Source organism: Triturus cristatus, chromosome 8, assembly GCF_964204655.1.
Source record: "Triturus cristatus chromosome 8, aTriCri1.1, whole genome shotgun sequence".
Lineage (NCBI taxonomy): Eukaryota > Metazoa > Chordata > Amphibia > Caudata > Salamandridae > Triturus > Triturus cristatus.
This window is the reverse complement of record NC_140591.1, coordinates 1,567,143,490-1,567,287,668: the sequence shown is the minus strand read 5'-3', so window position 1 is coordinate 1,567,287,668 and position 144,179 is coordinate 1,567,143,490. Positions and strand designations below refer to the sequence as shown.

Here is a 144,179-nt window from a genome sequence, read left to right as displayed (position 1 = left end):
GGTATTAGAGGATAACCAGAAGGACACTTGACCAGTTGGACATAATTTTCTTTGTGGACAAATATTTACTTTTCCCCTTGTAAATAGACTGGTTCCCATGACGCTCCCTGATGTGTTATATTTTTGTTGCCCACCCCAATCCAAGTTCCCTTCTCCTTCTGTATTAAGATCATCATTTGTTTTCCTTTCTCCCTTCCAAACAAACTGTTGTTGTTTTTCAAAACACACACTTCTATTTACTTAAAATATATTTTTGAATCCAACTTTCTTTAACTTGTTTGACTTCATTGTGAATGTTTTCTACAACATATGGACATGTATTTTGTGAGTCATCTGCTCTGCACATTATGGCTTGTTGCAATGATGGGGTTACACTTGTAAATGTATCACACACACACACATCCTCACATCTCCAGGCCACCAACATTGGTATACATTTGCCTATCAGGGCATGATACGCAGCAGGATCTTGACTTGTGAAGATAATTACTTTTGATTACACATATTCACAGTGGTCAATTAGTTTTTGGGATGTTGTCAATGGTGATCATGCTGGCGACTTTGCAATTTTGGCAGTAATGATCGCTGTGAGGGGTCATGTCTGGCTTGTTGCCTGTATGTAGGTGGCTGTTGTGCATGTGCCTGTAGAGGGTGAAGTTCATGTGCAGATGGTATATGTACAGTTGGTGTTTGTGCGTGGACAAGGGCTGGTTGCTCAGGTGGTGGGAGTGCCTGTTCAGGGGGTGGTGGTTGTGCACGTTATGAGAGTGCCTGTTCGGGGGGTGGTTGTGGTTTTACACATTGTAGGAGGGCCTGTTCAGGGGGTGGTGGTGCTTGTGCACATGGTGGGTGTGCCTGGTCAGGGCATGGTTGTGGGTGTGTACCCTTGCTGTGGTCCTGTGCAGTTGGTGGTACAGGTGTGTGGGTGTGATGTGCTGCAGGCCGATGTGATGGCTCCCCTCCCTGCATTGACTCTGAAGGGAGACTTTGTATCACTTTCAGCATGCCCTCCATCCTCTTCATGGCCAAGGCATGGTGTCTTGTACTCTCTTCCCTTTGCATGGATATCATGTCTCTGATATTCTTGGACATGTCCTGCCAAATTCTATCCATCCTATCCAAAACATGGGTCAGGCTGTCCACCACCTGAGGGAATTGGGGCATGTCCTGCAGGGACTCAGACATGTCTGACAGGGTAGCCCCAATGGCACGAATGTCCTGCCTCACATCTGACTGCTGTTGAAAGAAGTCATGCTCCCACTGGCCAACATAGCCTGGTGCAGGCCCTCTCTGCAGGAGTCGGCCATGGATGAGACCAGCAGGTCCAACAGCAGAGGGGGTTGGTAGATGGAAGCCTGTGGACAGAGGAATGGTGCCCAAGGGATACCGGCACCACAAGAGAGTTGGTACTTCCCTCAGATGGTGGAGAGAATGCCTGGGATACACTGTATAGGGAGGAGCGTGTAGAGGAGCCACCATGTCTGTCCTGGATGTGAGGGCTGTGAGCGAGTGATGTCTGTTTTGGGATGCATGTGAGCTGTGGCTGGTTAGCTCTGTGCTGGGGACAGGCAATCTCACATTCTGGAGTAGGCTGAGGCACTTTGCTGGGCGGAGGGTGTGATGCCTTGCAAGATTTTGGCAATGTGGTAAGATTTCTTTCCATGGCATTAGAATCGTCATCCCTGGGGGAGAATGGACATATAGTCACCATCATCTTGCAATCTTTCATCCTTAGGTACTTCCTCCTCCACAGTACTTCCAGCTGACATAACTGCCTGGAGGAGCAGTGGATTTTCGCCTCTGATTGACCATCGCCCAACACTGGTGGAAGGTCTCTCCTCCTCATCGTCCGCATCCCCTGGAAAACAGAGGTTGCAACTGCTCAGTAATTGACCTAGCATTAGATGAGGTGCAACACAAGGGTTGGATTACCTGAACTTTGCATCAACAGATGACATACATGTGACTTGGTTTGGGTACCCATACAAATGACAGCTCACACCATAGCACTGAGGGGTTAAATGGAGTTGTACATTGTACAAGAAAACTCACCAGCTCCAGCCACAGCTTTCTGTCCCTTTGCAATCCTCCCTGATGTCAACTGCTGAACCTGGCTCCTCCTAGGTGTAGTTGATGAAGCGGTCCCTAATCCAGCAGCTGGAGAGGGAAGTGACACCATTCTCAATGATCTGCATTACTAATTTACAAACAGGCACATGTGGCACTTATAATATGTATGTAACTTTGTGAACAACAACTGCAGATTCTATGCAGAAGGGGATGTTGATGTTTGTCATGGTTTAGTAATCTAGGATAGGGAAACAATTCATGCCACAATTACCTGATGGACAGGTGCGAGAGGGTTTCACGGCTGCAGCCAGGATGTAATGCATTCCCCGGCAGCTGTGATGAGACATACATGTCCATATTTCGGTACACTAGATGGTAGCCATGAGCTAACATGTACGTGTCATTCTCAATTACCATTGACAGGATATTCATGGCCAATGTGCAGCATGTTTACCTCATGGACTTTACATGGGGGGCCCTGCTCACATGCTGGAATTGCCAGCTTTTGACCCCACACAGCACTGACATCAATGAGATGACACATCAACAGATAAACCTGTATGAGAAGGTTACTAATATTTCAAGGAAGGGGATAAATGATCAGGACTCCTCCGCATTACATTGATTACACCTTCACCATTAATACTATCATGTTTCATGAGTATAATGTTTGTTGACAAGTCAAAAGGATTGTACATCACCAGGCTGACATCAGTATCACATTTGAACAACAGTTCAAACATTGCATTGCAGAGTTCATGTGTGAGATGTGCAATAGCCAGGTAAAGAATGTGGCTCATTTGTGCTTCCCTACCCATGAAGTCACAAAGCTCATTTTGGAATGAGAGATCACACATTTGTTATGTCCATCCTTTGAGTGTCCTCTGTTTGCATACTCCATTTCCAACATCATAGTAGTACTTAGCTGATAACGGATGGTGTCTTTTACAGCAGACATCCTAACCTCATATGTCAAGCACTCACTTATATATGTGAATAGAGTAGAAGAGGAGGCAAGCAGAATGCAACTTTTGACTAGGATCCCACATTGTGGGTAAGTTGAGAAGCTTTGATGGTTGCCGCTTGCACTGGATTTGCGTTGTGCTTTTCAGCCTATGATTTGAAAATGTCACTTCCTGAAGATTCAACTTAACAGCCCATACACCCATCTAAAACAAAACAACTGGCATCAGTGAGAGGCTCATCCACACCAATTTCAATATGATTTCACCATTGATATTTTGCAAGAGAGTTTTCATATCATTGAATTGCAATCCAGTAGTGTGCAGGACACTTTATATGTCACAATGTACTATTTTATGTCCATTCTGCAATCACTTTGCATACATTATGGTGCCGATCACGATCCGGTAAAAAATATCCCCGTGCGACTCGTATCCGGTCTTTTTACCGTACGAATCGTACAAGTGCCGTACGAACTGGCAATCACGATTCGCATGGTAAAAAGTCCATACGAACCGCATTGGGAATCATTCCCCACACGTCCTCGGGTCGGAAAATGTGTCCGACACGTCCTCGTACGATTTACCGTACAAACGTGAAAGGTGAAGTCCGACCGAGGAATCACGATCCAACCCGTGCGTCCGAGGTCACAACCGGATGGAAAAATCACCGTCCGCACCGAACTCCCATAGCAACCATGGAGACGTGCCCGCATACGCGCCGACCCCCGCCAGCCCCCGTAGGTACGCGCCGACCCCCCCCAGCCCCCGTAGGTACGCGCCGACCCCCCCCAGCCCCCGTAGTTACGCGCCGACCCCCCCCAGCCCCCGTAGGTACGCGCCGAACCCCCCTGTATGTACACCCGTGTACGTGTCGAACCCCCCTGTGTACGTTCGAGTCATACCCCCACCCGTGTACGTTCGAGTCGTACCCCCACCCGTGTATGTACGGTGCGTACGCACCGTACATACACGGGTGGGGGTACGACTCGAACGTACACGGGGGGGTTCGACTCGAATGTACACGGGTGGGGGTACGACTCGTACGTACACGGGGGGTTTGACTCGAACGTACACGGGTGGGGGTACGACTCGAACGTACACGGGGGGGGTTCGACTCGAACGTACACGGGTGGGGGTACGACTCAAACGTACACGGGGGGTTCGACTCGAACGTACACGGGTGGGGGTACGACTCGAACGTACACGGGGGGTTCGACTCGAACGTACACAGGTGGGGGTACGACTCGAACGTACACGGGGGGGTTCGACTCGAACGTACACGGGTGGGGGTATGACTCGAACGTACACGGGGGGGTTCGACTCGAACGTACACGGGGGGGTTCGACACGCACACGGGTGTACATATTGGGGGGTTCGGCGCGTACCTACGGGGGCTGGGGGGGTCGGCGCGTACCTACGGGGGCTGGGGGGGGTCGGCGCGTACCTACGGGGGCTGGGGGGGTACGGTTCGTACCGGCCCACCTATTCTGGTCGATTCACGCCGTACTTCGCTTTTGCGGCACTTTTTGGGTGCCGTGAAAATATTGCCGTCCGGACTGCTGTCGGTTCGAATCGTAATTCCTGGGTCGTGAAACGCTGCCTGAAAGCGTCCCGACGTCACGTCGCAGCATTCCCGGATCACATTCGTATGTATATTTTCGTCGGTCGGTGTTTTTTACGATTCGTACGGAAATGGTGTTTCCGTGCGAATCGTAATTCCATGTTTGTAAAGTTTTACGACCGGGTACGAGTCGGACGGGGAAAACGCTCCGACCGACGGTTCGTACCCGGTTTTTACCGGATCGTAATCGGCACCCAAGTGTCATCCTTTCAGTAGCCACCATGGTCGGATCTGGTGTGTGGTTAAATGCCATATGTGAGCATATTGTGATGCAGGACAACAGTGTTGTACAACACATACACCATACAGTGGAGATTAAAGGCACATTTCATGAGCATTCAGGTACATAATTCTTCTGTTTACTTACCAGGGCCCCGCACCTGCCCAATGTGTGGTCCCTGACCAGATGTCACAACCAACCTTGTAGCAGAAGTCATTGTGGGTTTTGGAATCTGGGAGGTGTGTGACACTGTTCTGCATTCTGTCCAACAACTGTGGTTTTTGCATTTGTCACCCTGAGTGGGACGGGTATGCTCAGACGTGAGTCCCGTGCTCTCCATGCCACTGGAATCAAGCTATCCTGGCTGAAGAAAGGGTGAAACCCCGAAACCGGTCCTAGGATGCTTGGTTCCAGTCCAGGGAGGACCTGACTTGGCAGTTCGGGCTGGACTGTACCCATGAGAAACAGGGTCAAGACTGATTTGCATATGGCCGGGTTCAAACTGGAATGGCGTGGTGAGCAAAAGAACGATGGATTTAGGCCCAGATCTCTGTACTGGGGTGAATGTATGACATTTTTCTGCATTCTGTCCTTCAACTGTTGTTTTTGGAATCTGGGAGAACATCATTAGACCTACATTGATAAGTGTGTTTGCAACTTTACATTTCTGCTGCCACACAATGCACTCAATTTAAGGCACAAAGGATAAGCACAAGCAGTTGTTGGCACTACCATTGCAAAAGTATGTAGAACCAAATATCATGAGTGATCCCACATTTAACTTATTATGGCCCCTCTTCCTAGAAGCAACGTCTATCAAATTGACACAACTGCAAATCCTGAAGTAAGGTCCACTATCGTGTTTTGTTAATGGCCAAAAAACATGGCATCCAATGATAACATATATGACGAGCTGGGTAGACTGGACAATTTCATTTATAGAAAAAAATATTCTAAGTTGGACAGTGGATACATTCTCAATACTCCTGACAATTGTATCTCACTTCTTGTTCATCATTGTCATATTTGTTAACATTGGATTTCTTGATTTAATCTACAAAATTAATTACAATATCGTGGGGACTCCTTTTTCACTTGTTGTGGCACTCCATTCCAGGATTGAGTTCACAGTTCTGGAACTGTTGGTGGAACACATGTAATGTTCACAAATCAAAAAGGTATGATGAGCCTAGATATATTATATTTTGTCTTTCGCTATTTACAAATGTCATTTGCTAAAGGTAAATGTCCTTTCAGAATTCCAATAGTTGTAAAGCTAGTTTTTCTTCTCCGGTTACCTATGAGATTCGGGCCCTATATGTCCTTCTGTTGTCTGCTGACAATGTATGCATTTTGACCATGTCCTGACCAGTGTGACTTACCAGTTAGTGAGGGTGGTATGCCTTGCTCTGGATGATGTTGTTTCCTCCCAGAAGTTGCAGGGACCTCTGCTATTGTGGTTGTCTGTACTCTGGCTGAATGTGTCAACAGCTGAGAAGAGAGAAAAGTCACCAAATTAAAAATGTACATGTGGAACTTGTCAGACATTTCCTCATATCTTCAGCATGCTAAAAGTATTGTGAAGTACTGCCACGGCCGGTGCAGGTAGGAGCAGAGGGGCGTTGGGGATGTAATGGCGTGGCAGGGTGGGAAATAGACAACAGAATATGGGAATTAAATGTTTTAAAATAAGGATTCTCTCACCTTCTGCTTTGTGATTTTGGCAGGCACAAGGTGAGTTACTTTTTTGGCTAATTGCATTTATTTTCCCTATTCCGTTGTCAGTTGATTTTCCTCTGCACCGAAACCCCCACCCCATTACATTCTGGACTGACCCAGATGTGTGGATAAGTGGAAGGGGCACTTTGTCAATTGCTACTTAACAGTGTTAGGTATATACGGCAGCAGTACTGTGCCCATGTTTTAAATAGTGGGAAAGGGATTTGCCATTTCTAATACAAAGGATTCTGGGACTTGTGGTGCAACATACAGAGGGAAACACATGAGCCTCTGACTGACTTTATTTTGATATAAACTTTGGACAACTTCCTTACTCACAATGGCAGTGCAACACAGACAATCTTTTCATACACTTATTCTTGTTATCCCATTTACCTGGTACCACGTTGCAGATATCACTCACAGGCTCCGTCTGCCTACGATCTGCTTGCTGCCCTGACCACTTACCTGCCGTGAGGGGCACGGCTCCTCTAGCGATTCCAGCGGGGACATTTGGTTTCTCCCTCGCTTTGTTTGCGGACGTTTCCGCCACCGCCACCGCCGTGAGGGGAACGGCCCACCGGAACTCTATCTCCCGGCACCCTTGGAGAGCGGCGCTGCAGTGACGACACCTGGCAGCGCCGGAGCACTACAAAGGCCGCCAGGTGTCACCGCAGCGTGGGACGCGCGCGGGCGGCGCCCGGGCAAAGCCCGGGCCAAGGGCGGGCCCGTCCTTGCCCGTCTGTGCCCGTGTGAGACCGGACCGGGCCTGCCATCGTGGCCCCACCTTACACCTTGCCTACTTTGATCACAACGAATGGACTAGAGCATTCCTGCAGGTATTATCCATCTTATATTAGATAATACTGGACTTGGTGTATACTGTTTGACTCTCATTTAAATTATTTTGACTGATCTCAAGCGAAGTAGTTACTGCATTGTCCGCCGACAGTTAAGCTCCAATAAGGTATTCTCGAGCATGGGCAAAAGGAAAGCACCGAGCTGTGAACCATCGGAGGGTATGGATATTAAGAAACCCAAGAAACAATCCCTCCTAACATATTTGACTGGGGCCATGGGGGCAATAGAAAAACAAATTACCACAGTAGAAAAAACGTTAGCAGCAGGCTCATTGACAATTAGAGAAGACAGAGAGGAGGGCGATCTATCTACTCTCATTCAAACCACCATCCCTGCTGTGACGGCTGAGTCCGGAACAGCAAATAATGGTTGTGTTCAACATAACATTAGTGACACTATAGTACACAACCAGGGCGATATAACCATTTCGCAACCAGATAAGGGGACAAAGGGACCAAAAAAGGTCGAGAAACAGCTGGGGACGTCCGGAAGGAGCATAAGGGAGTTAGGTAAATTAAGGACACATAAAGGAAAGGAGACCACTATAAAGAAAAAACATCAAGACCCAGTTACCAGTACTTTACAAACTCCTTTTACACCTCTAACAGTAGTAAACACCACTAAAGAACATATCAAGGGGCACGACTTGGTCGGCATCCTCTCATCTTTAAATAGATTAGACTCTTTTGTGAGAGGAGCTGTTGAGGCAATCGGATCCAGATTAGATAGGATTGAAACACATGTGGCAAAACTTCTTTCTTGTAACGAAGATAAGAGTATTACATCCTCTAGCCCTAAGCCTATTAGAGATGCCCTGAATAAAAACAGGAAACTACTACAATCCCAACCCCATACCGATCTTACAGGCGAAACCCCTACTACTGTAACTAGTAATCAGACTAGGATTAAAGAGATCCAACAAAACCCAGCCCCTGAGCCCCATTCCACCACTGACAATCATTCCAGACCTGCCATCAACTCAACACCCTTAGAGGTACCATCCTCTATACATCTTCATCTTCCTCCAGCCTGTACTCCTTACACAGTGATCCTGGGTGATGTCCCTCATTTACGACATAATGACCAGGAGACCTGTGAATCATTAAAGAACAAGGCATTACACTGGCTGGGGGATAGAATGGGCGATACTCGCATATTATTTGAAGAATTCAAGATGATACGTAGAATAGGATGGATGGGAAGATCCAGGTAAGCATTTACTGGTGACTGTTTGGTACTGACCTTCCGCTCTCCCTGGCTAGTCAAAATAATTCTGGGGTTAACGGCCAAAAACACCCTTGAACCAGGAATCAAGATACTTCCCCTGGGTTTCTTTTATCGCCCTCCTCTTGAACTGTTGAAATCAGCCCACCACCAGTTCACACCCAATCAAATTTATAATATCCCCACACATAATCGCTTCAGTGCACTTACCTCGCTAGAGGACCCAGATTGACTACCCCCAATAACAATAATAAGAACAGGGACACAGGCGGGGAATTCTGACTCCAGCTTGTCCATTTCTCCACATAGGGGCTCATCCGGGACTGAGATCGAATCAGCAGTTAGAGTTAACTGTGCTCAGGGTCAAACACAGAATGGAGTAATGCAGCTGAATACTCCTGCCCCTCTCTTTACCAGGGAGGATAACATGAATTCCATCATATCCAAATCTGATGCTCCAGCGTTAGCCTCCCAGCTTTACATAATACCACGAGAAGGGGAAGGAGACATAAATATTACATATTGGAATATATGGGGCCTTCATTCCAAAATGCATAATGATTTGTTTCTTGATTTTGTTAGGAATACGGATATACTCTGTCTCCAAGAGACCTGGTCGCAAAAAGTCATTAATTTTAATGGCTTCCAAACATTTCATACACCAGCCTCTCCTTCTACCCATGGAAGATCTAAGGCAGGCCTAAGTATTTATGTCTCTAATCTGATAACAGTGAAAAAATTCACATTTGAGGCATCAAACCCTTATTATCAAATCCTCACCCTTATAATGGAGAGGAATGACACCCTAATACTCATGAATCTTTATAATAATATCCCTAAAGAGAATGAATTTGAAGTTATCGATCAACTTAGACAAGTGGTATATAAAATTCAGTTGGCTAACCCAGGAAATACTCAAATTATCTGGGGAGGGGACTTCAATGTTAACCTGTGCCCCAACAATAATAATTATACATGTGGTATGAACGATGAGGAAAATCGCAACCTAACTCACTTTCCTCATAACATCCTTGGGAGTGCCCTGAATGAGACCATACTTATGCTGAACCTGAGCTTCGCAAACGAACTAGTATCTCCCCAAATTGCCTTCTCACCGACTTATAATGGGAAAGGGACAGGTTCAGTGATAGACTATATTCTGGTATCAAATATCCTTGGGAACAGGGTAAAGCACTTCATCACCCATAAGATTGCTATCAGCGACCATTTCCCACAAACTTTAACAATTACGAAGAATAATTCCATTTCTCATAAAAAGTGTAGAAAGAACAAAGTACTCCACCCCTATCCAAACCTTACAATGGATAGGATGAACGGCTACTCTTTGAAATGGTAATTAGTCGATCCAGATACTGTCACACATTCTGTAGTGGCTAAAGCCCTACCGCATATCCTGTCCTCTCTGAATGAGAACTCATCTCCCTCGCTCATTCTTGAAAGCTTTAACCAAATCACTGAAACAATAAAAAGTTCCCTGTCCGTAGAGAGGAAAAAGGGTGTCCCTCAAAAACCAAGATGGTTTGACACTAATTGCACGAACGCCCATCGTACACTAAAAAAAGTGTTACATAATAGGGACAGAGTTGGTTCAGCAGTGCAACAGGCAAGGAAATTATATAACCAAGCCCTCGCGACCAGGAAAAAGTCAATGAAAAATTCGTTGTGGGAAGATCTCCATAGGGCTAGCAACCAGAATGATAGTAAGGCATTCTGGAGAGCAATTAGGTCTCCATTCCTTCTTTCCGATAACTCTCCCTCTATAGAGATTGCGATAAATGAGGCACAATGGGTGAGCCATTATACAAAAATTTTCGGACTACAGGAGTCGATAGATATTACTGCCTCGTTACCGCCATCTGCATATGTACATAACATCTCTTTCCCTATAGAGATATCCTTCTCACTTGACGAAGTTTTAAACGCATTAAAAGAAAGTAAAGGTTCCAAGGCACCAGGTCCTGACGGGGTCCCTGTAGACATATATAAACACAATATAGATCTTTGGGCCCCAATTCTGACCCGTGTCCTTAACGCAACCTCCTCACAGGGCCTTATTAACAGTTGGTCAGAATCCATTATGGTCCCTATTTTTAAAAAGGGCAACAGACAGGATCCTTCCTGCTACAGACCAATTTCACTCCTAGACTCACTAGGCAAAGTAGCAGGAAGGATTCTCCTCACAAGGTTACAAACTTGGGCCACAGAAAAGAACGTTCTGTCCGATTTACAGTTCGGCTTTAGGGAAGGACTGGGGACAATAGACCAGGGGCTTAATCTGGCTATTTTGTTGGGTAAATATACGAGGGCGAAAAGAGGGAAAGTTTATTTAGCGTTCGTCGATCTCTCTTCGGCCTTCGATTGCGTTTCTCATGGGAAACTATGGCACACCTTAAAAGAAATGCAAGTAGAAGATTCTCTAATAGACTTCTTGAAGGCTCTATATAGTAATGCCACAGCCCGAGTCCGGTTTGGTAGAGCTGGTGAATGCACCTCTTCATTTAAAGTTCTTAGAGGGGTAAGACAGGGCTGCGTCTTGGCTCCATTCCTTTTCACACTATACACTAATGGCCTCGAGAAGGCCTTATTGAAAGGAAGCCAGGACGTCCCCCAGGTCCAACAAGATCAGGCCCCTAGACGCATACCAGCACTACTATACGCGGACGACGCTGTTATTTTAGCCAGGACCCCCCTAGCCCTACAGCAGGCATTGGAATTGTACAACAAATACATGCAAGATATTGACCTAAATATCAATGCCTCAAAAACCTTTGTGATGAAATGTGGGAAAGGTAGCAAAAAGAGCAAAGATATCTATTTGAATGGGAGCAAATTGGCTACCACATCCACTTACTCATATTTGGGTATCCTCATAGATGACAAGGGCCTATGGGCTCAAGCAATCACATCAAGAAAACTACTTTTTGTTAGAGCCACAACTGCCCTTGTTAATTTTGCCCAAAAACTAGGAAGAAGACCGCCCCTGGAATTGATAAAAATATATAAGGCAAAATGTATGAGTGTAGCAACATATGGGGCAGGGTTATGGGGCCATCGGAATGTCTCTGAACTGCAAAAAGTGGAAAATACTTTTCTTAGATATCTATTGCCGGTTCCTGCTTCCACTTCCACTTACGTTTGCCATGCTGAGTTGGGAGTTTCTTACATCACGGATATTATAAAAATACAACCCCCAATTCTCTGGCATTGTATTTGGAAGTCAGAGTCAAACTGCCTTAACCAGGCAGTCCTTCAGGATGCTCTTAAATTGGACCACTGCCTCGAGATAAAATGGATCAAATACGTGAAGGATTTCATGACAGACATTGGCAACCCTGAATATTTTAATAATCCTTCTTCCATGTTAGCTATTGCAAGGAAAGATTTTAAGAAACATTGTTTGATTCACATGGAGAGCCTGAGATTTGCGAGTGAAGCCACAAAACTGTCCGTTTCCCACAATCTTATGATATCAACTTCATGTGGCATGCAATCGTACCTACAAAAATCCGATAAAAGTCACGATCGATTTCTATTCACTCGCTTTCGACTGAACATTTTTCATAGGCTGGTGACATTTCCAACTGTTAATAATTGGTCAAATGAATTACCATATTGCCCATGTGATTCTGTTTCTGTGCAATCAACCATCCATGCTATTTTATTTTGTAAATTTTATGAAGAATTGAGAAGGAAATGGATAAAACCAATACTCAAAATATGGGGTATTCGCCAATGTCGCCCAGCATTTTTGGCCCTTCAATGTCTTGATAACGATTGCGTAAATTACAATATTACTGCCTTTTTAAAAAGCCTGATTAAATGTCGAAATAATATTGACTTGGGTTCATCGTGATTAGAACAAATAGTAGAACGTTACACAAATGATACCAAACGCTGTTTTGGATTATCCCCCAAAGCATCATAACAATGCAGTAGGGGGCGTTTGTTTCTACTTTTTGTCCTAATGCCGTAACTTAATCTCATTGCCCCAGCACAGAGAATGCTAAAAAGGGGACTAATGTTTCACCATTTTAATTGCTCATTTTTATCTTTTGTAGATATATTTTTATAAACTATCTGTTTTAAAATGTTTAAAATGACTTGTTAAACTGTATATGCTTTTATGGATAGAAATTAACTGTCCGAATAAAGCTTATTCTGATTCTGATTCACTCACAGGCAGCCCATGGAGCATGTGGGGGACGGATTGTAGTGAGGATATCCTCCTCTAGTGGGGTGAGACGGAGGCGGGGTCTAGAGTGTGAGGCAGGAAGAATCCTGTTCAACTCGATCCTAGAGTACTTCTCCTTCACCCACTTCTTTTCATCCTGCCACTTCTTGTTGATGTACTGGACTGTGCGCCTCTCCTCCCCCAGTGCTGTGACAGCAGTGGCTAAATGCTGCAATAGAGCTGCCTTCCGTGTGCCACTGGTGCAGTAAGGTGGGAGACCATATAGGCGTTTGTGGTGCCTCACAAAGAACTCCACAGTCATGGTGGTCTCCTCAGTAGTAAAGTTCTTCTTCCTCCTCATTTGTTGCATTTTCCTCTAGAGATGAACAGCGAATGACACCAGGAACTCTCTGTATCCAAACCTGTTTCTTGAATGTGTGCTCCTTTTATATGGTTTGTGGTGCTGGTCTTCTAGTTAGTGTTAATTGACTTCAGCTGGAGCATGGTGGGGGATGGTAGGCACTTGAAATGATCATCAGGCCCAAATGCAGGTATTCCGGTCCAGATTCGGAAATTCCTGCCAGGAATGGTAAATTCTGGCCCAGAAGCGGAAATCCTGGCACAAATGCGGAACTTCCGCACCGGGTGCAGAAATTCCGATCCCAGTGCGAAAATTCCAGCCTGATTGCGGACGTAAAGTTATTAGTCGTAAGTGCATTCTGTGAATATCAAAAGTAGTAAGTGCCTTCTGTGAATACCAAAAGTAGTAAGTTTAGGATTTTGTCTCCATATATATTTAGGGATTGTGTTTGACAATAGAGTTTCTTTTAAGAACCATTTTAAAGATTTAAGGGCAAAAACTTTGATTTTAATTCATGCTTTGAATGTTTGCAAAAATCACTAAGTTGCCAATCCTATGAGCAAACTCTTAAAGTCATGAGAGCAAAGTTACAGCCAACCATTTCATATGGCTCACCCATTACCAGGGGGAAATATGCAAAGCTACTGGATTTATTAGTAGTCAAGGCTTATAAAGCAACTTTTGGGATTCCCAGGTCAGTGGGTCAAGCTGAAATAAGAGCGGATTTTGGTCTCAAAAGACAGTCTTTGGTGTCACAAGGGGCTTTTCTGACATGTATGTACTCTATGTTTTCTTCCGCCCCTGCATCCCTAGCACACAACTGCTGGCTAGAAATAACAAAATCTGCTTATGCTGCTACCTGGAGATCCCATATTTCAACTTGCCTACATGAAATTGGCCTGCAAATTAAGCTTTGTAAATTGAAAATGCCCAATTATAAATTAAACCTAAAAAAAACAAATCAAAGCTAAATCTGTAAATAAGGATAAAACTGTTTTAGATGCAAAAAATCATGCATGGTATGAGATTAATTCACACCTGTCTTTATGCATCCAGTCATACCTTAATTACCATATCATGGCAAAAATAAAAAACAAATTTTTGAAAATAAGAATGAGAATGAACCTTACGCCTTCTTGGATTCAGCAGTGGCCTGATACTAATTGTAAACTCTGTGGATGGCCACATTAATCTTTATTGCATATAGTACGCGTGTGTCCCAAATTGCTTAAAATTTTGCGTATCCTTTTAAAACCCCTATTTTTGAACATTGGGGTCAGATGGGCAAGCCAGACCCTTATTCTTTGTTTATCAGGTGAGTCGATTCTGCTGCTATACCAATTGACAACGTTTTTAGTTGCTGCCAAAAAATGTTTGGTATCGAATGTTCAAGAAGTATCATAATTAAATCCCATGGCTTCAAGAGATATCTTGATTGTACTTTTTCCTGCTTATTTGTACTGTACGGTCTCTTGTAGGATTTAGTGTCTATGCTGCCAAGGGAATAATTAAAATAGTAAATAATGAAGTTGCCTTGTTATAAAAATTATTTATGCACTTTGATAATCTGTATGCACAATGGAACTACTGTTTACTGCACTTTTGCACTTTAATATGTAATGATCCAGCCCATGTCAGATAGATCATATAGTTTATTTGTATAATGATGATAAAGGTAATGGGTTTTATTGCATAAATATGAACGTATTTATACATTGTCAAGAATATATTTGTCATCGTTTTAAAAAGATGCTCACAAACAGTTCTATTATTGGCCTGTAAGTACGTGTTAATGTTTTTATATATTGTCCCATTACTAAGATGTTTTAATTGCAATGATTTCTGTTAATCAAGCAATAAAGACCTTATTCATTCATGACTAGTGGATAACTTAGTCAGTGGACGTGTTGGGGTTTGCATACCCCCGGACTGTTTGAACCAATCACCAGCACAGCCACAGTACAGTCACAGAGCTCCACCAACAAGCAAGGCATGGGATCTTACAAAAAAAAAGCCCATAGGTCAGTCATACTCAGGACATGAGGCCAGGCAAGGAGAGAGGGTTGACCTCCACTGCAACCAGTGAAGAGAAAGAAAGTCGACAGCGAACTAATGCTGCCAGTGAAATAAGGGCCCAAAAGGGCAAAGATCCCCTAGTGGTGACTAAACATGACCCGGACGCACAAAGAAGAACAGGTGCAACTAGCGCAGAAGGAGGAACGTCAAGGGTTACGACAGGTAGCCTCCAACTAAAAATATACACAACGTTCATTTTCTTAAACAACGCCAGCTCAGTCTTACATTCTAGTAATGACTGGATCACAGAGCTCCCCTCACCACTGCAGTCTGAAGGGATAGACTTAACGCTGTGCCCCACACCACACCAACGTATAGAGATATGTGACTCTGAAGAAAACTCTTTAAAAAGTCTTTAATGGCCCAACGGACCACTCTATAGCACACAATAAGCGATATGCAGAAAAAGCTGATGAGGTGACAGCAGCTTGGGGTACGGATGTTTCTCCAACACAGTTCCCCCGTAACATCCTGATCAAGCAAGTTCAAACAGATACTCAGCAGATGCAAGTAGGCTGCTCTTGCATCTTCATCCTGGTACTGGAAAAACGCACCACACTGTGATTTAAAACAATCTACAGGCTGTGGAAATGTTACCACCATCAATCAACAAAGGCCATCCCATGGTCCTCCAGTCACAGAATCTGCTCCAGAATGCCCTGAGGCCCAAAGGACAGAGAGCAGGACCAATGTATCCCACGACACAACAGTGCCAAACAATCCAATTAGCAAACAATCGTACAATCGCCCAACAGGCTCCTTGGCAGTCAATTAATTGACACCAAAAAGCAACCAAGAACTTCACCAGGAAAAGGAGTCTCCCCAAATAGAGCAGCAGAACTATGCAAAGACTCGTCACAAGCAAAAAAGGAAAGGCAGAAACAGAACAAACAAAATAACGGATCATTCTTGAGCTGATACTACAACCAGAACTGCCCCAAGGGAGCCACAGGAAGACAACATAAAGGTTACGTGTATAGAGTCAGCAGAGGATGGGCCAATCGGCAAAGCTCAATTGTGGGCGACGAACTGGTCCCCCCTTCCGGGGACCATTTGTGTGGACCCTCAAACCCAGAACAAGGGTCCTCGCAAGCTTCAAGCACTGATCCAGATGGGAAAGAAGAGGTCACATGATCAGGCGAAGCCAACCCACCTGCTATCCCAGCAGAAAGGAGGCTCCTGCGGACAACCCAGACAGTAGCCATAGCATCAGATACATCACCTTTAGCCCTTCAAGACTCCACTAATAGGAAATCCAGCACCCGCATAAACCTTCAAACCTGTCTGAAACCCACTCCCTATGAACAGCCTGATACAAACGTCACACTCTTCTTACCGCAATATAAATCACAAGGGAGACAAGACATATTAAACAGGGGGGAACATTCTACATCTACTAGCAGCAACTGGCAGCATGGATCACTTAAAATCATCAGATTTGGTGGCTATTGAATTTATACAATTTTGAAGCCCATCGGTAAATGAGGCAATCAAGTCGACATGGGCAACAGCAGATATAGTCCGGAAGACTCTGAAAGAACAGGCGTCATTAAAAAACTGGGGAATAACATTGACACCTCACTACTCCCCTGGCTACCTGTAACCGCTGCTAGTCATGAAGCATCCCAAGCAGGACACGCAAATCCCTAAAACCAACTTCTGAATTCTTAGGGGGCAGGGGGCACATCCCCTGCAGGCAGAGCAAGGCAAACTCCCAACATAGTCCGAACATACAAACAGCTGTCACCTACGCCTATGACTGGAGCTGGTTATCACGCACAATAAACGGTGTAAGCAATAACACCTGACAAAGCTCACAAGGCATAAAAAGACATTGATCAACTCAAGCTTACAAGCCTTGGAAAAACCATTGCTGAAACCAAGCTCTCCCCGCGTTTGTTCCTAGAACATTATAGCCTTGGAAACAAAACAACAGATGGTCATGTACTAATCTTTTTAAAAGCATTTATTCTATTGCAGGAAACATGGCTGGATCAGCCATTTCACATGGAGGGCTTTGTCGGATACCATGTCCCGGCCTGCAAAGGAGCCAGGTTCAGCCATCTGAAGGAAGGCATATCAATCAGCACCTCAGCAACAAGCATCAGCACAGTGAAGGAAATGAAGGCATAGCTAGAGAAAAATATTGAGCTGAAGGCAATCAGAGCAATGGTGTACTGTGGAGAAACCGATCTAAGGATAGTGATTTTAAAAGCTTATTTGTATCCCAAAGGCAGAGCGAAAGGTTCATTGCTATTGATTAGTCAAATCAAGAGGCTTCTGTCAAATCCCTAACTTTATTTTTGGTGGAACTTCAATCTATACCCAATGGGCACTTTGGAGGATGAAGAACTTATAGCAGCCCAATCATCGCAATGGATATTCCACAGCAGGGAAAGAATACAATGGGCAAGCAAAACAAAACAGGCAAGCAATTGTTGAAAGAGCCAGAGTTTCTTGGCTTTTGGGCACTAAATGGTCTCTTCTTGGAGGATAACACCCCCGCAGCAACGTTTCACTCCCTGAAGCCTTCCTCAACCCTCGACTATACCTTTGCTACTTTGTCCTTGTATGATAAAGCTTCTACATACCAACTTAGAGAATGAATCCAGTGATTATTTCCCACTGATGATCACGCTCAAAACAAGGCTTGCAGCCACCCATAACCCAACCTAAGTACCACGTTCTGCATATACCACCAACAACAAGAGAATTAAATGTAACATCACTTCCACAGATAGATTATTGGAGTCTGCGAAGATTATCCTACAAGGTCAGCAAGACAGATCCTCAAATCCATTAGCTGCATGGGCGGTCTTCACTAAAAACCTAGGAGACACATTTGCCACTACAGTAAAGGGGAGCAACACGCCACATCAAGAAAGGGGCCATCTCATTCTTGCACACTTAGAGCAAATAAAGTCACACAAGAGAGTCATAAACTCAACCCATAGGAAACTTTTTTGGCACCTGTGTGACAACATCTTATAACACAAACTGGGACGGAACAGGCAGCACTAAAAAAGCTTACCTGGGCATTCAAAAGAGAAGACGAAGACACGCTCTGGGCAAAGCTCCTCTTCGACATAAAAGGCAATGACCATGCACGGTTCTGGTGCAAAGTAAACCTGTTACAACGCCTCAGCCACCAAAGGGATCAGCTCTTACCTGACCAAAGATACCTGGGAAAAGTTCCTGTATGAGCACTTCAATCTTGTTGAGGAGGAGCAAACCCATACAGTAAACGACTCCCAAGGATCTGACCACGGATGCCGTTATAGTAACTAGATAGTCAATAAAGAGACAGATAATAAAGGGTAGACGGAAGGGGGCTCCAGGCCTCAATGGGATCCCACAGATACTCTTCAAGCCAGATGTTGGTTACTGGTCAGAGCACCTGGAGCCGTTATTCCAGCAGATTTCAGAGGACGTTGCGATTACAGCCTCATGGAGCATGTCCATCATCTCACCAATTCATAAACACAGAGACAAGAGGAGCGCAATAAACAATCAGCTTGTGGCACTGATAAACAGCGAGGAAAAAAACTTTGCCTGCACCATTTTAGAGGAGTTAACATTTTGGGCCTTGGCCAACCACATCATCCTGTTATATCAGTCTGATTTCTGCAAGAATGTGGGGATTACAACTAAAATAATGGCCCTGTCCTTGCTATTAGATGGAGGCCAAAAGAGCAAAGTCTCCCCTATTTTTTTGCTTTATCTACTTCCTGGCTGCATTTGACCAAATGGATCACAGCAAATTATGGAAGAAATTGGCCAAATGGAATATTCCACCTTCCTTCTTGAAGCTACTGATCAAGTTACAAACACAGACACCTGGGTACAGGTCAATTTAGGGACAGAACGCATTTCTCAAGACGTATACCAATATTAAAGGTCTGAAGCATGGGTGCGTCCCCACGCTTTTCAATCCCTTTCTTGATGGCCTAACACTAAAATTGAACTGCTGCAACTCTCACACCCCAAAGTTGAGCGGACTAGTCCTCTCTAATCTCCTCTAGGCAGATGACCTGGTGCTTATAAGCCGCACCCCAGTTATTCTGCAGCACCTTCTTGACACCGCCCATGTCTATTCCAAAGAAAATGCCTTAAAATTCAACTTCGATAAAAAAAGCAATGTCAGTGAAATGCACAAAGAGAAAAGTATCAAGCTGGTGCATTGCCTCTCTACGCTTAGAGTCTGTGTCTGAATAAAAATCATTAGGAATCATCATTGATAATAAGGGATCATTCAAACCGCAGAATGATGCCCTGAAGAGAACGTGCATTGCCCTAGCCTTGGTATTATTGAATCCAAAGAGGAAAGTGTCCGACCCTAACCTAATACCACTGCTCTGAGTAATTCAAGTCAAATTGATCCCTACAATAATTCACAGTTGCGAGCCGTTATGTGGAAGGGGTTCATCAACACTAGAAGGGCTTGTTGTCCAGTGTCCATAGAATGATCTTTGACCTCCCTAAATGCACCTCTCCAGCTCAGATAAGACTAGAGTTTGGGCTTCAGAAACAATCTCTCACCAGGAGAGGTACGTATAGTAACTGTTCACACAAAATTAAGAACACCATACTAAGTACAATAAAGGGGCATATTTGCTAAACTGTCGGAGCATGGCTAACGCCATGCTGTGACAGTTATCAAATGCAGAGGTGCACCATATTCACAAGAATACGGTGCATCCCTGCCTTTCACTTAGCTCTGGTGCTAAATGTGTCGGCCTAGCGCCAACACAGCCACTCTTGCATCATTGCAGGAAAAGATTGCTTATGTGCAGGAAGGTTTCCCTTCCTGCACATAAAAAATCAGCAATGGTGATTTGTAACTTTTATGCGTTCCTGCAGAATGCAGCATACCTAGAATTTGCAACTCGTCTTTTTTTAAATTTTTGCTTATGTGCAGGAAGGGACTCCTTCCTGCACATAAAACATAATTCATGACATTTTGCTGTTTCTATGTATGCTGCACAATGCAGCACACATAGAAACAGCAAAAACAAGGAGAAATATAGCATTTTGCCACATGTTGCTTAACGCGGCTTAACGCCGCCTTGTGAATAAGACCCCCTTTCACACTAATCTTAGGTGTAAAAGGGATGGCCAATGGGTGTTGCGGTGTGCGTTCCACTGCAACACCCATTGTTTTTTAATGCTGCCCCATATTTACAAGGGTGGCTTAAATATTGGGCAGCTCCAAAATTAAGACCAGGGAAAACCTAGTCTTAACATGTCAAAATGAGGAGAATTGCTTTATTTCTCCTCCTTTTTGCTGTTTCTATGTGTGCTACATTTTGTAGCACATACAGAAACAGCAAAATGCATGAATTATTGTTTATGTGCAGGAAGGTGTCCCGTCCGGCACATAAACAATCAATAAAAATATGATGAGTTGCAATTTCTATGTGTGTTGTATTCTGCAGCACACATAGAAGTTACAAATTGCCATTACTGATTATTTATGTGCCGGAAGGGACACCTTCCAGCACATAAACAAACTTTCCCTGCAATGCTGGCACCCTTGCACAATGGTGCAAGATTGCCTGTGTTGGCACTTAGGAGCTACATTTAACGGCAGCGTTAAGGGAAAGGAAGGGGTGCACCATATTCTCGTGAATACGGCACATCCCTGTGTTTGGAAACTGTCAGAGCGTAACTCAAGCCTTCTTGTGTAAGGCCACGCATAGATAGTCTCCTAGTAAAAGTGCCCCAACATTTTCCCTGGTGTAAATTTGGTGCTTCCCCATATTTACGCCACCCTTGTAAATATGCGGCAGCGTCAAAATCATTGAGTGTTGTGGTGGAACGCTCACCGTAACACCCATTGTACACCCCTTTCACGCTAAGTGTAGCATGAAATGGGGGCCTTATTCACAATGCGGCGTTAAGCCACGTTAAGTGGCTTAACGCTGCCTTGTAAATAAGATGAAGCACCTATCGTGATAGGAACTTCAAAAAAAGTGACGTTCCTGTGGCAATAGGGGCTTGCAAACAAAGTCCAAAATTCGCACTTATACCTGGAACTGATAACCAGAAGCAGTTTGCCCTCCCAGGCCAATCTCAATGAATCCATAACTCAACTAGCCCTACAAGATCTCTGGGCAACATCTGCAACCCATACCAGCTTCGAAAAGGCGATAAGCAAAACCATCAAACTCGTCTCGCTGATTCAGGTCAAGCCAGCAGTGGTGGGCAGAGCCCGTGGTTGACAAAGCCATACCACAACCCTACTTTCATACAGGCTTTTCTAACTTCTTAAAAGAAAACTTCCTAAGATATCGACTGGGCATCCTACCATCACTTCTACACCTACCTCTTTGGAAACCCAACTCAACCCCAACTGACTGCCCGCTATGTGGAAAGGGGGAAAAGACAGGTTGCACTTGGTATGCACTTGTAAGGAATTATTGCCGGAGAGAAAATTAACATTACACCAACTTTTCAACCAAATAATTAGCTTATTCATGCAGGTGGTGTCGTCCTGTTATTCCCCAATAGACTTACAGTTGAACTCCCGTTTCATGAGATTGCTCATGAAATTTGAAGAGAAACTGATGGCAACTCGTGGCCCTGATACATAAGGACAAGGCAGAATTGAATGCACTCCCATATATATAAGACTCGAAACAGGGAATACCCTCATACATGGAACTTGCTCAACAGCTCATAATACTGCACAGATGTCATTTTAGGTGTTGAGTCACCTCCTCCTTGATCCACTCTTCTCTTTACTCTGAAAAATCTTTTCTTCATATAAGTAATTTTAACCCACTTTGTAATGTCCATGTCGCTTGGACACTGCACTGTGGCTCTATCACCACTTTCTACATAAGAACCCTTTTGTGCATCTATTTGTAATGACTCCTGCATTGCATCCCCTGTACATCGTCCTGCCGAACTATTTTACATAATGGTGCAATGCTCCAGTTGTATTGATGCAAAGATCCTAATTAACCGTTCAAACAAATAATAAACTAAACGAAACTACAAACAGCATGTTGTATTTTGAATTGATTTTATTTATATTTAAATATATAAATGTGTCCACACTTTAGACCCCGTAAGATTCACATTAAATAAGATAACTTTGATGCTGGATGTGAAAATGACAATTTCCGAACAGTAGTTTAGAGTCCCTTTCCTGACAACTGTCCACGAGTGGCTTGGGAATGCATGATCAACATGTGCCTAAGGAGAACTCTCCAGAGGCTCATATTTGGACAGCACTTTTTGGGCCTCTCGGTGGGGGCATATTATCAAGGACGGGGTTAAATTATCGCCGCTTTAGCGGCAGAAAAGGGCCGCTAAAGCGCCGATAATGGGCTTGATAATATGCTGCAGAGAATCCCCATAGCATCCCATGTTGACACCAGAACCTGGGCTTCTATGGGAATTCTCCCATTTTTGCCGCTTTAGCGGCAGTTTTCTGCCGCTAAAGCGGCGATCATTTTAACGCCGTTTCTTGATAATATGCCCCGGTGGTTAGTTCTTTGGTGCTGTCGTCAGCAGGGCAGACAAGCAGCTCCTCCTATGGGCTACTGAAGTGGCTTGAGGGTGACAGGCGGCTCCATGATAGCAGTGTCCTGCTTCTCATGGTGCTGTCAGCTCCAGATGTTTCAGGGACAGGGCCGCCAGCAGATAGTTCTTGCCTATGGAACGCGACAGCCGAATCAAACGCTTCTACAGTCAGTGGTTGAAAGCCATCCTCACCACCCCATGATGTAGAGTTTGTGCACTCAGGTAATGCTCTATTATTTCATTCTGTGCCTTAAAGTTCAACACTCTAGCTGGGCTGGTCCTCCTGCCAGTTGGCTGGACCCATAAGGTCTCTGTTAATGGTGGTGATATTGGCGCCACATCCGAGCCTACCTACCTGCAGGTGGTCCTTCCCCAGCTCTTTGCCAACCACTGTGCGACTTTGACTGGCTTATGGTTGGGGTTTTGACATGAGCCAGTACATGGGTGGCCACAATTGTTCCGGAGTGGGCCATAGAAGGGTTTTGGGGGCACTGCTGGATGTTCTTGGACTTGTGCCTACAGGCATCAGCAAATCCTGATGAACCAGGGAAATCATCAAATTCTCCCACATCGGTAGAAGGGCGGCTTTTGTTTAGGGGATACTGTATCCTCAGAAAGTGAGGACACTCTTGCAGATGCAGATGACTGTGATCTTGAAAGAAGAAATCAAATATATAATGTAACCCTTCAGAAATTATTCCTCCCTCTACTGATAAAATGTAGGGGCTTGATTTGAATTTTTAGTAATATACCTAAGCTACATTGAGTGGCCAATTGATACACAGGGAAGTCTTAAGGCTGAATGTCCTCCCTTTCAATAACTCTTTATTCTTCATATAAGGACATACAGTCAATGGGATTTCATGTCTGGAGATATCAGGTTAGCCATTATATCTTGCTAAATATCCATCAATGTTGGATTGGGCTTTTGAGATTAACTTCAAGAGATATTACAGATTATAGTTGTAGTGAAATCTTTCTTGATAGTGGGTATATAAACCTATCATTTGCGTAAGTTTGTGGCGTTGTTTTTTAGCGTTTGACTATGGCACATGCAAAGAGAGTTATGGACAGACAGTGTCTGTGGCCTATCGTGCTCTTTAAATTTGCTGACTCATGTGTGGATGTTGTGCTGCTACGTGTATGGCCAACTATTTCTCAAGTCTTCCACATATGAGTTTATGGATCTAGTTTCTTAGGCACATACATTTCTAAAACATTGTTATGATTTATAATGTACCTCAATATAGGCTTCGGTAGTCACCTCACCTTTCACCTACATTTAAAGTGCTATTGTACTACATAACAGGTTTGTGCTGACCTTTTACCTAGTTCGGGGCTGCATAAATGTCATTTGGTTACATCTTCTGCATAATAACTATGTATAAGGGTCAATCCTTTCGTCATCCTCAGCCGACATGACACAGAAAGGTTGAACACCTGAGGGTACGTTTTTGGTATATAAACACCATATCTTTGCTGACGCGCTGACACGAGATGCTGATGTTCCCGCATGCCGACACTCCAGCACCCAGTGGTATGACATCCCTCGCGGGGTTTCCATCTCTAGACCAAAACAAGGTCCTTTGTTCTCTCACACCAGGTAACGAGGTTGGTTTTTTCCTAGGGGGATTCTTGGCTATACACCTACTTACATTTTAGGTCCATTTAGGTACAGCTAGTTAGGGTTGCATCGTAGCAGTACTCATTATTATTGTCATGCATCTATATACCTGCGTATATCCACTGTTTTAGCACAAAGGTAGAAATCTACCATCCATTTACTCTGTTGGTGCTTATTACCATTTATATCTGTTTCTCTCTTATGGTTGTTGCAGCACACCTATTTTAAACTAGAAAGACGCTGGCTCAATAAATACCTACTGAAAACGTCCCCATTGTTTATTCTGTGTATCTCTAAGAGACAAAGTGAGCACGAGTGACTGAGCGGAAAGTACTGTACTGTTTTCACGATCCCTGAGGGGTCAGGGTTGTCATGTTCGATAGTTGCCAGAAACTATTCTCTCCTTGGTAAAAGGAGTTCATAGTGGCGCAGTGAGCTAGCTGGTATACAGGTGAACATATCCGGTTGGGGTGTCTGGAATCAGTCTGGACACTAGTCCCACAGTTTATGTTGCCTAAACGTGCAGATCCTATAGGGATTTGTAGGAACTACAAGACAACATGTTCATCATTATTTATTTTCTTGGTTTCATATTACTGTGGGGGAACAACCTTTACAACGCAACTTTTACAACGCACTACCATTACAACGCATTTTTTACAACGCATAATCCATTACAACGCATGATATTACAACGCATGACACTACAACGCATTTTTAAAAACTACCTTTACAACGCATTCCATTACAACGCATACTACCATTACAACGCATACCATTACAACGCATAATATTACACTATACTATCCAACACTTACCCTACTGATGCACCCCCTGGAGTTAGAATAGTAATTTTTACCCCTATACTATCCAACACTTACCCTACTGATGCACCCCCTGGAGTTAGAATAGTAATTTTTACCCCTATACTATCCAACACTTACCCTACTGATGCACCCCCTGGAGTTAGAATAGTAATTTTTACCCCTATACTATCCAACACTTACCCTACTGATGCACCCCCTGGAGTTAGAATAGTAATTTTTACCCCTATACTATCCAACACTTACCCTACTGATGCACCCCCTGGAGTTAGAATAGTAATTTTTACCCCTATACTATCCAACACTTACCCTACTGATGCACTCCCTGGAGTTAGAATAGTAATTTTTACCCCTATACTATCCAACACTTACCCTACTGATGCACCCCCTGGAGTTAGAATAGTAATTTTTACCCCTATACTATCCAACACTTACCCTACTGATGCACCCCCTGGAGTTAGAATAGTAATTTTTACCCCTATACTATCCAACACTTACCCTACTGATGCACCCCCTGGAGTTAGAATAGTAATTTTTACCCCTATACTATCCAACACTTACCCTACTGATGCACCCCCTGGAGTTAGAATAGTAATTTTTACCCCTATACTATCCAACACTTACCCTACTGATGCACTCCCTGGAGTTAGAATAGTAATTTTTACCCCTATACTATCCAACACTTACCCTACTGATGCACCCCCTGGAGTTAGAATAGTAATTTTTACCCCTATACTATCCAACACTTTCCCTACTGTTGCACCCCCTGGAGTTAGAATAGTAATTTTTACCCCTACACTATCCAACACTTACCCTACTGTTGCACCCCCTGGAGTTAGAATAGTAATTTTTACCCCTACACTATCCAACACTTACCCTACTGTTGCACCCCCTGGAGTTAGAATAGTAATTTTTACCCCTACACTATCCAACACTTACCCTACTGTTGCACCCCCTGGAGTTAGAATAGTAATTTTTACCCCTATACTATCTAATACTTACCTTAAATGTAATTTAATATTATGCGTTGTAATGGTATGCGTTGTAAAGGTAGTATGCGTTGTAATGGTAGTGCGTTGTAAAGGTATTTTTTAAAAATGCGTTGTAGTGTCATGCGTTGTAATGTCATGCGTTGTAATGGATTATGCGTTGTAAAAAATGCGTTGTAAGTGCATGCGTTGTAAAAGTGTGCGTTGTAACGTCATACATCCATTACTGTGTTGTAGGCATAGTTAATGGGATACTTGTACATGTGAAATACATACCATCATAACTTTTGTTTATGTTTTTATGGGGAGTGTGTGGGTTAATTGTTAACATATCATAGACATCACAACTTTTTGTGTTACCCATTGTTACCCATTGTGAAATCTCCTTTGGGGGTCCAGGGCCAGACCTGGACAAACTAATTGTTTGGCTTTCCTGCCTCAGGATCAATCATACTATGTCTTAGCAAAACCGTGCCAAGTCCAAACCCTCCAGCATTGGACTGTCAGTGGTAGAGTTAGTTTTCAAGAAGATTAACTCGACCATTTGCACACTTAGATTCCAAAATATAGCCAGAAGTATGATTAAAAATCGGCATTCCAATGCTTCTGCTGTGGCAAAAACAGATACTTTATGTCAACGTAAGGCACAATTAAGCACAAGCTAAAAATAATATCAGATAGGCATAATGTGGGAACGAGGTGGAGATATCTAGAGTTGCTGATTCCCAGTGACTTAACCTAGGGCCTGATGAAGATCTGGTGGCACCTAGTGTGAAAACCTTTCTCGTCAACCCACACAACCTCCGTGTTCACAGATTCTCTCACTACCATCCTCCAATATGCCCCTCATCTCTCCATAGCCTCTTCCTCTCATGCATTTCATTGGTTTTATAGCACTAATCATAGCTGTGTAGATTGTCAGAGCACTTTACATCATACACACATTATATGGAGACAATGAATCATGAATTGCAAGGTGTAGAAACCACATTTCAACTATAATATCAGGCAGTACATTTTAAGAATGTTTGGTCAGGACAAATCACAAACTCACTGTTCAAAACATACTACAGTGGTTGGGGTTGGCTTTACTCATAAGAATGTATTTGTTCCCAAACAACCCATTTTTAGCAACATTAGGATAATGAAAGACTGGGAAAAAAGCATAACTTTCTAACCTACACCATGCAGTTTGCATGCAGCTCTTTAATGCCAGTTCATAGTTCACTTTACTATACTAGGATTGTAACTTGTGAACTGCAAGTAGCAAAAGGATCTCTGTGACAAAAGCAGTAACCCACTGTGTTAAACTGCAGTTGTGTGATCTGCATAGTATATGTTCTTTGGAACAGGCATAATATCCCTCTGTGCTACTTTATGATGAGTCAAACCTGTCACAAGACAAAACTCCAACCTTTCTCCAGCTTGAACATTAATGACCAGAGATATGTTGAAATTTTTAATGTTGCCTGAAAACTGCTAGACACACAAAGAACTCTGCAATAGGTGATTTTGAACTCATAACTTATTTCTAAACGCATCGCCCTCCAAGCTCGGTGCAAGGTGCGGCTGCACCAGCTGCCTCGCCTGAAAGCAGGCCCTGACTCAACACTGACACCTCCTTTTGTAGTGCTGGGTGTATTAGGCTAGATACACAATGCAAGCACAGCTCAACCCCTCAGTTTTTTTTGTAGCATCTGTGACTGTATTTTTGTTACATTTCACCCTGTTTCTGTGCATCAGCAGGTCACGCTGTTACTTCCGCTTTCAGTCTGCTTTTATCAGAGGTATGGTGGGCCACAGTTGAGTGACACCGCTGTACCACTCTGATCAACAGATGCAGGGCACCTTGCAGTGTCCTAGAGGAACTTATGTATACAGCATTCTATTCCCACTTCAATTTAGATGGGGCATTGAATGTGGGTTAATTTAAAAAAGAAAAGCTAAGGACCCCTGTGCCTTTTCAAGTCCCAACCTGTTCACTGGTATTGGTGAGAATCATGTGTGCCTCAGTAATGTGTTATTTAGTTGGTGAGATGGATCCGTGTCTCCATGACATTACTTTTCCCATCCTTAACTTCGATTTTACATATGATTTGAATCATATATAGTAGTTCAATAGGTTAAATAAGTTTTCTTTTAAAAAAGCAGAATGAAGTAATATGATAAAAGAAGACCCTAAACTGTAACAGTTTTGCCCGTCCTGCCTACGCCTCATCCCTGGTGGTCTAGTGGCAGAGAGTCACTGCTCTGCTGCTTGACTACCCTTCTGTCTCGTTCTCTTTTTTCTCCTGCTTCTGCCTTTTTTATTTACTCTTCTTTTCTTTTCCTAGGTTGTCTGGTTCTTCATCGTCCTTGACCTGTGATCCCCGTGGTTCCGCCCACACTGCCTCCCACCCACGGGTTGCTGGAACATGGCCATCAAAGAACTTCTCATCAACTTTCTCAGCATGACCACTCTGCGAACACCAACAGATGCCAATACCACAGGACGCAACCTTCACCAATGGATCTTCAACTGCACCGACACTCTGACATCCCTTAAGAAGACACCAAACAAGCAAAACTCCAAGAAAGCCAGCTGGTTCACTCCTGCCCTCCATGAGTCCAGACACACCTGCAGATGACTCGAGAAGAGATGGAGGAATGAGAAAATCCCAGAAACCCATGCAATCTTCAAATCCGCCATCAACGCACACGACCTTCTTCTCAAAACCACAAAGAAAATGGTCCTCCAAGACAAAATAAACGCCAACGCACACAACAGCAAAGAACTCTTTGCCACCTTCAAGGAGTTCGCCAGGCCCAACAGCAAGACCATAGATGTCCCATTCTCCCACGATCTCTGCAACAAACTCAGCAACTTCTACGACCACAAGATCTGGCAGATCAATGACAGCTTCGACACCCAAGACCCTGCCACAATGCCCGCCAACACCACACATGCCGCACCCCAACAGATTGTGCTCAACTGACTCCGCTCATCACAGATGAAACACTCAAGACCATGAAGAGCATCCACTCAGGAGCCCCATCGGATCCTTGCCCATACCACATCTTCCATAGAGCAGCCAACTCCATTGCCCCTGAGCTCCGTCGCACCACCAACTGCTTCATCAAAACTGCCACCTTCACTGATGAGTGGCAACACGCCGCAATCAATCCCCTGCTGAAGATTCTGACCCCAACCTGACAGAACTCTGGAACTTCAGACCCATCTCCCTCATCCTCTTCCCAGCCAAGGTTATCGAAAAGGCCATCAACGCCCAACTTTCCGAGTTCATCGAAGGGAACCACGTTCTGGACACCCCCCAATCCAACTTCCAATGCAACCACCCCACCGGGATTGCACTCTCTCGCAGCCACCAATGACATCTGCTCCCTCCTCGACCCGGGGCAAAACCGCAGCCTTCATCCTACTGAACCTCTCGCCAGCCTTCAACACAGTCTAACCACATCCTGATCACGAGACTCCACGACTCCAGCATCAGCAACAAGGCACTGGACTGTATCCACTCCTTCGTTACCGGCCAAACAGAGCGAATAAGACTATCCCCATTCTTCTCAGAACCTACAGGGATGAGCTGCAGAGTGTCCCAAGGCTCCTCACTGACCCCCAACCTCTTCAATGTCTACATGGCACCCCTCACGTCTATTGTCAGAAACCACAGACTCAAAATAGTCTCCTTCGCTCGCGACACCGAGCTGATCCTCTCCCTTACCAAAGAACACACAACCGCCAGAATCAAATTTCACAGCGGAATGAAGGCTTTGCTTCCTGGATGAAAGCCAGCTGCCTCAAGCTCAACTCTGACAAGACCAAAGTTCTCATCCTGGGACCTGCCCGCTCAGCCTGGGATGACTACTGATGGCTCTCTGCACTAAGAATCCCTCCCACCCCTACGGACCATGCATGCAACCTCGGCATTGTACAGGACTCCTCGCTCACAATGAACCACCAAATCAACGCAGTATCCTCATCCTGCTTCCACACACTTGTCCTGCTTTGAAAGACATCCAGTTGGATCACCACAGAATCCAGAAAGACTGTCACTATGGCAATGCACTCTATGCTAGCGTCATCCAGAACCAGCTCAGGAAACTACAGAACGTCCAAAACACCACAGCCACATAACACAACACCTCTGACAACTCCACTGGCTCCTAATAAATAAGACAATCACTTTCACACTCCTGAAACATGCCTACAAAGCTCTCCGTGATGCAGGACCAGAACATCTGAAACACCGCCTCCCATTCCACGTATCCGCCAGAGAACTTTACTCCGCCCAACTTGCCCTGGCCTCCGTCCCACAGATCCAAAAGACCAGAACCAGAGGAAGAGGCTTTACCAACCTAGCCGCCAAGACCTGGAACCCCCTGCCTTTCCACCTCAGGCAATTGCCATAGATTACCCAATTCAGGAAGGACCTCAAGACCTGACTCATTGACTGAACCTGCACGCCCAGACTTTTCAGCAACCCCCCGCTCCTCAGCTCCTTGAGAACTTCACGGGTAAGTAGCATTGCCATATAAACTCCTGGTTGACTGATTGATTGACAGTAAGGTGAGCTACTTGATAGATGTTGCATTACATAGGGGAGGGTGTGAGGTGTGGTCAAAATGTGATGTTAAACCTATATGAAAGGGTTTCTAATATGAGTTGTGCTGAGGAGAATAGTGTGAGAGAGTGGCAAAATGGTAGATTTTTGGTTACATTAGTAATGCAGTGAGTGGGGAAAGACATCAGGTAGCATACTTTTGTCTCATTAGGCTGCCATCATTAGTACCAAAATTTGTGCTAGGGAACAGGCTTGCAGAACTGCAGAGAGGGTGATTTGTTTATTTTTTTACTGAGAAAGAGCTAGTGTTTGTTTTTATCACTGTCTACTCTTCCTGGAATTTCCATGATGGCTTCAGTGTGAAGTATATCCAATTCTTTCTCCTCCTAGAGCACAAACTGAGGCTCTTGGAGGCCCACGACCTATTTCCCAGGCCTCTTGGTGTGTCCTGAAAGCAATGAAATGACTCTCCCATGTAGGTTTTTCAGTTGCTTGAATATGTTCTTCTGTGTGTGTTTGATATTGCAGACCACATTCACCTTATCCACAGTGCTAGCCCACATTTACTTTACCTGGGTCATGGAAGATGTCTGGATCTGTTCTCCAAACACCTGGGGCTCGACCCTAAATATCACATCCACCATCACAGCTTGTTTATTGAGAATCTGGGATGTCTACAACTATCCGTGTTTGAAAATGTTCACCTTGGATATATAATCCTGCTGCATGTTGTGAATGGTAAATGGTTTGTTTGGATTGAGGAGATTCTTTTGTAATGGGAGTTGCAGCCGTTGAGGATGAGTTAATTTTGATCTGGTGTATGCTTATGGATACAGTGTTGATGGATGCATCTGTCATCAAAACCTTTTCCACAACTGCACTCCTCCGTCACAATAGTCCCTCCAGCCCACTCTGATGGCATAAAACTCTAAATAGGATGGACGAATGTCTACCATACCAACGATGATGGAAGGTTGCCCATCAAAGGAGGATGGAAGAATGGATGATGGGTAACTGTAGGACAGCCGACCGTCCTTCCTCAGTCTTGACAGATGGTGGTCCGTCAGCCTAAACCCTAAGTAGGGCAGTCAAATGCCAGCCTGAGAGATGGAGCAGTTCCACCTTGATGGAGGAATGACAGTCTGTTTGTCAAGCTAAACATCATTTCCTTGCATTTTGACTCATGTCCTCCGTTAGTCATTGCTAATCACATTGTGAAAGTAAACTTATGGTGCAATAGACTTTTTGGGTATCTGTGTGTATACACTTTTATATAATTTATCAGTTGGTTTTGGACAGTCACATTTCTTTTTCTCACTTGCAATATTTACTTTCTTAGGCTAGCATGGTCATGCGAATATGATGGTCATTTCGGAAGTTTGCCTTCCGTTGGTGTTGGTGAATATGCTGCAAATTTCCCTATTGTCTGTTTGCTGAATATTCAGAGCATTGGCTTTAGGAAACCTTGGTTTCCTTTACCATATCTAAGTATCTTTGTTCTGAACAGAAGCTTCAGTTTATCCCCTTTCATAATCGTATTGTCATTCCAAATTATATTGTGCACGTCCATATGAGCGGGTAAATGTGTGATTAGGTATTACATTTCTGGCAGTGGTTTATTATTGATTAATTCCAAGAATCATTTTCATCTCCTCATACGGACTCAGGGCCTGATTTAGATCTTTGCAGTCTTGCCGCCGTACGGCTGAGGGGGTGGTGCCAAGTACTCCGTCAAGTCGATGGTCTTGAACCCGCCATATTTAGATGTTGCAGCAATAGATAGGAGACCGCTGCGGCGGCTGTCTTCTCTGTTGGCTAGCAGGACTCCATCACTGTCAGGATTGCAGTCTTGCGTCGAGCCGATTTAGATGTTCCAGTTGAGCTGGCGGTGTCCTGGCGGTGGAGTCCTGACATAGAGGGGTAATGAAGGCATGGACACAGATAAGTACTACTTAATTACATCTCAATACACATATATGTTGTGTATATGTCAATATCTACATGTAGGTAACGTGTGCTGGCCAATGTTTTTACATATAGCATCGCAAACCAACAACATGCACACACCATTGACTGAACATGCAAACCCACCACGTAAGCCTACCTTAGAATCCGGTGACAATGGGGTGGCTAAGCATTGTGGTCAAATAGCAGAAGTACAGGGAGCACCTGGACAATGGCATTGAAGACCGAAGCGGTGGTGAGTCCCTGAGAAAAGAGTGTATTCACTCCTTTTCCTTCATTTCCACCACCCCAAGCTTGGAGGTTTCCTTGCCACAGTTCCCTTGATGGAAAAGCACTTCATAATCTGGATGGTGAGAACCTCGGCGGGACTCCTTCCAACAGCCTCTGAAACTTTTGACGTGGGAGACAGATCCTGGCACCGTCGGTGGGACCACGGCTGTCTTTCTTCCTGTGCTCAGCCAACGTCTAAATCGGGTGGGTGGACCATTAAGGTGGCTTGCGGGAAGATCGCCAAAAAAAGCAGCGGCAGGACCAGTCTGCCGAGATCTAAATCAGTCTTTCTTAATTACCCGTTATTATATGCTGCAGTTGTATTATCTGGTCAGTCTGCTTAAAGTCTAGTAGAATGCAGGGATTTTATGTCTATAACTAAAATGACTGCTCAACCTTTGTAATTTTCGATTATTTAGTCTGTGCCTGGTCATCATGGTCTTTTATTTAAAAACTGTGTTCCAGACACATATGCCCATGATATCGAAAGGATTTTCATAAAAAAGTTACGTTCCAGATCATTTGCATTCACATTTTGTTTCCATAGATATCAAAAACATATTTAAACTGTCTGTTAGTCTTATGGGCAGTTATTTACTGTAGCGTATCTGCCATTTTTTCATGGTAAATATTGGGGAACCTACTGCGCAGACTCCCCCATGCACCCACACAAACATCAGCACCAATCCCACAACTTCCACCTCTATGTGACACGTATTTTCTTCTATAAAAGAAATATTGCGTTTCACATTCGTATATGCACTTTTCACCGTCCATCTAACGCCTTTCAAGAATGGATCAGTTTATGTGTGCATTGTGGACCCAACATTACTGGTTTAAGATAAACTATGCAATATTAAAGGCTATGCGTGTTCATCTTGGGGTTTTGTTGCTGTTTTCTATCATTGCCAGTGGTCACAAGTTTAAAATCCAAGGGCCATATGTATCATGCATTTCACTGGTTGCTAAAGGCCTGATTTGCAGAATTGGGCCATTTGCAACCAGTAAAATGAATTTTGGTATGTATGAATTCTAATTTGGGATTCGGTAACATGTTACCGAATCACAATTTGGAATTGTGAAAACATAACGATTCAGTATTAGGAAGGGGCATGTTTAGGGCGTCCCTGCCTATAACCGAAACGCAGAGGTATGTAAGAATGTTTGGTCACAAAACATTTGCTTTTTATAACCTACTTTAAGTTGGTGGTAACCCTTTTGCAAATGGGAACTGGGTCCCCAAGGGACCCCTTCCCTTTGTGAGAGGTAGCATAAACATTATTTCAGAGCAGGCAGTGGTCTTGGGACCACTGTCTGTTCTTAAAAATGAAAAGAAAACTTGTCAGTTTTCTTTTTTAGACAAATCCCGTTTTCTTTTAAGGGAAATGGGCTACATTTAAAAAACAAAAAACGTTACTTTATTTAAAAGCAAACACAGGCAGACCATCATGCATGTGTTTTTAGCGATTACCACATGGGTCACAAGTGCAACCTACCTCATGAATATTAACGAGGTAGGTCAACTGTGAGGCACTCTGAATCGCTAAATGAAACTCATGGGGGAGATTTACAAAAAAAATGCAACGCAACGCAGCCGACCACGAGGCTGTGCTGTGTTGTACGACAGAGATATGGCTCTCTCCTCACCTATCCCTTTCACCGGCGCTCATTTCAGCGGCCATGCACAATGCGCACACCTTAGCGCTTGGGTGTGTGCGTGTGTCTTGCTAAGTTTTTGTCCAGAAAGGGTACCCTTGCTGTGCAAAGCCCGATGCCCAGACACAATGCAATACTTTTTCTACTTTGTATGTGAGCTGCACAGCAAAGCATGCATGCAAAGCGGGAAAAGCACAGAGAAAAGAAAGCATTTCCCCTGTTAGTGCCTCCTTTAAAGGGGCGTTAACTTTTGGCGCAAAACCATGTCTACAAATCTTGGTAAATATGGTTTTGCGTCAAAAGGCATGGGTGGTTGCATGGAAATGCCCATGTTCCACCTATGTAACGCCCCCTCGGCACAAAGTAACGCAAAGCAGTGCCTCGCGCTCCTATGCACTACTTTGAGGGTGCTTTCCAGCGTAAAACAAGTTTTGCACTGGGAAGTAAATAGCAAAAAAACATTTTGCGCTGGTTAGCGTCACTTTTGTGACGCTAACCCAGTGCAAAATATTTGTAAATCTCCACCATGAAGTTTTGGAAATTAGGAATAGCGGTTACCTAATTGCAATTCGCAGAGAATCGCAATTAGGTAATCGCTATATCCATTAATGATGTATATGACCCCAAATTTCCAAAAGTCCAGAATCCACATGTTCAATTCATAAATCTTGCCCATTGGTTACTGTTATCAGCTTACTAATAATTGTGTCAATAAAAGAATAATTACAAAAAAATGCTACTGGACATCTGGACCTGTGAGTTGTGTGCTAGAACACCGAGCATTGGGTTCAGAGGTCATGTACTTGTAATTAATATTAGTTGAGATGACATACACCCAGCAGTCTGCAGAGGCTTCATTTGCATTGCGTTTGTGACCCACATCCCTCGGAGGCTGGAAGTGCGATCATGTTTAGGGCCAGGCCACGAGAGGGAGCAGAGCTGTGGGCTCTGGAAAGTGCCCCCCTGGGGAGCTGAAGACAGGCTTTATAAACAGCCCTGTCCACAAGGTGTACAAGCTGTGTACAAGCTGAAGCTGCTGTCGGTGTGTGCTGTGCTTTCTAGCCATGAGTCGATGGATTGTTGGCGAGATCAGAGTATTTGATGCTCTGTCCTGGTAGGTGTTAGGAGACCAGAGTAGATATCAATGGTGCAGCAGGTGCAGTGGCACCTGGGCCCAGCAGTGAATGAGCATACTCACCGCTCATTATTGGCTGTTTTTTTTCTACTAAAATAGACTTTGGAGTCAGGTTTCTGTCGTGGCTTTAGGGCTCTTTGAACCCTTGCTACGTCACCAATTCACATGGTAAGAGCTCATGTTTATTAATATTTTATACCGCTTTTTATTATTTTCTTTGAACTAAATTCAGACAAATTGCAGGTCTCCCGCCCTACATATTCTCAAAGCAGTGGTATGCTAGTAAGCATTAATAGGACTAAAGAGCTTTTTACCTTCTCATACCCTATTCATACTTGAAAACAATCTCTACAAGTTGCGGTGCATTCCTGTCCTTCTCACCTGCACCAGCTTAGAAAAGACCAGCCGTGCACCAGCACAGGCACCCTTGCGTACTTTTTCAAGGGTACCTGCACTGAGGGGAAGATTGGTTTTGTGCAGGAAGGGACTCCTTTTTGCAAAAAAACAATCAATAAAGGCATTTCCCTGTTTCTATGCATGCTGCAAAATGCACACATATAAAAAGGAAAAAACGAGGAGAAATAAAAGCATTTCTCCTCATTACGCCTTCTTTCCCCTCCCCTAGGGAAGCATAAGATTCTGCCACATTCCCGGTTTGCAAAGTGTTGTAAATCTAGGAATGCATCAAGTTCCATGGATGTTGTGTGGGGACACCCACAGCGACACTCATGAAACGCCCCGTTCACAGTTATGTGTGAAAGGGAAACATATTAATGCACAGGCATGAAAAGTCAGGCAGGGGGACTTTACATGGCCTTGTTAATATGGGGAAGCCCATTACACAGCCGCCAATGCGCTTGTAAATAAGCCCCTTTGTTCCGACCTGATGAGTGTGAAGAAGGATTGGAAAGACAAGATTTATAAGTTGTGTTTAGAAAATATAATTGATCCAATGGAGGCATCTTATTGGCTACTTCTTTTGTGGCAAAATGTATAACATAGACTTGGGGAATCTATCTGGCAAGATGGGTGGATGAGCAGTCATTGCCTGACATTGATGAAATGTTAGTTATTTTTGCCAGAATAATGCGGCTTACCATAGTCAACGTGTCATGTGCAAGCAGCACATAGAGCTGTGCTCGTTGCTATGACATCTAATCTTGTCAGTGACATTGTTTTAAGCCATATCCACTGAGGCACTTATCAAGCATGTTGGCATCCGCTTTGGTGGTGTTTCAGAGGACAATTCATGAAGGCTTTGGTGAGATGATGGTTGTCAGTCCTTTGCAGGATGACATTTAAATCAGCACAGACAAGGAGGAAGAAAATACATAGAGAAGACACAAGACACTGAGGAGGTAGGGAGGAGTATGGCGTAGCTGTGAAAAAAGCAAGGATCCCGTTCGAATTGAGATGTATGTCCTGTTTGAAAGCCTACATGTTAAGGATGCGATTCAGAAGATGGAGCAAGGAGTTCAGACAGTTCTCGCACAGGTCAGTGGTGTAAAGGAAATGATGGCATATCAAGGGTGCAAGTACAGCAAAGTAGGTTCATAAAATACAATGACATGAACATGCAAGGAAGGGATATAAATAGACTATAACGGGTGACATGGTGTACATTTGCAATGCCCGTAAGTTGCCAGTGTAAATGGATTCCAAAATTAGGCAAAATATTGGGAAGGAATATACTGCCTGCAAATTGAGATAGACTAAGGATCTGTAGTTAAGATAGCATAAATGGAAAGGAAATAGGTCTGTTAATTATGGCAAGTTGTGGTTATTTCTTACTTACCCAAGCTATCCTTTCATAATTTCTTATTCATGAATCATTATTGATCAGTTGGTAGGAGAGATGGTGAATATGTTGCTGCCAAATGTGTGTCTATAAATTAAGGTCTTCTGTTTTGAGCGGGCCATTGACTTACTTCAGTGTTGTATGTGCTTGATTCATAAAAACACTCATCTAGTTATGACATGCAATGTTCACACATCAGCATGGTTAGAATTGACACGTTACTAATTTACAAACTTTTCTTACTTAAAAATGCTTCTTCTAGATAGGTCATAAAGCATCCTCGTAACTGCAAGGAGTTCTTGAGAGTGGTATGGCATAACATCAAGGATAAAGATAGTAATCTGCAAAAATGCTCTTGTTAAAATATTGACTACCAGATAATCATGCAGGCGAGTATAGATACGTGAGTACAGATTTAACAATCTTAACTCCACATCTACATACTTTCAAGATATATATATTCTCAAGGTACATAAAATATGTTAAGAATAATAAATCTATACTTACCTATGTATACATTTATCTTTGCACGTTTGTGGTAGTTAACATTTTGGCCTCAACATTTAGGCAAAATAAAATGAAAAAAAACTCAACAGTCTGGTATAGCATATTTATGAATGCTGACCTAGCTTGAGTTCCACTCTGAAGGTGTGTACTGCAATATGTGAACTGAACATTGACAGAAAGAGGAGTTTAATGACCATTTTTTGATTGTATTTTCTTTACAAAACATGTTTTCATTTCTTAAATATCAATCCATCCAGCCTCGCCCTTTTCAAAGTACACAGATTGTACAGTTTCCCACCTATGAGGAGGAAGTTCTTCTTTGAGCATCCATCTAATTTGCTTTGGTTTTCTCTGCCAAAGTACACCATTACTACACTGGTCTTTGCTGAGGGCAAATCTTTATCCACTGTGCCTACACATACAGTTTTTTTTAACAATTGAAGAGCAGGGTTAATGAACATATATAAAGGTATTTATCACTTTCAAGAACAGCAATTTTTTGATCAGGACGCAGAGAGTTGGTTACACAGTGGTACAGTTAAGGTATATCCTTTTTAATGCTATTGTTAGATGAAGGTCATTCATAGACTTTTACTAAGAGATCTTCTATTGCATTTAGATGTCCACTTCAACCTGCAGACATCAATGTCCAGCAGTAGTGATAAGTCAGAAGCATGTTCCATGTCTCTGTTTTATGTCTTACCCCATTCCCCTCTTCCCAGTTTTACTACTGGCCTTCATATTCTCATTGTATGTATTGGTGGAGGCATTGAGAGATAGAGGAATGTATTGTTTCTGTTGGATCCAGAGTACAATGTTAGTGATTTCTGGCATGCCTTTCTGCTAGGCACTTGAACATCTGCTCTAGCACCCATGGAAACTTTGCTTCATTGTGTGGCTAAACTGAATTCATGCTCAAAGAGGTTCGATAACATTACAATTGTTCTCAAAGATCTTCCTTGGTTACCTCTGGACGCCCTTATAATCCAGAAAGTTCTACAACTGTAAGGACCTAGGTATCTATTGAGACACTAAAGATTGCACAAACTGTTATAATCTTAAGAAGCATATAAAACATAAATCTGTAAATGAAGAGCTTCTCAATTAAGATGTCGCACCAACAGTCTATGGAGCAGGTCCAGCTCATATGGAATTCTTAACTGCTAGAGGGAGATGTGGTGCATCGCTTTTACAATTTTGAATAAAATTGACAACACATCTAACAAATGCTATACTGACTGTTAGAAATATTCTCTGCTATGCTTTTTATTTCCCATCATTTCTCTTGTTTGTCATAATTAAATTCTCTGTCTTCGAAACTCTTACTTTGATGCTGTGTCACTGTCATTACTTCTCTCTTCTAGCCTCTCACCTTTTTGTATTTCTATTCTACTTAGCATTACATAACTCTTTCCTGCTTTAACTGAAATGTAATTCCACCAACAGAACTTTCATTGTCCTCCCCTCACTAGGATAGTTCTCAAAACTTTCACTGACCTCTCTCCCTAATTTTAATTATATTCTCCATCAATTTCTCCCGCCAGCTTCTCATTTTTCTGTAGGTATTTCTTAGGTCACAATGTCACAATGCTAACTCTGTCATTAGGTTATGATTAGCTAGTTTAAAGTGGTTTCTTCTTGTAATATGTTCTGCATTAGTTGTTTCAATATACAGCATGCTGAAAGCATTGTGAATTATGTAGTAATGGAATGCTAAAAATCAAAAACGTGAAAAATAAAATTCTCTACTTTAAGAATTAACTCACAGAAATTGATACACTCCACACTGAATAATTAGTCACATCCACTGAGTTGCAACTGGCCCTTCCTGATAAGGAAGACACAAAAGGTGATGGGAGGAAAGCTTGCAATTTGTCTAACCAATTGTAATCGGTCGGCATAGCATCCAAATTCATTGTTCTTTTGCTCACCATGCCACTTCAGTTTGGACCCAGCCATATGCAAATCAGTCTTGATCCTGCTCATGGGATCAGTCCAGCATGAGCTGCCAAGCCAGGTCGTATATGAACTGGAGCACAAACAACCCAGGACCTTTTTCTAACTATTGGGGGATGTACAGGGCTTCTCTTCCAAAAGCCATCCACTTAATGTTAGAAATGGAGGTCTCTAGTTGGCAGTGGTAGATACCTTTGTCCAAATAGGGACCCTTGCTTCTAGTCAATGTAAGGGGGATACGCTCCTAAATTAGCCCCTGCTCACCCCCTTGGTAGCTTGGCACAAGCAGACATGCTTATCTCAGAGGCAGTGTGTAAAGCATTTGTGAACACATACAGTAACATAGTGAAAACACTACAAATGAACACCACACCAGTATAGAGAAATAAGTAATCTTTATCTAAACCAAAACAAGACCTAATGACAGAAATTCACAATACAGTACTAAAAATAAGGCTTTCAAATGGTAGAAATAGTTCAGTTCAATGCAGGTTGTAAATGTGACACTTTTCTCAAAGGTACCTTAGATGCGTCACATAAAGCAAACAAAATGGCTGCAGGGAAGGTGCTGCGTCGGATCTTACACGCAGGAAATGGTGATGCATCGGTTTTGTGCTTCGGGGAGGTGATGCGTCAGTTCTTTACTGCAGCGCAGGGGAGATGATGTGTCGGTTCCTTAACGGAGAGGAGGTGATGTGTCGTTTTCTTACTGTGTGGGGAGTTGAAGCGTCCGTTTCTTACTGCGTCCCCCAAAAATGCAACAGTCTTGGCGCCTCGATGCGATGTGTCAATGCGGTAGGATGCGTGGCTTCATGCAGCCGCACAGCCGGCTTGCGTTGGGATCGATGTAGTGATCCCAGACTTCGGAGTTCGTTGCACCCGATGCGTTGTGCGGCGATTTCTCGAGCCGTGGCAGGTGCTGGATCGGTTTCTTCGGAGATGCGTCAGAAAACAGGGGCGGATGCGACATGCTTCTTCGATGTTTCATAGATTTCCACGCTCCCAGCGACAAACAGTCTCAAGAGGTCCTAAAAAGCAGCAGGCACCTCTTTGCAGGTTGGAATTCCCAGCAAGGAAATTCTGGGGAGCTGGTGATGAAGACTGTGTGTCCCTGAGACTTCAGAACAGGAGACAATCTCAGTTTCAAGCCCTTGGAGATCTTTTCTTCAAGCAGGAGACAAAGCAAACAGCAAATATCTTTTCTCCTTTCCTTTGCAGAAAGCAGCCACTGCAGGTCAGCCCCAGACAGCAAACAGCACAGGGGCAGTATTCCTCCTCAGCTTATCTGGCTCTTCTCCTTGGCAAAGGTTCCTCTTGATTTCCCAGAAGCGATCTAAAAGTCTGGAGTCTGGGTCCCTCTTTTTATTCACCAAAATCCTTTGTTCTCTGAAGGCAGAGAGTGTCTGTACCCAGCCAATGCCAGTTATGTGGGGTACTTTGCAAGTGCACAACAACCTCCTTTGTATGTGTGAGCCCTGGCTCCAGACACACCAGAAGGGGCAAAGCTATCATTGTGGAAGGCAGGCACAGCCCTATTCAGGTGAAGATGCTACCCCTCCCACCGTGCCAAATGCAGACCAAGCCTATTCAGCCTAGCCCTGACTCATCAGACTTCTGGAGCCACTGCCCTTCTCCAGCCCCTGTCATCCAAAAGCCAGACATGCAATACACAAACCTAGCAGAAGCACACTGGACGGTTAGGCAAGAAAATACCTACTTTCTGAAAGTGAACACAGAATGTAAAAATCACCCTCACTAAAAGATGCTTCTTAACATTCTGAATTCAGGTCTTCTAACCTTTATTTTCCTTCCTTGTTCCCAGGGTAAGTTATGTTTATAAGATGTTATAAACAAACTCCCCATTCTGGCTTATGGGAACCAATAGCCTTGCAATAGTGAAAAATTAAATTGGCATTATTTCACTATCAGGACATGCCTCACACATCAGGGCATGTCCTACTGTTTACATACAACACACCCTGCCCACAGGGGTACCTAATATTTAGGAAATGGGGAGGTTTAGGGACTGGTAAGTGTGTGCACTGGCCAAGTTGAGATGGCAACCCCAGACTGCACACAGGCTCTGCAATGGCAGGACTGAGTCACATTTTACAAGCGGCTTCTGTGGGTGGCACAATCAGTGCTGCAAGCCCACCAGCAGCATTTTATCTACAGGCCCTGGGCTGGGTACACATAGTGCACTGTACTAGGGCCTGACAAGTAAATCAAATATGCCAATCGTGGAATCATTAATCCATGACAATACTTTACAAAGGGAGCACTTGCACTTTGGCACTGAACAGCAGTTGCAAAGTGCCCAAAGCATCTAGACCAGCAAAAAATGGAGTCCAACACACAGCAAAACACAGGAGGTAGAGGCAAAAAATGGAAGGGATACCCACTCCAAAGTTATGTATTATTATTTTGCAATGCAAATCTGGTCAGAGAACATTAATATTTACCAACAAATCAAAGGAGTTGGTATCTATTTGCAAGAGAGAAGGGGTCCAAAAAGGGACCCCTTTCCTCTGCGAATGTGGACAAAAACCTTTTTTTAGGAGTAGGTTGGGGCTAAGCAATGGTCACTACTCCTGAAAAATAGTTGTAAAATATTTCATTCTTTTTCTTCTAAGAAAGAGGTCTGGAATTTAAATAAAAAGATTGCTTTATTTAAGAGCAGTGTTCAAACTGGTGGTCTGCTGAACTGACGAGGCCACTATGCCTCTGACTGTATAGCCAATCAGAGTGGGTCGCAATTTGCGACATATATCATTCATATTAATGTATAATAATAAATATTACCTCAGAATTGTGTTGCTTATTTTCACTGTGCCTCCCATAAAACAGTCATCATATTCTAAACTTTTATAGGGTGAGTCATCTCACAATAGCTTTGGTCTCTTGTACACCCCCTCACTCTTTCTCCAAAACCTACAACTCTGAGGTCTTTTTCAGTGGCCAGTCTTGTAGGTCATTAGCCATGCTTGACTTTTAAAGAAAGGTGATAGGTCTTTAGAGATTATTTTGTATTCATTCATGCATTCATTCATTGATAACTTTATTCGGCAAATACATAAGCCATAAAAAATCACAATAAAACATTCATATATAATAGACACAACAAAGATAAAAATACAAAATTAGGAGAGAGGATAGTGTATTAAGCCACATACATTAATACCAGACACATCAATTATTTAGCCTATGTCTGTGGATAAATACACAGGTCTAAAATAATAAATACAGTGACTAGCACATTCTATTTTCAAAATACTTAGAACTAGAACCTACACACTATGGACAAATATTTTCCTATCTTGCAGACACCGCTCCCTTTCTCTCCATATTACCAATAAAAATAGAGTTACTGCAAATACAGTTAAATTATTTAACCAAAAACTGAGGCATATACAGCACACCATTAATAATTGTTCTAATCCTCTGGGTACATATAACCCTTTTCTAATAGACAGAGACAATTCAACAATATCGTTTAAAGACAGTGATCCAGAAAAGTCAGTCCTCTTGTTGGTCAGCGGTCTTTATAAAAGTAAAGGAAGTATCAAAACTCCTAGCACACGATTTGTCTGCCGACACGTGTTTCGTCTTATTCTAAGACTTTTTCAAGGCTGGAATGTCAAACATAACATAATAAATATACTATATACACTTCATATAAAACAACACAAATCTTCTTTACAAGTTACAATTTACAAAACACTGTATTACCAACTAACATAATACACAAATTCCAACATTTCATAATACCAGAGACAAACCATATGGTATAAGTATGAAATAAGTATATTGCCATACCTATCCTTAATATTTAAAAAGTATATATGTGAAACATGTATCACAAATGAGAATAATAGTTGATGATAGTCCCGAATCACCAAGATAAAGAGGAAGCCAGAACCAAGTGAGAGCACCTCAAGTGCATAATAAAACCAATGACACCTAAAATGTGTGCTCACCCATAGAAAAAGAATAATATAATAATAATTGAAGATACATTGGACCAATACCTCATCTAATATTTGTGTACATGCCAAAGATTTGTGCCTAAATCGAATACTCGAAAGAGAGCATGAACCCATCATAAAAAAAAAAATTTCTTTTGAATTGAACATCCGGATTGTAAATCGTCCCAAATAGATAACTGTCAGGATCCACAGTCTATCTATAACACGCTCCTGAGTCAATTCTAGGAAGATAAAGGAGTATAGAGTAAAGCATGTAATAGGACCTGCTATCAAATTGCATTGAAAAAATAACCAGGGCAAACATAACAGCCTCATCACAATCCCATCCATCATCCCCACGAAGAGCAACAAATGTTGGCCTATAGTCTGAAAATAAATCTCACAGGAATTGGTCCAGCCACTAGTATTTAGTATACATTCACTCAAACGCCATAGATACCAATGTTTATATATGGGATCATGGACCTTAAAGATCCTTCCATCAGGTGAAAGTCTACCTCTGTTTCTCTAGTAGTTGTGCGTGACACACAAAAGATGCCCAATAATTTCAGCGTCAGACTATATATACTATCAATATAATAAAACATGCAAAGTAATTAAAAAACCAGTCAGCGCACTGAATATTGTTGGTTCACAGGAATATATAAATCCCCTCAATATCATCTGCGACTTATATCAATAGACCACAAAAAGTAAAAAGCAGAAAAGAGACCTCATAATTATATTGTATCCAGTGCAACGCACTCACCTCACGATCGACAATACAGTTCTCCCATATATATTTTGTGGAGATTATCAAAGCATCGTTGTCCATCATTTAAAGGGAAAATATCATGTCCATCCCAAAAACAAATATATATATATATATCTCCCATTTAATTCTTAGATGGTCCAACCATTATACGTTGAAACCTAGAGTAAAAGGCATAAAATATTAAATTTCTTGATGGTATTAAAAGTTCGGTATCACTTTGGACATAACACACCCATTGATTCGAATTCTCACTGAGCTCACCTCATAGATGCGTGATATGTAGCCGATCCTCTATCCTTACAGATCCCAATCAAACGAGCATAGCGTCCCGCCCGCTTTATAACATGTGGAAGGATCACCCTGCCTACAAATCACGACATATCCTTACACGCGTTCAACGACATAGAGAGAGGACAAACATCTAACCCAAGACGGGCGTGCAAATGGCAGCCTTTTGACCTTCCTCAATTGTTTATCGTTGTCACATCCACAATAAGTGAAATTATATTATACAGTTAAAGACTAACACACGGTGACCAAAGTACTGTAAGCGTCACCAAAAACCATTCATAAAATGATGTCGCTCATTATTAAGCCATACGGTTCCCAAATTAGGAAACTCACGGCAACACAGTCTGTCAAGTCGTGCCGGTTAAAGTAGCGATGAAAATCAGAGTAAAGACTTCTGTAAGTGTCCGCGAAGTTCGAAAACTATTGTATAGAGTGTATTTTCCAAATAGTGATACCAGACTCAGATCTACACCATTAGTGTGAAAGGTACCCAGTGACAAGTAAATACAAGTGAGGCAGCATAATACAAAGGAAAGGAGCATAGAGCATGAAAAAGGCTTGGCTTGCAAGCAGGTAGTGAAATGCCTCAACCGCAACAAGTATATAAATGCATTCTCCTAACAGAAAAGATCTAAAATCAATCTCTTTTAGGAGTATCTTCAATTGGACACCGTTTGTACAAGAACATCTTCTTTTGACATCATAACATGGGATTAGCATATTTGATGTAGTTTCAATTAAATACTATCTGTGCAACGGTAAAAGCATACCATTTCCATGTTGTGACATCAGATCAGCAACATTATAAACGTATCATAGATGGTCCCATCATAACATAGAAACTTTAGATCAATAACCGTCCCCATCAATATCCCAAATATCAACAACCCCACACAAAATCAAGTGTTTAATAAATGGAGTATACATGTATCACAAAACTCAGCATTGTAGAATATTTTCAATTATGCAGAAACACATGCAGCTCACGATCAACATTGAGCCCCTTGTCTACCGCTCGCAGTTTAATCAACCATTTAGACTCAAGTTTTCTGAGAGCTGCTGTTCTATCTCCGCCTCATGGATTTATCTCTGCCGCAGCGATTCCATGAAATCTCAGTGACAGTACTTCCGAATTGGTATGCGCATTTTTATAATGTACTGCTAAGGGATAGTTATCATTTTGATTACGAATAGCTCTAACATGTTCTTGTATTCTCTCCTTGAGCGGTCTTATCGTGCTGCCAATGTAAATCAAATTGCATTGGCAAATTATACAATAAACTGAATACTTAGTATTACAGCTCATAAACTGCTGTATGTAATGAGTGTGTTTGGTATTATAACAAAATACCTTCTTTTTGTATTCTGCAAACTGGCAAACACTGCACATGGTGCATTTATAAAAGCCTTTCGGTTTTTCAGGCAGCCACATGTTGGTTTTGATATTCAAAGGGATTTTAATAATCGAGGGACTTAACATGTTTCTCAATGTTCTACCTCTTTTATACACTACCTGCGGTTTATTGGACACATATGTGTCCAAATCATGATCCAATTTCAAAAGTTGCCAGTGCTTATTCAAAGTTCTAAACACTTGTTTACTTTGCGAGTTGTATTGGGTGATGAAAGCAATTCTATCACCATTTGTTTTTCTTTTCTTTCCACTCTTCCGTTTCAGTAGTCCCGATCTCAGTGTGTTGTCAATTCTAGTGTGGGATTTCTCTAACAGGGACCGATCATATCCCCTGACCAAAAAGCGTTCTTTAAGAGTGACCATTTCCCCGTTGAAAGCAGTTCTCAGTACTGCAATTACGTCTTAGCCTGGTCATTTCTCCAAATGGAATGGCACGTGTCTGCGTTGCTGGGTGATCACTACTAGCGTGTAATACAGTTACACGAGGTATCCTTTCTAAATAGTTTGCTCTCTAGTTTTCCTCTGTCAATAAACAGGGTGACATCAAGAAAATCAACACTTTTGTTACTGTTGGTAAATGTAAAACTAAGATTATATTGGTTACAATTGATGTAATCTATGAAGGCTCTCAGTGTTACATCATCTCCTCCCCATATCATGAAGATATCATCGATGAATCGACACCAATATATGATGTGATTCGTCAACTCTGGTGAACATGATTGTCTCCATATATGGTGTTCTTCAAAGAAACCCATCTAAATATTCGCGAATGACGGTGAGAATTTAGCACCCATAGCCACTTCTGAATGTTGCTGATACCAAATGTCATTGTGTTTAAAAAAATTGTTGTTCAAAGCAAAGCATGTGAGCTCCAGCACCATCTGAGTATGATCATACATGGTAGCATCCTGTTTCGAAGGTATGCTTGTTTAAAGAGCGCATACATCCAGGGTTACCAAGGGGAAATCATCCATCCATACCAGGTCCTCCAATTTGTTTAGCAGGTCCTTCGTGTCCTCTATAAATGATGGAAGATTACGTACAATGGGTTGTAATGATATATCAATATACTCGGAGATGTGCTCTATTGCTCCCCCTATCCCAGATATTATTGGTCTACCTGGAGGAGCAGTAGTGCTCTTATGTATTTACATGATTTTTCAGTATTCGGAATGCATTAGAATAAGATCTTGTACCCATGACTCAGAAAATTGGTATAAGCCACTTCTTCCTAGTTAGGGAGTAGGTTGGTCAGAAAAAGAACATGTGCTGAGTAGTTCCTTCTCTGCTCCACAAGTCGGACAGTGGCAATCTGACGGATGCATGGTTTGAGACTATTTACTGGTCTATGTAGCTATTTGTAGGGTTCCATGCCTAAATTACAAGTACAGTCTGTGAGCTAATGGGAGCTCTTTAGCATCTAAAAATTCATCAAAGTTATACGAGAATTTAACTTGGACAAATTAATTAGTCGTGGTATTTATTTTTGAAGCTGAAAAAATATGTCCCAGTTTGAACTTGCGGTAACTTGCTTTAATCAAGCATTTACTGGTAACTGGGACATTCTTGCATGCATCCCACAGATCTCTACATCCAATCTTACCTAGGTTGTTTTGTCATACCTAAAATTGATATTTTATTACGTGTGTGGTAATTTAAATGATAGGTTCCTAAATCAATGTAAATGTTATGTTTATTTCCAGAAAGGAGACCATTTTCGAATGACTTCAAACAAGGCTTGCTCAGGACATGACAGCTGTTAATGCCACCAATGTCTCTTGGACCACTTTCTTGCTGAGGGGCATTCCTGGGGCAGAGGAAGCCCACATCTGGATTTCCATCTTTCTCTTCACACTTTCCCTTGTCTCTGTCCTAGGAAATTGCATCATTCTGTTCATTATAAGGAATAACTCACACCTCTCTGATCCCATGTACATGTTTATATCAATGCTCGCCCTTTCTGACCTGGGCTTGACGTTGTCTACTTTGCCAACAGTGCTCAGCGTCTTCTGGTTCAATGAGAAGAAAATTGATTTTGATATTTGCCTGACACAAATGTTCTTTTTCCAATCCTTCTCCTCTTTGGAGTCTTCAGTTCTAGTCCTGATGGCGTTTGACCGCTTTGTTGCAATTTGCTATCCTCTGAGATATTCCTCAGTTCTAACCAGCCCTAATGTCCTTAAAATTGGAGTGATGTCATTGATAAGGAGCACAAGCATACACGTTCCAGAGCCAATTCTTCTGAAAAAGCTGCGGTTCTGCAACAACAATGTTCTTTCGCATGCCTTTTGCTTTCACCCAGACTTGATAAGGCTTGCTTGCTCTGATACAACCGTTAACAGTACCTATGGCCTGGTCCTAGTTCTTTCCACATTCTTCCTGGACTCTGTACTCATTTTATTGTCTTATATCATGATCCTATGGGCTGTCCTAAAAATCAACCCAATGGAGAGACAACTGTAGGCTTTTAACACCTGCGTGTCTCATATTTCCGTGGTTCTGATATCATATATACCGCTTATTGGCCTAACAGTTGTTCACAGGTTTGGGAAGACTGCCCCTCCTCTTATTCATGTATTGATGGGAATCATCTATGTGTTTTTTCCACCTGCCTTAAACCCCATAGTTTATAGTTTGAACACCAGTAGGATTAAAGAGGCAGTGTGCAAGCTTGCTTGTTAAACGATCTAATCTATCTAAGGCCTTTAACATGGACTTCATATCATGCCAGCTCCTAATCACTACCATTAGCACATGGTACTCTTTTTCCTGCTAAATGTGCACAGCAGTCAAATGGTGTGGAATGGTTCATGCACAGACCTGAACACACGAAAAGGGTGCACACAGAGAGGCAATGGCCAGCATTCCCTATCCGAAGGTAAACACATTATTGCAGTAAAGCACAATATTTAATTATGTTACAGAAATGTACTTTGAGCAGTCCCTCTTCCACTGACACACTTTCTAAATAGATCCCTCAGGCAATCATTGGAATTATTTCAGGGTTTTCACTGTGCTTAAAAAAGCAATGCGTTATGAGTTTTATCCAATCCCACCTATTCTAAGCTCAGTGACCTGTTCCCAACCTGAGCTCACTGAGTGCTTCTGAGGACTTCATGAACTACAACCAAATGAACATGTGAGGTATCTGCACTGACAATATCAATAGACTGGTAAATAAAAACAAGAAGAGGGCTGTAAAAATAAAATGGATTCCTATGCCCAAGATCTTTTCAACCACACTCCCTATGGCTCACATCTGTTCTTTCCCAAGTTGGAGAAGGATAGTTTGGCATTATATTGGCATGATTCCCCTGATGCTCTCAGAATTAGGGGCTGATTCGCAAAATCATGGTGTGGGAAGTAGTTCTCCTTTACTACAACTTTTACGTACTTGTATATGGCTTTGTAAATCAGCTCCAAAACACCCAACTCCCTATTAGTTAAAGCTACAAGCTGCAGATGAATATTCCCTGCAAATTCCCATTTTGTTCCCATTTTAGTTGTTTTGGAGACAACTCAGAAAGGCAGTAAGGATAATGTGAAAGAGTTGTACAAGGGTACTAATGTACACACTTTAAATGCCTTTGTGAATAGGTCCCATAGTAATGTACCAGGGATTGTATCTGTCTCTAAAGATATATACTACGTCTATCTAAATGCTACTTCCCAGCTAAGGTATATGATTGTTAAAGGGAAACAGTGTTTGCAATGCAGACAGAACTACATGATGCCATTACAACGCATGCGTCATTACCACACGTTCCATTACCACGCAAGTTGTTACAACGACTTGCTTTAGGGAATGCTTTGTTGGATTTAAAATCCAACACCTCTCTTACTGTTGTACAGACTGGAGTTGGAATAGTAAAATATACTATTTCAAAGTCCAGCTCTTCCCTATGGCAAGTCGTTGTGATGACTTGCGTTGTAATGGAACGCGTGGTAACGGCACATTCATTGTATTGCCTGCATTGTAAAGGCATGCGTTGTAAAAGTATGCATGAATACGTCATACATACATTGTTAAACTGTAACTTTAAACATGGAAATCATGTTTTATGCATTAGTGTAGATAAATACACTTTCCAATATTTATGTGTAGTAAAATGATGTATTTCAATATTACATGTCCTGAAAAATGAAACAATACATATGCGTGTGGACTTTTCCCCGGATCCTGGACCAGACAGTGATAAGAGTGCAGAATTTGTGGTGGGTACAGTCCTTAACTCTGAAGTCCAAATCTTCTCTGGAACTTTTGCACTCAGATTCATTTGAGCTAATTCTCTCCATGTTAAATTACTCTCCATTGGTTGCGTAAGTGAGCACTCAAGTCTTTCTCCAAGACCTGCATGTAAGGTTTGAACTCAGCCATAGCATAACATAATAATCACATGCAGTAAAATCAACCACCATTCAGGACTATAGCTTTACAAATGAACATGCCTTTATTTACTCTTGATAAAGGAAGGCCATTTAAATTCGTCATCCAGAGGAAAAGCTTTTGGGGAGGAGATATAACTTCAAATGTTATAATAGCACTCATAGGGGTAGATCATATAGATGATTTGTTATTAGACATCAAGAGCAATTTTATTCTGTTGTGTGGGATTGCAATGTCTTTAACAGTCTTTTGTTACTTTAGGGTTCAGGTTCTATTCTTAAGTTATTAGTGTGGGTGCCAGGAGGATCTTACAAGCATCACAAAAGGCAATTTAAAGTCTGATCTGTGTTCTAGTTTGTCCACATCACCGCATCCACTGTTACAAGGAGGATAGCTCTGCGGTTCTGATTCAAAGGTGTGAGTAAGCCTCCATGACCAAAATATGTTCCAAGGATCCCAAAAACCATAAAACAAAGGCTTCCTGATTTGCAGAGGATGTGGACCAAAGGCATCATTTAAAGATTGGTTAATGGGCTGCCAGTCCACTGAGGTGACTAAGACCCTCCTCCACCTATCTTTCAGCAGCTTGCCCACTGTATCTATAATCCACTTCAACCCTGGTGTTGAGTTTTTGCTGAAAATTCTTCTATCTACATAGCAGCATCACTTTGTCAGACATAAAATGCAAGTCAGGCAGTTTTTAGATGCAGCAACAAACCCCCTAAAAGGGGGTTTCTTTAGGCAGATGACAAAATCGATGTACAGGGTGTTTTTCCTCTTTGATTGTGGCCATTGATTATTTTCCCCCCGTCTGAGTCCACCATGTCTGGCATGTTATTCAGGGACAGGAAAAGTAAGCATTGTAAGGCCTAACATACACAAGTCTCCACTTCAGATGGATTTACCCCATTGGCCTAGCCACTCACTGCCAGACTGCTGGGTCGGTGTTCACAGGAGCAGTGTAGTATTGGTCTCGCCAGAACCTCCTCTGCTTTCTCATGATGCAGATAAAAAAATTTCAGGTGGTAGCTCCTCTTCTGGGATTGATTCTGCACACAGATCTTAGTGAGCTGTGCATTATATCTGTCTGCCGTTGGTCAGAAAAAGCTCCTCTCCACATTAGACAGTCACCCACCTAAGTTTCCAATCTGACACCTTAAGCATTTCTTCTGGTCCATGGTTTATTTTATACTGAGCACTGAAGAAAACAGTAGCCATGTTTCCTAGCACGTTTCTCTATCAGCGGATGATGCACACCTGGAAGATAGCAACCAAATGAGTAGAAGGTCCAAATTCCATAGAGTCAATTCTTAGGGCACACTGGAGGTACTGACAGGAAATCAACAGGGCCGGACTGGCTGGATCGGGCATCGGGCATTTCCCTGAGAGACTCGAAGGGTGGGGGTGGTTTTTCAGCAGTGAGGGCTGGTTTTGTTACTGGGGGTCAGTTTTGCAGCAGGGCTGGAATATCGACCCCCAGTATCAAAAACAGCAGTGCGCACTTGCTCACCCTGCCCAGCTCTCCCCCTGGGCTGGGCCGTTAAAGTTGCCTGGGCTGCTTTAGGTTCCCAGTCTGGCCCTGCCTAATCAGATCACAACCAACCAGATCCAGAAGTATTTTCACAGGCCTCTTCCTTAGGTTGATAAAGAAAGGGAGGGTGATTAGCAAATGGTCACCAGGATGTGTACTGGAAAGTGAAAGCTCTTGTAGGGTCAAGATGTTGCTGTGTAGGTAAATGATTTGCTCTGCATTGGGAGTCAAACCAGAGTTACACAAGTTTGATACAATTGGTGATGTTGGTCAGACAGCTAGTCTAAAACTTGTAGAGGTTCTGAGAGACTTAGGCCCTGTAACTGCTCAAGGAGCATAGAAGCCGGGTATTCATAACCCTAACGTTAACCGTGAGGAAACCTCCATCATGAGCTGCACTCAAAGTGTCTTCATAGGGAACACCATTCAAACATTGATAGTTTCCATACATGCCACAAGTACTATAGCTGAGAAGCCTACACTAAGGAACCACGTATGCTCTTGTTAGGAAAGCCCTTCGAATGACTCGGTTCCGAAGAGTTTTCCAAGCGAATCGCACTTCGGAAGTCCATGTGACTGATTCCGATGCATCTGTATATTGACGGACTCATTTTGCTCGGACTCCATTGAACTCTATGGGAGCCTGTGTACCGAAAGCGTACACAGGCTCCCAATGCAAAAAGAGGTGGGTGGGGAAAAGCAGCCACACTGTGCATGCATGGAAAAGAGGGACCCATGGGTGACCCCAAGGGACCAATTCAGATGGCCCTCGGTGAAGGGGTCCTGCTACAGCCCCCCAAAGTCCAATTCGCACAGCCGTTTCATCTCAGCAAAACCGAGTCGATACGGTTGTCAGAATCATGCATCGTACTCACTTGTTCGGAAGCCGGTTCCATTGCGTGGTACGATTAGGCTGCGAACGAATCGCTATGCTGGGATCGGATTCGAAAATGTTTTGTCGGCGTGGACAAGATCTCCGCATCGTACTTCATTGTTCAGAACGGGGAACGATTCGGTCGGAAACATAGGCTCCGAATCGGATCTGTTCATTCCGGAACCTGTCTGGAGGCCTTCCTAACGAGATCGGAATAGGGCCCTAAGTTGGAAATAAAGGGCCTTAGTTATGGAGGCAAGAACATTATTTTATTGAGATGGACAGTATATACTGTTCTTAAAGGTAAAGTGGAAAGACCTATGCACCAGCAACAAGTCCGCTGGCAACATTTGTCACTCTCATTTGAGGGATGTAGAGCAATCTTATGCAATGTAGGCATAACTCCAGCCCTGCATTTACATGTGTGATCTGCTGCTCAAGTAACATGTATAATCATGTTGGTTCATACATGTATGTTAAGGCCAATGAGACAAAGTACTGCATCAGGCAGACATGTCCAGATGCCATTTCTGTCCAGCTGAACAAGGACTTCCATCCACCCAACATCAGTGTTTTAATGTTTTCATTATTGTATTTGAGTGTCTAATGTAACTCTCATTTGGGAGTTTGGCCCATTAAATATTGCTGACCGTGAAAGCTGTCATGAACATGAAAGCAAAAAAAACATCAGTGAGCCATCAATTACATTTCTCCAACATTACACAATACCAGGACTTTAGTCTAGTGGTTCCATACATATATATGATTTTTCTTTCGATTAATTTTCTTGTCAGTTTAAATCACAATTTATATGCATTACTCACGCCTCCAGATCAAGCAATAATACCTGCAGAATAAGCCACTGTGTTACTGGCACATGCCTGATCATAATACACTGACATGTATGTAGACAGCCCCTTTAATCCCTTCCGTGCTCCCGTCGGCCAACGGCCGTCGCGAGCACTACCTGACTAGTGCTGCACATGTTCGTTGGCCAACGCGCCCGCCCACTCCTTCAAACCGCCGCGGCGGAATTCGCGCCGCGGTTAAGCGGTTAAGGAGATTGGTAACATAAATCTGGAGTCTGAAACTTAAAGTACATGAGATATGAATCAGTGAGAGATTTGTGAAACATTACCAGCCCTTTTGAATCAATAGTGGACAACAGATCTCTCTTGGTCTTTTTCTTATAGGTGGAATCCGCTTCTCTGCACGTCAGCAGGTGCAGTATTTACTGTTTAAGAGGGTATCCTGTCTCTTTAGGTCTTTTTTGGGCCCCACACTTTGTTTATAGGGTAGGTACCAGCCTGGTCCTGATGAAATGCTATTGACCCTCCTGGCATACTAGGCTTGAAACATGTTGACCGCATTTTACACACACTATAGCTATAAGGGTACATTATCACCTCAGATAGTGTCTCTGTTTTTAATGTGTCACAGGGCCACTACTTTATTAAAGTCTCCATAGTTCCCTTAGGCCCTTTTAAAACACCTCTTCACCACCCTATATCAGTCCCTCACTTGCATGCATCGTACGACTTTATGATCAGAAGATCTCCGTCAAAGAGCTCCCGGTGAGGGGCCCATCAGGCATTGCTGTGCCGGCCCGACGAGGAGCACCCAATGATGAGACATGACACCCTACCAGGTGTGTGAGGGCGCTTTAGTATTATCATTCTGATCTTCCCCATGATCCGACTGTTCGGATCTGCTGTTCCATCTATCAGGGCCTGTGCTTTCCCTTACTTGAGGAACTTCCCCCATGTGTTCACCATACATGGACTTTGGGGAAATGTGAGTGCAAGACCTCTTCAAATTTTACTCCCGACCCTCCTTTGATTATTTGTACATCAGACTCTTCAGAGGTTTCTGGTGGTGAGTACAACTGATGAGTAGATGCAGGTTGAAACTCCAGATACACATTTAAATTCTCCTAATAGGGGTTACAGACAAAACATACCAATTGAAGGAGAAGTACCTCGCACTATTAAAGCAGTATTTTGGCCCCATTTGTCTGCAAAATACGTAATAATATTACCAGAAGATGACCGGCCTCCAGTCTTTGTTAGGGAAGTGCCCCAAGGATAGGCGATAATAAAAGTAGCCCTCTCTTCCTTAGTAGCTGAAGCTGTTAGGGAAATATACACCGGCAATTGGGCTCTCAAGCAGGCCCCAGCATTTTAAGGAAATTAAGTGGTGTGGGATGAACACTCCATTCCACATGTCTTTCTCTTATGCAGAGAGCCCCTAGCACAAGCTCAATACCCCAGTCAATAGCCAGAGGCGGAATGCGATGTAAAAGCTACTTTAGAACAACTACATTATTACGGCATCATAGCACCTTGCCTTCCTCCTATGAACACTCCTCATTTTCTCATTCCCAAACCAAAGACCACCCTTATATATTTCCAGTGTATATTTTTAATTAGAATATAGCGTCTGAAAAGCGAGTATCTAATGGCTCTCAGTTTCAAGGGCCATACTCTTTTAAATGTTTGGTCATGGGATATAAGAAATGCCCACCAGATAAGGGTGGACCATATAGTAACCATTCTAACATCACAAGGCTATACAATGAATTGTAAGAAATCTAAAATACCCTATCTTGTGGTGACCTTTTTCGGATATGAATTTTCCGATGAGGGAAAGGGATTGACTCCTGATTTTGTTCAGAAATTTGCAACTTCTGCTGGGATTTCTTAACTCCAGGTGGAGTCACTTGCCTCACTATACTAAGTGAGTGACGCCTTTATACAACCTGACTTCTTTCACATTTTCTGCAAAACAGTGGACCAGTAAACTCACTGATATCTTGAGTGCCCTGCAATTAACCATGCTAGAGACAAAATATTTACCGACCAGGGATAACAAAACCAACCTAGTGTTGAGAGTCATAGCAAGTCATTCTTGTACACATTCAATCTACAATGAGGGACACATGGTTCACATCGCCCACAAATCATATTCACCAGCAGAAGCATGATTTGCTTATTTTGATAAAAATGCTTTGAAAACTCCAAATTGTGGTTTCTCATATGCAAGCACAAGCGGCAGTGACCAAAGCAAGCATTCCAAATGCCTTTACCTTCCACCTAGAATGGGTGCAGTGTCCTCCTCATTGAATGCAGTGGACAAAACGTTTAATGATCTGACTCTGCGGACACAATCTTTTATACAATATGAACAAAACATTACCTCACTCTGAAAGTCTTACCTATTGAGTCATATCATAGTTTGTTTTAGATCGATGGTTTTGGTCAACCTGAAGTAAGAGCAAAATAAAAGTAAACCACAGCCTGTGTAGCAGTGCAGGGTATAGTGGGAGTTCCATCCACACCAAAATCTTAGGTGACAGCACAGGTTTTGACAGAAAGACCAATCTACAAAGACAGCCAAACCAAATTTAGAATTAAAAAATAACACCTTCTTGAAGAAGGAATTAATCAGGGGAAATGTGTGTGTTCATTGCTCCAAAATACAGATGGGTTGCATGTGTGCTGAAGTGCACTGAACACATTCAACTTATGGGATCCTTTTGTGTTTGTCTAGTTATAAGCATTTGTAGTGGAAGGCTATGCTTTCAGTACAAAACCTATTTTGGACAGGGCACACTCCCCTATGCATTCTGATGCAAGGCTGTGTGTTGCGCAAGACTGCCATAGTAAAGTGCCAACACAGTGAATGACAGCAGCAGCAGCAGGCAATCTTTGGTGCTGTCTTTCCTCTTGTGCCATGCAGCACATTGGATTTGGGTGATGTGCAGCATTAAGAGAAAAATAATAAATCTGGCCCTATATCTCCATAATGCCAGGGGAAGTACTCCATTCCCCTTTACACACCGATTGGTGTGGCAGTATTGACCCCATTTCGTATCTTAAGCCCTTAAACTATATACTATTTGCACTTTAGAGCTATTGGGTGGACAGAGTGTGAATACTATATGATACACAAGTCTAAGGAGCCTTGTTCACTTTCTGAACCTGTTTCATCTGTCAAATACCCCTGGAGGGGGTGGGGGGGGACAGGGCAAGCCCTGTCTGCCTCTAATTGATGTCCAATAAAAAAAGGCTGTCTCTCCAAGGACAACCACCTCAGTGGCGATAAAGAAGGACACCAATACTATAATGCCAAAATCAAGGAAATGTTGCTGGCACTAGGATAAGGGATGCACAGTATATCACTTGTGAGCCATGATGATTCCAAGGATTGGCACAAGAGCACAGCGCCTGTCGGCAATCGGGCTGCAAAGTTCATAGCACTGGCACAGGTGTGCGGAGCAATCACCGCTAGTGCTGGACTGCTTCTAGGTACAAAAGATGGTTGCCCAAATAAAGTGTTTAGCCTTGGTTCTATGATTGTTCTGTTTTTTCATATATAAATATTTGTATACAGTTTTTATATGCATACTGTCACACAAACAAATATCCAAGAAATATTGTTTTGGAAATACAAATCAATATTTAAAAATAATGTTTAAGTGTCATGAATGTAAGGGGATTTCCATCATCCCACCATTCTAATCGAGCAGATGTGGAAACAACCCTAGGCACCCTCGCTCAACATATGGTGGGGAAGGGTCTAGAACTTCTACGCGATTTTTCTCCTAACTTTGCCATCCTCTATATGGATTCACACTCACTCACAGCAAGGTTAAGATTGCATTTCTAGAGCTCCTTATCAGACATTCTGACGTCGAACTCTTTACCACCTTGTACCGCAAACCTACTGAGAGGAATACCCTTCACTCTTATGATAGTCACCACCCCCGGGCCCTTAGTGATTTTCTCCCTTTTTCACAATTATTGCGTATTCGGAGGAATTGCTCATTCAAACAAGACCATTTCTAAGAGGCCAACAATCTAGCCACAAGGACTAATCTACAGGTTATTCTCGCAAACTTGTCCGTAAATCTATCAAGAGAGCCTGGAATTGCCCATGTGAAACACTACTTACACCTAACCCCAAAAAATCTAAAGACTGCATGGTTTGTGTCACAACCTTTTCCCCAATCTGTAATACATTCCGAAAATGCATTTTAAAACACTGGGCTTTATTGAATGTGGGTGACTATAACCTTGAACGCCCACTGTTTGCATTCCATAAGAAAGGGAATATCAGGGATCACCAAGTCAGGGCTGCCTTCCCACCAGAAAACCTGCTCAGACCATTACCGACCTATGGGGTTTACCACCACTAGCGGGCAGAGCACTGTATGTCAATTTACCATCGAAAGTAAGGAAATTGTGTTTAATAACGTACATACCACTCTTAACCAATTTTCCAATTGTAATGCGCCAGATGTTATTTACGCAATCCTTTGCCCGTGGGACAAGATATATATTGGCCAAACATCACAGAAAATCCACATCTGTATCTGCCAACACCGCAGCCGGATTTGCTGCAACACAATCAATGCACTGCTGGTCAGACATTTCCCTGAGAAAGACATAGGGAGGATGAAATTTGCTGCTAAGTCATCCCTGTGGTAAAACCACTGCCCCAGTAGCCGACCTCGGGACTTACATTGATACTTCAAAGTAATAGCCTGAACACAGGGCTGAACCGACTAATAGACTGGCCATCTTTAATTTAACTTAATGGCTCTCTACAACACAAATGCATGTACACCATATGTGTTCCTCTTCTTCTGAATTAATGCTCTGTAAATATGTACATTGACTTTTCACTTTGGACATCTCTCTCCTGGCACTAATTTCTCACGCAATTAATCCCCCTCATCCCACAATCTGTACCTTTATTTTATCATCTATTTTTGTTATTCACATCATTGCCCTTATCTATTCTTTCCCTATTTATCCCCCTGTCACTTTCTTCTATTCCATACCCCCCTTTTTCTGCTTTAATCTGACCGCTATTTTGACCTCTTTTCTCCTGACAGGACATTTCTGTAATTTTTTACTTCCTAAAATGGCCGATGCCTTTAATTTGCTAGGCACACACCAGCTTTTTCCTACACACTTCTATTGAACGGGAGACGCGACCCCGTCACTTCTGTCTGATGCACCCACTTCCTCGATACGGGCCGGATCCCTGTATACAGCACCCCTCCTAGTAAGGCATCCACGCCTACTCCTCTGGACGCGCCTCCTTATTCCTGCTTCGACTGCAGACCACAGCACTGGTAAGTGCCTACCCTCAGCACTCCGAATTTTTGAACTGCTATTCACTCCGAAAACTCTTATAATTACCCCCGTAGGTCTTTGCGGGTGTACTATAATCACTCAGGCTGCGGTCCACCTGTCCATCTCTGCCTGAGCATCACAACTCATATTCTGTTTGGCTCCGTCCATAAAATAAATCAATAATAAAAAATAATGTTCAAGTGTCATGAATATAAGGAAATGTCCATCATACCACCATTCTAATCGAGCAGATATGGCAACAACCCCTGGAAACCTCGATCAACATGTAGGGGCTTATTTACAAGCCCCTTGCGCCACTTTTGCGTCACTTTTAACATGGGAAAAGTGACGCGCAAGGGGCTTGTAAATCTGCCCGGTAGTGAGGGAGGTTGTCGAACTTCTACGCCATGGGGAAACATTCACCACTTACATACGGCGACAACAGAGAACGGGTGGCGTACACCCGATGATGCCCAAAACACTGCAGGCCTCCAATGTGTGGGTGTTGTCTTCTTCCGAAATGGAGGATGACCCAGCCTGACTCTAAGGATTGCCAGGTCTGATATCAGTAGGACCCCCTCCTGGCTGTGCTGGTGCTACCAACATCTGTATATTCTGCTTAAAACACAATGTTCAAGGCTGGCTGGGGAGGGATCCTGCCACATGTTCTAAACTGGAGGACAATGTTGAGCCTTGCTAGATAAACCATGTCATGTGACTCTGGGGTGTGGCTGAGGACCAATTCCTCCTGATAATAGGTTTCAATGATATACATGATGACTCTGCACTGTGTGTCATGCGAGAACTCCACTGGCTCCCCATCGAGAAGAGAGTCACCTACAAGCTACTCACGAATGCCTACAAATCTCTCAACAACATCGAACCCAAGTACCTCAACAGCAGAATGAGCTTCCACGCACCCAATAGAAACCTCCGTTCAGCCAACCTCGCCCTGGCAGAGATCCCCCGCGTCCGCCGAAGCAGATCCGGAGGGAGAGCATTCTCCTACACCGCAGCCACAAAATGGAACACTCTCCCAGTAGAAATAAGACGCTCACCAACCTGGCTCTTCGACTGACTGGAGCTGCCTACCTTTCCCCTCAACGCCATGAGACCCTCACGGGTGAGTAGCACGCTTTACCAACCCCTGATTGATTGATGTTTCCTTGACCCAAAATGTTAAATAATTGTTTAAAAAATAAATTAAATCCACCGCCCTGTACTTATTATTGTTATTTAAAAAATAATTGTAAATGAAGTAGAGGTTCTTTCTCTTATAAATTGAGAGGCATTTAAATTCTAACAGTGTGAAGATGAAGTGCGCTGCATGATTCTTCCCTGCAAGAATCTCCATCCCTATTCTCGTACCCAGTATTTAAAGGTCTGTGTGCCTTAAGGCTTTGCAGATTGCATAGCCAAATCCACTTTCAATATGGTCACCTGGATTTCATGCACCTTGAAGAAGCTGCCTTCGACTCAAGTGGGCAGTGGTGGGTCCTCCACTAAAGCGGAGGAACATCGCCCCACTACCTCGAAGCAGCAAAAGAAAGGACAAAATAAAATGATAATAACTAAAGTGATTATCATTCTATTGTGTCCTCCTGCTACAGCAGCTTACGTGAGGGGGCGGGTCTGGGCTGTATAGCAGGGGTACAATCCTCCTCTCAAGCCACCCAAACAGTCATGCACACTTTCCCTGCAGGCTACATTCCAACCTGCATGGAGAACATCTCCTCCACCCCTCCAGCCCCAGGCAGAGCGCCGTCTCACGGCACTCAGACCAATCACAATGCTGTATTGCAATGTTGTGATTGGCTGTGGGGAGAGTGGGAGCCCTGGTGCTTCCTGTTTCTCACAAGAAGCCAGGAAGAGGACGCAGGAAAGGCGGCGGCTGGCCAGTCGGCCGGCCGGCCGGGCGGAAGGTAAGTGATTTTATTTTTAAATGATTTCTCCACGTCCCTTCCCAACCCACCCGTCCCACTGCTGCTTCCAGGCAACAGCCACGACTGCAAGTGGGAACTCCATTTCTTCCTCTACTCCCTTTAACCCAGGAAGTATGCAGCACCCCCCACATCCTACCACTTAATCATGCATGAAGTTTTAACCTGTACCTTCTTGTGCGCTGGGAGCCAAAAGGACACCTGACTTGAGATGTAGGCACAGATTTTCTAATGCTTTGCACTGGTTCTGTATTACTTTTGTAATACAAACCAGACAAATATGTTATGGTAAGATTCAATATTAAATATTACATGCAAATCAGGGTTTGTGTTGGGTAGTTTCCCAAGGTAAGGTACACTTGTGCTGTGTGCTGCTTTTCATTACTTTGTGTCAAGAGAGGCATTCCATGGGTGATACATGGGCGTTCCCATGCAACCACTAATAGATTTTGACACAAAGGCATCGCTACAATCATTTGTAGACAGTGATTTGCCCAAATCTTATGTCTCATTGAGGCTGGTGCACTAGGGAGAAATGTTTTCATTTCTCCTTGTTCGTCCTAATGTGCATGCATGCTTTATTGTACAGCACACATATAAAGCAGGAAAAGTCTTAGAGCATATTTTTTGTACTGAATAGGTCCCCTTCGAGTACAAAAAACATTCCTTAAGGAACACACAAATGCTTGCTCTATGGCACAAGGGATTGTGTGTTGGCATATGACAGTGTGGAGAGAGCAAAACAATTGCATAAGTACATATGGTGCTGTTCTGGTCTCTCCTTTTCACACAATGCAGCGCAGTGCAGGAACATTAGTTACTGTGCTATTTTTTCTGAATTTTTCCAAAATCTGGACTGTGGTTTAAAAAACAAAAGGACTCTGACCTTTGAATTTTGGAAATTATGCAATCTGTGAATTGCATTGATAGGAAACTAGGGAAAGTATGTGCAAATGTTAGGAATAACAGTTTCCTAATTGCGATTATCTCCAAAAGCCAATTAGGTAATCACTATTCCTATTGTATGTAACTTTTTTTTAAATAATGATTCCTAGAGGGTTGCAAATTGACCAACTTCATGCATACTAATGAGATAGGTTGCAGTTTGCAACCCATTAGAAACGAAAGCCATCACAAGGATGGGGCCTGCTGGTGTCAGCATACCACCATCTTTGTGCTTGCTTGTGAATAAAGCAATCTTTTTTTTTTATTGAGCCCATTTTACTTAGAGGACAACAGGATGTATTACAAAAATGTAAATGAAATACTTTGTTTATTAAGAGTAGGCAGTAGTCTGTGGGACCTATGCCAGCTCTTAAAAAATATTTAGTTTCACATTCTTAAAGGGTAAAGGGTTCTATGGGGACCCCTTCCCATTTGTGAATGGGTTACCACTCATTTTGAATTGGTAGTAAAGTATTACTGTTTTGCAACTGGAAATTTGTCAGAAAACATTAATGCATACCACTATGATTTGGTATTTGGAAGGGATGCCCTAAAAATGCCCCTTCCAAATACTGAATCAAAATTGGTTCCCAAACGGGAACTGCAATTTGGAACCAAGTTACTAAAACACAATTTGGAGTTTATACATTAAAAAAAAGAATTTTTTTGGGCCACAAAAGGCCTGATTCTGTTAATCGGGCAATTTGCAGCCTCAAACAACCTTGTACATCTGGCCCTAGGTGTACTGCAGGTAATTTCCACTCTTGCAATCATTCCTGGAAGATATAGAGACATTCACGACCAATGTTCTGCGAGAAGAAATGTCAATCTAGTCTTCAAGATACATTGAATATAATAAAATCTCCCCTTAAACAAAATAATTAGCATTTAGCATGTTTAGTATTTATGATATTTCCTTAACAATTCCTGGAACCAGGTGCATGAAGTAAGGATTTAGGACCTCATGTAAAAATCCTTTTGTGATCTCAAGCCCTGTAATTCACAAAATAACGCAGTTTGGACAGTTGCAAAATTCTTCCTGCCTTGTAAAAGGACTTTTGTTATCCTGTCTAAAAGAAACATAAGACGGGGATATATAACAGGGCTCGGAAGGGAATATAGCTACTGTTTAAAATACAGAATGGAATGTATACGTTTTATGTGCCCGAGTTAGGCCCATGTACTGAAGCTGCTCATTTCTTTCATTGTCCTCTTTTTCACAATAACATTTCTGATGTGATCTTTTGCACAACTGTTGTATTAGTTTCTCTGAAAATACTTCTGTTTACACATCTGGCTTTGCATAATATTACCACAATGCCTCAAACACCAAGTACAGGGCCTCTCTACGCACAAATGTCGTTGTATCTTCATCCATGGGGCGACAGGTCCATCTATATATCCATAACATTGCTAATCTACGCATACATCGCAAAGATGCTTTTTATCAGCATCTCATAGAATTAGCAGAGGAGGCACGTCAGCTGACACCAAGGGTCCCTGCAGGCTGAGACTTCACCACGCATCGGTGTGACATCTTGTGAGGGGTGTCCAGTTCTTGACCAAGACGGGGTCCTACATTCTCTCCCACCAGGGAATAGGGTTGGATCGTTCCCTGGGGAGATTCTTGGCTTCACACCTACTCATACTCTAGGTACAGACTGAGTAGATTTTGCATAGTGAGAGTACGCCTGATTACCACCTTGTTTTATATGTCTGCAAATATGTACTGTTTTAGCACCATGGTAGAACTGTATTTACTATTTACACGTTTGGTGTTTGTAATCACCTTCACCTGCTTCTGCAACTGCTTATCACAGCACATCTATTCTATACAAGAATAACGTTGGTTTGATATTGAAAATGTCCCGCTGTACATTTCTCTGAGCACAAGTAACCACGAGTGACTGAGCAAGATGTTCTGCTCTGTTCCCATGATCCCTGAGGGGCCAGGGTTGTCATGTTCAGTTGTTGCCAGAAAGCATTCGCTCCCGGGTGGGTTAGGGGGGCTTATGGTGGCATTGTGAGCTAACTGGTCTCTAGACCAACATATCATGCAGGGTTGCTTGCAATCAGTCTAGGTGCCTCACCCAACATTTATGTTGTCCAACAAACGCGCAGATCATACAGATTAATGGGACTACACAACAACAGTTGTTTACAATCACAAGTGAGGTTGCAAAATATAGATGAGTTATCAACCCCCGAGACAGGATGGTTACTGATTTTCAGAGGGGAAGGGATCCACACAGGACTCATATTGGCTGCCTCATGGGAAGTAAGCAGGTAGCCAGGGGGTCACTGCCTGCTGTCCCTGAAGTTTTCCTGAACAGAAAACAGCTTTTTACAAAAAATACAGCATGGTGGTTCCTTTAAGAGATGCAGGCTGTTTTTAAAAGAAAGCTTTCCAGTTTGGAGTGCAATCACAGGCATGGTGTTTTATTGCTGCTGGCAGGCCCCTTGCAATTACAGCCAATCACAGTGGGTCACAAATTGTGATGTACCCGATAAATATTATTCACCATGATGGTTCTGCGGACCCCCTTCAAGTCAATATTTTGAGAACCAACCCATTAGTATAAACGTTGATTTGCATCATACTATTTCATTTGCAAAATGTCAATGCATAAATTGAGATCACACTTTATCTGAATGGGATGTGTGGGGGTCAACTTTATGTTTTTTTTGTAGACCTGCACTCAGCATTTGATTTAGTACCCAGAACAACACTTTAAGGGTGTTGGCTGAGATGGGGGTGCCCAGTCACCTGATCGGCATTATGGTGAGACTGCATCATACAAATTAAGCGTAGGTAAGGTGTGGTAATGCCGATGGTCTGACTGAACCCTTTCCTGTCACTAGAGGAGTTAGGCTGGGATGCACACTTGTCCCCATGCTCTTTACATTATATATTAATAGGCTTGTCAAATTTGTAGAACAATGTGACAATGATGCACCCAGATTAGCAAACATGAGGTTTCCCGCCTTCATGTTTGCCAATGACACCCGTCTTCTCTCCAAATCCCCCCATGGGACTCCAAAATCTGCTTGTTCGGTTTGAGTGCTTTTGTAAAATGAGGGGCCTGCAAATCAATGTGAGTAAGACAAAGTACATGGTCATGAATCCAGGGCTCACAACCAGGGCCAATGCAACAGTATCAGTGGTCCCACTGGAGTGCGTGCACACTTTTATGGACTAAGGCATGACACTAACAGAGCATATGAGATGGCAAACTCACATCACACAGAGTCGGCTAAAGATGGCACAAATCATGGGCAGAATCATTTAGATGGTTTGAGCTCTCAGTTCCACCCTACACAACCTGCTCTGCAGATTTATAGACACCAGGCACTAGGGGCTGCCTTGTATGATGCAGAACTATGGGGCCATTTGGGTGTGACCGAGCTAAATGTAGTGGAAAACAGGTTCATGTGACAGCTGGCTGGTGTCCCCATAAGGACTGCTTTGCTTCCCCTAAGGATGGGCTTTGGACTAAGATCTCTATCTGACATGCAGTATTGCATCCTTTGCTCTATTGGAGGAGGATTTGGGTGATTCCTGAGCTCGAACCCTACAGTCAAGTATTGGAGGATATTCTGTCCCATGCTGGCTCTAGTAGTATTCCATGGATAACATACATGAAGACCACCCTGCAGGACAATGGGATAACTAGCTTAGAGAGCACAGCTGGTGTGGGAGGGACCATTCCTAAATCCCACATTAAAACAGCCCGCTGGTGGTTTTGGGACTCCCTCCTAAATTTGCTGGAGAGCCATGATCCTTAACTGATGTCTTCCTTTTAGTCAAGGACACCTACATGCAGGAGGATTTCCTGGATGAGATTGAGCCGCCCACTGGCTAGGCGACTCTATCTGCAGTTTTGTTATGGAACCCTGCCTCTTAACTCTTTTACTGCCAAATGGTTGTGTGCTCTGAGAGGATTAGATGGGCGGTGCACGGCTTGTGGTGAGGCCAACAAAAACATCAAGCATGTCTTGTTTTTTGGCCCAATCTAAAAGAACCGCAGGAGGTGTTGTCATGATTCCGCTGTGTCAGTACCTGGGTGTAAGGGAATATAAAGAAGCCCTTAGGATGCTGAGGTGTGATACCAGCAAACTGTTAGTTTTTGCTCTTACCTGGAACTTGATGGGAATGTGGAGAATGAGGCAAAAAGTGTGAGTGATGCAACCACCTCCTGATTATAATTGATACAGTATTGTGCTACATCTATATAACTGTCTGAAGTATTTAGCCATAAGTTGTATGAATTAGCTTCTCCTGCCCTGATCTAAGGATTCATTCATTTGTCGATTGCATGTTTATTCATTGTCTATTGTTAATAAGATATAAAAGGTCATGTCTATTATTACTGACTGCAAGTGCCTTAGTGCGATGTCTATTGTGTATTTGCAAGTTTTGTGTTTTTTTAAAATTGTTTTAAGTGCTTTTATGGCCCAGTGAAGACATAAGATGTTTGACTGGCTGAATGGAATAATGCTACAGCAGGACCTAAATCTCTTCTCAGTTTCTTTGAAGGTGCCGGTGCTGTTTTCTTTTATAATCAAGATCATCTTAAATGGTTTGCAGTCTAAAACAATTTATCCTGTCTGTTTTTATAGGGAACAGGCTTTCTAAGGAAAGCAGCATGGCCCATTGCAGTAGGGCCTCATATAAAGGTTGTGGTGGGGTATCCATCACTAAAAGTTTCAAACTATAGCTCTTATTAAAAAGTCATTTTAATGTATATTTAGGGATTACAATAATACTGACTCCAGGGGGGTTAGATTTCACATGCCTTATTCAAACAAGTAGTCTGTTTAAAAACTTGTTTCATTGTGTGATCTGTGGGAAGAAAATCTCAAAGAAAGTATGTATATAAATATCTCACACTAAATGGAATGAATGAATGCTTGAACTGATTTCAGCCACTGGTGGTTGCTCAAGGATGTGTTCCAATCTATCTTTTTCACATAATGGGCATTGGAGGCTCCTTCGCTAAGGCGGAGGAGCATCGGCCCACTGCTGCTGTGCAACAGTAAAAGAAAGGAAAAATAAAAGGATAATAACGCGACAAGCGTTGTGATTGCCTCCCCTAAACCAATCACAACGCTGCAATGCAGTGCTGTGATTGGCCTGAGTGCAGTCGTTTGGTGCTCAGACAGGGCCTTGGGACCTGGTTCTACATGCAGGCTGTAACGCAATGTTTTTATCATTCTATTCTTCCATGCTGCGGCAGCATGAGAGCGGGGCTGCTCTGCTGACAGAGCGAGGGGAGGAGTGATAGGCATACTAGCGCGTGCATGATTATTTGAACGGCCCTCTCGGACCAGCCAAACAGTGATGCTCACTTAAGCATTTTCTCCATGCAGGCTGCGTTACAGCCACGTCTGAGCACCAAACCACTGCACTCAGGCCAATCACAGCACTGCATTGCAGCATTTTGATTGGTTTAGGGGAGACAATCACAACGCTGCATTGCAGAATTGTGATTGGCTCAGTGGAGCCTTGCTGCTTCCTGTTCGGCAAAGGAGACACAAAGTGGGACAGAGAGGTGAGGTGGTAAGTGAATGTTTTTTTTTTTTCAATAATACCGCCTTACCACATCCCCTCTCCCCACCCCCCAAGATCCATGCTGGCTGCCACTGATACTGTGCTCCTATAAACATAGAATAGCTGTTGTACTTGGTCCTCGCTGCAGTGTCACCCCTAAACCTTTTGCCTTCATCTCTCCTGTTTTCTCAATTTGTTTTTGGAGGCATTGGGACTGACCAGTGTTAAAGTGCTTGTGCTCTCTCCTTAAAACAGGGTAACATTTGCGTGCACCTGATTGACATGTTAAAATTACTTATAAGTCCCTAGTATATGGTACTACATGTGCCCAGGACCTATACGTTAAGGGGCATAATTAACAAATAATCACGTAGCACAGTAAATCACCTTGCTGCAATGCGTAATCAAGAAAGGGCAGGAATGCGCCATACTAAACAATATATGTTGCATTCCTGTCATTTTCCAGCACTGGTGCATGATGTGCTGCCTTGCGCCAATGCAGGCATCCACGCACCATGATGCTCAGGCGCAAGGGTGATGCAACTCTTCCTAAATATACCCCTCACTGCTGCTAGTGGGCTAGCAACATTCATAGTGCCACTCACTAAAGCAGCATGTTAAAACATGTCTCAGGCCTGCCAGTGCAGCCTTTAGTGCAGTTTTAAAACTTCCAATTCAGCATGGCAAAATAAATGTTTTGCAGGCATAACAGTTCCTTTCTATTACATATAAGCCCTAACGTAGGCCATAAAGTTCCATAAGACAGGGTGCATTGTATTAAAAAAATAGGACATGTGGTTTTACATTTATATGTTCTGGTAGTGAAAACCCCCAAAACCTTTTTATACTACTGTAAGGCCTATATCACCCATTGGATAAGATGCAGTTACCTTATTACATTTAGTAACTGCTAACGTTTCATTGAAGCAGATAGGAAAGTCACGTTTGGACTCAAATGAATTGTAATTTTAAAAACCTCTTTAATGGCAAAGTCGGATGTTAAGTCACCAGTCTGAAAATGCCATGTTTAGAAAGTTAACAAGAGAAACCTACTAGGGATAATGTTTCAGATCCTTAAGTTTTAAATCATGTTAATTGATGGTCTGGGAGGCAACCCACTATAGAGACGATGTCTAGAAAGTTGGCATTTTCTTGTACTACCATTTGGTGCTTGCTGCCAATGCACTGGGGTCACACAAGTGTGAATGGCTCTGCTTTTGGGCTTTGAGTATTCCTCCCAGACAGTGAGACAAAATGGAATTAGAAGTTGGCAGGGTTGGCCATCCTGCCAAGATGCCTGGGGGTGGTGCAGTTCTCTGCCCCACTTACACTTCAAAGGACTTGTATCTAGCACACACAAAGGAACTTGACTCCAGTCTTTTGTCACCTCAGACATCTTCGAGCCATTGCAGGGGAAGGGAAGAACTTTCCAGAACCAGGTGTGGGGGTAGAAGAGGAAATCACTCCACTTCAAATGCTGGCACCAGGTATACATATTAGACCCTCAGAACATCTCTACGGTACACTCGGTAGGCATTACAGAAGAAGGGCTGTTTTGTTTCTCAGAGGGCTGCCCTGCTGCTTGAGGACTGCCTTGCTCCTTAGAGAACTGGCATACTGCTTGAGGCATGCCTTGCTCTGTGAGAAGGAAGACTGGGCCAACTCCCTTTATCCCCGACTAACCTAATTGACTCCAAGGGTTAGGTGGCTGATCTTCTGTTCTGAGCTAAAGGGACACAACAAGCTCAAGAGGCCTACCTGCAACTGCCCAACTGCTGCAACATGGTCTGCCTAAATCCTGCTGGCCTCTGCTAGAGGGAGTGCCCAGTTCCCAGGTGGTGCCTCCCAGGTGCAGAATCCTTGGCTATCATCAGAGTTCACTTCTGTACAAGAGAATGTGAAATCCTGAAGTGTGGCTTTTTTCGCAACAGCAAATGGGCCTGTTCATGCCAAGACTCTGCCAGCAGTGCAAAGCATCCATGAACACAACTCTTTGAACTACAGCAACTGCCAGTGTCAAATGGCAATGCAAGAGCTTCACTTTCTGCTAATGCAACATAAACCCATTGTGACCCCCAATGCGAAGCTCCAGCAGCAGCCATCCATGAAGCCCAACTGGCTCTTCATGCTACAGCAGGGGATGCCTGCACTGCCTTGCCTTCTCTTGGTGCTACGGTGACAACCATTTGCAATGTTCTCTCTGCTCCTTGAGGCCTCATCCATCATGAAGCGCTGGGTGCTTTTAGGTGCTATATTTACCCAAATCTTGTATATCTCTGGTTCTACTGATTGGATTTTTGTCTCTTTAGGCTCATTGTATTTATTAAAATGTACTCTATTTCAGCTGTGAACCATGCAGGTAAGAGCAGTGGGGTGGTGGGGCCGGGTAGGGGTGGTATCGACAGATGACAACAAGGGAACATTAATTATTTATTTAATTTTCTCTGGTGGTCGTCTGACGAATCCCGCTTCCAACACGGCCCCATCGCTCGTACCTGTGTGGGCCGCTCTTACTCTATTTGTCTAAATTGGTTTGTGATTTTTATTGTGCTGTGTTTTTGCTTCACTACTGTTTATGTGTTTCATAAATGTTTTACACTTTGCCTCTACGGCAAGCATGAGCGCTTTGTGCTAAACGTCCGGAGGGTTGAGCGCCAGTTAGTATATTTACTTTTGATGTTCACTCTTTCAATGGTTGTAGTTGTTGCCTGAGTGGGATTATCTTCCATCTCCCTGAACCAATATCCTAATTTCTTACGCCACAAATATGCAAACCAGCCATGGTCCTGCTCCAATAGGAACAGTGTAGCCCTCACTGAAAGGGCAGGTCCCTGTCCTACAATCAACTCCAGACCAGTATCCATTATAAGTGAGTTATAGGTTGGATTCTCCGGCACAGAGGGCATGTACCCATGTCTGTGTATACTTAACATACATAGGCTATCAACCAATACTAAGGCTCTCACCTAGGTGAAAATTAAATTAAACACTTTGCTGATGTTGCCATGGAACTCGCAGACCCCAAGTATTGTCATTAGGTCATTTGTGTATTTTCTTTCTTTTTCCCTTTCTTGACTGTTTCTGAAGCTAGTTTATAACTTTTTCTTTCTATGTAAATTTCATTTAAACATGTGTATTGTAAACACCTTCAGGTGTTGTCTGAGTTTTGTAAATTTTATCTTTGTCTAGTGTTTGTATGGTGTACAATGTTGTCGAAAAAAAAACAAATTTGTCTTAACCTGTGGAAAAAAGAAAAAAAGAACAAAGTGCTTTGAAAAGAACTTAATGTTTAAGAATAAATAACAAATGATTAAGTAATAAGTGGTCATATCAAGTGCATGGTGTGATCGGGAAGAAAGAGTGTGAAAGACTATCAGTACTGGCATGTCTGTTGTTTTCAGATATTAAATAGGCCTAGCCTCACTGATTATGGGCTAAATCCCTCCTAGTTACTCAACTAACCCACAGGAAAGGCACAGGCACCAACCAATCCAAGGAACTCTTCACCATCGTCAGAGAGTTCACAAGCCCGTCAGCCACTGAAAACGTTATCCCCACATCACAGGAACTCTGCGACGCCCTCGCTGACCATTTCCACAAGAAGATTTCAACCATCTTTAAAGACTTTGACCCCAACCCATCAACCTCCTCAGTCACCAATCATCCACCAATACCGACCACCCACTCACATGGGAACAACTCACCACACAGAACACAACTACTCTGATGAAAACCATCTGCTCTGGATCACCCACTGTCCTCTGTCTCCAACAAATCTTCTGCCTCAAAAAAGGCAACATCAGCTGCCAACACACCACCATCCTCAATGCCGCAATAACCATAGCTACCTTCCTTGATGAGTGGAAACACGCTGAGGACAGACCACTCCTCAAGAACCCCCTGGCTGACCCCGGCAAGCTGCAGAACAACTGCCCCATCTCGCTACTCCTGTTCCTCGTCAAAGTCCTGGAGAAGGCCATCAACCTCCAACTCACCAAACACCTGGAGAAGTACAACCTATTGAACCCCTCACAATCAAGCTTCAAGACCAACCACAGCACTAAGACAGCCCTGATTGCTGCAACAGACGACATCTGCACCATACTGGACAGAGGAGAATTAGCAGTACTGATCCTACTTGCTCTCTCCACAGCCTTCAAAACTGTCTCCCACCACAAACTCATCGAACGATTACACCACATCGGCATCACAGATGATGCACTCAAATGGATGGCATCCTTCCTCGCTTGATGCACCCAGAAAGTCTGACTACCCCTCTTAATGTTGCAAGCCATGTACAACATATGCGGAGTTCCCCAAGGCTCATCCCTCAGCCCAACACTCTTCACCATCTACATATCACCACTTGCAGACATCGTCAGATCGCATGACATTAACATCATCTCCTATGCCAATGATACCCAGCTCCTCCTATCACTCTAAGCCGAGCCCACCATGATGAAGACTAACTTCGACAACAGCTTGAAAAGGGCCTCAGACTGGATGAGGGTAAACTGCCTCAAGCTCAACACGAACAAGACAGAAGTCTTCATCTTCTACAACACACTGCCCTCTGGGATGACTCCTAGTGGCATTCAAAACTCTGACCCACCGACGCCAAAAGACCCATGCCCACAACCTAAGCATCATCCTAGACAATGAACTATCAATGAAATGCCAAGTAAACACCATCTCCTCAGCCTTCTTCCCCACACTCCATATGCACCTAAAGATTTTCAAATGGCTACACATTAGCACCAGGAACTTAATAATGCAGGCCCTCATCACCAGCCGACTAGACTACGGCAATTCACTCTATGCAGGCACCACCTCCAACCTCATGCACAGACTTCAATCAATCCAGAACACAGCACTAGACTGATCCTCAACCTGCCCAAGAGAACCCACATCACTCTGCACCTGAAAGATCTTCACTAGCTTCCAATTCATAAGAAATGCCACTTCAAGCTTATGACCCATGCCTACCAAGCTCTCCATGACCAAGGACACTGCCTACACGAACAACCACCTGCACTTCCACCAACCACCTAGGATTCTTCGATCCATACACATTGACACCGCATACACCACATCCGCACCATAGGAAGATCTTTCTCCCACCTCTCTGCCTGGAACACCCTCCCTCTTCACCTCCGCATGACACCCTTGCTCACCGACTTCAGGAAGGGGCTCAGGACCTGGCTCTTTGAATGAGCTTGGCAGAAAGTGTCTGGATACCTTTGCGGGTGACTAGCATCACTATACAAATGCTACTTGATTGCTTGATTGACTCACTTCATATGAAAGTCTTTAGTATTCACCATTTTTGTTTCAACTTGTGAATTGTTGTTGCAGCCCATGTTGTCTATGTGTGTTAACACCCTCAAATGTAAAGTGTTGATCTCTTATAAAGAAGGACAAACTAAAACGTGTGCCTAGAGGTAAACAGCACTCTCAGTGCCAACATTCGTGAATACTAAAGACTTTCACCTAACATGAATGTTATCATGCACTGTATTTAACACAATGCACCTGGGAGAATTCTGTGCTGGTATGATAACCAGAGTACCCCCCTCTCCTTTCTTTGATTGTCTCCTTGTTGTGGTATTTGGCAAGCTCAATGGGATGCACCTGTGCTCCTGGAGTGGTAGAGAAATCTGAGAAGAATGTCAGTAGCATTGCTAGCACCCCAACATTTAAAGAATTACTCTCTACTAACAATGGACACATATCCTGAAACATGTGTCAACTATGGTGAATACTAAAGTCATTCTACTAAAGGGAGCATTATCATGCACTGCATTTACCACAATGCATCTGGGTGAATTGATTGCTGCTGTTCCAGGAAGTGACCTCCCTCCCCTTCATCCATTCAGGTTTTTTCATTGTTGGAATTCTTACTCAAGCTTGACTCATGCTACAACTTATATTCCCTTTTTTAGCAGCAGGGCTGCAGCCTTCAGCTAGACAATGCCAGCGTCTCTACAGTTTGAAACCAAAATTATCCTGGTTGTGGCACACATTCCCTAACTAGAGGGCCTTCTGTGAAGGGAACTCTTTGCCTTCCTGCTAGAACACATTCCAGTGGCTGGTGTCTATGTTTAACAGGTCATGTATGTGACAATGCTTAAAAATTGATTTGGTTAACCGATCCAAACTCTGGACTATTTTATTAGAGTATGGTTTGGATATGTCCCTGGTCCACTTTTTAGCTTTTTTACACACGGACCTAAAGTCCAGAGTGAGAATAGGCGTAGGTGGAGAACTGTCTGGACCCATTGAAATTGGAAGAGAAGTCAGACAGGGGTGCGTTTTAGCACCCCTGCTCTTTATTATTTATATAAATGGGCTTAGTAATTACCTTGCAAAGTTTAAACCAGACGTACCCTTAATAAATGGCAAACCCATACTCACTCTTCTGTACGCAGATGATGCAGTGCTAATGGGCCGTACGCCAAACTCGCTTCGTTCTTTGGTTCTTAATTTTACCACATTCATGGATGACCTGGACTTACGAGTCAATTTTAAAAAATCCTTTATAATGGCATGTGGTCCAGGCAAACGACAACTGAGCCCCATACAGGTTGGGGGAGAAAAACTTATTCCAACCAATACCTTCCCGTACCTGGGTGTGACCTTTGCTGCGAATGGCTCATGGTCTGGGCATTTGGCCCAGGCCACGAGCAAATTCTCAAAGGCCACAAATTCGATTTTAAGTATTCCTAAACCAAAGAGATCGGGAGTCATTAAGGCGATCGATAAGATCTTTAAACTTCAATGCGTCCCAGTGGCAACTTATGGAGCAGAAGTTTGGGGCATTGGGAACAGCATCTCTATTTAGCGAGTAGAGAATCGGTTTTGTAGGAGTTATTAAATGTGCCAATTTTTACATCTAATTTTATCACACATTATGAATTAAACTTAAATTTTATCTCAGATTTTGTCAGTTCCCGACCTGTACTATTTTGGCACTCGGTCTGGATGAACAAATCAGCGTTACTCACGCAAGAGATATTAACCGATTGTTTAAGCTGTGATAGGGGGCTGAAGATCCCGTGGATTTCTTATATAAACACAAATTTGCGAGAAATAGGCATGGATAACATTTTTACTAATCCTACCCATGCCAGCAAAATCAAGAAATCCGAATTAAAAGAGGCATTAAGTGTACTGTACTCCCAAAAGAGACTCAGGAGGGAACAAGAGAAACCAACAGTCATGAGGTACATGGATATAGCAGTACCCAGAAATCCCCTTGCACTTTATTTAACACTACAACTGACAAATTGGGAAAGAAGTCTCTTATGTCGTTTGAGGGCTGGAACTATTAGGTATCTGCTAAATTTCCCTCTGGGCTATCAGGAAAGTATGATGAGCTGTCCCTGTAACGGGCAAAGCAAACAAAGCGATTTGCACTTCTTTTTTCTTTGTAAATTCTACTCAATGTACATAAAACGGTTTTTAATCTCTTATTTTAAAAAATTTAGACCAATTAGTTTGACCAAATCTTATCAGGCACTGTTAACACTTGGAAACGAGGAAATAATTTTTCGTGTTTGTAGTTTTTTAAAGATTGCTGCCTATGCGCGCAGAACGATGGAAATGTAAATAATTATGTGTTTTAATCTGTGAGCCTTTTACTGAGAAATTTGTTTTTTATCATGTGTTATAAGATGTGCTTTTATGAGTTGTTACAATTCGAATAAAGATTCTTTATTGATTGATTGATTGACAATGCTTATATAGAATGGACCTAGCTAGGAAGCAAAGGAGCAATTCAGAACAGATGTATTGCTTACAGTAAGGCAATTGCCATGTAGGGTCTGCTGCCTGGATGGGAGGTATTTCCCCTTGATGATATGTTGATTCATTTTTATTTTTTTTGCTACATCACAGGAGTGATGGAGCATTTTGCTATCTGTATGTATGTATGTATTTATGTATGTATGTATGTATGATTATGGTATTTCTATAGCGCAAACCTAGCCAAAGGCAGTGGAGCACTGTTAGAAATGGGTGTCTCTATTTGGCAATGGTTGGACCCTTTTTCCTAGTCAGGGTATAGGAGTTACATTCCTAAAATAATTCCTACTCACCCCCTTGGTAGCTTGGCATGAGCAGACAGGCTTATCTCAGAGGCAGTGTGTAAAGCATTTGCACATAACCAACAGTAATACAGTGAAGACACTACAAACAGATGATAGAGATCAGGATGTATATAATATTCCCGCTACCACAGATAGAGTAGTCTCACAGTTACACGCACATACATTCATCATACGCTAGGGCCCATTTCACTAACATACGCTCAAATACTCTACCAGCACTAAACACTAAACCTGTGGAAGGAAAACTCCTAAACACCCTGCATCTGTATCGAGGTCGATAAGACCTGATTATTATGACTGTCCTGAAACATAATCTAAACAATCTATACCACAATAATCAAATAGAGTACACAATAATTGGCAAGAAATGATAACCAACACCGTATTCAAAAGTATGGTACTTTATCTAAATTAGTCAAAGAAAGTAAATCAGAATAAATCATTTTTCTCATAGTTACCTATTCTAGCTAAATGTCAGAACGGGTCAGGACAGGTCTCTCAGTAAAGTCTCTCAAGACGAAGTCCCTTCAGCATCGATCCTCACCAACGCAGATTCGGTACACGGCAAGGGCAAATGGCAAGTGGCAAAAACCCTCTCTAGGCTAACATTTCTTATAGTATCTAAAACAAAGGAAAGATACATTGGAAACATAAAAAGTTGTAATGTCCGCCGGACCTGCTGAGCAGAGCGAGAAAGAAAGGATGTAGCAGCGCTACATTTGAAAATCTACGCTCAGGAAAAGTTCACAAAATAAAGACTACGGAACAGGAACCAAGAAACAAATTGTATCTTGTTAGTTCTACTTCTCCTCAGCAATCGAGCCACAGATCACAGTCTTTCTCTAAGGCTCCTTTGTTTCCCAAGACTGCCAAGGACGTTTCATTTCACTTGGAGATCTCCCAAAACTGCTGCTGTCCTCATGGAAAGTTTTCAAACAAGCAAGCAAGGACTATGGTCAGTTAATTTCAGGACCATTTCCAGCAGGGGTCTCCCTCGTCACAGCTTTTCACATTATAAATCGAGGCCAGGCTCACAAAATCGGCCATCTTTTTCTAGGCCGCCATAGGCCACAATAGACCATCTTAATTAAAGAGACAAAAACAATCATTACTACAGCATAATGATTAAACAGTGTTAACCCCACTAATACCCTTATGTGTATGTATTTATCTAGCTCTTGCAACATAGAAAAGCATTAATTCGGAAAGCGTTTTGTGCTCGAAAATAAACAGCACACAGCAACGTTTAAACATGAAAACCCGCACGTTATTTTTTAAAACAGCACATTTATGCGTACCCACGTGTAACTCTCTCTTATGTTAAGACAAACAGATTGATTAGTATAAACACACTTGCACAAGACAAATAATTAATAATTAGTCATTAATAAATTAATATAACAAATAGACATGCCAGAGCTTCAAAAGCCAACGAATTTTCAAACTGAAAACTCTGCTCCAGCAATCCCCCCTTTGGTGATTTTATCACCAAATAAACCCCAAAAAAAAAAAGTTAGTGAAAATTTAAAATTTAGTCCCCTTTTAGGAGAAATCGGAAATGTCTTTTTCTCCTTACACAACATTACACACCAGTCACTCTTTCGTCATCCTTCTTTGTCTCTAAGTAAACACTCTCCCTCAATTCTTCTAATTCAATTTCTTGTGGTTCTCTTTTCAACCTCTTGTTTCTCTTTTCTCTATTCAATTTCTTTTTCCCTCTCCTGTTTTTACAACACACACACACTAATCTCAGTATCAATAGAGCAACAATTATACAAGTTAAAGGAAACAATATTCTACCTATAATAGTACTACCTATTTTTGCAATAAAATCCTTACCAGCTATCATCTTATTAGCTATTTTAGTCCATAAACTCTCAGCTTCAAGTGGTACTAATTCTTCATGCAAATCAGTAATATTTTTGATATAGACCTTCAGGTCTTTGCTTTCGTCTGGAATGTAAGTGCAACAATGTTGAACCTTCAGCATTCCACAGACTCCACCCTCCTTGGCCAATAGAATATCAAGGGCAAGTCGATTTTGCATAGACATGGCACGTACGGCACTTAATTCCGTATTCACCAAAAGAAACCCTCCTGCGGTATTTGTCGATAAGCGATCAACCACTGTGGACAGTTTCCGAATCCCATAAGCATTCAAAGAAATTCCCACTGCTGGAATCAAAACCCCAAAAATATCACCCACTATTTCAGACCAAGTTTCTCTCTTAAAACGCATTAGTAAATTAATATTCTCTACATCTCTTATCTTATCTACATGAAAGATCTTTGGAAAGACCAGGCCCACATAACACGTGCCATACCAATGGTCAGGCAACTTGTAATAAGCCTTGTTCCCACAAACATAATACACTCCTGGAAAAACTGCATCTTCTCCACCTCTGAAACCCCATCCTGTTGCAATGAAGTATGTATCATGACACTCACTAGTCCCAACAAAGTATGTATCATATTGGGATTTCCTTCTGGTAATGCACAATTTACCCTTTTGTGGTGCATCTAGAGCTAAAGTCGGACTAGCCCCATTTTTCAACTTTTCTCCCATCTCAATGTCCCAAATCGTCTCACTCACTTTATATTTTCCTGCTTTCTCCTGCATGTTTAATCTCCTTTCCTCTACCATATCCAGGAAAGCTTTCTCCTCTTCTTTCAGATTGCAAGTTAAATTATTCTTAAAAATGTAATCTAATGTTAATCCCTTTTCTTCAATAAAAATCTCACCAAAAGTGTTAGCTTCTTTAGCCGGATTCAGCTCTTTGTTCATTGGCAAGTGCCCAAAAATACTATCTCTGTTAGACATCTTATAATCTATTTTCCCTAACAGATAAAAAACACTACTTAAAACACTACAAGAAATACCATATGTAGCTGGCAAATGGTGATAAGTAACACCCTCTGAAACGGATGCAGGTAACTGCATACAGACATAGCAATCCCTGACTTCCATTGTTTTCACATATTCATATAACAACTTTGAAAAAACATTACTAGAAAAATTATTAATTGACCTATCTTTGTGTATGTAAGTGTTACTAATTCTAATCGGAACTACTTTTTGCGAATTCTCTTCTACATTTGTCACATTCTCTGTATGTAATTCAAATTCAATTTTAAAAGTCACTAATAAAATTAAAACACCCCATAGAAGCATTAATAATCCAGTACAGCAGCAGCACATCCTACACCACCTTTTTAGGAAGGCACATCTATTTTGATTATCCTCTATGTTAGCCATTTTACTACGTTGACCTTATCTCTTGACTTAGCTTCTACTACTCCACTACTGATGTCTCTTCAGTTTCTTTAAAATGATTTTTTCCGTTCACTTAATCCAAGCGAATCTTTCTTTCATTCAGTTTGGATACTTGTCATTCTTCTCTTCAACGTCAAATTGTATTAGATCTCCAACATCAAAATCCTCAGTATCTGACTCTTCACCAATGTCAGTCAATAGTACTTTCAGGATTTCACCAGTATCTTTCTCAACCACTTCTCGTACGGTCTCCTCTGGATTTCCTTGACTTTCCACCTCTTCACCTTCAGGCAGTGTCACATACATCCATTCCGGCGACCTATACTTCTGGTTAGGTTTTCTTATCCGTTTGATCTCTTCTGGTTCCTTTGATTCTTTTGATTCTTCTCCTTTTGTCTTTAAATTTTGACTCGATATCTCATTCACTTGTTCTGCTTTTGATGTATTTGCTCTTATTATTCTGTATCTCAGCCTCTTAACTCTGTTGTTAGGCCAACGATCTCCTTTCACAACCTTTTTAGGCTTTATCTCTTTATTACTTCTCTCTCCAATCCAAGTTCTCTTTCTCAGAACTCGACCCTCTGTTTGTTCATTCTCACTCTCATCCAATTCTGTTTCAAGTGCCTCCTGTTTTCGTTTTCTAGCAGCTTTCTTTTTTTCCACAGATTCTTTCACCACTGTTTGAGACTTCCCTATTTCTGTCCCTCCTCGGGTCTCCGACACGCAATCTTCTTGCTGTCTACTTGTCCCTTCACCTAGCTCATCAAGAATGTTCCCTACACCTCCTCGGGGGTCTTCCGCAATCTGTCCCTCTCTATCTTCTTCTGACCCTACTTCTTCAAGTATAATCTCAAGTGGTTCTTCAATCTCCTCCTCTTCTGATTCAGGAGTAGTCTCTGTGAAATTTCTCTTTTCTTTTCTTTTTCCTTCACTGCTGCTTTTTGAAACTTCAGGCTCTCTCACAGAATCTGATCTCTTCTCTGATACTCGCAGTGGTTCACTTGAAGCTTTTTCTGCTTCTCTCCTCACTGATTCTGTATCTTCTTCATCACTGGAATCTGACTCTTCAAAATACTCTTTACCAGTCCCTTCTTTTGGGTTTGGAACTTTCAGAGTATGACTCGCATGTACCCAGTGTTTCACTCCAGCACACTTTACTGCAGTTGTCGTAGTCAGAATGACTTGTCTCGGCCTTCCCCACCTTGGAACCAAGCAATTTCTTCTTCTGTGCACCTTAATCCTCACCCAGTCCCCTGGACTCAGATCATGAGCTTGCTTCTTCTCAAGTGTGGTAGCTTCTTCTCCAACCTGGTGAAACACAGAATGAACTGCGTCAGCCAGGCCTTTACAGTAATCCAAAATCATGTCATCAGTTATTGTCACCAACTTATTGACAGGCACAAATGCATGGCGCATTGCACGTCCCATGATTATTTTGTGCGGACTCAAGCCAGTAGTTCTATCTGGAGTAGATCTAATAGTCATCAGCACTAGAGGTAAAACATCTGGCCATTTCATGCCAGTGGCTAAGCACATTTTCCCAATCCTATTCTTGATTGTGCCATTAATCTGTTCAACCACACCAGAAGCCTCTGGTCGGTATGCACAATGTAGCTTCTGCTGTATTTTCAATGCTTCACAAATCAAACCCATCAGTTCATTTTGAAAGTGTCCACCTCTATCAGACTCAATCGTTACTGGAAACCCGTACCTAGGAATCAACTCCCTTAACAGTAACTTTGCCACTGTTATTCCATCATTTCTCCTAGTCGGATAGGCCTCCACCCATCTTGAAAACAAACAGACTACCACTAGAACATACCTCAGTCTGTTCACTTGGGGCATTTCAATGAAATCAATCTGCATTCTCGTAAAAGGACCTCCTTCTCTGCCTATTGTTCCCAGACTCACCACTGTCTTTTTCCCAGTGTTAAATTGCTGACAAACCAAACACCTTTGACAGATGCTTTCTGCAATTGTCCTGAACTTTGCATTGTACCAGGTTTGTTTAAATGACCTAACCATCGCGTCCCTCCCCAAATGTCCCTGGCCATGATACATTCTTGCCATTGACGACAGTATGGAGTTCGGCATTACTGGTCTGCCATCTCTGTAGACCCAAACATGGTCTGTTTCTCTTGGAGCACATCCTGCCTTAATCCAATCTTTCTTCTCTTCCTCTCCTGCCTCATCTTGCAACTGTTTCACTTCATCCCATGTCTCTAAGACATTAGTAAACATCACAGAGAGAAAAGACATTTCCCCCTCTCGGTCCCGATTAATGGACTGATTTGTCTTGGCGCAGTATTGCGCAACATCATTGGCATAACGGTTTCCGACCGTTATAAAATCCTCTCCTTGTCCATGGGCAGCACATTTTACAACCGCTAACTCCTTAGGCAGCTGTATCGCCTCAAGTAATTTACCAATCATTTCAGCATTCTTTATTGGAGTTCCACTCGATGTCAAGAAACCTCTTTGTAGCCAAAGCTGGCCAAAATCATGCACCACTCCAAATCCATACTGACTATCAGTCATCACAGTCGTTCTCAAATCTTTCCCAATTTCACAAGCTTTTGTCAATGCCACTAATTCAGCAACTTGCGCAGATTTCACTCCTTTCAATGGTGATGCTTCCATAACCTCTGAAACTTTGCACACCGCATATGCTGCACATAGCACACCATTATCATTTCTCAGGCATGATCCATCCACAAACAACACATGATCACTCTCATGTAAGGGAAGATCCCTTATGTCTGGTCTCGGTTTCGTACAGTACTCAAGCACATCCAAGCAATCATGATCATCTTCCATTTTCACACCCACATTTTCAATATCCGGCAAGAGTGTCGCTGGATTCACATTCACACATCTCTCAAGAGTCACATTTGATGCTCCCAAAATCACTTTTTCATATTTAGTCAACCGACTATGTGACATGTACTGAGTTCTGCTTCTTGTCAAAAGAATTGCCACATTGTGAGGTACGAATACCCTTACAGGATATCCCATTATTATTCCCTCACTTTGTTCCAGGCTTCTGCATGTTGCAGCCACAGATTTCAGACAACCTGGTAAACCCACAGCTACAGGGTCAAGTGTCGATGAGAAGTACGCAATAGGCCTTCTCAGCTGTCCATGCTTCTGGATTAACACTGAAAGTGCACATCCATTTCTCTCGCTGCAGTACAATTCAAATTCCTTTTCGTAGTCAGGCATACCCAAAGCTGGAGCCTCACACATTCTACTCTTGAGCTCTTCAAATGCTGCCATTTGTTCTGCATCTAGTACCAATGGGTCTGTCATCTCACTTTTTGTCAGCTTAATCAGTGGCTTTGCTATCAGCGAAAAATTAATTATCCACTGACGACAATAACCCACCATACGTTGTTATGTTATGTTATGTTATTAATTTTTGTATAGCGCACAGATGCCGCAGCAAAGTGGCGTCCTGGCGCTGAGAAGATGGTGAAACATAACGGTGAGAGAATACTGGTCATAAATGAGCTAAAGGACCTAGATCGTGGCAAACAGGAAGGTTTTCAGACATTTCCTAAAAGGAAAAAGGTTAGTAATGGAACGAAGCGAAAGGGGAAGGGTGTTCCAAAGTGAGGCGGCTAGCACCGAAAAAGAGCGTCCACCCATTCTAGCTCTTTTGAAACGGGGAACAATTGCCAGATTTGATCCCGCAGAGCGAAGCGCTCTGTTCGGGAGATAAGGGGATATAGTCTGGGCAAGAATAGGAGGAGTGGACAGCTTTAGAATTTTAAAAGTAAGACAAAGTGCCTTAAATTTAATCCTCTGTTCCACCGGGAGCCAGTGCAGATTTTGGATGGTTTGGCGGGCAGAACAAAACCGTGGCAGGCCAACCAGCATCCTGGCCGCCGCGTACCCAGGAACATTCTCACTTCCCTCTGGGTTTTCGGGGCTTTCATTCCCCTGATGATTTTGATCCTGTCATCAGTCACTTTTCTCAGACCCTTTTCAATATTATGTCCAAGATAATGCACCTCTTTTTTGCAAAATTGCAATTTGGCTGGAGATACCTTTAACCCTCCATCTCCCAGATGATTCAGTAAAGCTATGGTATCTACTTCACAAGCTTCACGTGTCTTTGATGCCACAAGTAGGTCATCAATATACTGAACTAGTACTGAGTTCTCGGGCATGATCAAGCTTTCCAACGATTTCTTCAATAACTGATTGAATATCGAAGGACTCTCTGTATACCCCTGTGGGATACGACACCATGCTAAAATACGCTGGCCAAACCTAAATGCAAAAATCGGCTGGCTGTCATGATGCAATGGAATTGAAAAGAAAGCATGACACAAATCAATCACTGTATACCACTCAGCATCATGTGGTATTTGATACAGGATCACTGATGGATTTGGCACGATAGGACAACATGCCACCACAATTTGATTAATTTTTCTCAAATCCTGCACAATCCTAAATTTGCCATTAGGCTTCTTTAGCCCCATTATCGGTGAATTACACGGGCTACTCAGTAGTTCTCTCAGAACTCCCTGCTGAATCATTTTCTCAATTATAGGAGTTATCCCTTCAATTATTTCTGGTGTCATTTTGTACTGAGGAATGTTAGGATATGTAATTCCCTCCTTCACTGCAATTTTCACTGGATCCACATTATTCATCAATCCCACATCCTCTCCAGTAAAATCCCAAACTGCCCTTTTCACTGTGTCTCTCAGTTCTCGAGGCAAATCCTCTGGATTAAACACAGCAAATGCACCAATTAACTCACTTTCTCTATTCTCTAGAGTCACTCGATACAAAACATCCTCATCTGGTGTCTCAAAAGCTATTCCATCCGGTGTACAGAAAATTGTACAATTCATCTTACACAATAGGTCCCTACCTAACAGGTTCACTGGACTTGTGTCACAAACAATAAACCTGTGCATGTCTGAAAATTTCCCTATCTGTACTCTTACTGGTTCAGTAAGACGTGTTCTGATTTGTGTATTGGCTACACCAACTACTTGGATTGCTTCATCCGAGAGAGGAAGATTTCTAACATCTGTTGACCTGACAGTTGATCTTGTCGCACCTGTGTCTACCAAAAAAGTAACACTCTCTTCATTTATTTTCCCATCCACAAATGGTCCTGCCTGGTCTATTTCTAGAGTTGCACCAAGTATGCACTCTTCCTCCTCTCTTCGGCACCGTCAATAATCACCCTCAGACTCACTCCCTTCATTCTTTAACAAGTACTGTTGTACCTGGTTAGAACGCCTTGGTTTGTTTACCTGTTCATCATTGTAGAATCCTGAATCCTGATTATACTTTTGTGACCCTCTATTCTGCGGCAAGGGCGGTTTTGGCTCTTGGCTCTGCTGTCTCACAACTTTCTGTTGTTGCTGCTGTTGATTATTTCCTTCGTTCTGCACCTGTTGATTTAAGGGTTTACCCTCATTATTCACTAATGGTGGTTTAGTGCATTCAGACCTCCAATGTCCCAGTTGGCCACAGTTGTGACACGGGAACTTTTTCTTTGCTTCCTCAAGATTCCCCTTTCCTTTCCCTGCATATCTAGGTCTATTCCCTGCATTGTTTCCTGGATTATTCGCCTGTTCTACCAACTGTGCTTCCTGTCTTTCTGCAACTTTCACTTGTGCCCACATTGCTTTCTCTTTCAGCTTTCTTTGTTTTGCTTCAATTTCATCACTGAAGTATTTTGCATGTCTCAGAATCTCATCTATTTTCTTACTCTGCCAATCCACTGTGTGTTCACGAATCCTTTCACCAATTTCAGGTCTCAGGCCATATACAAATCTATATACAAAATGACTCAAATCTTTGTCACCCAGGTGTTCATCTCCACTGAATTGTTTAAATGCCAGTATCAGCCTCTCGTAAAAAGCATGAACTGATTCTTTTGCTTCCTGTTGTGTTCGATCTATCTTAACCCAGTCTGTCTCTTTTGCAGGTACTTTACTCTTCAGGTATACCATCACCTGATCATATTTTCTCATTACTTCTGGATCTGGTGCCCCTGTTCTTGGATCTCTTGGATATTCCTCAGTAGGCCAACTCACAACTATTTTACACTCTGTCCACAAGTCTGCTGGAACAATTATATCAAACAGACTATTCAGGTCAATCCACAGCACTTTTGACAATTTCACAAACCTATCTACCTGCCTATACCACTCGACGGGCTTTTCTCTCAATCGAGGAAAATCATTCGTAAATGATAAAATATCTTGTCTAGTCCATGGAACATGTACATATCCTCCTCCAGGTATTTCTCTCATAGGATAATTATCCACTGGTTTCTCCTTTTCTCTCACTGGAAATGCTGAATAAGTCGTTCTGTCTTCAGATTCCTCTCTTTTCTTATACCACCTATCCTTCCATTTTTCTACATCACCCCACCTTCGCAATAATGCTACCATTTCCTTAATCTGTCCTGTTCTACCAGTAGCATTCAAATTCTCAATATCCTTTTCTGTAAAGTCCATCCTGTAGGTTTTTTGTAAAGCTTTCACTTTATCAATGTCAACTCCCTGCTCATTTGCTATTGCTCTTAGCCTGTCATGTGTATTTCTTGCTCTCCAGGTGATGCTTTTACACATAAAAATTAACTCACCATCATGAGGACTCTTCAGAATTTCTGTTGGAACTGTTCCTGTAACAAGCTCTTCTAATTCTATACGTAACCTAGCCACATCAATTACTTGTGAATCTTTATCTTTTTTCTGAAAAACTTTCATCCAATCATTCAAATCTTCAACTGTTATTTCAGCAGTTTTTCTCACTGGAACCACTCTTTTCTGCGGTTCTAAAATTGGCATCCCTGAACAACTAGCTTCACTAGCATCCAGTATTTCACTACTGCATATGTCATGTCTGGATTGTCTCAGGTCACTTCTCTCTGTTCTTTTACTCGAATCTCCTGAAGGACCAACTGAATTTGTCAAATTATTCCCAACATATGGAACCACCAATCCATTCTCACCTGTCCTCTGTTTGTCAAACACAGGAATAACCGGACCTATAGTTACAGGCACCGTAACAGCTTCTAGATTCTTCGTTAACTCTCTAATCTTCTCAGTCAGTTCTGTTGTGGTTCTGGCTAATTGTCTGGCATCTTCGTCACTACCTCGATTCTCTCTCTCCCTGAAAGAATTACTACCTCTTGATTCAGGTGTCACCTTTTCTCTCTCAATGATACAGACTGTATCTCTTATCGGAGAAACAACTGGTGTACTTTCATCTGGTTCTGGTCTATATGGAGGTGGTCTCTTGTAAATCATGTCATTCAAGACCTCATCCTCATATTCTCCATATCTTCTCATTTCTGACTCAGGAACCCTTTCTGCTCCTCCTTCAACTGTTCTCATCGGATATAATCCCTCTGACATACTAGCATCTCGCCATCTTTTCATTCGATCATGATGAGTTTCACGATCGTGTCTCCTCCCAAACATGTATCTGTAATGACCTCCAGATCTCTGTTTTTCTCGCTCATGAACTTCTTCTTCCCATTCCACTAAAGCCTCAAACTGTGTAGGTCTTGGTTTTGGGTCAAGACATAACATCTTTTCCCGTAAATTTCTCAACACGGCCAGATTAAATGAACCATGTTCTGGAAACGCTAGAACACCATCTTCTTTAGTATACCTAACCCAGTTCTCCAACCATATACAGGTGTGATACCCATATTTCGCAGCCATGAGGATGCAGGTGTTTTCGCTGGAGGTAATAATTCACCCTCTCTCGTCTTAACATCTTTATCCTTGTTAAACCACCTTTTAATTCTTCCAAAGAATGTCTTCTTCTTTTTCTCTTCTTGGTAATACATTTTAGCGTTTACCAAAACTTTCTACTCTTTTCCGTATTATAAATATACAATACGAATTTTCAACCTATAACAGCGCGACTCACACTAACGCACCAATCCTGGAGCGTTTACGTCACTAAATAGCTCTTCCAATCCTTGCGCGGCTCACACCAACGCACCAATCCCAGCGCGAACACTATTCTGATCACTATCCAATCAGAGCGCGGTCTTTCTGACGTCAATAGTCGCTGCAGTCGCTTGTCTCCTGTCTTCTGTCACTCGTCTACCCCTCCTTTACAAATCTCTGTAGACTTCGTGTCAAACTTCTACAAAATCTATTAGTTACAACATAAAAACATCTCCATTATCTGCTTCGCTAACCACAGAATAGTAAAGAAAATCTATTTCTCAAGAATCAACAACTTTCATACATCCCTTAACTGTTTCCTCTAGGACTTATCCAAAGAGTCTTACAATCAATTAAATGTATATGCATTCACGCACATTCATACAAGAAAAATATAGTACATACACACAGAATCCTGCTTCCCGAGAACAGCGAACAATCTGTCCCACTACAGAATTATAACTCACAACAACTAAGCAGCTTTCCCCTGCCCAGTTCCTCAAACAAGCTCAGAAAATACCTATTACTTCTCCCGCGATAAGCTTTAACGGTAAACCTTACGGATCCCTGGGACTTAAGACCAGAGTTTCACAGATAACCTTCACTACCATACACACTCCTTATATACCAGAAATATATTCTAATAGTAACATACAATAATGTCACTGATTCCGAACCCAGACAATGTGACGCGCAACTTCAATTGTCACACGTTATTCCTTACAATCCCGTCTTTCCCGAGAGCAGCATATACTTCCCTCTGCCCTACTACGGAACTGCTACTAGCTCCCAAATTCCAGAAGCACTACATATAACTCAACAAGACGACTCCAACTTATAGTATTAGTACATATTCCAACATGAACCAATAATCAATAATCAATAAGCTAATGTACAAGCAATCTTATCAGATCAAGACAACCATCAATAACCATCACAACTCTGCTACCAGGAAATTGATAGAGATCAGGATGTATATAATATTCCCGCTACCACAGATAGAGTAATCTCACAGTTACACGCCCATACATTCATCATACGCTAGGGCCCATTTCACTAACATACGCTCAAATACTCTACCAGCACTAAACACTAAACCTGTGGAAGGAAAACTCCTAAACACCCTGCATCTGTATCGAGGTCGATAAGACCTGATTATTATGACTGTCCTGAAACATAATCTAAACAATCTATACCACAATAATCAAATAGAGTACACAATAATTGGCAAGAAATGATAACCAACACCGTATTCAAAAGTATGGTACTTTATCTAAATTAGTCAAAGAAAGTAAATCAGAATAAATCATTTTTCTCATAGTTACCTATTCTAGCTAAATGTCAGAACGGGTCAGGACAGGTCTCTCAGTAAAGTCTCTCAAGACGAAGTCCCTTCAGCATCGATCCTCACCAACGCAGATTCGGTACGCGGCAAGGGCAAATGGCAAGTGGCAAAAACCCTCTCTAGGCTAACATTTCTTATAGTGTCTAAAACAAAGGAAAGATACATTGGAAACATAAAAAGTTGTAATGTCCGCCGGACCTGCTGAGCAGAGCGAGAAAGAAAGGATGTAGCATCGCTACATTTGAAAATCTCCGCTCAGGAAAAGTTCACAAAATAAAGACTACGGAACAGGAACCAAGAAACAAATTGTATCTTGTTAGTTCTACTTCTCCTCAGCAATCGAGCCACAGTTCACAGTCTTTCTCTAAGGCTCCTTTGTTTCCCAAGACTGCCAAGGACGTTTCATTTCACTTGGAGATCTCCCAAAACTGCTGCTGTCCTCATGGAAATTTTTCAAACAAGCAAGCAAGGACTATGGTCAGTTAATTTCAGGACCATTTCCAGCAGGGGTCTCCCTCGTCACAGCTTTTCACATTATAAATCGAGGCCAGGCTCACAAAATCGGCCATCTTTTTCTAGGCCGCCATAGGCCACAATTGACCATCTTAATTAAAGAGACAAAAACAATCATTACTACAGCATAATGATTAAACAGTGTTAACCCCACTAATACCCTTATGTGTATGTATTTATCTGGCTCTTGCAACATAGAAAAGCATTAATTCGGAAAGCGTTTTGTGCTCGAAAATAAACAGCACACAGCAACGTTTAAACATGAAAACCCGCACGTTATTTTTTAAAACAGCACATTTATGCGTACCCACGTGTAACTCTCTCTTATGTTAAGACAAACAGATTGATTAGTATAAACACACTTGCACAAGACAAATAATTAATAATTAGTCATTAATAAATTAATATAACAAATAGACATGCCAGAGCTTCAAAAGCCAACGAATTTTCAAACTGAAAACTCTGCTCCAGCACAGACACCACACCAGTTTAGAAAAATATCCAATACTTTATATATTTAAAACAAGACCAGAACAATAAAGATCTAACATACAGTACTTAAAGATATGCACTTTGCTAGAATAAGACTGAAAATGCAGTTCCTTGGACTTGGTAGCTCCGTCCTGTGCTACAGAGATACTGAAAACAATAGAATCTAACAGTTCTGTCTGACCGTGTCAGTCGGGGTGTCGGCAGACTCATAAACTGTACCTTTTTGTTGCCTCTGACATGTTGGTGCGAGCCAGTTGTGGCAACCGTCGCAGTTGCGTTGCGAAGCATAGCTGTGCAGCGTGCAGTGCCCACAAGGCGCAGTTCAGGCTGCGACTCAGTGACAGTCATCCAGTGGTGTTGGTGAGACCAGGGCTGCAGTGAGGAGTGAAGGCGGTGCTCGATGCGTTGCTGACAGATCACGGTGCATGCAACAGAGACGGCTGCTGGGAGCCGGTGTTGGTCAGCCCAGACTTCGGTGTAGGACGAGGCAGTGCATTGTGAGACTTACGAGTGCGGCCCCCAGCCACGGTGCGGTCACAGGTTTCAAAGTCAGCAGGCAGTGACGGCATCGGTGAGACCAGGGCAACGAAGTGAAGTGAGGCGGTATGGAGTGCGGTGCCCACAGGTCATGGTGTAAGCAGTGGTTCTGTGGCAGCAGCGGCGGTTGTCGTCATCGGTGAGACCAGGGTTGCTGTGCGAGATGCAGCGGTGCCCTCAGTGGCGTCTTCAGGACATGAAGCCAGCGATGGAGTCGACGGCTTCCCCCCCTCTATGGCAAATGAAACCACAGTTTCAGAGGCGGTACACAGAGGTCAGTGAATTCTTTGTCATCCCTGAGACTTCAAAACAGGAGGCAAGCTCTACTTCAAGCCCTTGGAGATACTCAGCACAGGTAAAGAAAGTTTGGCTGTACGGAGGGGAGCATGCATGTTGCTGGCTGCTGTCAGCCAATTGGTGATTACTTCTCGTACCGGCCTATACGATCATTTAAGTTAGGTTAGGCAATTGCCAATAAGTCACAGAAGGAGTTGAAGTCTACTTTGGACCAGTTCCTGGATAGAATTTCAGGACATGTGTGGGGGGGTTAGGAAGGGGCCATGCACAAATCTGTAAAGAAAGCAATTGATACACAGAAGCTAAAGCATCAATTAGCATGTGAGAAAAATAAAACAAAGCCCAAGCCACACTGAAAATGTACAATTTAATCAATCCCCATGGTTAATGGTCTGATGAATGGAACCTGTAGAGGCAGAGAAACCTATTCAGACATACGCATGTGATGTTTTAAGATGTTTTAGGGAACAATATATTGCCTACAGCAAAGCCAGCCAGCACAGGAACAACTTGAAGCTCGCCCCTGGGAAACACCGATATATGACATGCAGGGTGTAACGTATGCTAGACTGCGCATCAAAAGAAAGAGACAGAATACTGCAAGCCCCAGGGGGACTGTGAAGGTGAGAAAATCATCCCACATGAAGAAAGTAAAGGCCTATGTACCCGAATGCCTCTAAAATGAACAGAGATGAGGAAGAAAATAGACTAGATGAAAGATCTAAGGTTAAGTAACCAAAAGTTAGTCTTTAATATTTCTATCCCTGATAATGGGTGTACAATCTGGCAATAATGAGATGCTGAACAATGATCAGTAATTACCAAAGCAACATTGGAAATAAGGACGAAATAATCAAAAGTCAATATCCAAAATGTATGTAAAGGATTTGATCAGTAAAACATTTTCAAACAATCATAGATAATTAACATAACCAATTGGGTAATTACAACCATGGATTGGAGCAAAAGATTGGTCAAACCAGTGAATATTGAAAACAGTTAATCATGGAAGCCGCCCTAAACTCTAATAATGAGGGACAGCACATAATAACCATGCCATTCCATTTATTCAATGTATTCAATCCATTTTGAACAGTATTGCATATGGAAATCCAGCGACATTCACATCGAGGTAGCATGCATGATTATTCTCTACCCCTTATTGGAAAACAGGGTTGATCAATCACCTGCCAGGTAAAGTTGTTTTCAATGTGGATGTGGGAAACAAAATGAAATGAAATACCAACGGTGCCTTCTCAACAGCACATCTGATACAACTTTTATGTTGGATAATACAGGCTTTTATCATTTATGTTGGTTTTCCAATATATAACAAACCACAGGGACATTGGATGGCATAAATGACATTGGTGGAATGACAGTTGGTAAACCTTTTCAGTGGGTATGAAGTTGTACCAACCTCAAAACCCTTATTGTTAAATGTTTATGGACAAACTACAATTCCAGTATTTGAAATGCACAATGAGAGGAGGTAGACCGCAGCTGGAAGTAATGTATTGATTGGTGGACGTCTTAGGGATCTATGTGTTGGCATGCACCAAATGATCACCTAGAGTCTGTCCCCTTTTAAATGCAATGAGTGGAGGATATGAAAAACTTTCATGGAACCAAAGTATGTCCCAATTCTTCCTGATTTATTTTACCCACCTTGTTGCTAGATGGGCAGAAAGTGGATACAAAGGGGATCTGTGTGTTGGATTTTAGTTTATCTCTGAGGATGAGTAAGGACTCTCTCGGTCTATACTATGCATGTTTGAGTGATCTAGAAACTACGCATTTAGGGTAACACCAGCCTACTAATTTCGCAACCAGGATAGCTGCTTCGCAAAATTTATCCTTATGCCATTTACAGTTTCTACGGATCCATAGAAATTGGCCATAAGGCAGACCATCACAAATCCCTCATGGGGCGATTGTTGGCATACAGAAGTAAAGTGTTCTTCCCAGTAGGATTCCTAAATAGAGATGTGCTGATTTTACCATCTTCTACTTGAAAGGATAAGTCAAAGAATAGTAGGTTGTTGTGTTTAGCCTAAGATGTCAAATTGATATGTACCTGTGTGAAATTAAGCCAATTGACAAAAAAGCGATAAAGAATCAGCACCGCCTTGTCAAATGAGAAGAACATCATGAATGGAACATCTCCATAGTCTAATTTGGCTATGGAAAGGTGTATTGGGTGTCAAAATCTGATTCCTCCAAAGGCTAGACTGTCAACATAATGATTTGCAACCTTTCAGGCAAAGCAGTACTCTAACGACACACCTTCTTTCCTGTAAGTAGGTGTCCTTGTGCAGAAAATAGTTCCTCAGAAGGGCAATTTCAATAAGCTCAATCCTAAAAGAGGTGGGAATGTGTGTGGCCAAGGGTCTAGAATCTGATAGATTACTAATCACTTCACTTCCTTCCCATTGGGGAATATTGGTATAGAGGGATTCGAAATCAAGACCCACCAGGCGGTCTAAGTTAGGGTAAAAAAATCTATATCCTCTGTTTGGACATTAAGGTATATTTTGCATGCCTGATAAATACATCAATGCATGATTAAGGAATATGTTTCCCTTACGACCACTTTTATCAGGGACAGCATGAACCTTATTTTCCAAGTCGCAGTTTCAGCCTTCACGGGATTTGGTTTTATAGGAGCACATTTTGAAACATAGATGGTCAGATTACAGGCAGTTTTGAATAATATGATAGCTCCTGTAAGAGATTGGTCGAGGTTACAGGGTAAATGGTGTCTACAGTGTGTGTGGTGCCTTGGCCCTGCTGCCTTTAGTGACATTCCTTCCAGATCATTGTGTTGGTTTCCAGCATCGGTAACCTACAATATTTCCCAAATAAGTCTTTCAGTCCTAATATTGGAGGCAGTTCTCTGAACTTGATACTGATTCAACCAGAAGCCAGTGGAGAGCTTTCAGAGCTGGCTTGATGCGGTGTCTGCATGATTTAGCACTTTGTCCTGTTTAGTGATAAGTTTTTTTAGGGAATAAGTGTAGATTATCCTGCATTAGTCCAACTGGCTCATGAACAAAGCAGTTGAAAGTTCAATGCAGTAGTTGGTTTGCTGGACTGAGATGATTATTCAAAGGAGGAAATGATGGAGGTTAGTTCAATTGATTTGTAGGGTTATGCTGAAGTCCAGATCCAAAATAGTGACCTGATTTCTTCCCTGTTGGCCTGAGGGGGTCTGTCTGTCTATCTATCTATCTATCTATCTATCTATCTATCTATCTATCTATCTATCTATCTATCTATCTATCTATCTATCTATCTATCTATCTATCTATCTATCTATCTATCTATCTATCTATCTATCTATCTATCTATCTATCTATCTATCTATCTATCTATCTATCTATCTATCTATCTATCTATCTATCTATCTATCTATCTATCTATCTATCTACCTACCTACCTACCTACCTATCTATCTATCTATCTATCTATCTATCTATCTATCTATCTATCTATCTATCTATCTATCTATCTATCTATCTATCTATCTATCTATCTATCTATCTATCTATCTATCTATCTATCTATCTATCTATCTATCTATCTATCTATCTATCTATCTATCTATCTATCTATCTATCTATCTCTCTATTTGTTTACCCATCTTTTTACTTACTTCTATACCTATCTGCCTATGCATCTGCATTCCAGAGTGTCTGTCAATCTATCTTTATCTGTATATTTGCTTGTTTGTTGCTCTGTCTGTGTCTATCTCATTTATAAACACAGAACACACATCTAAAATAAGTCAGATCATCACAAACTTTTGATAGTGCCTTCTTTAATTACAAGTTGGCATGGGCTGTGCAGTCTTTGCTGTCATCGATGGCTGGGTGGACAATTGATGAACTATAGCAGAGGTTACTTCTTTAAAATCATCATTGTTACAATTTTTATAGAGAAACTTCATCTGCGTGGAGGTATGCATATTTAGTTGGTTTTTTTGCTGAAGCTCCCCATTACAAAATGTCATGTCTTTCATTAAACACTCTTTTTTCTTTATCTTTTATTCTAGACACATAAAATATGTGTTGTAATCCATGTTAAATTTCCACTTAGACCCTTTACACTTAAACAATTGTTTTTAGCAACCTTTTATATATATACTTTTTTCAGACATAAATTACTATACTGTAATTTTGCCATATGTCTCTGTCAATATAATGGCAGCACATACCAAATAAGCAATGTTTATATCACCTTAAAATTACTGTCATAGTGCATTACAATGCAAAGAATGTGTATGACACTTACACCTATATGTGTATGTCATTGTGACGATATATTGCAGTCCTAAATCAATTTCTTATTTTTTAACATATGGTAAAAATATTGAAATACAAATATGTTGAAGATTGTTATAAAGGTCAAACATTTTCTATTGTAGGTAATTTGTTTTGTGTTTGCCCTTATTTTACTTATTTTATTTCATTTCTGAAAAGCTTCTTTTCCATAAATTCTATCTTATGATATTTCATTTTATGTTACTGGATATACACTAAAGGATCGATCAAGTTAATTCTATGCCAAAATTCAATATGTGGTAGGTATTACTTATCCCAAAACGCGTTTTCCCCATGCAATTTCCCATAGGATCTGTTGTCGCAGCTACAGCCCGAACTGCTGAACGGAATTACACCAAATTTGGCAAAGAGGTAGTCCTCAGTTCAGACTCATGCCTTTTGCTTAATTGGTGTAAATCCGTTCAGTAGTTCCTGAGAAAATTAGGGTAAAAAAGTTAGTGATATCTATGGCCGGGGAGGATCCGCGCACCCTCCCCGCACCCAGCGCGCACCCTGCCGTGCATGAGCTGCATTCTAATTGGCTGCCAACACTTCAGATCAGGAAGTGTTGGCAGCCATCTTGTGCCTCGGTAGAACCGAGGCACAAGAAACCTAAAAAACAAACGCACAAAATGCACACCTGACCCCCTAGGCCTGATCAGGGGGTCCCACAAGGACACCCAGGGCCAAAAAAAGAACTAAAAAAAAAAAAAAATCAGTGAGATTTGCGCACCCAGCGCGAATTTCGGCCGAAAAAAAAAATACAATTCAGCGCGGTCTCCCGTGCTGAATATTCTAATTTGCCCCCGGGGGCAAAATCCCGGGGGCTTAATTAAAAAAAAAAGTGTGGTGGGGGTCCCAATCCCCCCCACACTGCCCCGGGGACGGCCACCCCTCGGGGCTCTGAGATTGTATATGCGGGGGGCTCATGGCCCCCCCGCAGCCCCGAGGACCGCCACCCCCCGGGGCTTCGTTATCATAGGTGGGGGGCTCGCAGCCCCCCCAGCCCCGGGGACTGCCACCCCCCGGGGCTTAAAACTATTTGATGTGGGGGGGCTCTCAGGCCCCCCCAACCCCGGGGACTGCCACCCCCAGGGCAACTTATACATGTTGGAGGGGGGCCATGTGGCCCCCCTCCTGGAGCCTTGTATTGGCCCTGGGAACCACCACCCCCCAGGGCCGGCTCCTGCAGTGTCCCGGGGTGCCCACCCCCGGGACACTGCTGTTTGCAATGGCAGCCGCGGCTCCCACCCTGCCATTGCAAACTGCTTTGCTTCATTGAGGCGAGAGCAGGGAAACCTGCTCTCGCTTCAATGAAGCAAAGCAGATTGCTTTTCCACATGGGGAGCAGCATGTTAGCTGCTCCCCATGTGGAAAAGCAATGCCGGCTCCCGCAGGAGGCGGGGAGCCGGCTGGGACCATGGGGGGATTGGGGACCACCACACGGTCTCCAACAATAGGCCAGGCCCCTGGGATGTGGTCCCCGGGGCCAGAAGTGGCCCAGGAGGGGGGCAACGCCGCCCCCCTCCCAAATTAAATTAAAAAATAAATAATAATTAAAAAAACAATGGCCAGCCTCGGGGATGGGGTCCCCGGGGCCTTAAAGTGGCCAGAGGAGGGGGGCTATGCAGCCGCCCTCCATAACAATTTGTTTTAAAAAGGCCCATGCCCGGGGGATGGGGTCCCCGGGGGAAATTATGGCCTTGTGAGGGGGGCCACGCGGCCCTCTTCCCGATTTTTTTATTTCAAAAATAACAATTGGGGTCAGGCCCTGGGGGATGGGGTCTCCAGGGCCAAAAAAATAGAAAAAAAAGGGGGGCTACACAGCCCCCCTTCTAAAAAAACAAGAAGGAACAAAAAAAACGGGATCGGGCCGGGGGCCACGCCCCCTCCTTGCACCACTCTGCAAACATGCCCCCTGGCACGTTTGCAGAGGGGGAACTAATTCCCCTTAGATACTGGGGGTCCCTGGGGGCCAACTAGCCCACCAGGAACCTCCAGTATGCGCCAGGGGGCTGCGTTACAGAGAGGTGTAATGAGGCCATGCCCCTTTTTACACCTCTCTGCAATGCAGCTCCGTGGCGCTTACTGGAGGTACCTGGTGGCCTAGTTGGCCGCTAGGGGACCTCAGGATTCAAGGGGACTTAATCCCTCAACTTAAAACGCGCCACCGGGCGTGTTTGCACAGTGGTGAAGAAAGGGGGCGGGGCCTGAGGTGATACTGTGCAAACACGCCCTGTGGCGCGTTTTAAGTGAGGGAATTCATTCCTCTTCAATCAAGAGGTCCCCTAGGGGCCAACTAGCCCACCAGGTACCTCCAGTAAGCGCCACGGAGCTGCGTTGCAGAGTGTTGTAAAAAGGGGCATGGCCTCTGAACACCTCTCTGCAACACAGCTCCCTGGCGCATACTGGAGGTACCTGGTGGGCAAGTTGGCCCCCAGGGGACCTCAGGATTCAAGGGGACTTAATCCCCCAACTTAAAACACGCCACGGGGCGCGTTTGCACAGTGATGAAGGTAGGGAGCGGGGCCTGAGGTGATATGTGTGCAAACATGCCCTGTGGCGCATTTTAAGTTGGGAAATTAATTCCTCTTCAATCCAGAGGTCCCCTAGGGGCCAACTAGCCCACCAGGTACCTCAAGGAAGCGCCATGGAGCTGCATTGCAGAGTGCTGTAAAAAGGGGCGTGGCCTCTGAACACCTCTCTGCAACGCAGCTCCCTGAAGCGTTCTGGAGGTACCTGGTGGGCTAGTTGGCCCCCAGGGGACCGCATTATTGAAGAGGAATTAATTCCCCAACTTAAAACGTGCCACAGGGCGTGTTTGCACACGTCACCTCAGGCCCCGCCCCCTTCCTTCACCATTGTACAAATATTCCTCTAAAATCAGCCGAACTACGAATTCCGATTTACTCACCTGTTATCAGGAGAGAACCCAGGGCTGCATCTTTTAGCCCAGCACTGATCCAGAAAAGTAATTCTAAGCATACTTACCAGTAACTTGTATTTCCTTCCATAGGAATCCATTGTGTGGTTTTCACAAGAAAAGTTTCTAAGTGTCTATTTTCACAAACTAAAAATATTTCTAAAAAAACGTCTGTATGAGTTAAAGACATTCTTTCAACTGTTTACATGAGGTTGGCCAGTGCTGGATCCAGGATCCACCACTGAGTAAGAAAAAGTAACGATAACACTACTTACCTGCTATGGGTATTTTCTGCCATAGGATAACATTGGTGATTCTATGGGAAAAAGTTTCTAAGTGTCAACTTTTAAAATACAATAATATTCCTTAAAAATTACTAATGTAACCAAAGCGCTTTTACTCAACTGTTTACAGGAGATGTCCAAGGACTGAATCTAGGATCCAGTCCTGTGGTTAGAAAAGTAATCCATAAAGTAACTAATTGCATTTAATTAGAAATTCACATTGAGCTCAATGTTGCTTTGTGTTTGAAATTGTGTTGCCCATTGCAACAACTGTAACTACTGTACTTAAAAGTCTGTTGCCTATTTGCCAAGTATTTAAACTATAGTAATTCATTCTGAGAAAGTATATTTTGTATTGTAATGTATAATGCAATTATAATGTAATTATAAAAAATATATCTAAAATTAAATAGTTTTAAAAATGTAGTAAATCAGTATCATAAAAAACAGTATAACAATTAATACATTAAAAATTGTCATTTACAAAACCTTTGAAATTCACTGAAAAAACCATAGGTTTCAGGCCTGATGTAGTTAGGAATTAGCATTTAAAAACCTTTGAAATTCACTGAAAAAAACATAGGTTTCAGGGGCGTTATAGTTAGGAATTGACATTTAAAAAACCTTCGAAATTCACTGAAAAAACCATAGGTTTCAGGGGCGTTATAGTTAGCTGGGCATTTCCCTCGTACAAAACCCTAGAAATTCTCCTGTTACAGTTAGTTCAGCTAACTATAACTCGCGCCCCCGCAATGCACTGCTGATGACATCACATATTAGATCACTCATGACATGGTCAGTGACATCACTGATGACATCACTGATGACATTTCAAATGACATCACTGATGACATCACTGATGATGTCATCCAGTGAGTCTGTGTTTCTGTAAAGTTTTAATATGTTTAATATATAGGGAAAGGCCTGTTGAAGAATGAGTGGGTGTACAAATTTGTGAATGGATGATTTTCTATTTGTGTAACCGACTCTATAAGTGAGTCATTAAATGTATCTTACTGCAAACTAGTGACTAAACTGTGTGAATATCTTTATGTGTCTGTGTGTTGGTGTATAAGTGGCTGCATGGTTTTGTGAATAGCTATATGAGTGTCTATATGGGTTATTGATTGGTTGTTTGTGTATCTGTATGGGTGCCTGAGTGTTTGTGTGGGTAGGGTGTGTGTGACTCTGTGCATAGATGTGTGAGTGGGTGTTTCTATGGGTGCATGGTTTAAGAGTGCAACTGTGATGGACTGTATGGTTGGGTAAATGTATGTATGGTTGTGTTAGTGATTGAATGTATATCTCAGTTGTACATGTGTCAGTAACTACATATATGAAACACAGTGTATATGTGTGTAAGAGTATATAACTATCTATATGTGAGAGTGTGTGATTGCAGGAGTGGCTGTATGGATGAGTGTGTGCTTGTATCAGTAATTGTATAAGAGCGTCAGAATTTGTTAGTATTTTTATGAGTAAGTGAACTTGAGTGTGTTTAAGTGTATAGGTGAGTAAATTGGACTGTGTTTAATTATTTGCATGACTGACTAGGTGTGTCAGTACCTCAATGGATGATTGGCGGTGTGTGAGTGTCTATATAGGTGTATAAATGCATATGATAGTCCTGTACAGAGTGACTGTAAGTATGAGTCACTGTACAGGTGAGTGAGTGGAGATGTATGTAGACCTAAGTGTCAATGAGTGGGTATGTAGTTATTGGTATTGGAGTATCTATGGTTTACAAAATGGCCGTCTGAAATTTTGAGTCGGTGTATCAAAGGTTATATTACGGTGTGAGAAGATGCACTAATGTATCACATGGATGACGTCATCAGTGATGTCATCAGTGATGTCATTTGAGATGTCATCAGTGATGTCATCAGTGATGTCACTGACCATGTCATGAGTGATGTAATATGTGACATCATCAGCAGTGCATTGCGGGGGCGCGTGTTATAGTTTGCTGAACTAACTATAATGGGGGAATTTCTAGGGTTTTGTACAAGGGAAATGTCCTTCTAACTATAACGCCCCTGAAACCTATGGTTTTTTCAGTGAATTTCTAAGGTTTTTTAAATGTCAATTCCTAACTATAACGCCCCAGAAACCTGTTTTTTTCAGTGAATATATATATATATATATATATATATATATATATATATATATATAAAATAAAAAAGAACAGAACAACCAACTTCAGAAGAAACTCTAGTGAAGCAGGCACTCCAGGCTGTAGGTAAAGCTTATTTTTATTAAATCGGGCCACCCACGACCCAAGACAAAAGAGACGCGTTTTGGCTTCAGATGAAGCTTTTGTCAATCTGTTTGGCGCCATTACCTTTTCAAATAAATAGCCACTCCCCCTCAAAGCATAGGTAGACATAGAAAGCACAATGATAGGCATACGATTCAACCCTCAGCAATGTAAGTACAAGTTAAAATACAAATGCTGTGAAAAATATGATGAAACGCTGCAATTGCATATATACACTCTATAGTAAATTCCATGCTGAAAGTGTTATTTAGACAAACTGTGCTATAATAAACTATATTTAGCCCGCTTGAGAAGGAAATAGCCTTCATCGAACATAAGGCACCATACACTCTTTGATGTGTCGCCTGTATATTTAACACACATCACAAAAATACAAAAATAACTGCCAAATGAAATATTTACGAATGCAGCTGCTGTACAAAATCAATTGCCACCCAGTCCCCATGTGAGCCAGAATATATAGAAAACTGTCCCCCCGTCATCAGTCACCTTCTCCTTTTCAAGGATTGTAAAAGTTAATGATGCAGCAGTCAATATTATCACCACAAGCGGCATTTGGAGAAGGTAATGTTTTGAGCGCCACGGGACACAACTAAGCAAGTAAATCTCTGTGTTCGACATGAGTGTCCTCTTCTCGATACATGCACAGGTCCAATACTGGACTACCCCTCCCATAATGCAGCAGGGCGAATGCGTGCATAAATCCATTTTAACAATTGCCACATTTAGGAGTTAGGATTGTTAATAACACGTTGCCGGGACTCGAAAATTGTTCATGAAGACTCTGGGAGACAAAACAGTCTGAATTTCGACAAGTGAAAACAGCATAATAAAAGAGATTCAAATCAGGCTCAAACTCGGGGTGGAGGGGGACCAGTAAATCGAAAAAAGTCAAATATGCCACACAGACCTCACTGTATATATATATATATATATATATATTCACTGAAAAAACCATAGGTTTCACACATGTTATAGTTAGCTGGACATTTTACTGATAAAAAACCAATGAAATTCCCCCGTTATAGTTACTGTAGGCAACTATAACTCACGCGACCGTAATCCTCTGCTGATGCTAATACTGTATTTAGACACTTATTTGCCCATGTCTTCTTCCATTAAATTTTAGCTATACATATATTACAAATATTTTTTTTTCATAAAGACACATATGTCATCAGCAGAGGATTACGGTTGCGTGAGTTATAGTTGCCTACAGTAACTATAACGGGGGAATTTCATTGGTTTTTTATCAGTAAAATGTCCAGCTAACTATAACATGTGTGAAACCTATGGTTTTTTCAGTGAATTTGCAAGGTTTTTTAAATGCCAATTCCTAACTATAACGTGTGTGAAACCTATGGTTTTTTCAGTGAATTTGTACGGTTTTTTAAATGCTAAGTTACTTTACGCCATTCGTGGCGTGCGCGCCCACTTAACGCAGTTCGTTCCGTGCGCGGTGCACTTCGCGCACCGCGCGCCCACTTTACGCAGTTAGTGCCGTGGATGGGCCATGTACGCACGATGCGCTTCGCGCACCGTGCGCACATGGAGGACATATTATGCGCTTCGCTGTGAAAGGCAATTTTTTACATTTACAACTTGTTTGATATGCCATTCACAAATGGTGCCCTTGGGGCACCATTTGCACACGGGGTGGGGAAAGTGTGTATATTCTTTTTTTTTTTTTTTTTTTTACCGTACGGTAAGCGTAATCGGCAATTTTTCGTAAAAAAAAAAATATGAATTTTTGTGCTTGGGGTAATTGTGGGGACCCATTAGTCAAGGCTAGGTGGTAAGGAGCTGTCTAAACAGTCCCTTTACATGTTTTTTGCCTTTGATTTTCCTCTCCGCTTAAGAGTGCGAGAGATAAAATGGCGGCCGCCGCTTCCTGGTTTCGGACGATTCGAATGTTTACTAAGAACTAACAGCCAATCAGAATCGCGCTCGCGCACGTCACCGTACGCGTACGGTAAGCGCACCGTAAGCGCACCGTAAGCTGGCTCAGATATATATATTGATTTAAAGGCTATTTTCTCAGAATCTACTGAACAGATTTACACCAAACCTACAAAAGGCACTTCCTTGACCTGAGGACTACCTCTCTGCCAAATTTCAAGTTATTCTTTTCAGCCGTACGGGCTGTAGCTCGGACTAAAGGTCCTATGGAAAAATGCATGGGAAAAACGCGTTTTGGGACCCCCTTTTTATCTCAGCCCCTGCTTGACGAATCCCCCCGAAACTTTCAGGGTAGGAGCGGAGCGTAGCGCCCCATTAGTTTTAAAAATTTCGCGAGGATTCATCGACCGGCGCCAAAGTTATTCCAAATAGAATGTTGCGGTTTTCCTATGGAAACAGGGTCCTAACTATAACTACCTACTGGCGACCGCCAGTAGGTAATATATATATATATATATATATATATATATATATATATATCACTTTCTTACGTTCTGTTCCAGAGATTCTGAACACCAAAGATGGACACAGACCCAAAGTACGTGCAAAATTAGATTTTTACTCCCTGGTCGTCATAACGCGCTTCAGCTCTTGCGAGCATTGTTCACATGACATGATGGTGTATTTTCTGTGCTCTTTTAAAGTGACAGTGCAATGATTAAAAACATCACATGACCAGCGAAACGATAGACATAAATAAAATCCATTGCAAATATAAACTGTATAAGGGTCAAATACCTATACATTGAAATTAGAGATTGAGATTATCACGTAGGCATAGATAATATTTACCTGTTTTTAACAATAATTCAAATTACTAAAATGCATAGTATATAATGTCAAAGTTACATATATAAGGTAAATGGAAATGGGACTTCATTATCCACTTCTAGTCTATCGAATTATAATTTTTGACATGGCACATAAATAAACAATGAATTCAATGAAGGGAAAACATTACCCCAGACATTTTAAGTGTGCCAATATTCTGTTAATCTGGTATTGTGATAATGAATAATAGTGCTGAAAAAAGTGCCTAAGTGCTAGTGACTAATTTGATAACGGCTGGTTTTTGTTGCAAACGAACTGATATTTTTAAATCTTAACTGATGGTGGCATGGATTACTAGATGATTGCATGTCAAATACATCGCATTAGTGAACTAAAATGTACAGCTTAGTCTATCATAAATAATGCTGAAATAGTGAGTGGCATATACTGTCCAAATGGTTAAAAGGTTAAAACAGCGATACTGAAAAAACCATGCCATCAGGAAAAGACAATCATACCCCTTAAATGTTAAAAAGCATCAATTATCAAAAATGTAAATTTAAAAAATAGTATATGAGGACTACTGAAAAGATCATATTATACAAGTTTGAATTTAACCAAGATCAAGGGATTTCGGGCCATATGTATCAAAGTTAGGTTTTGCGATTCTCAAATAGCGAATTTTTGCGAATCGCTATTTGAGAATCGCAAAACCCTATCCATGTAGGAATCGCAATAAATTTTGCGAATCCAACATATTCCTTAATTGCGAATACCAAATTGCGATTCGCAATTAAGGAATACCTCCCCATTCATTCCTATGGGCCTAGAGGCCCATAGGAATGAATGGGAAGACATTCTCAATTTGCGATTCTCAATTAGAGAATCGTAAATTGCTAATGCAATTTCAAGGGTGCCAGGGTGTCAAAAGGACACCCTGTTGCACCCCTGGAATGAGCATGGGTGCAGATGTGGCGCACATATATGCCCTAAGGGCATGTATGTGAGAAACATAGCACTTTGAAAAATGCAAAAAAATGCATTTTTCAAAGAAAACGCAAATTACCACCAACTTGAAGTTAGTGGTAATTTGCGATTCCTTAGGGCCAAATTGCACTTTTTCTGTGCCTCTTACTTTGCATTTAAGGAATCGCAATTTGCGATTCCTTAAATGGAATTGCAAAATAAGGAATTGCAAAATTGGGATTCCTTGTTTTGCAAGGCTGTTTTCCATTCATACATCCCACTTAGCTAATTTGTGATCGCAAACGCCGAAATTCTGCAAATTTCGGAGTTTGCAATCGCAATTTTGTTTGATACATATGGCCCAAAGTGTATGATGCTGTGCAAATTTAATATGTGCAAAATTGCAATGCTTCACTGGTTAAACCATGAATATATATATACAAAATACCCAATAAATATAAAAATAAATATATATATATATATATCCATGAAATATAAAATAGTACATATACTCATATGAAATTCATGTTCATGGAAAAACAAGGTAACTCTAACTCCTAAAGGCAAGTGTATAAATCTTCGGTGACATTGAGACCCCCTGGCTGCACGGTATCAAGTTGGAGAATATACCTAGTTTCCAGTTTTCTTAATTTATGGTCTCTGTCACTTCACCGTCTGCTAGGGGGTACAGCGTCAATCACAAAGTAGCTGAGTTCTTTATTGTTAGATTGATGGAACTCTCTAAAATGTCGTGCAACCGGATACGTGTTGTCCTGATTAGTGATTGTGCGAAGCTGTTGGAGGACCTGTTTATGAACTTGCAACTTCGTGCTACCTATGTATTTCAAATCACATGGACATATTAGCACATAAACAGCGTATTCAGTTTTGCAAGTTACAAGTTTTACTAAACGGTGTAGAATAGGTAACCTTGTTAATGCCATGAATGCATGACTTGCATGTCTTGCACTGAAAAAATCCCTTATGTGTCTGTAACCAGGTGGAATTTTCAATGATCTCAGGATTGGTGGTCACCAGACTATCCCTCATTGATGGGGCTTTACTATACGTGATGGACACCCTCTGCGGTAGCAGGGGTCCAATCACGGGGTCATTTAAGACCAAAGGCCAATTGGATTGTATAATCTTGTTGATGACTTTGTGTTGTCTACTGTAGCCCATGATCATACGGAATTCAGTATCAATGCAGCCAGTCCCAATGGTGGTCTGTGAACTAGGGACACTATCAGATTGTTTATCTTTAAGGAGCTCATCTCTGTTCATAGATAAGGATTTGGAGATGGCCTGATTGATAATTCTAGGGGAATATCCCCTTTCCAAAAACCTTATTTTGCTGTGCTCCTGAGCCTTTTTGAGATCCACTTCATTGCTGCATACCCATCTCAGGCGCAACATTTCACCATACGGTATGCTGTTGATCAAGTGTTGAGGGTGTGAGCTGTCTGCATGGAGGGTAGAGTTGCCTGCTGTCTCTTTCCTGTAAAGGCAGGTCTCTATCCTGTTGTTATTAAAATAAACCTTTGTGTCCAGGAAATTGACTGAGACCTCACTAATGGTGGCAGTAAAATGTAGGTTTAGGGCATTGCAATTGATCTTTGTAACAAACTCCTGTGCCTGCTCCCTAGTCCCTTGCAATATTATTAGGCGGTCATCAATAAAGCAGAGCCATATTTTGATGTTAATTTCAACTATATATATGTGTTCCACCCTGAGAACCAGCTCTTCCCACCAGCCCATGTGAATTATATATACACGCCAATTCCAGTTTGTGATCAGTAAACGGACACTGACACAGCAGACTAGGACATATCTCATCACAAGTTTTTATTTCTGGCTGTAACGCGTTTTGTCATTAGCCACTGCCTTGATCACACACTAGACGCCATTACTTCAGATGTTGTTAAAACAATAGATCACATGGTTTCACAAAACAATGACGTAGAAGACATAACACAAGGCAAATATGTTAAAACACAACTGTTGCTCACAATGTGTCCCTTTTTCTTTATTCATTTTATACGTTTTATTTAATTTTTCTGTGTTTCTTTTATGTTCATGTTGCCCATGTCAAATTACTATCAGCATTTAACTTTTGTATTCAAATCAATCATACTTGACTGCATCTCAGATGTTTAACACAATAATATTGCACAAGTCTATTGTTAACACCGAGGTAAAGTGCTTATGCATGAAATCAGTGCCTGCAGAGTTCATTATCTGTATATTATTATGGTCATAGAAATTCATTGTAGTAAAGTGCAGGTGCATTAGGTAAACATGTGTTTACTCTCTTAAAGGGCAAGTGCAAACATTCATGTAGTCAAATAATTGTGAGTGCAAATATTCAATTAAATGATATATATATTCACTGAAAAAAAACAAAGGTTACCGCAACATTCTAGTTAGGCTCAGATTTCACTCGTATAAAACCAGTGAAATTCAGCAGTTAAATTTAGGTGAGCTAACTAGAATTACTCCTCTGCATTTCACTGCTTATGACCTCACATATTACATCACTCATGACATGGCCAGTGACATTACTGATGACATCACTGATGATATCTCAAATGCCATCCCTGATTACATCATCCAGTGATTGTGAGTGTTTTCTAAACGTCGTGCTAAACATATAAGGTACTACAAAAGTTAAATTTGAATATACTACTAATGAATTATACTATTTATAACATATATTATGTGAGTAGCTCTGTGAATGTGTGAATCCCTGTGTGAGTGGGTGTGTGAATGACTGGGTATGTGAATGGTTGAGTAAGTTGTTGTATGGGTGAATATGTAGGTGTGTGAGTAGATGAATGGATGAATAGGGGGTGTGTGAGTGGCTGTATGGGTGGATGTGTGTGTATGTGAGTGGCTGTATGGCTGTCTGAGTGGCTGTGTGAGTGACTGTATGGATGGGTGACTGGGTGTTTAAGTGCCTGTATGGGTGAGTGAGTGGCTGTTTTATTGGGTGTTTGGCTCACTGAGTGGGTTTGGGAGTGTCTGTATTGGAGAGTGACTGTATGAGTGGCTGCATGGGTGAGTGAGTAGACTTGTACATGCTTTTATGGATGTTGGAATGGGTATGTAATTGGTTGTGTGGGTGCATGAGTGGCTCTGTTGAGAGAGTGGTTGTGTGGGTTTGTTAGTGGCTGTATGCGTGAATATGTGGGAATACGCCCAGTCCCCATGTGAGCCAGAATATATAGAAAACTGTGCCCCCGTCATCAGTCACCTTCTCCTGTTCAAGGATTGTAAAAGTTAATGATGCAGCAGTCAATATTATCACCAGAAAACGGCATTTGGAGAAGGTAATGTTTTGAGCGCCACGGGACACAACTAAGCAAGTAAATCTCTGTGTTCGACATGAGTGTCCTCTTCTCGATACATGCACAGGTCCGATACTGGACTACCCCTCCCATAATGCAGCAGGGCGAATGCGTGCATGAATCCATTTTAACAATTGTCACATTTAGGAGTTAGGATTGTTAATAACACGTTGCCGGGACTCGAAAATTGTTCATGAAGGCTCTGGGAGACAAAACAGTCTGAATTTCGACAAGTGAAAACAGCATAATAAAAGAGATTCAAATCAGGCTCAAACTCAGGGTGGAGGAGGACCAGTAAATCGAAAAAAGTCAAATAAAATATGCCACACAGACCTCACTGTATATATATATATATATATATATATATTACCTACTGGCGGTCGCCAGTAGGTAGTTATAGTTAGGACCCCTTTTCCATAGGAAATCCGCAACATTCTATTTTGAATAACTTTGGCGCCGGTCGATGAATCCTCGCGAATTTCTCAAAATAGGTGGGGCGCTACGCTCCGCTCCGACCCTGAAAGTCTCGGGGGGATTCGTCAAGCGGGGGCTGAGATAAAAGGGGGGTCCCAAAACGCATTTTTCCCATGCATTTTTCCATAGGACCTTTAGAACGAGCTACAGCCCGAACGGCTGAACAGAATTACTAGAAATTTGGCAGAGAGGTAGTCCCTAGGTCAAGGAAGTGCCTTTTGTAGGTTTGGTGTAAATCTGTTCAGTAGATTCTGAGAAAATAGCCTTTAAATCAATATATATATCTGAGCCCGCTTACGGTACGCTTACCGTACGCTTACCGTAAGCGTACGGTGGCGTGCGCGAGCGCGATTCTGATTGGCTCTTAGATCTTAGTAAACATTCGAATCGGCCGAAACCAGGAAGCGGCGTCCGCCATTTTGTCTCTCGCACTGAGTGTTATTTATCAAACATGATGCCCAAAAACATGTTACGGGGCTGTTTTGACAACTCCCTCCCACATAGTCATGTTGAGGGAGTCCCCAAACATCCCCCAAGAGCAAAAACGGTATTTTTTTTTTTTTCGGCAATTTCGCCGATTACGCTTACCGTACGCTTACCGTACGCGTACGGTCAATAATTATAAAAAAAAAAAATCCACACTTTCTCCACCCCGTGTGCAAATGGTGGCCGAAGGCCACCATTTTTGCATGGCTTATTAGAGCACAGAAATTCCCAAAAAAATTTCAACAGATTACCTATCACAAGGAAGCGCATAATATGTCCTCCATGTGCGAAGGGTGCGCGAAGCGCATCGTGCGTACATGGCCCATCTAGCGTAACGTGGGCACGGCACTAACTGCATAAAGTGGGTGCGCAGTGCGCGAAGCGCACCGCGTGCTCACTGTGCGCGCACGGTGCGCGAAGCGCACCGTGCGCGCACGGAACGAACTGCGTTAAGTGGGCGCGCACGCCACGAATGGCGTAAAGTAACTTAGCATTTAAAAAACCGTACAAATTCACTGAAAAAACCATAGGTTTCACACACGTTATAGTTAGGAATTAGCATTTAAAAAACCTTGCAAATTCACTGAAAAAACCATAGGTTTCACACATGTTATAGTTAGCGGAAATTTTACTGATAAAAAACCAATGAAATTGCCCCGTTATAGTTAGTGCTGGCAACTATAACTCACGCGACCGCAATCCTCTGCTGATGCTAATACTGTATTTAGACACTTATTTGCCCATGTCTTCTTCCATACATTTTTAGCTATACATATATTACAAATATTTTTTTTTCATAAAGACACATATGTCATCAGCAGAAGATTGCGGTCGCGTGAGTTATAGTTGCCAGCACTAACTATAACGGGGCAATTTCATTGGTTTTTTATCAGTAAAATTTCCGCTAACTATAACATGTGTGAAACCTATGGTTTTTTCAGTGAATATATATATACATATATATATATATATATATATATATTCGCTGAAAAAACATAAGTTTCAGAGACGTTATAGTTAGAAATTAGCATTTAAAAAACCTTAGAAATTCATGGAAAAAATCATAGGTTTCAGTGGTGTTATAGTTAGCTGGCCATTTCACTCTTGCAAAAACATAGAAATTCCACCGTTATAGTTAGTTCTGCTAACTATATCTCGCGCGCCCGCAATGCACTGCTGATGATGTCACATATTGCATCATTCATGACATGGTCAGTGATATCACTGATGACATCACTGATGACATCTCAAATAACATCACTGATGACATCATCCATGTGACAATCTGATACACCTCATCATACACTAGTATAACTTTTCATCACTCACTGTAAAATACAGAGTACCCTATTTGAAACCATTGACACACCAATACCAGTTACTACATACCCACTCACTGATTCCTAAGTCTACACACACAACTACCCATTCAACAACAAAATTATTTATGCATGCAGTCACTAATTAATAGAACACTATCAAATGCACTTATACACATATATAGACATTGACACATCAGCAGTCATCTTAGTCGGTTATGCAGTCATCCTACTCACTCATATAATTAAAAATTAATCACACTTACATTTACTCACTTACACAATTATCCAACAACACCTCATTTATTCAAACACAGAGTAATTTATAGTTAATATGTTAAAAAATCACCATTACAATTATACACTCATTCATATGGTTACTCTCACAATCACTGACTCTCACACATACTTATTTATATACACCAACTCTCACATACAATGACTTTTATTTTTTTACTTTGTTGAAGATGTACAACTAAAACATATATTCGCTCTCCAACACACAAATAAATACACTCAGTCACCCAAACAACTGTTTCCACATGCACTCTTAAATCTATACACCTAATCAATCAACCATTCACACATCTATGCATAGAGTTAAACACACCCCATCCAACCACACACAAACTCAGTGTACCATACAAATACTCACCCAACTAATCAATAACTAATATAAATACTCATGTAGTTAGTGACCAACTGATGCAGCATGTTATACAACAACAGAGACCGTGATGCACACATTCACATAGCTTAGTTACTAATCCATGTATTAAGTGAGACACTTTTAATTACTCACTTAAACAGACAGTCAGACAGCTACTAAATTCTCCATCCAGACAGTTATATATCCACTCAACCTTCAATACAGATTGGTATATATATATATATATATAATACATATTTAAATTTCAAACTAAACTACATTCACTGGATAATGTCATCAGTGATGTCATCAGTGATGTCATTTGAGATGTAATCAGTGATGTCATCAGTGATGTCACTGACCATGTCATGAATGATGCAATATGTGACATCATCAGCAGTGCACTGCAGGCACGCGAGTTATAGTTAGCAGAACTCACTATAACGGAGGAATTTCTATGGTTTGAACGAGTGAAATGGCCAGCTAACTATAATACCCCTGAAACCTATGTTTTTTTCCATAGGAAATCTGCAACATTCTATTGGGAAGATCTTTGGCGGCGATTGACGAATCTTCGCGAAATTTTCCAAACTTTTGGCCAGCTCCGCTCCGCTCCTACCCTAAAAGTTTTGTGGTGATTCATCAAGTGGGGCCGAGAAAAAGGGGGGTCCCACAACGCGTTTTCCCTATACAATTTCCCATAGGATCTGTTGTCGCAGCTACAGCCCGAACCGCTGAACGGAATTACACCAAATTTGGCAAAGAGGTAATGCTCAGTTCAGACTCGTGCCTTTTGCTTAAATGGTGTAAACCCTCCCGAGCACGAGCTTAATGCGAATTGGCTGCCAACACTCTGAATCAGGAAGTGTTGGCAGCCGTCTTGTGCCGCGGTAGAAACGAGGCACAAGAAAGCACAAAAACAAAGGTGCAAAACGTGACAAGGGGGCAGGGTAGAAACACCCTGACCCCCTAGGCCCAAAGAATTTTATTTTTTTTTAAATCGCGGGATGCGCGTAGGGTCCACGCAACCCGCTAATGAAAAAAAAACGAAGCGCGGACTGCCGCGCTTCGTTTTTATTTAGCCCCCGGGGGGCCAAGCCCCGGGGGCAATGTGTTTATCATAATGTGGGGCCCAGAGGAGCCCCCCAGCCCCGGGGACCACCATCCCCTGGGGCTTAACTGAATGTATGCGGGGGGCTCATAACCCCCCGCAGCCCTGGGGACCGCCACCCGCCGGGGCTTGTTTTAAAAAAAAAAAAATACCTGTGTGGGGGTGCTCGAGCCCCCCACACGCCCCGGGGACCGCCACCTCCCCGGGACACTAAATAATATTAAGCCCCGGGGAACACCACCCCCGGGGCTTAATATTAAGTGGGGGGGGCCCGCGGCCCCCCTCCTGGAGCCTTGTCATGGCCCTGGGGACTGCCACCCCCCAGGGCCGGCTCCTGCAGTGTCCCAGGGTGCCCACCCCCGGGACACTGCTATTTGCTATGGCAGGGTGGGAGCCTCGCGGCTCCCATTCTGCCATAGCAAACTGCTTTGGTATTTGGAAGAGAGAGCAGGAAACCTGCTCTCTCTTCCAAATACCAAACACGATTGCTTTTCCACAAGGGGAGCAGCATGTTAGCTGCTCCCCATGTGGAAAAGCAATGCCGGCTCCCACAGGACGCGGGGAGCCGGCGGGGCTGTGGGGGGATTGGGGACCCCCACAGCCCCCAACAGAGGCCAGGCCCTGGGGGATGGGGTCCCCGGGGCCAGTAGTGGCCCAGGAAGGGGGCCACGCAGCACCCCTCCTTAAAAAATAAAAAATAAAAAGGACCATGACCCGGGGGATGGGGTCCCCGGGGCAAATTATGGCCTCGGGAGGGGGGCCACGCGGCCCCTTTCCCGATTTTTTTTTTTAAATAATAAAATCAAATTGGGGGCAGGCCCTGGGGGATGGGGTCCCCAGGGCCAAAAAATAAGAAAAAGAAGGGGGGCCCCTTCTTAAAAAGGAGAAAAAAAAACGGGATCGGGAGGAGGCCACCCCCCCTCCTTTCATCACCCTGCAAACGTGCCCCCTGGCACGTTTGCAGAGGGGGAACGAATTCCCCTTCAATACTGGGGGTCCCTGGGGGCCAACTAGCCCACCAGGAACCTCCAGTATGCACCAGGGGGCTGCGTTGCAGAGAGGTGTGATGAGGCCATGCCCCTTTTTACACCTCGCCAGGGGACCTTAGGATTCAAGGGGACTTTATCTCCCAACTTAAAACGCGCCACGGGGCATGTTTGCACAGTGGTGAAGGTAGGGGGAGGGTCCTGAGGTAATACTGTGCAAACACGCCCTGTGGCGCGTTTTAAGTTGGGCAAATCATTCCTCTTCAATCCAGTGGTCCCCTAGGGGACAATTAGCCCATCAGGTACCTCCACTAAGCGCCACGGAGCTGTGTTGCAGAGTGTTGTAAAAAGGGGTGTGGCCTCTGAACACCTCTCTGCAACGCAGCTCCCTGGCACATACTGGAGGTACCTGGTGGGCTAGTTGGCCGCATGGGGACCTCAGGATTCAAGGGGACTTAATCCTTCAACTTAAAACACCCCACGGGGCGCGTTTGTACAGTGGTGAAGGTAGGGGGCGGGTCCTGAGGTGAGATCTGTGCAAACACGCACTGTGGCGCGTTTTGAGGTGGGGAATTAATTCCTCTTCAATCCTGAGGGTCCCTGGGGACTAACTAGCCCACCAGGTACCTCCAGTAAGCGCCACGGAGCTGTGTTGCAGAGTGTTGTAAAAAGGGGCGTGGCCTCTGAATACCTCTCTGCAATGCAGCTCCCTGGCACATACTGGAGGTACCTGGTGGGCTAGTTGGCCCCCAGGGCACCACAGGATTGAAGAGGAATTTATTCCCCAACTTAAAACGCGCCACAGGGTGGCTTGGTGAGAGAAGATGGCAGCCGCTTTTTAAGCCGGCTCCCGCCCGCCCGTACCAAATATCCGCATAATTATCCTTGTCCCCGGTGCAGAAGCCCCGCCAGCAAGCAACGATAGCGGAGGAGCAGCGGCGGCGATAGGAGCGCTCCGGAGGGTCCAGGTCCCCTGTGAGCTCAGGGACGGCCGAGGGACGTTTGAGGCCTGGAGCGGCACCGGGAGCACCGCCCTCGCATGAGCGGGGAGGCTGGGCCGGCCCTGCTCGAGATCGGCTGGTGCGGTGTGGTGCCCGGCGGCATTGGTAGTCACACGGCGATCCTGTGAGCTGACGGCGGAGCGGAGTCTGAGTCCCAGCTGGCGAGATCCGGCAGAGGCAGTCTGGGGCATCTCGTCTTGGAGGGGCCTGCGACACAGCGGGGCGCGCTGCGGGCTTCGGCCCTGAGGTGAGGTGGCGCCTGGGTCCCCGGTGTGCCGAAACTGGTTCTTCCCTCTCTTCTCCCACCCCTGGATGGGCTGCTGGTCCCTGGGGGTTCGGCGGCCAGTTCGGGTTGCGAGGGAGGTGAGGTGCATGGTGTGAGGCGATGAGGGCTGCTGGGCCCGACTGGAAAGGGGCTGTGGCTTGGTGGATCCTAGTGGCCACAGGGCACAGTTGACCTGGCCGGCTGGGGTGCAGTGGACGTCGTATCCGCCCCGTTTCATAGTCTGGGGAGTGGCGCCGGGGGCCCCCTCTGCCCCCCATTATCTGGTAGAGACTGGGCCTGGGCCGGCGCAGGCGAGGTGACGGAAGACCGGCTTAGCCCATCCCTGTGATTTCCCCTTGACGACCGGGGTCGAGGACAGGAGACGGTGGAGCTATCCTGAGGGCAGTCCCGTAAGAGAGAGTGAGGATCTGCGGTCGGACCGGGGGATCCCGTACGGTGGTGGATTGGGATCGTCAGTCTGCCACGATGACCAGGGACAAACCCGGAGGAGGGGCGGCGAAGCAGGGGCCTATTGATAAATTTGCGGGCCCGGCGGGGTCGGTGACCGGGGACTCCCCGGGGGCAGTGCCAGACAACGCCGCCCTCCTTGCAGCCATAACGCAGACCCGGGATATGTTGGATGCCAAGATTGGGGCAGTAGGTTCGGACGTCATGCTGCTGCGTCAAGATCTGCGAAACGCGGTGACCCGCATCACGGAGGCCGAGACCAGGTTGTTGAGCGTGGAGGCCGAGGTTGCGACGCTGAGGAAGCATGTCACGGCCCTGGAGTCGACCCAGCGGGGGCTGGTGGGCAGGGTTGAGGACGCAGAAGGGCGGGCCAGCAGGAATAACCTGCGCTTCGTGGGTTTTCCGGAGGGATGCGAAGTGAACAACATGGAGCGCTTCCTCTCTCAATGGCTGGAGTAGTGGCTTCCGGCCAAATCGCTGTCCCGCTACTTCGTGGTGGAGCGGGCGCATCGGGCCCTGGTCCAGAGGCCGCCGGTGGGGGCCCGTCCTCGGCCGATTATCGCTAAACTCTTGAACTAGCACGACAGGGACGTTATTCTCCGCCAGGCCAGGGAGCAGGAGCATTTGCAGTTCGAAAACTCCTGTATACTTATATTCCCAGACTATACCCGCATGGTTTAGCAGCAGTGGCAGTCTTTCTTGGTGGCTAAGGCCAGGTTACGAGAACTTCACTTATCCTATGCCCTTCTCTACCCTGCGCGCCTGCGGGTTGTCCATGAGTCCCAAACACTATTCTTCAAATCACCGGAGGAAGTATTTAAATGGACAGACGAGACAGTCAAATTGCGCCCCCATACACCTCCAGGTAGAGATTCGGACTCATCCCAAGCTGGGGGGGCAGGATCTATAGCTAAGAAGCAGCGGCGCTCCAGATCCCGCCGTCGGCATAAGTCGGGGGGAGCTTGGCGTGGGGCTGGCCCGGAGGCAGGACATCCACCGAGTGGACCTTAAAGGCCTGGACGTTCCTTGGGTGCAAATCTTCCTGGCTTCCATATCATGGACATGCCGCCTGCTGCCTTACTCTCCTAGATATGGGGGGCTACCTTGGTCCGGGGGACAGAGTTTGGGGGCGACCACCATCGTAGCCAGTTGCGGGCGGGGTCTTTGGGGATTTGGTGGCGGGGGATACGTTGGGGATCCCTTGGTTGAGCACTACAGAAGCTCACTGTTTGGGCCTTGGGAAGTTTCTCACTGCGACAGGTACTTCCATGTTTGTGAGGTATGGGGTGGGGGGAGCGGGGGTGGGGGGATTGTGGGAGAGTTGGGGTTTTGAGTTAGGGGTTGACCGCACCTTAGAACACTATTGGGCGTGAGCGGGGTAAATACAGGAGTCCCTGAGTGGTCCCTATGGTCTGGATATGATCACTATGGCGACAGATGTCCCTGGGCCTAGTGGGCGACTAGCTGCGCTCAAAGTGCTGAGTTGGAATGTTCGGGGTGCCCTCGATAAGATTAAAAGAGGGGCAATTCTGCAGTACGTGAAGAGGGCATCGGCGGACGTGGTGCTCCTGCAGGAGACACACTTATTGGGAACGAAGGTGCTATGCCTACAATGCTACGGATATACACAGGTGTTTCATGCAGGGTTTGTCCAGGTTCCAGGGGTTTGGGTATCTTGATACAAAGGCGGGTCTCCTTTGCGCATTCCCAGATGTAGACAGACAAGTATGGGAGGTATGTCTTTGTCTTGGGTCGGATTGGAACGGAGCAGATGGTGTTCGGTAGTGTGTACGCCCCCCCCCCCATTTTTCTGGTCCTTTGCGGAGTGGCTCCTGGGGCGCTGGGCAGACATCCCGGAAGTCCCGGGGATTATCGGGGGGGACTGGAACGATGTGATGGATCTTCATAGGGACCGACTTTCGGGGGGCCGGGAGAGAGGGGAAGGGGGACAGACGAAACTCCACGCGCTGGTGGGTGGCCTGGCGTGGGTGGATGCTTGGAGACGGTGTCATGGAGCTGCTAGGGCTTACACATATTTGTCGGCGGTGGACGGGTCCTTCTCCCGACTGGACTATATATTCCTATCAGGGGCCGCGGTGACTCGGTTGGACACGGCATAGATCCTACAGCGCGGGCTCTCGGATCACTCCCCGGTGTCTGCGGTCCAGCGGATGGGGGGCGCGGGGGGCCGTTTCGCTGGCGACTGTCAGTGTGGCACTTGTAACAACAGGACTATTGAGTGCATATGACCGCGGTGCTAGATCAGTATCTGTCGCGAAATGTGGGTTCTGTATCCGGGGCAGAGACGTTGTGGGAGGCACTGAAGCCGATACTCTTTGGTGTGGATATCTCCTTTTGTGTGGCGGCCTGCCGTGATCATAGGGCGGGGCTGGTTCGAGCGGAGGCTGAGGTCTTGGAACTGGAGCGTGGGGCTCGGGAGGTGGGAGGGGGGGGCATTGTTGACAGTTAATCTATGCGCAGCAGAAGTACGGCTCCCTGCTGCTTGACGAGGCGCGCCAGGTGTGGCTGGCCACACGTGTACCAGTGGGGGGATAAGTCGGGTGCGATGCTACATAGGTTGTGCCAGGGGAAATATCATGCCAAGGACCTACCCGGGATAATGGATTCAGGGGGGGGCGCCCATAGTGGACCCGGGGGGGCTGGCTAAAAGTTTTGCGACATACTATGAGGATCTCTATAGCCCCCATGAGTGCCTCACGGCGACGGCAGTAGAGCACTTCCTGACTGATCACTCGGTCACGGCCTTACCCGAAACGGCACGGACGGCATTGGATCTTCCGCTAACAGTGGAAGAACTGGGGGAGGCTCTGGGTGGCCTGAATCCGGGCAAGGCCCCGGGCCCGAAGGGGTTTCCGTGCGAGTTTTTTAAGAAATACTTTTTACAATTAGGTCCACCACACTATGCAGCGGTGGTGGAGGAGGCCCGAGAGGGTGGGTTGTTACCCCGGGATTGGAGACATGCTGAGATTGTAGTGTTTCATAAACCAGGTAGACCCCCAGAGGAGCATGCCTCGTACCGTCCGATCTCCCTCCTCAACGTGGAGGCTAAAATACTCGTGAAGACCTTGGCCACTCGCCTCCTGCCATATGTTGCCTCATTGGTCCACCCGTATCAGGTGGGTTTATGCCCTCTCGTGCCACGCGGCATAACATCCGGCGCGCCAATGTGGCGATTGCTGAAGTGCGGCGGTTAGAGGTCCCGACAGCTCTATTGTTGGCGGACATGGATAGGGCGTTTGACTCGCTTAATTGACGCTATTTGTTCCTGCTGCTGCGGCGCTTAAACTTCGGATGGCGGTTCCTGTCTTACGTGCTGCTCCTCTATACGGAGATTACGGCCTCGGTCAGGGTGGCGGGGGTGTCCTCACGGCTGTTCCCCGTACAGCGTGGGATGCGCCAGGGGTGCCCCTTGTCTCCATATCTGTTTGCCTTGGCCATGGAGCCGCTGGCGGCGTGGGTGCGAATGGACGCGCAGATATCCGGATTTGAGTGGGAAACTGGCCTGGCTGATCGGATAGCCCTATACGCCAATGATGTCCTCTTCTTTCTGACGAATCTCGATCGTACGGGGCCCCGGTTGCTCCGGATCATGCAGCTATTCGGTGAGACGTTGGGTCTTTTTATGAACCCCCGGAAGTCCACGCTGTGGGTACTTGGGGGTCCGACTCCTGTGCAGGGGTGGGCGTCCTCGGTGTGGATGGCAGAGGGGGGGCTTCAGTATCAGGGGGTATTCTTGTCACCTACCCCGGAGATCTCCTGGGGGCGAAACGTGGTGACCGTGTGGGAGCAGGTTTGTCGGGACATCAAATTATGGGCTCGCATGCCACTCACTATCTTTGGCCGGTCTGCGATTTTTAAAATGGTGGCTCTTCCCCGCCTGCTATATCAGCTGCAGAATCACCCCTATACGATCCCACCGGAATGGTTCCGTAGGGTGAACTCGACCTTGGGTCAGTTCTTGTGGGAGGGAGGGGTGGTGCGGGTTGCCTTACGAACGTGCTTCCTCTCAACATATACTGGGGGTCTGGCTATTTCGGATTTGCTCTCGTATTACCAGGCCTCCCACCTGCTGGTGCTGATCGACTGGTGGTATGGGAGGGGGGGACCCGGCGTATGCGGTGGAATGGCGGCTCATGGTCCCACACACACTTCACACCTTGCTTTATTCTGCCGTCCATCGGGCGCGGTTGCCACCGGCGACGCAAGTAATCTTCAAAATTTGGAGCCAGGTGTTGCAATTTATTGGGTGCTGGGGCGTTCTCACGCACGAGACCCCTCTGTGGCACAATGGGTGGCTACCACAGTTGGCGGTCCTGTCTGGGTTTGAGGAGTGGGATCAGACTGGCATCTCCGCTATAGGCAACGTCGTGCGTGGGTGTGTGCTGAAGTCCTTCATGTCCTACATGCCGCAGACGCAGTTCTATCGATACCTACAATTTCGCCACGCGTTCTCCCCTAGTCTCGTGGGCCTGGACTCCATAGCTGACTTTAGCCCAGTCGAAGCGAAGTTGTTTATGGGAGACCTTCATGAAAAGAAAATCTCCAAGATATACTGATCACTGGTTATCCATAGTGCCCCTTCACTCCAAAAGCTCAAAGGGAAATGGGAGGACGATGTTGGGCCCCTTGACTAGACGGATTGGACAGATGCACTGGCCTCACCCCTGGGAGCAGCCATAGCCATGCGACTCCGTCTCATACAATTTAAGTACTTACATAGGGCCTATTTACCCGGTGGAGGTTGTGGCGGGCGGGCTTGGTTGACTCTCCGGAGTGCCTCCGCTGTAGACGGGAAGAGGGTTCCTTCTTTCACACTGTGTGGCTCTGTGGGTCCTTGTCCCGGTTTTGGAGAGGGGTATTGGCTTGTTTATCCGAGGTATTGGGGTGGGATCTCCCAGCGGACCCCAAGCTGACACTCCTGCACATTATGGAGGACATTGGTGGCAACATATACAAGCGGCACCTATTATTACTGGGTTTTACACTGGCCAAGAGGGATATCGCCCGGGCATGGAAAGCACCGACTGCCCCCTCGCTGAATGTGTGGAAGAGGGCCTTAGACTTTAATATGGGTCTGGAGCTCCCTATCTTTGCTGCTAGAGGGTGCCCTCGCAAACATTATAAGATATGGAAAAGGTGGGTAGACTATAGGGGTCTCCCTCTGGAGCCAGTCCCAGAGGAGCTGGAGGAGGGACTCGCCTAGTCGCCCCCGGGTGAGGGGGTGCACGCATGGACAGGGAACTGACCTGTCAGACCTACGCTTATACGCATTATGGATGGCTAAATATAGTATAGTGCGGTCGGGGGGTGGGAGTGGGGAGGTTAGGGGGGGAGAGTTTGGGGGTTTTGTTTTCATCTGAATTGCATTCCAAATATCCTATCATGATAAAATTGTCAATGGCATGATTAGTGTATTGCATGGGCCGATACCTCTGGGTCACAGGGGCCGACATTATATGTGTCTGTTGACGAAAAAAAACAGTTTTAAAAAAAAAACGCGCCACAGGGCGTGTTTGCACAGGTCACCTCAGGCCCCTCCCCCTTCCTTCACCATTGTACAAATATTCCTCTAAAATCAGCCGAACTACGAATTCCGATTTACTTACCTGTAATCAGGAGAGAACCCAGTGCTGCATCTTTTAGCCCAGCACTGGCATTGAAAAGTAATTCTAAGCGTACTTACCAGTAACTTGTATTTCCTTAATAGGAATCCATTGTGTGGTTTTCACCAGAAAATGTTCTAAGGGTCCATTTTTGAAACGTACAAATATTCCTCTAAAATCAGCCGAACTACGAATTCCGCTTTACTCACCTGTTATCAGGAGAGAAACCAGTGCTGCATCTTTTAGCCCAGCACTGACCATGAAAAGTAATGCTAAGCGTACTTACCAGTAACTTGTATTTCCTTCCATAGGAATCCATTGTGTGGTTTTCACCAGATAATGTTCTAAGTGTCCATTTTTGAAACGTACAAATTATTCCTCTAAAATCAGCCGAACTACGAATTCCGATTTACTCACCTGTAATCAGGAGAGAACCCAGGGCTGCATCTTTTAGCCCAGCACTGACCCTGAAAAGTAATTTTAAGCGTACTTACCAGTAACTTGTATTTCCTTCCATAGGAATCTATTGTGTGGTTTTCAGCAGAAAATTTTCAGTGTCCATTTTTGAAACGTACAAATATTCCTCTAAAATCAGCTGAACTACGAATTCTGATTTACTCACCTGTTATTAGGAGAGAACCCAGTGCTGCATCTTTTAGCCCAGCACTGACCCTGAAAAGTAATTTTAAGCGTACTTACCAGTAACTTGTATTTCCTTCCATAGGAATCCATTGTGTGGTTTTCAGCAGAAAATTTTCAAAGTGTTCATTTTTGAAACGTACAAACATTCCTCTAAAATCAGCCCAACTACAAATTCCGATTTACTCACCTGTTATTAGGAGAGAACCCAGGGCTGCATCTTTTAGCCCAGCACTGACCATGAAAAGTAATTCTATGCATACTTACCAGTAACTTGTATTTCCTTCTATAGGAATCCCTTGTGTGGTTTTCACCAGAAAATTTTCTGTGTCCATTTTTTAAACGTATAAATATTCATATAAAATCAGCCAAACTACGAATTACAATTTACTCACCTGTTATCAGGAGAGAACCCATGGCTGCATTTTTTAGCCCAGCACTAACCCTGAAAAGTAATTCTCAGCGTACTTACCAGTAACTTGTATTTCTTTCCATAGGAATCCATTGTGTGGTTTTCACCAGAAAAGCTTCTAAGTGTCTATTTTCACAACCTAAAAATAGTCCTAAAAAATCGTCTGTATGACTTAAACACATTCTTTCAACTGTTTACAGGAGGTTGGCCAGTGCTGGATCCAGGATCCACCACTGAGTAAGAAAAAGTAACGATAATACTACTTACCTGCTAAGTGAATTTTCTGCCATAGGATAACATTGGTGATTCTATGGGGAAAAGTTTCCAAGTGTCAACTTTTAAAATACAATAATATTCCTTAAAAATTACTACTTTAACCAAAGCGCTTTTACTCAACTGTTTACAGGAGATGTCCAAGGACTGAATCTAGGATCCAGTCCTGTGGTTAGAACAGTAATCCATAAAGTAACTAATTGCATTTAAATAGAAATTCACATTGAGCTCAATGTTGCTTTGTGTTTGAAATTGTGTTGCCCATTGCAACAACTGGAACTACTATACTTAAAAGTCTGTTGCCTATTTGCCAAGTATTTAAACTAAAGTAATTCATTCTGAGAAAGTATATTTTGTATTTTAATGTATAATGTAATTATAATGTAATTAAAAGAATATATCTAAAAATAACTAGTTTAAAAAATGTAGTAAATCAGTATAAAAAAATCAGTATAACAATTAATACATTCAAAATTGTCATTTACAAAACCTCTGAAATTCACCCAAAAAACCATAGGTTTCAGGCCTGATATAGTTAGGAATTAGCATTTAAAAAACTTTTGAAATTCACTGAAAAAACCATAGGTTTCAGGGGCGTTATAGTTAGGAATTGGCATTTAAAAAACCTTAGAAATTCACTGAAAAAAACATAGGTTTCAGGGGTGTTATAGTTAGCTGGACATTTCCCTCGTACAAAACCCTAGAAATTCCCCCTTTATAGTTAGTTTAGCTAACGATAACTCGCGCCCCCGCAATGCACTGCTGATGACGTCACATATTACATCACTCATGACATGGTCAGTGACATCACTGATGACATCACTGATGACATCTGAAATGACATCACTGATGACATCATCCATGTGATAAATTAGTGCATCTTCTCAAACCCTTTGATATACTCAAGCAAAATTTCAGACGTCCATTCTCAAAACCATAGATACTCTTAGATCTACACACACATGCACTCACTCACCTGTACAGTCACTCATACTTACAGTCACTCAGTACAGGACTATCATATGCATTTGTACACCTACATAGACACTCACACACCACCAATCATCCATAGAGGTACTCTCACACCTAGTCAGTCATGCAAATAATTAATCACACTCCCATTTACTCACCTATGCAGTTTTACACACACAAGTTCACTTACTCATAAAAACAGTACCACATTCTTACGCTCTTATACAATCACTGATACAAGCACACACTCATCCATACAGCCACTCTCACAATCACACACTCTCACATATACCCACTTATATACTCTTACACACATATATACTGCTTTTCACATATGTAGTTACTCACACATGTACCACTGAGATATACATTCATCACTAACACACCCATACATACACTCACCCAACCATACAGTCCATCACAGATGTACTCTTAATGTGCTACATCAGGTAGTAGATATACACCCTCTCGCTTCCGCAATTCCTCCTTGCTCCCAAGCTACCATTATGGCCGAATCTTCTCTAGTCCCTTTAGATTTGCCGGCTCTGGCCACATCGCTTCCTCCTGCGGAGTTGGTCAATACAGGGGGGAAGTATACGCACGGTGAGGGCCTTGCCGATCCCCTCAGAGTGGGTGACTCAATGAGACCAGAAGACGATATATTGGGGGCTGTGAACCCTACAGTCCCCCGTTCTCTCTTACCAGCTACTCAGAGTCGGATTGTAGTAGCGGGGGTAGAGAAGGAGGGGGAAACGTCACTAGAGGATATTCTCACTTCTATGAGGGAAGAGATCAGGAACGGGTTTCAGGTCTCTAATGGAAATCAGAATGAGATCAGGGCTGCTTGTGAAATATTGGAGAGGAAAGTAGATGGACTCTATGCAAGAACTGAATCTCTAGAGGATTCCGTGGGGGATCTCAAAACTACACTGGAGTCTGCAGAGGTAAAGATTGAAAGCCTCCATAAGGAAGGAGATGCTCTGCGGGAAAGAGTCGAATCATTGGAAAATGACTCCCGTCATAACAATCTTCGTCTTTTAAATGTTCCGGAGGGTAAGGAAGGGAGTGATTTAAAATCCTTTGTGGTGTCTTTGTTAAAAGACTCTCTAAAACCAGACGAGACACCCGAGGCTCTGCTGAAAGACATCCAGCGGATACACAGAGACCCTTTTCGGCTAAACCCCGGCAGAACTAAACCCAGAAAAATCTTGATTAACTTTAATACGTATACCCTGAAAGAAACGATCTTCAATTTAGCATTGAAAGCCAAATCATTACAGGGCCCAGATTTTTCCTATGAAGTTCGGTCCGACCTCTCCAAATCCACCTTGGACCGGCAGTGGGAACTTGGCCAAAGGATGGACAAATTTAGATCATTAGGCGCAACGGTGCAAATGAGGTTCCCTGCGTTTTTGCGGATTATGTTCAACAACAAGATGTACAATATTAGATCCACCTCAGACACAGATCAATTACTGGACTATATTAAGGCCTCCGCGGGTGGACCTATTTAGGGTGTTGCACTATTTGGGTTAAGACCGGTATAGATGCAACTTTGATGTTGGAACATCCAACTGCTTCTACATCTGGCCCTAGCCCTTAGATAAAAAAAGAAACATAAAGAGTGAGTATTGGTAATTAAGGAAAAAAAAAAAGAATGGGGGAGTCATTTTATATTTTAAAAAATATATATATATATATATTTGAGAGCTGGGGGATATACAAGCACAGTGGGGTGGAGAAATGAGGAAAAAGGTAATAAAGGAAAGGAAGGGAATGGAAAAATAAAAAAATATATTTAAATAAGAAGGGAGAAAAGAAAGGAGAAACGGGGGGAAAAAAAGGAGGGAAAAAAAACAAAAACGAGAAAATTTATGAATAGAAATTATCTATACTGTATGCAGGAGAATTAAAAAAAAAAACACACACATAACATATGCACTACAGTAAAGTTAAAAGCTAAAAGTAGCTCTTCTCACTTTTTCCCAACACCTTACTCTTTATTCTTCATTTCTCCGACAAAGTATTCTTAGTAGCATTCTTAGTTGTGTTTGGTTTGTGTGTAAGGGGGGGAGGACGGATAGAGGACGTTAAACTGGCCATACATCTAGCCAGCTTAAGATGGGAGGGGTTCTCTAGGGGAGGGGAAGGAGGGGACAGAGGAACGGGGGCACTGGGTGTATTGGGGAAAGGGGAAAAAATCAAAAATCATCCTCAAAAGCCAACCTTCTTTGGCTGTTTTTTACGGGTAGGCAAGGGTGATGTGTCACCACTTTACTTTCAGACTATCTTTTTTTTTTGAGGCAGTGATCTGGGATGTAGGTTTGGCTAGCGGGTTGGCGGGTCTGTGGAGGGGGAGAGACTTGAGATGAGTTCCCTGCATTACCTATCTTGGAATGTCAATGGCCTGTGTGGTAAGGTTAGAAGAGACCGGATTTTACAATATCTTAGGGACTCTCCCGCACAGGTCATTGCCCTACAGGAGACACATCTTCTCAAAACAGAGATCACGGATATATTAAAAAAACAGAAATGGATTGATAATTTTGTTGCTACAGATCAATCGGAAAATATAAGAGGGATCGTCATTATTTTTAAAAAGAATGCTAATGCTCAAATATTAGAGCATAAGTAGGACCAGAGTGGGAGATGGCTTATGTTAAGAGTCTCATTAGGTGAGAGTATATACTCACTGGTCGCCTACTACGGCCCAAACCAAGATGATCCCTCGTATTTAGACTTCATTCGGAATCACTTATTAAATGTTAATGACCCTATTATCTGGTGTGGAGATTTCAACGTTGTGCTCAACCCAAAACTCGAAAATTCTCCAAATTCGAGGGCCAGCGTTGCCTCTAAATCACGGCAAATTCTAGCATGAATAATGGCACAATTGGGTCTAGCCGACATATGGAGGGAGAGGAAGGGCGATAAATTGGGAGTCTCATTTCGGAACCTTAAATATAAGCACAGATCAATAATTGACTACGCTTTGTTTAGTTTTTGTCTTAAAGACTCATTAGTGGAGATATCATATCTCCCCTCTCATTTCTCCAATCACTCAGCAATTTGTTTTACTTTGAATTCCGGCCAGCAGTTAGGACATGTGTCTTGGTCATTTGATCGGTCCATCCTTCATGATGAGGACGAAATTAGTTTTTTAATAGCTGAATCTAAGTTTTTTTTAGAAGCAAACCTAGATTTCACTCTAATTGCCACAGTTTGGGATGCTCTGAAGGCATTTTGGAGAGGAAACATTACTTGTAGAGCCTCTCAGAGACGGAAGATATACAGTTAAAAGATTATAAATGTAGAAGTGGAAATGAAATCTATTGAACAACAACTTGGTACTTCTATAGGCTCAATTAGACAGCAAGAAAGATTAGTCCACTTAAAAACACAATTGGAGAGTATTTTACAAGAAAGGGTCGCTAGGAGATGGGAGGCAAGTAAAAATTCCCATTTCGAGTTCGGGGAAGCAGCAGGGAGGATGCTAGCGTGAAAAATAAAAGCAGATTAAACAAAAAAATACATAAGGGAGATAAAGTTGGAAGGCGAACAATCCCCTCGATCTGCAAACTCCGAAATTGGGAGAGCTTTTCAGGAATTTTTTCAGGCCATTTACAAAGAGGATATCATTGACAACCACTTTGCAAGAGATTCCTGGTTGGATAAAATATCCCTGCCAAGTCTCACTCAGGTTCAAAGTAGCAGCTTGGATTCGGAAATAACAGAAGCGAAGGTTAGAGAAGTTATTGGGCAACTTAAGCCAGGGAAGGCAGATGGTACTGACGGCTTACCAGCAGAACTATATCGTGCGTTGAGCGAGGCTATAATACCAACTCTGACAATCCTTTTTAATAGTAATCTTTTAAAAGGGGATGACCCTCCTAAATCATGGAGTGATGCCATCATAGTCTTGATACTTAAACCGGGGAAAGAACCGACTGAGTGCGGATCATACCGCCCGATATCACTCCTTAATAATTACTATAAAATGTTTGTGGCCATTATGTCAGCTAGGCTGGGGAAGGTTATAGCCTTAATAATAAATCAAGATCAGAAAGGATTCATAAAGGGCCGTCAGTAGGCTGACCTTACGCATGATTTAGTCGGGCCATTGATATTGCTTCTAGCTTCTCTCTTCCATAAGCTACTTTCACCTTAGACGCAACTAAGGCCTTTGACAGAGTGAGCTGGCCTTACTTGGCTGCGGTATTGAAAAAATTTAAGTTCGGCGACAATTTTTGTTGGGTGATCTCTCTTCTGTATAAGGCTCCATCCGCTAGACTCTTAGTAAACAATACTTTGTCAAACCCGGTAAAAATTACAAGGGAGACAAGACAGGGCTGCCCCCTTTCTCCCCTTCTTTTCAATTTGTTCATTGAGTCTTTTGCTCAAGTTTTACGGGAGGAAGTTAATATCCCCTCCTTTAAATATGAGGGGTGGGAAAGGAGGGTAGCCCTGTATGCGGATGACATCCTTATATTTACTGTAGACCCGGTCTTAGCATTTCCAACTGTAATTAAGCGCGCAGAAGAATTCGGGCGGATTTCCGGATACGAGATAAATGCAAGCAAAACCGAAATAATGGTGTGGAATATAAATAATACACATCTTGAGGTGACGTCCTCAATGAGATATCTCGGAATCCGCATCACTCAAGAAGTTGGGAACATAGCGCAAATCAACTTGGAACGAGTCTTTAAAGACTATAAAAAAAAACTAAAAGCGTGGTCCTACCTTCCACTATCTATATTGGGTAGAATCAATTTAGTGAAAATGGCTATCCTTCCTATTATCTTACTGTAGAATGCTTCTTAAATCGCCATCCAACTCCTCGATAGGATTAATGTATCGAGCCATGTTAGCTGGGGCGGAAATACCTCCTCAGGGGTTTATGTTTAAGTTTGGAGACCAAAAGTTTTTAAAAAAAGTTAAATTAAAGCCTCTTCAATCTATGGCTAGACTCTGGGTCCAGATTAAAAAGAAAATAGGGTTGTCTTATTTTTCAAACTATGCCCCGGTGTGGGACTCCCCGCGTTTACCAATGTGTTTGAGGGATGGGTTGGTGTCCCCTTTGAAACATGCCGGAATCGTAAGGTGGGGAGAGATGTTGGTAAACGACGCATTGGTGACATGGGATGAACTACGGGTCAAGGTTGGCCCCGGGCTATCGAGATTTAAATATATGCAGCTTGATAGTTGGGCCCGGGCTCTCGGTAGTAAAGCTGTCCCGCTGGGCAAATTTAGCAAGCTGGAACAACAGCTTGTGGTAAGGCAGGCGGGCGGTAAAGATTACTAACGCTAACGCTACTTGATTACTGTGTGGTGGGGGGAACGAATACAGCATTTTTTGCTCCTCTAGCTTGCTTTTTTTAAATGAAATTGCTCATTTGCACATCTTGTTATGTGCACTGACTTCCCTGAACTTTTTAAACGTGAATCGGATTTTATTTGTAAAATTGACATGAAACGTGAATAATTGGTGTTTTAATTCGATCAGTGCTCGGAGCCTCTTGGGCTGCAGACACGATACTCTGCGCCTAGCGGACCTCACAGAAGCACGCCCTCAGAGCGGCTCTATTAGTCTCAAGGTCGGCGGTCTAGTTGTTTTCCGCTCGGCCCCATTTAGGCAGCACGCTCGCGTGGCCACGTAGCGGACGCGCGCGGCGGGCGCGCTGCTGGCTGGCCGAAGGTGCGCCTAAGGCAAGCCTGTCTGCGCCCGTCCGCGCACCGGCCACGCACAGCACCCAGTTATGCTACCGGAAAAGTTGAGAATAGTGTTAGCAATGAGAGACTCACCTACTCCAGCGAGGCTCTAAAGCTGATAGGCGAATCGGCAAATGGTAGGTTCAATCTGCACCATGGTGAGGGCACAACCAGTATTATGGCTGAGATTGTTAGGAAATATGCTTTATTGGGAGGGCTACTTAATGTTAGATCTCTGCCGAAACATCAAGTGGAGATCCAATTGCTGCTGGAATTTCATTATTTAGATGTCCTGTTTATAACGGAAACCTGGACCCAACCAGACCTAGAGGTAGAACTAGGACTGGCATGCCATCCGGGCTGTAAAATCTTACATAAGCCCCGTAACAATGGAAGAGGAGGTGGAGTGGGGATTATCTTTAGAGAAGCACTGGACTTTATTCAGTTAGAGATTGATGAAGTGGAGGGTTTTGAACTTTTTGGCTTCTCCCTCAAAGATCCTAAGGGCTGCGTACGGGCTGGGATTGTTTGTTATAGACCGCCAGGAGCGGTAAGGTCCTCGCATTTGCAGAGTCTAATTGATGTGATTTGCAATATGGCCGTCACCCATTCCAACTTGTTTATAATTAATTTATGGTGTAATGGAGTGTTGGACTCCGGCCTTTACAATCTTTTGCAAGCCTGCGAGAACTTGGATTTATACCAGGGAATCAGCAATATAGGAGGAAATACTCTTGATTTCATCTTCTCCAAGGAACAGGCCTTGGAAGTGGTGGAAATTCTTCCAGTTGACTGGTCCGATCATTTTCTGATCAAATTTCGGCTACTTGATCTTCAAAGAGCACAGCTTGCTATTAATGAGGCTAGGCTGCTCAAATGTAGAAACTGGAAGGAATTAATCAAGAGAAAGATTGGCCCCCCTCCTGTATTTTCTTTTATTGACACTTTTAACGATTGCAGTACCGTAGAAGATAATTATATGACTCTTTGTACCCAAATCCAAAGTCAACTCAACCAAATTGCCCCCGAAAAAATCTGTAGGAAAGTAGGTAGGCCTTTGGCCAGTTGGTATAACGACCATCTTAAGTCTATGAACCTGGTCTGTCGACAAGCTGAGAGGAAATGAAGGAAAACCTATTCAGATAAGAATAGGACTGTTTGGAAGGTACTACTGGGGAAATATAGGAAGGAAATCAATGTGGTCAAGTCGGAATATTTTGCCAATATTATCTTAAACTCTAAAAACAATTCTCGGACAATCTTTAAAATAGTGAAGGATATGACTGCCCCTGAATGTCTGCAATCTAAAGTTGTGCCGACCCAAGCCTTATGTGATAGCTTAGCCATTTATTTCTTGGAAAAAATAAGCAACATAATTGACGGATTAAGGCGCACTGACCTACCCAGTTGTAAAGACTCTGTGGATAATCACATTGAGGTATTGGAATCGGACAGGGCCAAAGCACCAAAGATGGGCTTATCACCCACCTTGGATCACTTTGAGCTTTTTTCAGAGGATACTTTTCATAGAATTGCAGGGAGTGTATCGTCGGGTCCCCTTTAGATCCCCTCCCTTACAAAATCTGGAAGGACCTTGGTTATGAGCTCGTCCCCCTTCTCCGCCAGATCTGTAATAGCTCTCTGACCTCCGGGTCAGTGCCAGCTTGTTGGAAGAAAGCAATGGTCACTCCACTTCTGAAAAAAGTGACTTTAGACCCGACTAGTGCGGCGAATTACAGACCCATTTCTCTCCTTCCTTTTCCGATAAAAATAGTTGAACGTCTGGTCAGCAAAAGTCTATCCGAGTTCCTTGAATCCAACTCTAAGTTGGATGATGTCCAATTTGGTTTTCGACCTGGTCACGGAACCGAGACTGCACTTGTGACCGTATTGGATGATCTTCGGATGCGGGCAGACCGAGGGCAATCAGGTATTCTAATTTTACTCGATCTGTCTGTCGCTTTCGATACGGTCAACCATGAAATCTTGCTGACCAGACTGGAAGAAATAGGGGTGTCTGGGATTTCCCTTAATTGGTTTTGTTCCTATTTATCGGATAGGTGTCAAGCGGTCTCCCTTCCACCGTATCGGTCTAAGTTTTCTGAAGTCCACCATGGTGTTCCACAGGGGTCGGCAATAAGTCCCATTCTTTTCAATATTTATATGCAACCCCTGGTCAGACTCATAAAAACGCATGGTGTGAGACTTGTAAATTATGCCGACGACACTCAAATCTTTTTCTCCCTTGAGGGGAATCACTCTATCCCATTGACAGCCTTTCATGACTGTATGCGAGATACTGCCCAATGGCTAAGAGCAAACTCTCTTCAGTTTCATTCAGGCAAAACTGAGGTTCTTTACTGCACCACCGGGAGGATTCCCCCCCTTTCCCTGAAAATCTCTGGTCATCTCTATCTACGCCTACCTTGGCGCTGGCTAAAGCTGTACGCAATCTGGGAGTTATTCTGGATGCTACTCTAACTCTGGAAATGCACCTCAATAAGGTGGTAGGGACCTGTTTTTCTCTGATTAGAGCTCGAAGAAAATTTTTCCACTACTACCAGAGGTGGCGAGAGCGCTGGTCACTGGTGGTATTATCCTCAGTAGACTAGATTACTGTAATGCTCTACTGTTGGACGCCCCCAAATTTTTGACTGAACGTCTCCAGAGAGTACAGACCATGGCGGCCAAATTGGCACTGACGAAACCACGTCAGTCATCAGGTTCGTGGGCTCTTGCTGAGCTTCACTGGCTACCGCTAACGGAGAGGATCCAGTTTAAGTCCCTTTGCCTGGTTTTCAAGGCCTTGCATGGACAAGGACCCATACCCCTTCAAGACATTTTTACGTGGTATGTTCCTACCAGGTGTCTTCGTTCTGCTACTGCCTACTTGGTAAAAGTTCCAAAGGTTCGGAAAGTTAAGTCAGGGGGTAGAGCTTTTAGCTTTGCTGCAGCTAACCTCTGGAATGGCCTTCCCCTGGAACTCAGACAGTCGCATGACCTTATGCAGTTCAGGAGGAAACTTAAGACATGGCTGATCCCTAGAGCTCAATAATCTTCCTGGCACTATTTGCTCTTTTTCCGTTCCCCCCTAGCCACATATTTTTTTATCATGTACTGTAGCGCCGAGATGCCCGTTGGGTGATTGTTGCGATCTATAAATACTCTATACAATACAATACAATACAATACAATACAATACAAAGAGGTGGCTTCCTGGTATTGGAGTATTTTGGAGGAGGTGGATGAAGATTTTAACCTCCCTGACCAACTATGGGGGGAGGAGATGGGGCGACAGTGTGAGCAATTATGGCTTACCTCATTTACTCTCTTACATAGATTAGTTAAACCTGCTTGGCTAAGGCGCAACCACCTTTTCACCGTTCACCGTGCATACCTCTCTCCTTTACGACTATCAAAATGTCTGCCAGGAAAGAGATGTAACAAGTGCAACCTCCTCGATGCTTCAGATACACACATGTTTAAGGATTGCCCTTCTATCTGTACTTTCTGGGAGAAAATAAAGGAGACGTTGGACTCTATACTCAATTTTTCCGTGCCCATTACTCTGTCATTAGTTATTTTTGGCATTGACGAAAACATTCTGGGCCAGGCAAGATCCTTTCTTTTTTATGCTATTCTCCTGGCAAGTCAAATATGCAGGCTTTGGGTAGACGCCACTGTCCCATCACATGGCGATTGGTTGACATCCTTATACAATACATCCAAGCTGGACCTGGCTAGATGTGTTAATAAAAAAAATGTGGCTTTCTGGGACCTCTTGTTAAACTGGAAATAGGAGCGCCGGGGATTCTTTTTGTTTTTCCCGGGTCCTAAGATTATGCCTATTTTACTCTATGGATCTTTAACGCTGGTCTAACTGTTCAATGATTCGCCCCATCAGGCTGAAAGTTTCCTTGGCGGAGTAATCAAGCTAATTAGCTTCCCTCATTGTGGATTTATCTTCCGCCATTCTGTGAATTGTGTCCTGGAATGCGAGCTAGCCCGAGAACCAGAGCTGTTCTTCCAGCTTGCGACATACTAGGTGGCCGGTGATTCCTATAAGAGGGTAATTGGCAAATGAGGACAACAAAAAAACAAAAAAAAAACATGCACCCTTAGACTCACCCACTCACACATGTATGCACAGAGTCACACACACCCCACCCACACAAACACTCAGGCACCCAAACAGATACTCAGACAACCAATCAATAACCCATAGAGACACTCATATAGCTATTCACAAAACCATGCAGCCGCTTATACACCAACAGACAGACAGATACAGACATTCACACAGTTTAGTCACTAGTCTGCAGTAAGATACGTTTAATGACTCACTTATAGAGTCAGTCATGCACCTACTGAATCATCCATTCACACACTTATACACCCACTCATTCTTCCATAGGTTTTTCCCTATATATATATATATTAAACATATTTAAAATTTACAGAAATACACACTCACTAGATGACGTCATCAGTGATGTCAGAGGTGATGTCATTTCAGATGTCATCAGTGATGTCACTGACCATGTCATGAGTGATGTAATATGTGACGTCATCAGCAGTGCATTGCGGGGGCGCGAGTTATAGTTAGCTGAACTAACTATAACGGGGGAATTTCTAGGGTTTGGTATGAGGGAAATGTCCAGCTAACTATAACACCCCTGAAACCTATGTTTTTTTCAGTGAATTTCTAAGATTTTTTAAATGCCAATTCCTAACTATAACGCCCCTGAAACCTATCAATCAATCAATCATACCATTTGTAAACCACGCTACATACCTGTGAGGGTCTCAAGGTGCTGGGAGAAAGGAGGGCTGCTACTGTTCGAAGAGCCAGGTCTTGAGAAGTCTTCTGAAGGCAAGCAGGCCCTGCGTCTGTCGTAGGTCGGTAGGGAGAGTGTTCCAGGTCTTGGCGGCGAGGTGGGAGAAACCTATGGTTTTTTCAGTGAATATATACAAATATATATATATATATATATATATATATATATTACCTACTGGCGGTCGCCAGTAGGTAGTTATAGTTAGGACCACGTTTCCATAGGAAAACCTCAACATTCTATTTTGAATAACTTTGGCGCCGGTCGATGAATCCTCGCGAATTTCTCAAAATAGGTGGGGCGCTACGCTCCGCTCCTACCCTGAAAGTCTCGGGGGGATCCGTCAAGCGGGGGCTGAGATAAAAGGGGGGTCCCAAAACGCGTTTTTCCCATGCATTTTTCCATAGGACCTTTAGAACGAGCTACAGCCCGAACGGCTGAACAGAATTACTCAAAATTTGGCAGAGAGGTAGTCCCTAGGTCAAGGAAGTGCCTTTTGTAGGTTTGGTGTAAATCTGTTCAGTAGATTCTGAGAAAATAGCCTTTAAATCAATATATATATCTGAGCCCGCTTACGGTACGCTTACCGTACGCTTACGGTAAGCGTACGGTGGCGTGCGCGAGCGCGATTCTGATTGGCTCTTAGATCTTAGTAAACATTCGAATCGGCCGAAACCAGGAAGCGGCGGCCGCCATTTTGTCTCTCGCACTGAGTGTTGTTTATCAAACATGATGGCCAAAAACATCTTACGGGGCTGTTTTGACAACTCCCTCCCACATAGTCATGTTGAGGGAGTCCACAAACATCCCCCAAGAGCAAAAACGGTTTTATTTTTTTTTCGGCAATTTCGCGGGGTACGCTTACCGTACGCTTACCGTAAGCGTACGGTAAAAAAATAAAAATAAAAAAAACACTATCCACACTTACCCCACCCCCTGTGCTTTTGGTGGCCGAAGGCCACCAAATGTACAGGGCTTATTAATAGGTAAAAAAAACTAAATTTTGGCAACATGAAATTATAAAATTGAAATAAAAAAAACACTATCCACATTGACCCCACCCCCTGTGCTTTTGGTGGCCGAAGGCCACCAAATGTACAGGGCTTATTAAAGTTGATAAAAACCGTGCACGGAACGAACTGCGTTAAGTGGGCGCGCACGTCTCGAATGGCGTAAAGTAACTTAGCATTTAAAAAACCGTACAAATTCACTGAAAAAACCATAGGTTTCACACACGTTATAGTTAGGAATTAGCATTTAAAAAACCTTGCAAATTCACTGAAAAAACCATAGGTTTCACACATGTTATAGTTAGTGGAAATTTTACTGATAAAAAACCAGTGAAATTCCCCCGTTATAGTTAGTGCAGGCAACTATAACTCACGCGACCGCAATCTTCTGCTGATGACATATGTGTCTTTATGAAAAAAAAATATTTGTAATATATGTATAGCTAAAAATGTATGGAAGAAGACATGGGCATATAAGTGTCTAAATACAGTATTAGCATCAGCAGAGGATTGCGGTCGCGTGAGTTATAGTTGCCTGCACTAACTATAACGGGGGATTTTCACTGGTTTTTTATCAGTAAAATTTCCGCTAACTATAACATGTGTGAAACCTATGGTTTTTTCAGTGAATATATATATATATATATATATATTCAGTGAAAAAACCATAGGTTTCACACACGTTATAGTTAGGAATTAGCATTTAAAAAACCTTAGAAATTCAGTGAAAAAAACCGTAGGTTTCACACATGTTATAGTTAGCTGGACATTTTACTCGTAAAAAACCATTGAAATTGCCACGTTATAGTTAGTTCAGCTAACTATAACTCGCGCGCCCGCAATGCACTGCTGATGACGTCACATATTACATCACTCATGACATGGTCAGTGACATCACTCATGACATCACTGATGACATCTCAAATGACATCACTGATGACATCATCCTTGTGATAGAGTGGTAGACCTCCTCTCACCCTAATATAACCTTTGATACACACATACAAAAAAAGAGACTAAAATTTACAAAAGAATGGACATACCAATAACAGTTACAACAACCTCTTCAGTAATTCTAAGATCCACATACACATCCATTCATTCACCAACAGTTCAATACAGTCACTCATACATGTACTCACTTATCATATGTACTCATACACCTATACATCCTGTTACACAATGCCACTTATCCATAGAGCTACTCACACACATAGTCACCCATGCTAATAAAGAATAAAACATACATTTACTTGCATATACAGTTATTCACACACCACCACACTTACTTCTACGGAAACTTACACATACTTAGTCTTTTAAACAATCACTTATAGAAACACATACTTATTCATACAGGAACTCTTCCAATGTCTCACTCTCACATATACTCACTTATTTACACCAATAGTCACATATACTAGTTTAAAACATATGTAGTTACTCATAAAGACACTATTGAGACAGTCATTCACTCACTAACACACCCATACACACACTCATCCACCCATACAGTCCTGCACACATGCTGTCTTCAACATATACAAAGAGTGAGCCACTCATTCATGCACCTATGCACTACGTAATACCCGCCACCGAACCATGAAGACACTCAGACTGATACTCAAAAAACCAACTAATAACCCATATAGACACCCATGTAGCTACTCACCAACCCATGCAGCCACATATACACAAAGTGAGAGACTGATACAGATATTTCCATATTTAAACATTACTCACTAAGCCATGTATTCACTATGATACACTTAATCAGTCAGCTACACAATCAATTTTTCAAAAACAAATCATCCATTTTGACACTTATATACCCATTTATTCTTCCATCGACCTTGAGAAATACATAAATAAAACATATTTAATTTTCAGGAAAACACACATTCACTGGATGATGTCATCAGTGATGTCATTTGAGATGTCATCAGTGATGTCATGAGTGATGTCACTGACCATGTCATGAGTGATGTAATATGTGACGTCATCAGCAGTGCATTGCGGGCGCGCGAGTTATAGTTAGCTGAACTAACTATAACGTGGCAATTTCAATGGTTTTTTACGAGTAAAATGTCCAGCTAACTATAACATGTGTGAAACCTATGGTTTTTTTCACTGAATTTCTAAGGTTTTTTAAATGCTAATTCCTAACTATAACGTGTGTGAAACCTATGGTTTTTTCACTGAATTTCTAAGGTTTTTTAAATGCTAAGTCCTAACTATAACGTGTGTGAAACCCATGGTTTTTTCAGTGAATTTGCAAGGTTTTTTAAATGCTAATTTTTTTTTTTCTTCTATTTTTTCTAACATATTTTTATTTTAATTTTCTTACCTTTTATAAAGACTATGATTAAATTTTTAAAATTCTTTAATATGTTTTTTTAATATATTTTTTAAAATAAACATGTAAAATTTATTTGCAGAACTTTTTTTCTATTTTTTTTATTATTTTTTTAGTACGCGTACCGTAAGCTCACGGTAAGCGTACGGTTCACGTAACGTCCGTAATTTTTCTACGCTGCTTGCGTATAGTTACGCAATTTGCGTAGCCGCGCGTACTCCGCGTGGGACGCGTACGCGCGTACGCTACACGCGCACGTTACGCGGAAGTGTCGGGGAGTGACTGTTATGCGCATGCGCGCAAGCGCGTGTCTTTTTTACACGCATGCGTGCTTTTGCCGTAAGCGTACCGTAAGCGTACCGTAAGCGTACGGTAGGTCATGTGATCATGAAACACAACTTTTGATTGGTTGAAACTACTTTCAGTTCTAGAACTCTCCTACACCACACCCATTCCCCTCATTTCTGCTTGTGATCCCTTAGGAGAAGGAGCTGGGTTGTCTTTGGGATACGATGGCAGAACAGCAGAGCTCTTCTGAGAGTGAGGCTAGCACTAGCAGCACTGTCTTGAGGCAGAGAGCGAGGAAACAAAAGCCCTCTTATGTATGGGATTATTTTACTTTTCCTGAAGGCCAGCAAAAGGTGAATGCACCCTTAGTAACTTGCAGGCTGTGTCAGCGTGTACTTTCTAGAGGTAATCCTGACAAGAAGTATTCCTTTGGGAATCACACCATGAAGAGACACCTCAAGGATGTACACAGAAGGACACATGGTCATCTTTTTGGAGGTAACTCTTCAGAAAGACAAGCAAGTACATCCACAGCAGCTCAGCCTGGACCATCATCTGCAGAGCTGACTCCTTCTTCTGCAGGTCAGGTGAGCCCTTCATCTGTGGGGGGAGAATCTCCTTTTGCTGGCCCTCTGGAAATAAACCCTCGATTTCGCAGGGTTGATATTCGATGCGCCTTTTGTCAAGATCTAATTTGCCATAGGGAGACCAGTGTTTCCCTAGTGAACAACAAAATAGATCAGCACATTTGTCGCTTTGAATAATTTTCCCATGCTTTCTTTCCTCTGTCCCTGCATGAACACAACGGTTCTTTTAAGAGCCAACCTTATCTTTCATCTTTTTTTTACATATGTTTTTAAAAACTTTTTTTTTTTTTTTACCGTACGCGTACGGTGCGCGTACTTTTTTTTTATTTTTAAAAAAAAACACTAAAAATCAATTATCACATTACAATGTCCTTGAGAGACTACAATTATTATTATTGACTTACCATACTCACTCAAAAAAATATTTATTCATTTGTTTTTTTTAAAAATAGCTTTAAAAATGGTTCTAGTTTTCGAAAATTTTCTATATGAATCTGAAAAAAAAGTATTAATATTTTTAAAACATTTTATAATACAGTACACATATTGCACACAGAGTCATGTTTTCACATTAGTCACAAAACGAAATTTCTTTGCCAATTTAAAAGCACACTTACTGCTCTTTTTTTTTTGGCAAGTGAAAATCACTTTTACAGACTGACACATTATGAAACCACTTTTTTGATTTTCTTAAATGCACATGTCCAAACTTCTTTTTCAGACCACCACCATGTGTAACCTGGGTGGCTGCCTACACTCCAGCAAGGGCAACCAGCCTTAGTGATGCTGAATGTATTTGCATTACAGACTGAAACCTGAAAACCCCACTCGCTTGTAAATACTGTGCATGATTATACATGGCAAGCACATGGGTGTGTGCTAAGAGTCTGCTTCTTCCCCCAAAAAATCGCTCCCCCTTTCCATCTTATGCAACTGTGAAATCACCAGAAAAAAACGCAATAAATCTCTGCCTATAATTCCTCTTTGCACACAGAGTCATGTTTTCACATTAGTCCCAAAACGAAATTTCTTTGCCAATTTGAAAGCACACTTACTGCTCTTTTTTTTTGGGCAAGTGAAAATCACTTTTACAGACTGACACATTATGAAACCACTTTTTTGATTTTCTTAAATGCACATGTCCAAACTTCTTTTTCAGACCACCACCATGTGTAACCTGGGTGGCTGCCTACACTCCAGCAAGGGCAACCAGCCTTAGTGATGCTGAATGTATTTGCATTACAGACTGAAACCTGAAAACCCCACTCGCTTGTAAATACTGTGCATGATTATACATGGCAAGCACATGGGTGTGTGCTAAGAGTCTGCTTCTTCCCCCAAAAAATCGCTCCCCCTTTCCATCTTATGCAACTGTGAAATCACCAGAAAAAAACGCAATAAATCTCTGCCTATAATTCCTCTTTGCACACAGAGTCATGTTTTCACATTAGTCCCAAAACGAAATTTCTTTGCCAATTTGAAAGCACACTTACTGCTCTTTTTTTTGGGGCAAGTGAAAATCACTTTTACAGACTGACACATTATGAAACCACTTTTTTGATTTTCTATAATGCACATGTCCAAACTTCTTTTTCAGACCACCACCATGTGTAACCTGGGTGGCTGCCTACACTCCAGCAAGGGCAACCAGCCTTAGTGATGCTGAATGTATTTGCATTACAGACTGAAACCTGAAAACCCCACTCGCTTGTAAATACTGTGCATGATTATACATGGCAAGCACATGGGTGTGTGCTAAGAGTCTGCTTCTTCCCCCAAAAAATCGCTCCCCCTTTCCATCTAATGCAACTGTGAAATCACCAGAGCAAAACGCAATAAATCTCTGCCTATAATTCCTCTTTGCACAGAGTCATGTTTTCACATTAGTCCCAAAACGAAATTTCTTTGCCAATTTAAAAGCACACTTACTGCTCTTTTTTTTTTGGCACGTGAAAATCACTTTTACAGACTGACACATTATGAAACCACTTTTTTGATTTTCTTAAATGCACATGTCCAAACTGCTTTTTCAGACCACCACCATGTGTTACCTGGGTGGCTGCCTACATACCAGCAAGGGCAACCAGCCTTAATGATGCTGAATGTATTTGCATTACTGAGTCCAACCTCAAACCCTTAAACTATTCTTTTTTTTTCCAGTACACCTTAATTTATTGTGAAAACATAGTCCATATTATTTTACATGTTCCTCACATTTAAATTTCTCCCAAAACAGAAAATGATAAACGCAACTTCAACAAAAAGAATTTCCATTTCTATTATTCATTTCTTAAGTTACCACATACATCCCCTCTCAAACTCATAACTCACCTTTAAAATTAGTTAGTTGTGAAAGAAATGTGGCACTCAAACAGCAGATTATCAGAGCCAGGATCTCTGTTGTGTTCACCTCTCTCCTCTCAGCAGAACCAGATAATGGCAAACGTTCCCTCTATTTTTCCACACATATACATGTTAGGTTCAAATCTCAGTGCTTCCCCCTTTTTTTCAAATGTAATCACACATTTCTATTGGTTGAAAACCAACCCTTTTCCAAAAGTACCCTGCCCCCAACTTGACTTCTGCCTAGTACCCTTCCCCCAACTTGACTTCTGCCTGCTACCATAGCAACAGCTCATGGAACACTGCTGTGTGGAGTCAGGTCAGAAGTTCGCCACACAATTTTTCAATTCCACAGAGCAAGAGTGCTTGACTTTTCAAACCTAACAGCAAATCCATAGTACTGTTCTTTGGTAACACATTTTTCTGTACCAATACAAAACATGCTTCTATTAATTTACACATACAGCCTAGTTTTTATTCTAGAATGGTATGAAACAGCCAATCAGTTCTTTTAGTTTTGAAAAAAATATGTATGCCTCCATTTCCAAACTGTCTTTCTTTTCATATTGCCATTCTACTGAAAGACACCTCCTGAGTGCATCCAGTTCTCCTTTGAAGATGTTCACAGTGTGGATTGTAGGGCACAGCTATGTCTTCTGGAGTGAAAAGTTTGCAGAGAAAACAGATATGGTAAGAGACCTTGCTTTGCCAAATGTAGACATTAAATGGATTGGTCAGAGAGGGTTAAAGTGGCACCAGTTGATGCCATTGGTGAAATCCTTCATGCAAATCCAACACCCTGACCTCATAATAGTGCACTGTGGTGGCAATGACCTAGGCACTTTGACTGGGGTAGGTCTGGAAATGCTTATGAAGGACACCTTTACACAACTGTTTTCACTTTTCCCAAAAACTGCCTTTGTGTTTTCCAACATATGCCAAAGGCAAAAATGGAACTGGTCCAATCATTTCTGTCCGCAGATTGACAAAGCAAGAAAGCACGTCAACAAATCTGTTTCTGCTTTCCTCCGTGACTATGGTATGGGTTCCATTTACCACAACAACTTGCGTTATGACATGCAAGACATTTATAGAGGAGATGGTGTGCACTTCAATGATGAAGGGAACAGAGTCTTCCTTTTGAACCTTAGACTCTGCATCGGTACTTACTTGTAGGTACCACTAAAAAAATGACTTCATAAACACAACAGCTCTTTTTAGAGCTCCCTAATATCTAAACTCTTAATTCTGCATTTCATTTATTTATTTATTTATTTTTTTACCGTACGCTTACCGTACGCGTACCCCGTGATTTTTTTAAAAAACAATAAATGTTTTTTTTGTACTTTACAGTCCTTCTTTGACCCCCTCACAAATGTAAGGAGATCTGTTACTCTCCTCTTTGCCCCCTTTTCTTGTTTTCACTCTTTTTTTCAGAGTGAAATACACAAAATGGCGGCCGCCGCTTCCTGGTTTCGGCCGATTCGAATGTTTACTAAGATCTAAGAGCCAATCAGAATCGCGCTCGCGCACGCCACCGTACGCTTACGGTAAGCGTACCGTAAGCGTACCGTAAGCTGGCTCAGATATATATATTGATTTAAAGGCTATTTTCTCAGAATCTACTGAACAGATTTACACCAAACCTACAAAAGGCACTTCCTTGACCTAGGGACTACCTCTCTGCCAAATTTCTAGTAATTCTGTTCAGCCGTTCGGGCTGTAGCTCGTTCTAAAGGTCCTATGGAAAAATGCATGGGAAAAACGCGTTTTGGGACCCCCCTTTTATCTCAGCCCCCGCTTGACGAATCCCCCCGAGACTTTCAGGGAAGGAGCGGAGCGTAGCGCCCCACCTATTTTGAGAAATTCGCGAGGATTCGTCGACCGGCGCCAAAGTTATTCAAAATAGAATGTTGCGGATTTCCTATGGAAAAGGGGTCCTAACTATAACTACCTACTGGCGACCGCCAGTAGGTAATATATATATATATATATATATATATATATATATATATATATCACTTTCTTACGTTCTGTTCCAGAGATTCTGAACACCAAAGATGGACACAGACCCAAAGTACGTGCAAAATTAGATTTTTACTCCCTGGTCGTCATAACGCGCTTCAGCTCTTGCGAGCCTTGTTCACATGACATGATGGTGTATTTTCTGTGCTCTTTTAAAGTGACAGTGCAATGATTAAAAACATCACATGACCAGCGAAACGATAGACATAAATAAAATCCATTGCAAATATAAACTATATAAGGGTCAAATACCTATACATTGACATTAAAGATTGAGATTATCACGTAGGGATAGATAATATTTACCTGTGTTTAACAATAATTCAAATTACTAAAATGCATAGTATATAATGTAAAAGTTACATATATAAGGTAAATGGAAATGGGACTTCATTATCCACTTCTAGTCTATCGAATTATAATTTTTGACATGGCACATAAATAAACAATGAATTCAATGAAGGGAAAACATTACCCAGACATTTTAGGTGTGCCAATATTCTGTTAATCTGGTATTGTGATAATGAATAATAGTGCTGAAAAAAGTGCCTAAGTGCTAGTGACTAATTTGATAACGGCTGTTTTTTGTTGCAAACGAACTGATATTTTTAAATCTTAACTGATGGTGGCATGGATTACTAGATGATTGCATGTCAAATACATCGCATTAGTGAACTAAAATGTACAGCTTAGTCTATCATAAATAATGCTGAAATAGTGAGTGGCATATACTGTCCAAATGGTTAAAAGGTTAAAACAGCGATACTGAAAAAACCATGCCATCAGGAAAAGACAATCATACCCCTTAAATGTTAAAAAGCATTGATTATCAAAAATTTGAATTTAAAAAATAGTATATGAGGACTACTGAAAAGATCATATTATACAAGTTTGAATTTAGCCAAGATCAAGGGATTTCGGGCCATATGTATCAAAGTTAGGTTTTGCGATTCTCAAATAGCGAATTTTTGCGAATCGCTATTTGAGAATCGCAAAACCTTATCTATGTAGGAATCGCAATACATTTTGCGAATCCAACATATTCCTTAATTGCGAATCCCAAATTGCGATTCGCAATTAAGGAATACCTCCCCATTCATTCCTATGGGCCTAGAGGCCGATAGGAATGAATGGGAAGACATTCTCAATTTGCGATTCTCAATTAGAGAATCGAAAATTGCTAATGCAATTTCAAGGGTGCCAGGGTGTCAAAAGGACACCCTGTTGCACCCCTGGAATGAGCATGGGTGCAGATGTGGCGCACATATATGCCCTAAGGGCATGTATGTGAGAAACATAGCACTTTGAAAAATGCAAAAAAGGGCATTTTTCAAAGAAAACGCAAATTCCCACCAACTTGAAGTTAGTGGTAATTTGCGATTCCTTAGGGCCAAATTGCACTTTTTCTGTGCCTCTTACTTTGCATTTAAGGAATCGCAATTTGCGATTCCTTAAATGGAAGTGCAAAATAAGGAATCGCAAAATTGGGATTCCTTGTTTTGCAAGGCTGTTTTCCATTCATACATCCCACTTAGCTAATTTGTGATTGCAAACGCCGAAATTCTGCAAATTTCGGCGTTTGCAATCGCAATTTTGTTTGATACATATGGCCCAAAGTGTATAATGCTGTGCAAATTTAATATGTGCACAATTGCAATGCTTCAATGGTTAAACCATGAATATATATACAAAATACTAAATAAATATAAAAATAAATATATATATATATATCCATGAAATATAAAATAGTACATATACTCATATGAAATTCATGTTCATGGAAAAACAAGGTAACTCTAACTCCTAAAGGCAAGTATATAAATCTTCGGTGACATTGAGACCCCCTGGCTGCACGGTATCAAGTTGGAGAATATACCTAGTTTCCAGCTTTCTCAATTTATGGTCTCTGTCACCTCACCGTCTGCTAGGGGGTACAGCGTCAATCACAAAGTAGCTGAGTTCTTTATTGTTAGATTGATGGAACTCTCTAAAATGTCGTGCTACCGGATACGTGTTGTCCTGATTAGTGATTGTGCGAAGCTGTTGGAGGACCCGTTTATGAACTTGCAACTTCGTGCTACCTATGTATTTCAAATCACATGGACATATTAGCACATAAACAGCGTATTAAGTTTTGCAAGTTACAAGTTTTACTAAACGGTGTAGAATAGGTAACCTTGTTAATGCCATGAATGCATGACTTGCATGTCTTGCACTGAAAAAATCCCTTATGCGTCTGTAACCAGGTGGAATTTTCCATGATCTCAGGATTGGTGGTCACCAGACTATCCCTCATTGATGGGGCTTTACTATACGTGATGGACACCCTCTGCGGTAGCAGGGGTCCAATCACGGGGTCATTTAAGACCAATGGCCAATTGGATTGTATAATCTTGTTGATGACTTTGTGTTGTCTACTGTAGCCCATGATCATACGGAATTCAGTATCAATGCAGCCAGTCCCAATGGTGGTCTGTGAACCAGGGACACTATCAGATTGTTTATCTTTAAGGAGCTCAGCTCTGTTCATAGATAAGGATTTGGAGATGGCCTGATTGATAATTCTAGGGGAATATCCTCTTTCCAAAAACCTTATTTTGCTGTGCTCCTGAGCCTTTTTGAGATCCACTTCATTGCTGCATACCCATCTCAGGCGTAACATTTCACCATACGGTATGCTGTTGATCAAGTGTTGAGGGTGTGAGCTGTCTGCATGGAGGGTAGAGTTGCCTGCTGTCTCTTTCCTGTAAAGGCAGGTCTCTATCCTGTTGTTATTAAAATAAACCTTTGTGTCCAGGAAATTGACTGAGACCTCACTAATGGTGGCAGTAAAATGTAGGTTTAGGGCATTGCAATTGATCTTTGTAACAAACTCCTGTGCCTGCTCCCTAGTCCCTTGCCATATTATTAGGCGGTCATCAATAAAGCAGAGCCACATTTTGATGTTAATTTCAACTATATATATGTGTTCCACCCTGAGAACCAGCTCTTCCCACCAGCCCATGTGAATTATATATACACGCCAATTCCAGTTCGTGATC

General features: G+C 43.0%; 1 pseudogene; it reads left to right on the top strand.

Moving 5' to 3' along the window:
* The first annotated feature begins 48,322 nt into the window (after nucleotides 1-48,322).
* Nucleotides 48,323-49,255, top strand: LOC146806178 (olfactory receptor 51G2-like; annotated as a pseudogene).
* The last annotated feature ends 94,924 nt before the right edge of the window (nucleotides 49,256-144,179 follow it).